Source organism: Arvicanthis niloticus, chromosome 12, assembly GCF_011762505.2.
Source record: "Arvicanthis niloticus isolate mArvNil1 chromosome 12, mArvNil1.pat.X, whole genome shotgun sequence".
In the NCBI taxonomy this organism is placed as follows: Eukaryota; Metazoa; Chordata; class Mammalia; order Rodentia; family Muridae; genus Arvicanthis; species Arvicanthis niloticus.
In genome coordinates this window covers 67,534,648-67,662,275 of record NC_047669.1, presented here as the reverse complement: position 1 = coordinate 67,662,275, position 127,628 = coordinate 67,534,648, and the positions used below count along the sequence as shown (strand labels likewise).

General features: G+C 39.8%; 1 protein-coding gene and 1 pseudogene across 1 annotated transcript; both read left to right on the top strand.

The window, feature by feature from the left end:
* The first annotated feature begins 23,258 nt into the window (after window positions 1-23,258).
* On the top strand, window positions 23,259-52,090 carry LOC117718314 (PRAME family member 12 pseudogene; annotated as a pseudogene).
* Adamts1 (ADAM metallopeptidase with thrombospondin type 1 motif 1) lies at window positions 51,992-62,520 on the top strand. The gene is made up of 9 exons (XM_034515317.2): window positions 51,992-54,510; window positions 56,091-56,437; window positions 56,787-56,919; window positions 57,276-57,443; window positions 57,853-58,139; window positions 58,359-58,545; window positions 58,656-58,831; window positions 59,692-59,867; window positions 60,421-62,520. Exons 1-9 carry the CDS (start codon window positions 53,781-53,783, stop codon window positions 61,118-61,120), a joined length of 2,904 nt encoding a protein of 967 aa, XP_034371208.1. The 5' UTR covers window positions 51,992-53,780; the 3' UTR covers window positions 61,121-62,520.
* Window positions 62,521-127,628: the final 65,108 nt, after the last annotated feature.

Genomic DNA, 127,628 nt, shown 5'->3' with positions numbered 1-127,628 from the left:
ATTGCCTCTTTCCATCTACAGACAAATTACTGTCCAGAAAAGGACACACTTGCAGAATAGTCGACTGATTATATCTGCCTAGACAGAGTAATCAGCCCTTAATAATTCTGCATCACTAAGGTCTGTCAGATGATTCTGGGCCAGAAGGCTGAAGATTTGATGTTCCAACATTCGGTAGTATAGGGGCTTTCCAGGTGTTCAGCGGTCTCTATAAATTGGCTAAGTTTTAGAAGCTATGCTTAGTGCTTCCCGTAATTTCAGTTAACTCAGTCATTCTGGATTTCTGACAGGGTTGAAGACCTATAGTCTCATAGCCAATCCTGGCTATTTACTTTGAGAGAAAAGATCTGAGTGGATGGTTTTCAGCTGACATTCATTCTAAAGCCAAGGAAAAAAAGCCAGGTTCAAAACTAAGTGTTTTAGTTAGGAGAGATGACAGAGGTTCTGGTTAGTCAACAAAATGATGGACTGGGTATTAGGACTATCTTGTACCTCACTAGTACAAATTGGCATAATTATGCTCTAATTGTATTTTGAGAGAAAAGTTTTATTTTTAACAGAAAGGGTGAAGCTAGGTGATGAGAGAGAGAAAGAGAGAAAAAGAGGGGAGGGGGCATGGAGGCAGATGTTCACGTGTCTCCACCAGTCAAAGATAGTTGATATATCTAGGTTGGGTATTGGGTTACACTTCTGATTGAGCATTACCAAACTTATAAAGCCTTTGATTAACATTTTAAAAAATATATAAAAGCAAAAAGGAAAAGGGGGCATGGGATAGGTGTTTTCTAGGGAGCGGAAATGGAAAAAGGGGATGGCATCTGAAATGTAAATAAAATATGAATAAATAAATAAATAAATAAAGGAAAAAATGGTCTGAAGGGCAGTTTTTCTATTATAACATACAAGGGAAATGTCTAGAAATGAAAGTACAGATACTTGGGACATCCAAATTATCTTAAAGGCTTAGATATTGTTGTGTATTTCTGAATATTTTACTGCAATATCTGTGCCATTAAAATAAATATTTTTCACACAGATGAGGGTTTAATTATTGGGTATGGTGTAGATCCATATTCCATAGATTCTGATTTCTATGTAAAGTAATATGAAACCAATGTAGCTAACAGAATAGGGCTTTTTGTTAAGCAGATTAAGGAATACAACAACAAGGCTTGCTTTTATTAGTTCCTTGTGATGTCTATCACATAGATAAATAGAAGGGAACCACAGAGTGATCACCTATCTGGGGATGTTCCTGTGGAAGAAGGAATACAAGCAGAAGCAGACCGAAGACCATGATAACATGTAGACCATCATATAGACTGGGGTTTTGTTTTGGTTCTTTTTTTTACATGTCAACAGTGCACTTTTTATCTGACTTTATCTTTCATTAGAATTTTATCTACATTAGAATTACAATCCACTTGTTGCTACTTGGGCTATAATTTTTTTTTTATCTATACCTGGACTGGAAAGATGATTCTGTGGTTAAAAGCACTTGTTGCTCTCTTGCAGACGGTCCTGGATTTAGTTGCCAACCCCCACATGACAGCTCACAACCACTCATATCTCCACTCTCAGATCCAGTGCACTCTTATGACCATGTGGTGCACATACATATGGGTAGGAAAAATATTCATAAACACAAAATAAAAAATATAAATTTTAAAATAATTAAACCTTATCTATAAAAGAGTAATTTAAATGTAATTAGACTGAAGTTATAGTGAGTTATGTAGCTTTGAAGTAAAAGCAAAAATAAATGAAATGTGGAGAGATGTTATCATATTTATCTTCCAAATATATCTCCTAGATGTTACAAATCACTTACTAAACAGTGTATTAATTCTATGCTCTTTTTTCTGTCTTCGAGCTATGAAAAGTTAATGTCTTGCTCCTACCTTTTCATTTTATGTTTTTTTTTTTTTTTAGACAGTTGAAAGATGAGATTCCAAACCTTAGTGTAAGAAAAAATCGGGAAAAAGATAAAAAGTACATAACAGCCATTGCAGGCAAAGTCCCTAAGCAATTCCCACGTGTGAGTGTACTATTCAAAATCTATCAGAATATGCAATAGCTGTCTCTTCCTTCAAGTTTACATCAGAGCCAATCTCATTCCTTCACTGCTGCAAGTCGGTCCAAACCCCCACCTAACAACTCTACCTGAACAACATCAAATGCCTCCTAGTGGGGCTTCCTGATTTCATCAACAGCAAGTTTGTTCCTGGGAAAACATTTCAGTCAAATCCTTTCACTTCCTTGCTGAAAATTCTCTAACATTTTTTCTGTTCTACATAAACTCAGAAACAATATCTTCTCATGTTCTTCAGGGTCCCACAGGATCATATTCCACCATCTCTTTGATATCTACTCTGATTTCCTGCCCCCTGGCTCACTGTTCCAACCTTGTTATCCCCCAAACTAGATTTCACTATACCAAATATGAACTACATCTAGAATTCCTGCCCAAATACATGTTACTCTTCTTTAGCCCAACGAGCCCTAAGGAACATGGCCATAGCATCTTACATTGTTCATCTTAATCAAAGAAGTTATGCCTCCTGATAAATATTTGCCAAGGTTTGGAGCTATTTAGAGATACCATGGTGGTGGAAGATTTGCTACTGGGGTCTAGTGAGGAGAAACTTGGGGAACTGTGATGCATGAAAACAATGCCCCATAGCAAGGAAGGATCCAGTCATACTGTCAATGGAACTGAAGTGAGGACTTTAGCATTGATCAATCATTCCTTCCAGCCTCATCAGGTTAAGAAACTTTCTCAGAATAGTACTCTTCACCTTCTAATAGGATGCCAGCCATCATGGCTAGGAGTCCTTTCTCTTTCCTGCTAAAGAGCATGGAGCAGCATAATCTGAAAGCCAACTCTTCATTCTTGGAACATTGACACCAGGTAGGTGTTTCCTGAAAGCTAAATCTAGGTGGGTTATGAACTTGGCATTGTTGGGGCAATTGATGGATTATGCAGGTGACTATGGCATAAACATAAGACAGGCAATTACTGTAAATCACTACTAGTCTGATTTTTACAACTGATTGCAGGAAGTCTGTGGAAACCTCCCTGGCCCAATCATTTTATAAAAATTAGAGTAATATCCTAAGCCAGGTCTCTACAGTTTCTGAATGAGTTAAGTGGAATGTTTCCTGTGGAGTCAAATGAAGACTTAAAAAGAATAGAAGTTTTGTTTCTTCAAGAACATTTTAAAACAATATCTGACGTTCATGTAAATGCATGTGTTTTAAAAATAGTAACTGTTTTAAATAAGGGGACTCTAATTTCTGGGGAAATCTAGAAAGCCTAAAAACTCAGTATTGCAAACAATTCAGGTTCTAAATTGCAAACATAATTATCCTATAATATAGGAATCTTTTGGTTAAAATTTCCTGAACTTGTACTGAAGAATAGGAGATGTGGAAAAGGTGAAGAGCTGATGTTGTTGCCAAACGTATTTTCATTCTTAAACTTACCCACGATGCAGGAATAGAATGATGCTCTGGTTAACTAAAGATGTAGATGAAGTGATTTTTCATTCCTTCTATAAACCAAAATATTCTAAATCTAAAAAGATGTTATCAATAATATGCTAGCTGAAAAGTTTTGCCAACCCCAAGAAAAGAAGTATGATAAACAACATTTTACAGACTAAAGATGAGGGGAGACATGGAGAGGAGAGAACAGTCAGAAAAGCAAGAGAGAGAAGTACCAGAAAGACCAAAGTAATATATACCAGAGACAGAGAGTATAAACATGTGTGCTACATGCAGCTAGGAGCAGGCAAGCTCAGGGGAAAAGAGACTATGGAATTCTGCTTACATTTTCATGAAGTTGTTTGTTATTAGATATATTCAGTATACTTGCCACTGGACTCCATTCTGCCAAACCAGAAGGATTCCTGAGGTTCTCGTTTATTTCTCCTGTCTAAAGCCATTACCTTCCACCTCCTAAAAGATCCAGCACCATGACTTTCGAGTCAATGCCAGAAATCCTACATCTCTAGAAGTCAGTGTGCAATATGAAAAATGACTGCACTTTGAGGCACTTTGTTCTCATCCCGTGAGAATGATTCTCAATAATCACAGTCAATATTGACTAAACTCAACATCTGATGCACAGTGGTGAGTACATCGAATCTAGGGCTATGCCTAAAAATATATTCCTTTGATTCTGATTCACTGTTTATGTGATAAAGAGGACAAGTGAATTTTTTTTTTTTTTTTTGTCAGTTCAGAGCAAACTGAAGGCAGCTTGTTTTTCTGCGTACTTACTGAAATTCTTTGGCTAATTTTACTAGGTTAGTTATAAACCTCTGAACAGCATTTCATTTAGACACAGAGCAGGATTTCATACTTAAGAATGTTTCCAGCTCAATCCCTCACCCAAGAGTGGCTGGGATGAATGTAGCAGGTAAAGTATACTTATAACATGTACCATCTACCAACTTTCTCCGCCCCACATCCAACAGTTGTCCCTAACAGCACTTAAAACTCTGCCACAAGGATTCCTTTTTTCCTGAACTTCCTAATGTGCCCAAATCTCACCCTGTGCCAAGTCAACCTTCAGACTAGGTGCGTTTCAGCAGTCTGTCATAACAAAAGTTTTACTTTTCACATATGCTGCTACAACTACACATTTATACATGAGTGTGAAAACACACTCCTAATCAAAATGACCAGAAATCTCGATATCCTCACTCCCTAAAAGTCCAAGGTCTCAAATATATCTCTTCCATTTCTTTTATTTCTTCTTTCCCTCCTTCTTTTCTTCAGTCTTTCTCCCTCCCTTCTGTATCTCCCAATTTAATTTCTGTGACTATTTCTTCTTACCTTGAAATACCCAAGCCCAGAGTGTTAGCTTTCAACAAAAAGAAAATAATGAGTGGAAACCAGTATTTCTCTGTTTCAAATAACTGAGTGGCTCCAGTTTCCAAGTAGCTGTGGGCTGGTTACCTAATAGTATAAGATTCTCATATTTTCTTATATCTAAAATTTTTTTGCACAAGCTTGATTTATTCTCCTACGTCTCCAACACATATTGTATCTCACCATCCTGTGGACTACGGACACAGTTCAAACTCTATACATACAAATTACAAGTCTGTTGTATAAATGATTGATACAACTGAAACAGCATTATATTATACTGAACAAACATAATAGACATCAACTTACCAGATCAGATAAACAGTCTGCTTTTATTTATTATGAATAGAATATTTTATTATCAGCAATTCTGATTTTCAAAGAAATGTAATATTAGTGTATTGCTTATCTTGATAAATTTTAACAATTAAGGAAATTCCTTTAATGTAGGTGTAAGAGTAAGTTCTTCACTTGCCTTATCCTAATGATGGCCTAGAATGTCTTCGGAATATTACAGAGCTGAAGAAAGGCTAGATTATATTTTTGTTCACTTTGCTTTCATTAACACAAATGAAATCTTGATCCTGAAAAACAGTACAGCGTGTCAGATGCAAGAGAGCTTCCACTGCATACATATGCTGAACTCTCTTTTTTTAAAGATTAAGCAAACTGAAGGCAGAAAATTTAGGAGAGTATTCTAGTTACCTTCCTTTCCTTGCCTATTGTTAGTAGTGCTGGCCTCTATTGTGGTCATGGACAAAACCCAGCAAACTTCCACTTGGTGAATTCCAGCTCACAGCTATAGATTTTATTAGTACTCCTGTCTGCCAGCGTTGGCTGGCAATAAAATCTAGAATCCATTAAAATGTAATCTTAGAATATGCACAATTTCAGGATTTTTCAGTTGCTGATTGGCTTTCCAATTCTCATGTGATACATATTTTCTTTTTTTTTTTTTTTTTTTTTTTTTTTTTTTTTTTTTTTTTTTTTTTTTTTTTTTTTTTTTCCTTGAGACAGGGTTCCTCTGTATAGCCTTGGCTGTTCTGGAACCTACTCTGTAGACCAGGCTGGCTCCGAACTCAGAAATCCACCTGCCTCTGCCTCCCAAGTGCTGGGATTAAAGGCGTGCGCCACCACTGCCCGGTGTGATACAAGTTTTCTTGAAGGAGTCTATAAAATACACATTATGAAAAGTGAAGGAATTTCTAAGAAGCTGAAAAGAAAATGATGATCCATTGACTACCAAGAGATATTAATACTCTTAAGTTAGTGATTCTCAGTCTCAGCCAAATTCTACAGATAAACTTCAAGGTGCTCATACAGGTGTGTGCACATGCACATATGAACACTCATGTATATGTGCAGATACACACAAACATATTTGAAAGTTTGGGAATATTCACTGTTTGCCTCTAGCATGCAGACGCTATGGCTACTTTGGAAACAGATTTTGAAAATAACGAAGCATAGCATTATGCTCAGAAATCATACTCTGGAATTTACTCAAATGGGCTTAAGTTCTTTCCGTACACATCTTATGTTTTCTTCACAATTTTCTAATTTAAAAGTACCTAATTTCCTTGAATTTTTGTCAAGATGAACAATAGAATATTATTCATCTCTACAAATAGAAGCAGTCAAGTCATGAAAAGACACAGATGAAACATAAGTACATTATACATTTACACAATGGAGTATTACTCAGCTATTAAAAACAATGAATTCGAGAAATTCTTAGGTAAATAGATGGAATTGAAAATATTGTCCTGAATGAGGTAACCCAATCACAAAAGAACATGCATGGTATGCACTCACTGATTATTAGATATTAGCCCAGAAGCTTGAAATACCCAAGATTCAACTCACAGACCACATATAGCTCATGAAAAAGAAAGACCAAGTTGGGGTGCTTCGGTCCTTCTTAGAAGGTGTAACAAAATACTCAAGGGAGTAAATATGGAGACAAAGTGTGAGACAGAAACTGAAGGAGGGGCTGTCCGGAGACTATTCCACCTGGGTATTGATCCCATGTGCAGTCATCAAAGGGAGACACCAATGTGGATGTCAGGAAGTGCATGCTGACAGGAGCCTGATATGGCTGTCTTCTTATAGGTTTGATAGAGTCTGACACACTCAGAGGCGGATGCTCACAGCTAACCATTGAACTGATCAAGGGGTTCCCAATGAAGGAGTTAGAGTGAAGACTGGAGGATCTGAAAGGGTTGGTAGTCCCATGAGGAGAGCAACAATATCAACCAACCAGAGCTCCCCAGGGTCTAAACCACCAGCCTGGGAGCACTTGGGGAGGGACACAGGCTCCAGCTGTATATGTAGGGGGAGGATGGCCTTGTCAGGCATAGGTGCGAGAGGAGATCCTTGGTCCCATGAAGGCTGGACGCTGTTTGTGGGGGAATTCGAGGGTGAGGAGGTGGGAGTGGGGGTTAGGTGGGGGCACATCCTCATAGTAGTAGGAGGAGCAGGGAAGGGATAGAGGGTTCCTAGGCGCGAGGGTGGGAAATAATGGGGTAAGAGGATTACATCTGAAATGTAAATAAAATATCCAATTTAAAAAGAGAGAGAGAAAAAGAAGTATTAGTAAGTGAAATAGCCCGGTTGCTACATACTGTGTGAGTACAGCTATATGATATTTTAGAAAATGAAAACTTGCAACAAGGAGAGCCATGTTTGTAGACAGGAAATGCTGAACATGCCTCACAGATGGTTAGGTTAGGGCAGTGGTTATCTGCAGGGCATTGAATGGTGGATTATGTGTTATACAAAGAATACATACCACCAAGACTGAACCTAATGTAGTCTGCTCCTCTCAGGAGATGTGTAGATGTTCATTCATTCTCATAAGCATCCCACTTGGGAGGTAGACGTTGAAGATCAGAGACCATGAGTAGTAGGTATGGGAAATCACTGTACCTTCTTTTAGGCCCGCTTTTGAACTTGAAATAAACACTTGTATTCTTTATATAGGAATAAAATATGTACATGTTCTGCAAGTGCTAAACTCAGCTCAGTCCTCTCCTCTCCACAGCTCCTTTTCCGATAATCACTATTCCACACTGAACATGTATATCTCTATTGGCTTCTAGGTCTCTTGCCTTCTTATTTATTGCTTGTGCTGGATGCTGTGCACTGAATACCAAGAGAGGAAGTGGTGCCTGGGGATAGACTGGGTGGAAGATCTAGATTCTGGTTAAATCATCTGTTTTTTACTTGTACAGTTAAGGGCAGAGGCCCGTTTTCAGAGATGAGCCGCTTTCTGAGCTTGGTACCCACCGCTAGGAGGAGGAGTCCTGCATGTCCCCCACTTGCTCTGGTAGCTGCTCTCTTTCCTGTGCTTGGAGACTGAAACCTAGTTTGCAACCCAAGGCCTTTTGAATGTTACACCAGAGACAAACTTAGAATGATGCCCTGCCTGTGTTTTATGTGAAGTTTCTAGGAACTATTACTCGTACAGGAAGGGTGATGTGTGCTGGAGTTTGATAGTGGGCTCTCTACTTTTAAGGGGGCTTTACCTAAAGAGTTAGGGTACCAGAAGCTGATACTCACACAGACTTCTGAGTCAGTGGCCTCTAGATTTTCTCTGATTAATTTGAAGATTAAAATTGACAGACAATGGAAGGATGACTTGGAAGTGACTTTTTGATACATTCAGAGGCAAGAGCCCCCATATTGCTTGCGTGAGTCCCTGGAGAAGGAGACCACTCATCTGCTAATATGAGGGCTTTTACAGAGCTTATGGCAGAAACTAGCTGAGGCACAAGGACTGGGATGAGTTGGTCGGTTCAGACAGTCCAACCACAAGGTGATTATGGACCTCCTCTTGGTTTTACACACATCCTCCCTTATGGTTTTCTGTCAACTGTGTTCATCCACATCATGTGAATACAATAAATATAAAGATAACAAGAAGCTGGTAAAGCCAAGTTCAGATCCCCTTTCTGGCATTCCTGGCCTCACAACAGGGCAGGACTGAAACATATGTCTAGTTTCTAGCTGGGGATAAGAATCTGTGAATGTCCCTGTACTGTACTGCCTGGCCAGTCTCTATTTCCTATTATTACTACATATACCTGGTATGATAACTAAGAAATATAAGTTTTTTTTAATTCTTTGCCTCAAAATATTAATAGAACCTGGATTGTGGTTCTCGTCCTAGGCTCTAGAACATTGCAGGCAGTTTGTGAGGACCATAAGAATTGAATGTAGAATCTCTGACAGGTTCCTCTGCTGTGCTTTCTAAACTGTACCTTAGGCTAACCTTCCCATCATAAAGCATCTCCTGTATCATGTTGGTCTCAAAGCTCAGACTCTGTTCACTCAATGTAGCAGTTGTGGTGGGGAACAAAGTTCCAGACTCCAGGAATGGAAGAGGCTCCCAGGAACCAATGGGGATGACATTAGTCAAAATACCCAATAGAGGGGAGATAGAACCTGAAGAGACTTCCTCCAGTAGACAGGCATGGCCCCCAGTTAAGGGAAGGAGCCACTTTTCCTGTCTAAAGAAAATTCAGGGACGAAAAACGGAACAATGACTAGAGGAAAGCCATCCAGAGGTCACCCCACACTGGGATCTATCACATCCACAGACATCAAACTGATGCCAAGAATTGCTTGCAGACACGAACCTGGTATGGCTGTACCCTGAGAGGCTCTGGAAGCACCTGACTAAAAGAGATGCAGATGCTGACAACCAACCATTGGACTGAGCCTGAGGATCCCTGTGGAAGAGATAGGGAAGGGCTGAAGGAGCTGAAGGGGATTGCAACCCCATAGAAAGAGCAACAATATCAACTAACTGAACCCCTCAGAGCTCCCAGGGACTAAATTAACAACCAAAGATTATACATGAGTGCATCCTTAGTTCCCACTACATATAGAGCAGAGGATGGTCTGATCTGGAATCAATGGGAGGGGAGGCACTTGATCCTGTGTAGGCCTGTTGCCCCAGGGAAGGAGGATCCTAGAGGGGTGAGGCAGGAGTAGGTGCATGGGTGGGGGAGCACCCTCTTAGAGGCAAAAGGGAGGAGGATGGGAGAGGGAGTTTGTGGAAGGGAGACCTGGAAGGAGGCAACATATGAAATGTAAATAAATAAAACAATCAATTTTTTAAAATGTACATCTACTCAGTATGTAGATTTGTGTATATTTTCACCTTCTCTGACCCATAGTTCTTCAATCTGCATGCCTGAAGAATGAAGATTAAGGTAACATAAGTACCTAATGCCTATCTCAGATGAATATCCTCATGTCTTATCTTTCTTCATCGATCCTGTCTCTTCAGTGTCCATTGATGGAACCCTAGTACAACTGTCACTGTTCCCAGGAGTGAAATCATTACAATGAGGACCAGGTCTTGGTGTCTTAGACTATGAACAAGTAGCTATCTTATGCCATATCCTTCTCTGCCTATGTCCTGCACAAAGGGCTATCCTCATTTACCCTCACACCTCAACATCTGATTCTTACCCTCCCCTCCTCATCTGAATAGTCCTGAAATCCCCTCCTTCTTTGTAGGAGACTCTTCTCTGCATTTTAAGGTCAATACTGTACCTTTTCTATAAGGGCCAATTTAGTTGCAGCTTCTTTCATGGCGCTAAGGGAGGCCTCACTATAATGACATCCTTCCGTGTTTAGAGACTTAAGTTCATGTCCACCCTTTTTTTAAAGGGTCAAATAAGAAAGAAACACACCAATAATCTAGTTAAATTCCTGGGGAAGGCAAGAAGTGAAAGAAAATAAGTAATCCTCAGAAAAGGGAAACACTACATTTTAAGTAAAAGAACTAATTTTCATTCACAGTTTTTCTTTCTCTTTTCAAGAGACAGATAAGCTGAGTGTTGTCTGTTTCTTCGAAGCACATGCTTTTCTCCCCACTGACAGGGGCCTGTGTTTACAGTCATCCTTCACGTAGATGAAATTCTTCGATGTCTAAGGAGTCTGGTGTACTTCCTGTTTGCAAACTAAGATCTCTTTATGAATGAAGAATAAAAAGTGTGTATGTATGCCTATAATAGAACCCTGGCTTTGGGGCACTGCTGTTAGTTCCAGTGTTTGTAATCGGCATCTCTGAAATGTTCCACTGCACAAAGTACAAAGCCTGTTTTCATAGCTCCCTCCTAACATGTTCCCTTAATGCACTCAAATCAGCTTGATGCCAAGGAGTGTCTGCTGTGTTTATTACGCTCTGTCTTCTCTGCACCCAGAAAGGCCCCCACCTTCAAGTCCCACATTGTAAGTGAGGCTTTGAGTAGCCAAAAGCTTGTTTGCAATTTTTTCCAGCAAACAGATTTTTTTTTCCACCTTTGGCTGATGGCTTTTCCCTGAAGTAAACCAGTGATGTTTGTGCTCTAGTTTTAACGGGACTTCACTTACACTCACATGGAGTGAACGAATGGCAAACTGAATATACCAAAAATGTCAATCGTGGATACAAACAAGGAGTGATGGAGACGCACCAAGTAAAAGAGGAGGAAGGTGAGGAGCAGATGTGAAGAGAGAAAATTGATGCTTATTCCTGTGACTCCTGTAACAAAAGCTTCACACACATAATTTCATGTGAACATCTGAGAGGAATCATTTCAGAAGACATTATCTCCATCGGATCTAGTCCATGGCCATTGACTTCCACTACTGGCATCTACATGTTGATAAATGCATGGCTGATGTAAGTGTTAATAGTCCCAGAGAGAAGATGAGATCATAGTGACCTGAATTCAATTAGCAAGTCAGCTTACCCAGGTGAGCAGAGCTCCACAGGACAGAGCTTTACCAAAATATCGAAGCCAAACAGGATACAGACTCCTAACCCCTCAAGAGTCCCTGTACTCAACTGTAGTCTGAGCTCTAAGGTTTGATATTATTTATTTCCCTCCTTCCTTTTATTCTGAGTTCTCCCTTCATTCTTCCCTTATTTCATTCACTCCACTTTCCTCCTTCTCTTCTTCCTTCCTTCTTTGCTTATTCCTTCCTGATTTAAACCTGCCTTTCTTAAACCCTGTCTGCCTCCCTTTCCTGTCCCCCCCTTTCCTTTCTTCCTTACACCTCCATTTCTTTCCTCTTTTCAATGGATCTTCTCATTTAATGTATCTAACTGGAAGCAATTCCACTAAAATTCAGGGAGAAGAAAAGGTTTTCCCCTCTCTTAGTATCTATTCAGTATAGTACTTGATGTTATAAATAGAGCAGTAAAACCACCAAGGAAGATCAAGCTAATATAAATTAGAAAGGAGAAAGTCAAAGTATCGCTATTCACAGATGATATGAGAGTATACATAATTGACCCCAAAAATTCTTCCAGAGAATACCTACATCTGATAATGAACACATTCAGCAAAATAGCTAGATACAAAATTAAATTTTAAAAATCAGTAGCCTTCCTTTATACAAACGATATACAGGCTGAGAAAGAAATTAAGGAAACAACACCTTATACAATAGCCATAAAAAATAACAAATACCTTGGTATAGCTGTAGCAAAGCAAGTGAACTTGTTTGACAGAAACTTCAAGTCTATGAAGATAGAAGTTGAGGAATATATGAGATGACAGAAATATCTTTCATGTTTATGGATTGGTAGGATTAACATAGCAAAAATGGCCATCTTACCACTTTGCCAGGCTAAGGACACCATCAGTAGGACAAAATGGCAGCCTACAGAATGGAAAATGACCTTCACCAACTTTACATCTAACGAAAGACTAATTTTCAGAAAATAGAGTGAATGAAGTAAGGGAAGAATAAAGGGAGAACACAGAATAAAAGAAAGGAGGGCGATAAATAATATCAAAACTTAGAGCTCAGAAACATTCTAGCTGTCCCTCAACTGAAGAATGGATAAAGAAAATGTGGTACATCTACACAGTGTAATACTATTCAGCTATTAAAAACAAAGACATCATGAAATTTGCAGGCAAATAGATGGATCTTGAGAATATCATCCTAAGTGAGGCAACCCAGATCCAGAGAGACAAGCATAGTATGTACTCACTTATCTGTGGACATTGGCCATAAAGTACAGCATAACTATACGAAAATCCACAGATCCAAAGAAGCTAAATTGTAAGGGGGTCCCAAAAGAGGATATGTGTGTAGATTGCTGTCTATAAAGGCAGGTGAGAGTTAAGGCTAGAGCCTGCGATTGGGCAGTGGAAAAAGAAGGTGGACTGAAAGCTTGAGAGATGAGTACAGAGAGAATACAGAGAGACAGAAAGATGGAAGAGGAGATGGAGAGGAGGAGACAAGATGGAACCTGTAGGAGAGGAAGAGGAACCAGAACCACACAGTCCTGGGAGCCATAAGTATTAGGAATTTCTTAGATTATTAAATAATAAGTACCCCATCTAGGTGTGTAGCTTGTGTTTATATCAATTGAGTTTTCCATTCATTGTGTGGATGTTCAGTGGGTTGAGAATTTACTATATAAATCTGACTGATAAGTTACAGGCCTCAAGAGTTTTGACTTAACAGGGTCACGGAGATTTGTGACAACTAATCACAGGGGGTGGATAGCTGGGAATGTGAGCAAGATCCATAGCAAGAGATCATTGGGTTGGGGACCATGGAGACCCAGGTGGTGAGAAACCTCCTTAATAGAAATTAGTCTGTGCTAGTGTGGGTGACTTTTTAAATATTTTATGCAACATATGTGAATTTCACTAAGAAGATGAAATAAAGTAGACATTGGAGATGGATTGTGAGAGGAATCTGGGTGAGAGGGGGCTTGAGAAAGGGAATGGGGATGGCGATCAGATTGGGAAGAAGAGGGCAGGAGACTGCTATAAATGATAATACAAATCAGTGAAGAACATCTCTGGGACTTGATGAAGACCTGGGACAGGGGAGGGTTACTGGAATGTGTAGGGTGACCCCAGCTGGGATTCGTAGCAGCTGGAAATATGGAGCCTGAAGAAACTCAGGCAAGACTCTCTTTGGAGGGATGCAGATAGCAACCCACCCAAAAAAACTCTGTCCCAAAAATGTGTCTTGCCTACAATATATGTGGGGACAAAGATGGAGCAGAAAAGGGAGAAATTGCCAACCATTGACTGGCTCAACTTGAGACCCATCCCCAGGGAAAGAGAAAATCCCTCACACTACTAATGACACTGTGCTGAGCTTGCAGAAAGGAACCTAGAATAACTGTCTTCTGAGCAACTTCATCCAGCAGCTGATGGAAACAGAGGCAGAAGAAACATCAGCTGGAGTTCAGGGAGTCTTGTGGAAGAATGGGTGATAGGCTTGAGGGAGCCAGAGGTATCAAGGACACCAAAAGAAGATCTCCAAAGTCAACTACCCTGTGCTCATGAGAGTTCACAGAGACTGAACCACCAAACAAAGATCGTGTAGGACCTGGACCCAGGACTCCTACACATACGTAGCAGATGTGCAACGTGGTCTTCATGTGGGTTCCCTAACAATTGGAGTGTGGTGAGGGCCGTCTCTGACTTTGTTGCCTGCCATTGAATCCCCTTCCCCTAGCTGAACTGCCTGGTTGGGCCTGGTTGGGAGAGGATGTGCTTAGTGCTGCTGGGACTTGATGTTTCAGGACAGGCCATACCTAATGGGGCTTCCCTTCTCTGAGGAGAAGGGAAGGAAGTAATAGGGTAATAGAGGGAGAGGGATGTGGAAGTGTAAGAGTGGGAAGAGAAGGAAGGGGAGGAAACTTCAATCAGGATTTAAAGTGAATAAATTAACTAATTAACGAAAAGAAAAGTGTTAGCTTTGGACAATGAGAAGATCAATAGGGAACAAACAACCAAATCAAAGCTGCATCTTCATGGTGGAAATACATTTAAATAGTCACACTCTTGAAGATAAGAAAAGGCTATTTGGGGAAAAGAAAGAAAACAAAGCTTGTCTGTGGGATGATAAATGGAGCCAGGTAATACTGTGGTAAATGAACTAAACCAGTCTTACAAAGGCAAATACTGAGTCTTTTCTTTCATCTATGTCAGGAGGGAGTGCAATCTGGAACTGAAAGTAGATTGACTGGAGCTAGAAGAAGGAAAGGAGGGAGAGTGAGAAAGGCCAATAGAAGGGGTTCATATGATCAGAATATTAACTGTGTGTATGAAGATGTGTCAACAAAATCACTCACACCGTATAACCAATGTATGCTTAAATTTTTTTTTAAACAAGCCATCTGAATAAGAACTCTAAAAATAATACTGTGGATATGTTTATGAATGCTTCATATTTTGTCTGGCTGAACAAAGAAGGTGCTGGCTCAATGTTTGCTAATGAGTAGCTTTCATGTGTGTTAAGGACCTAAGAAATGAGAAGTAAAACGAACTGTTGGATAAGACTGTGTTTGGTTTGCTTACAGCCAAATCAGAGCTAAGAGCCATGCTTGCTGGAAGTGTTGACATGCCAGAATAGCTAGAGTGAGTTTATTTACCTGTGGGAATAAACACATTCTCAGAATGGTGACCAGGAGCCAGCGATGCCAAAATTAATTAGAAAATGTCAGGTCATCTGCCCCCATTTTATTTTTATGGGTGAAGATCAATAATTTAGGACTACAAGTCAAGCTGACTGCCAGCACTGTTATAGCAACCTTCCATCCACTGACCCAAGTGGACCTACTTCACCCTTAGCACTCCTTACAACACTTCTCATTTCCATATGACATGATGCCACTCCCCTCCACAGCAAGTATGGTACTCACCCAGGCTCTCAAGTGCCTTCCAGTCCCACCAGCTAAAACCAACACCTCTTTGAGCTTCACTTCAATAAATATTACGATCTTCTAATCCTTACTAGACAACCTGAGACTGTCCCACTTGCAGGTCTCTGGGCTGCTTTTGGGATAAAGACTCTGACAGCAAGGGCAGACAGTTCCTCAAGAGGAAGATAACAGATTTAGGGATCAAAGTACGATTGTGATTAGAGTTAAAGGTGTTGACCATATATATATAACTATGCATGAAAAGAAATAGTTCTAACCAGGGTACACAGTTATTTATGGGTTCCAAGACAAACACTGGAATTCAACTTCATATATTATGTCCCAGAAAACAAATACTAATATTTAGTTTCCCTTTTGTATATATGTATTCATATAACAAAGTAACTTACAAAAATAATTCAGATTCAGTATAAAATGTTTTCTGAATTTGAGGTAAGAATATGACTTTAGTATGCAAAATAAGAAAAAGGAGGCTAGGGAAAAGTCGTGGTCTTGTTGGAACAGGGAGGATTAGCTAGAATCTATTAGATAGCCATAACCTATTAGTAGAAATATGTATAATGGTTATTAAGATGAAGTTACAATTTCTTAAATGGTAGAAAATTTACTTTGATTTCAAATTTAAGGTTTTCATTGGTATGAGCTTCTTATTGATATTAAAGTGAGATGAATATTGTCACTCTCATAGGCATTGTACCAGTATAACACATTTAGGAATACAAGGCTTAGACCCAGTCCTTCTTTAACTTTTCTAACTGATTTGAGATGGTTAGCCTGTGATTTAAGGGCCTATAACAAATTCATGGCTCTGAGTTTATTGTTAGGGTGTTTTCTATATTTTATCGAGAAATAGCTGAAAGGAGTTAACAGACAACAGTCCAGATTACCTTACATGGATAGTTGGTTTTCAAAACATCAGAAGTCCACCGAATTGACATTACAAACATTTCTGTATTAATGTTCATTTTGATTAGAGACCTGTCTGCTCCTGACAGCTTCCTGTCTTGAATTCTAAGAATAAATTGAGCATCTTTGGAGTTACTCCAGTTGTGGTGAGACACCCACTATGCAAGAATAGCTTCTTTTCATCTACAGACAAATTACTGTCCAGAAAAGAACATACTTCCAGAATCGTCGACTGATTATATCTGCCTAGACAAAGTAATCAGCCCTTAATAAATCTGCATCACTAGGTCTGTCAGATGATCCTGGGCCAGAAGGCTGAAGATCAGATGCTCCACCGTTTTGTAGTATAGGGACTGTCCAGGTGTTCAGTGGTCTCTATAAATTGGCTAAGTTTTAGAAGCTATGCTTTGTGCTTTCCATAATTTCAGTTAACTCAGTCATTCTGGATTTCTGACAGGGTTGAAGACTTATAGTCTCATAGCCAATCCTTGCTATTTACTTTGAGGGAGGGGGAACATGGAGGAGGATATTTGCGCGTCTCTGCCAGTAAAAGATAGTTGGTATATCTAGATTGGGTATGGGGTTACACTTCTAATTGTATGGGCATCTTGTATTGAGCAGTACCAAACTTATAAAACCTTTTATTAACATTTTAAAAAATTGTATAAAAGCAAAAAGGAGAAGGGTGGATGGGATAGGGGTTTTCCAGGGAGGGGAAATGGGGAAAGAGGATGGCATCTGAAATGTAAATAAAATATAAAAAAAAAAAGAAAGAAAAAAGAAAAAGGAGGAAGAAATGCTTACCATTAAAAGTGCATTCCAGAAACATTTTCTACTTTTTATTTATTTAATTTATTTATTTATGCACTTTACATCCCAATATCAGCCCCCTTCTTCCAGTACCCCCTTATGCAGATCCTCTCCCCATTCTGCCCTCTTCATCCCCTCATAAACTACTTTTTCCCTTCCTTTCCTTCCCTACACATCAAGTCACTGCAGTACTAGGCTCATCCTCTCCCACAGAAGCCAGACAAGGTGGCCCGACTAGAAAAATGGGTCCACAGGCAGGTAGGCTACAGTTTCAGAGATAGCCCCTGCTCCAGTTATTGGAGGGCCCACCCAAAGACCAAGCTGCACATCTGTTACATGTATGCAGAGAGCCTAGGTCCAGCCTATGCTCACCTCTTAAAGTTGGTCTAAATGTACTTCTCATTATGCTATGTTTAGTTATAGCTCTCATAGTCTCATGTATTTTAACAAGCCCATGGGGGCCAGGGAATGGAATGTCATGGTTTGAATATGCTTGGTCCAGGAAATGGCACTATTTGGAAGTGTGGCCCTGTTGGAGTAGGTGTGTCACTGTGGGCATGAGCTTTTACACCCTAGTCCTAGCTGCCTAGAAGCCAGTATTCTGCTAGAAGCCTACAGATGAAGATGTAGAACTCTCAGCTCCTCCTGCACCATGCTTACCTGGATGTTGCCATGTTTCTGCCTTGATGATAATGAACTGAACCTCTGAACCTGTGAGCCAGCCCCAATTAAATATTGTTTTTACAAGAGTTGTCTTGATCATGGTGTCTGTTCACAGCAGTAAAAACCCTAACGAAGACACTTTGGTTGGTAGTTGAGTCTTCGACATCTCCCAAGGGTCCAGGTTACTTGACTCTGTTGGTCTTCCTGTGGAGGTCCTGTCCTCTTCACTCAACTCTTCTATCAGACCCCCTAAGCTCCATCTAATATTTGGCTGTCGGTCATGCATCTCTTTCCATTGGCTGACGGGTAGAGCCTCTCCAAAAACAGTAATGCTAGGCTCTTATCTGCAAGCTTAACAATGTCATTAATACTGTCAAGTATTGGACTGGGACATGGTCCTCAATTTAGGGGCAGTCATTAGTTAGCCATTCCCTCTGTTTCTGCTCTATCTTTGTCCTGGCACATTTTGTAGGCAGCACATATTTTTGTGATGGTTTTGTGGGTGGGTTGCTGTCCTTATCCACTAGGAGTCATTCCTGGCAACAGGAATTTGCCACTTCAGGATTCAGATCCTCCACTGCTAAAAGTCTTAGCTACAGTAGCCTCCATATGTCCCCAGAGAGTTCCCTCCATCCCAAATCTCTGGTATGCCCTAGTGCTTGTCCCCCCCCACTCACGTCTGATTTCCCATACCACAAGGATACTTCCTCAACTATGTTCATATCAACCTTATTTGTAATAGCTAGAAACTGTAAACAATCTAGATGTCCCTCAACTGAAGAACAGATGAAAAAAATGTGGTTCACTTACACAATGGACAATGGAATACTACTCAGCTATTAAAACCAAAGATATCATGAATTTTGCAGGCAAATGGATGGAGCTAGAAAATGTCATCCTGAGTGAGGTAACCAAGATCCAAAAGGACAAGCATGATATGTACTCACTGATTAGTGGATTTTAATAATAAAGATCAAGTTAACCAAGCTAGAATCAACAGACTCAAAGAAGCCAAATAACAAGGAGGGCCCAACGGAGGATGGTTGAATCTTCCTCAGAAGGGAAGGAAATCAAAATAGATATAGGAGGTGGATGAAGAGAGGGAACTGGGTGGGAGAGGAGATGGGAAGAAGAGCAGGACAGGGGTGGGGAATCAGATGTAAGGAGAGCAGGGGAGAGAGAATTTAAATGTATTCTAAAGAATGTAAGTTTTGTTGCTGAGAATGTGGCTCGGTAATAAAGTAATTACTCTATTACTCTGAGCTCCGCCCTCCACACTGTTAGAAGATAGGAATTTTATCTTTAAAGCTAGAAATACAGGACCTGGGAGAGGACTCATTCCCTAAAGTAGTACAGGGGGAGAACAAGGAGGATATCAGAGGGTAATGTGTGATGAATATAATTACAATCCATTGTTTCAATTTATGAAAGAAAAGAACTTGACAAGACTTGCTACCACCTGTGATACAATCACAAGCAACAGATTTCCCACTTACAATTAGAATCTGGCTGGGTATATGAGATACCTTTTTTCAACCATTGGCAGTTTAGGACTGTGGTGTCTGAAAGGATGCCAACAAGGCTCTGAGGACACAATCACCCCAACACTCTTATTGAAATCAATCTAAAATTTCAGAGCCAGGAATGAAAGTCTCTACAGGAGAGACTCTACAGTCTTCAACAGGAAGTAGAGTTGAAGGTTGACAAGGACAAAGAATTTTCAGGGCAGAGTACTAAAGTGAGAGTGTGCACGAGACAAAGGATAAAACTACCTATGGAGTCTACTGTCTGAATGCCTGTGGCCCTGGTACAGTGGCTCGTCACCAGAAGATGTATGTGTGAGCTAAAATAAACCTAATTGCACAGCACTTCGTGGAGTTAGAAAACCTACAAGGTTAGTGAGGAGCCATGGGTGGAATCATTTACACAAGGGGGAAGTCAAATTTTTACTGACCAAGGGAGTTACAAACACTATCAAAGTCCTGTAATAATCAATAGCAATCTTATGAGAAAACTTCATTGTCAGGCTCATCTATGTCAGTCTTGCAAAGCTGAAAACATAATTTTCAAAATAAGCCTCAAAGGCTAAATATTCTGTCGAAAACCATGGCAGCACTCTAAATGAATATTCAAAGATCCATTCATATATTATCACATATTATCATCACATATACAATATCCAAATTCAAATAAAAGTTATTCAGGAATTCAAAAAAATTAGTTTATGCTAAAAAAAAAAAAAAAGTAAACCTTGACCAATAGAAACAACCTGAGAAGTGGCAGAATTAATAAAAAAATGTCAGTCAATTACATTGAAAAACATTAGCAAAAATTGTCGGCATCCCCAAGAGTTAAGTGGAAAAGAGCGTGATACATGCTAAATGGAAGACTTGCAAAAGCAAACATGCTTTTCTAGTTGGCAAATAAACTACTCAGCAAGTAGTTGAGCAACCTGAGCAAATGACCAATAAAACACAAATGGACTGGAGGACAGACAGGGCAAGCGAAGTTATACAAATGAAGTATGTTCTGAAAGGGAAAATGTTGGAAAACAAATAAGAAGACCCTGCGTAATGCTATTAAAGAAACACACACACACACACACACACACACACACACACACACACACACACAAATAAGGCAAAAAATAATGGTCTTATTTTCTCCAAATCTCATGACATCCGTATATCAAAACAACCTCAACATTAAGAAGGAAGACAAAGAAAAACAAAAAGTGCCTATAGCAAATATCTTCACAAATAAATTTTATCAAACATAATTATAAAAATTAAATATGTTTAATTATATCATTAAATAAATTAAGAAATTAGAAATAAGAACCATTTCTAACTCATTTTTTTCTACTCCGGGATTTGCTGAGCCACCCAAACTACACAGGAATATTATAGAAAAGACTACTCCATATTTATCTGATACTCAAACACACAAAGCTTCTTACTAAAGATTATCAAGTTAAATGCTGCAATAACATGTAAATAGCCCATAGCCAGTGGATGTTTGTAACAACATTATCAGTTGGCCTACTTTGGGACGGGAATCTTGATAAATTAAGACACTATCTCAATAGTAGAGAAAACCTTATATTTTTATTATTCTTTAATCTTTTTTTCACAGTCCAGACTTTATCCCCTTCCCAGTCCACCCTCCAACTGAGAAGAACTTTTAAACAGTATTCGGCTCCTGCACATAAGAAATGTTCTTTATACCACATCAGGATTCATGGAGCCTTACAGAGATCAGGGACTCTATGAGGGTTTCACCTAGGTCTTCTTCATTTGTTATAGCTGAGTACCCTGGTGTTCTTGGGGGATTCCCAACAGTGGGATCAGGGGCTGTCTCTGACTCAGTTGCCTGCTTATGAGAGACCTTTTTCCTGCTACTGGGTTGCCTAGTGTAGCCTTGATGTGATGATAGCATGTGACTGGTCTTATTGTAGATTGTGATGTCATGTTTACTTGATGTCCCTGGGAAGTCTGCTCTTTTCTGAAGGGAGATGGAGAGGAGGTGGATCTAGGGAAAGACGAAGGTGAGGAGGAACTGAGGGGAGGAAAGGGAGGGAAAATAGCTGTTGAAGTGTAATATATGAGAGAATTAAAAATGAATAAAACATGTATACTAAACATAACAAACAAAATAAAAGCTAGTCTATCCAAAGAAATATAATACAAGCCACACTGGCAATCTTAAATTATGTTGTAGTCACATTATAAAGATATATAAAGTAACATTAATGTGTATTACCTAACTGGAGATATGCAAAATATTACCGTTTTATGTCTTCTTAGCGATAGAAGGTTGTTAATAAGACAATTTATAAAGTACTATCTTATTCAAATGCTTCAAAATTTTACATATAAATATTAGGCTTCTCAGTTGAATGTGGCTGCCATATGCTGTGGTGGACAATTAAAGCAGAGTGCAAAGAGAATAGGAGACATTTTGAGAAGCACACTGGGTTTCCTGCACACCTGTCTAATGTTCGTGGGCAGTAGATTTTTTTAATCCTTATTAAGAATGAGAATCTATAAGCATAAATAAGTAAATAACTTCACTTGTCAAAATGTCTTCAACAGTGACTCATCGACAAGGCTGCTGGAGGAAACAAAACAGCCTTGACTTCATGCTTTGATTTAGAATTTTGGATGGAATTGTGCCTGTGGAACTTTGATTTGTGACTTGAACCTTACCTTGCCATGTAATTTCTAAATGTGGATGATATTCATTCTGTGACATGAACATATGATAGCTTCATATACAGGATTTACTTCTAAGCCATGTTAATGTGGTTAAGGGTGAAACGTGTAAAAATCTTAGACTGTTAGTCCTGCCACCAGTATTACCTTTTCCAAATCAAGACACTAAATTATAGGAACCGTTTTTAAAAACAAAGGTAATATTTTAAAATGCTATAAATATGTATTTATTATGATCCTTTCACATTCCTCTTGTTCTTAAAAAAAGAACTAACCATGCAAAGTTAATTTATTGCTTACTGGGATCAGGCTATGGAAACGTTTTGTAAATAAGAAGACATTCCCTACTTTAATAGCAGGACCAGCTACTTCTCATGAAACAGTATCAAGAAATATGATCAAGAATGTAGTGCAATTTTGTAGGCTTTTACAAGCAAATAAAAATTTTAAAACTCTCATTAGATAGTTCCAAATGGCGTCAAGTCCAGCTTTTACCATTTAACCACTACACTTACATTTTAACCATTCTTCATATAATCTCCCAATACATGGAAAGTCACAAATGGTTTCCATTGCCACGTGACTTGATAAAAAGGGGTTTCTCCAAATAGCCACATTACTCTGTAGGCATGATAGGCTAAAAGAAAGCTAGCATTGCCTAAAAGCATGCTAAAAGAATTCCTTCCAAAAAAAAAAATAATAATTCCCAGGAAGAACTATCAGTCGTTCATCTCCAACACATGTTTTATATTCTAAACGCAAAAAGAAAGATGTCCCGGTTTATAGGATAGTATTTCAGCTCTAAGCCCTACTATTTCCTCACAAAATGACAAGAAAGGCTTACAGGGTACATGACTGTCTTAAATTCTGCTCTACCTCTACCTCTCTAATTCACATGCTCTTTACCACAAGAATCGATGAGATAGTAAACAAAACAGTAAGGTGAAATGATTAGATCCTTGTAAAACTTTAAGAAATTGAACTTAGCTCTGAGCCTTGGAATCTGGATTGCCAGCCTGTCCATTCTGGGATTGAAGCTTCTGAGAGCAGTGACCAAAGCAACATCCACATACCTAAAAGTCATGATGAGCTTCAGGGCCCCACCAACACGTCAGCAGCTGGCAAGAAGAAGCCTGCTGAAAGATGAAGCCTTGGCTATCTCTGCTCTGGAGGACCTACCCTTACATTTCTTCCCACCACTCTTCAAGGATGCATTTACCAGCAAACAACCTAACATCCTGAGGCAGGTGGTGGCAGCATGGCCCTTCCCCTGCCTTCCTTTAAAAGCCCTGAAGAAGACTCTCCACCTGGAGTCTTTCAAAGCTGTGCTAGATGGCCTTGATTTGCTGATGGCACAAAAGGATCGACCCAGGAGGTGCAAACTACAAGTGCTTGATTTATGAGATGCCCACCACTTCTGGAAGGGTTGGGCTGGAAGACAGCATATGAACTGCTCTCCAGATGTCATTGGCAGCAACCAAGCTGTGGGAAATCATCACATCCTAGGTGGAAAACAGCCCGTGACTGTATTGATGAACCATTTCCTCATGTACCACCATTCTTCTAATTATCTACAATATTTTTGTCGGTGGGCCAAGCAGAGGAAAGATGTGATACAGGTGATCTGTAAGAAGTTAGAGTTTCAGGACTATCATACCTATGACCCACGGGATGTTTTGGAGGTTTTTGATACAGACTCAATCCAGGAAGTGGAAAAAAGGACACAATGGGACATTCACACCCTAGCACTGCTAGCCTGTGGCCTGGGCCAGATGAAAAACCTCCAGAAATTCATTTTCCAGAAAATCTACGAACCTTTGAATTTGCCTCAGGACCTAGAGATGGAAGCCTGTTGTTTTCCAGAGATCTTTTTCCAGTTCTCCAAACTGAATAAGCTCCAACATCTCTGTTTGAATGATGTCTACTTCCTGAATGGTCGCCTGGACCAAGTGCTCAGGTGCTTGGAGAGTTCATTAGAGACCCTTGCTATCACTCACTGCTTGCTGTCACAATCAGATATGAACTATCTGTCCCAGTGTCCAAGCATCCAGAAGCTGAAACACCTGGACCTGAGTGGTGTCACCTTTATACATTTACATGATGCATTTCTAGGAAGCCTGCTACAAAGACTGACAGCGACTTTGCAGACATTAAAATTGAAGGACTGTATGATCATGGACTCGCAACTCAGTGCCCTCCTGCCTGCGCTGAGCCAGTGTTCCCAGCTCACTGAAGACAATTTTGTGAAGAACTTGTTGTCCATGGGCAGCCTGAAGAAGCTGCTGCAGCATACTGCCAACCTCACAAAGCTGACCCTGGTGAAGTACCCTGCCCCTGATGAGATCTATAATAACATGGGTCTTCTTCTTCCAGACAAATTTATACAACTTTATTCTGAGCTTATGGACACTGTCCCGGATATAAGGCAGCCAAAACAGGTCTGCTTTGTAATTAATATGTCTAGATTGTCAGAATCTTTATCTATAATTTGGAGGCCAGACAATGTTCTTGTTGGGGATATATAAAGTGAGGTCATTTCTGGGCTCTGAGAAATGAAAGGCAGGACTCGAGTGATTGATTAGAGGCATTGGCCATGTGTATTCAACCATTTCTGGATGGACTTTGGAAAAATAATTATTTCATTTCATTTTAATTCCAATCAAATTCTTCAGATTTAAAATATCTGTTGACATGGAGAACCATAAGCTTATTTTCAGCCTTATGTCTACAGGAAAAACACACCATTGGAGAGCAGCAATATATGAAAGTTGTATGGCTTTTCTCTCTCCCAGCACTTTCATAGAATGAGGGACCCTAGAGGAAGTGAAGGAGATAGAGAGGACATTATAAAGAGCATAATGGACTTGAACAGAAGGACTCTGTGTCATTCTGCCTCTGGATGGCATCCACCTTTTGGCTGTCCTCTTACATACTCTTCTGCAGTGTATGGACACATTTTTATAAAATATAAGTCTGACTTTACCCAGGAGTCTCTTTGTATTAGAGTGTTACAACTTTTAAGCTGTGTCTCTTCCTTGGGGAGGTCCTGCAGCCTGATTCGATCTTCTCCCACAACCATTCGAAGTATAATTTGTCATAGATTCCAGTAAATCAGTTCTGAATATGAAAAAAAAGAAATTGAACTTAATGTCATGATTCTCAACTATGGTCCAAAATTCAAGGTCTCTTCTGAGATTCATCCAATCACTTAACTGTATTCCCCAAGGCAAGACAGAAAACCAGCTGGGCAAACTCCAAACTCTGCATCTCGATGCCTGATGTCAAAGCAGTCTTCAGATCTCCAACTTCATTTTCATCTTTGTTGACTGCAACAAACTTCTTTCTCCTGGGCTGGTTCAACTCCCTGTTAGCAGCTTTCCTCAGCAGATAGACCACGGCTCCGGCATCTCTAACATATTGTGGTCTCCAAGTCGACTTCAATGTTATAGCTTCTTGTTTCAGTATTTGGGATCCACACATGATCTTCTGGGCTCCTCCAAAGGACTGGCATCACTTCTCTAGCTCTGCCCTCTGTAGCACTCTAAGCTCAGGTTGATCCACTCCACTGCTGCTGCTGTTCTTGGTGATCATCCCATGGTACTAGCATCTCCAATACATTGGAGTCTTCTGCTGCAACTAGGCTTTACCATAGCCTCTCATAGGCTCTTTTCATGGTGCAAAGCCTCTAATCCTTTGCATGACTCCTTCAGTCCTGGGCCATCAACTGCAGCTGAGGCTGCACTGTCACCAATGGCCTTTCATGGTCTCTCACAGTGCTGAGCCTCAGCTGCTCTTCATGACCCCTTCATACCTTCAAATCCAGTACCATCTAGGTGACTCTTACACATTACCAAGTCCAGCTGTAGTATAAAGTACAACTTTGGATATCTCTGGAACTTAGCTTCTTTATGCTAAAAAAAAAAAAAAGAAAGAAAGAAAGAAAGAAAGAAAGACAGAAAAAAAAAAGAAAAAGAAAAAAAAAAAAAAAGCTTTCCAGAAGATTTCTCCTTGGTAATGCTTGTCTCTTGTTAATCACCACTAATTTCTTAGCTCCAGCTAACCAGCATTAATTGTCCCAGGAGTTTCTTCTTTTTTACACTTTAAGCCAGAGCCACATGGCCAAAGCTGTTATGTTCTGCTGCTTGCTGGGGCTGGAACATACTCTCCCCACCCCCCCTATTCTATTATCAGCTTTCTCTTTTCCAGTTCCTTCACTGTCTAAAATTGGCTTTCCTGGAAACTTGCTTTGTAGATTGACCTTGAACTGAGAGATCTGCATGTCTCTGTCTCCTGTAACACTGAAATTAAAGGGGAGTGGGGAGGAGGTATGGGATGGGGAACAGTCAGAGGATAGACCAGGAGGGGGATAAAATCTGGAGTGTTAAAACAAAAAGATTAAATACAATTTTAAAAAAAAGTATTAAGGGGACACAAGGAAGTGAAATGGAACTGAATCCTATATTCCAGGAGTTAACAAAGTAAGGGATTTGGGGGCAAGATCCTACCTAGCTAAATTTAGATCCAGGTATGGTGGTACATACCTTTAATCCCAGGAGACAAAGCATGACCTTTTATTTTTTTCATTTTTATTTTTTTTGTTACAGGGCCAGAAACTCATAGTCACAAAAAGTACATACTAAATGAAAAAGAAAGCATATCGCAGACATTGTATCATGTCTATGATAGCTGCAACAAAAAGAAGCAGCCTGAGGAAGGACAAACTTGTTTGGACTCACAGCTGCCAATGAGTCCAAATCCATCAGAACAGAGAAGGCTCTTCCAATATGGGAAGAGCCCTCAAGGTAGCAGAAATATGTTGTAGAAGCTCCATACCACCTCAGCTGACAAGGAAACTGAGACTGGATTGGAAGCTGGGATGGGGTATATGTAAAAAAGGCATGCTCCTAGTGGCTTATGTCCACCAGCCAAGTCTGACATCCCTATGTCTCCATAACTTCCCAAAGTCAAATAGACAGAGTAAGATGAGCATGTGAGCCTATGGAGCAAATATCACATCCATCCCATAGTCAATATCTCTCTAGCTTGAAAAGAGAACTTTTAAGCTTCCACACAGCTATTAACTTGTATATGTTTAGTAGGGTAGACTACAGAGTGTCAGAATTGCAATAAAAGAAGTTCATTGCTGGCAGAAAGCACTAATTACAGTTGTCCCGTTCCAAGTATCATCTTTCTCTCATTTTATCTAAAGTTTTGTGTTACCCTGCAAAGGAATGTCAACTTTCTCAGCATTGGTCTCTTCCTTTCACACACACACACACACACACACACACTGAAATTGTTATGCAACAAAAACAATATTAGATATGGAAGAAAAGAGAAGTGTCATCAAAACTGATTTGAAATATAGCTCTGCTTAAAATCTTTCAACGGGTTTCATAATCAATCACTAAAATAGTGTTTCTGACTTATTTTCTCAGAGGAGATAAAAAAGAAGGAGAAGAAGAAGGAGAAGGAGGAGGAGGAGGAAGAGGAAGAAGAGGAGGAGGAGGAAGAAGAGAAAGAGGAGGAGGAGGAGGAGGAGGAGGAGGAGGAGGAGGAAGAAGAGAAAGAGGAGGAGGAGGAGGAGGAGGAGGAGGAGGAGGAGGAGGAGGAGGAGGAGGAGGAGGAGGAGGAGAAAGTAAAGGAAGAAGGAAACCTTCACAGCAATCTCTAAGGAAAACTCCTGACCAAACTGGAATCCTGTTCTCCATGTTTGCACAAACACCCTTCTCGCAAACTCATTTTTTAGCACCAAGTCTGTCTGGCAGAACAAACAGAACCTTAGTTGGCACCGGTATCTCCTAGCTCTGGAGCAAGATTAGATAGAAGATACATCAACATCTACTGAGGCCAGGGGAAGTAAATTTAAGCTGTCTCCTACCACCAAACAAACAAACACAGCCACATCTTAAACCCTGCCGAGGGATGTGGGGCCTCACAACCCTGAAGTGGCTGCTTGCATCTTAGTCCTGTAATTAGTGGTGGGTGTTCCCTGAGGATGCTGGTGGGAGGGTGGCAGATTAGGTTTGAGTGTTGTCCTGAAGTTCATCCAAGTAGTGCTGGAGCTTGCTTTCTGTCTGTTCCTTACTTTCCTCATATACTCTCTTCTTTGGCCTTCCTTTTCACCTGTTCCATTTCTATCCCATCTAATCTCATGGTCTCTTCCAACTACACGTTTGTGGAGGAAAAACCGGGAAGGGGGAACAACATTTGAAACGTAAATAAATAAAATAAGCAATTAAAAAGAAAGAAAGAAAAAAATGTCCTATTGCGACCTACTATCTTGGTATCAGTGCCCTACTGCTTATAAAATGTTCATTTTATTTTCTAAAAGTTAAAAATTAGACTACCTTTTGGATAAAAGAGTAGTTAACTATAAGAGGGATTTTTTTTTTACGTCCATGCTTTATAAAGCTTCCATTTCATTTCCATGACTCTTTAGAAGTAGAAAACAAACAAGAAACGTTCAACTCATCACGAAGTGGGCACTTGTAATTATTTGTCTGGCTGGCATCCTTTTTCTCTTCCTAAGAGCAGAGTGCTTTCCAAATGTTTGAAGAATTAGCCCCTTCCCTGCTTGAAGACTGTAATTAGGGGCCTCGTCCTCTCCTCCCTAAACAGTAGAGATGTTCCTCATGACTGGCAATAATTTGAACTCCATGGAATTGAAACCTTTGAGCCGAGGGACGAGAAGCCTGTCAGTTGCTGACTCAGCTGCTTCCCGGAGCTTCCTGAGTAGACAGTCACATTACAGGGTATCTCCAAGAGTTCCTCCGTGGCTGTCTGCATTGGCTCTTGTTTCTACTTAGTCGCAGGCCAGTTTCTCCAGACATGTATGTCAAGCCTGAGAATTCCCAATTAGTCATCACTACTGTCTTTGGCTCATGTGAGTCAGAGGGAGTTTCTACAGTATACAACCAAAGATCATCAACTGATATTCAGTTAAGACCTATCAGTCCTTCTTAAATCCATATCCGCATATGCCAGATATATTTAAATGTAACCAGCTCAACGAAGGAAAGTGATAACATTCTGAGAAACCAGTGTTTTTCTTAGTAGCAGGAACTGAACCCAGGACCCTGTGCATATTAGCCAAGCATTCTTGCCTGAATGCTATCCCTCCTTCTACCTTTTTTTTTAAGTTTAAGATGGAGTCTCACTAAGTTCTTAGGCTAGTCTTGAACTTGCAATCCTCCTGCCTTGCCTACCTTGTAGCCCGAGTTATGATTGTGTCACCAAACCTATGATAAGTACTATCCTTTTGTTTTCTCTAATCAAAATAAAATCAAATTTATTTGTTATATTTGGGGTTGTTTACATTTTCTAGCATCAAGTGTTCTGTCTTTCCTTCAGCATAATGTTTTATTGATTATTTGGGAATTCCACACAGTGTACCGCAATGACACCTACTTCACTGGGAAGTGCTATTCCTGATGAGGAAAAGCGATAAGAAGGGAGCAATGGACTTAACTCCTAGAATGTTTACCATATAGTCTTCCACTCCCTAGCATTTCAGTTCCCAGACATATAAAGCCGAAGAAGAAGGAATGACATCACTGACCAATCCTTGGCTTCATTTGTTGGTTTCCCAAGCCTGAGCCTGCATCTCATCCCTGACTTCTCACTCTTCCTCACCCACACATCTAATTAGTTGAAGGGCACGCCTTGAGAAAATATTTATCAGTAAACCACATTGATTATGCCTATAACTTTTATCTTCTTTTCCCTCACCAAAGGCCCTAATTTAACCTAGTGTCCTGACGTGTTCCTCAACTCACTAACTGCAAAAGCATATTAAACTCTTTCTGTGTCTTTGTCTTTGTCCCTCACCATGAATCTTTCTCCTGATGCAAATCATAGCACATCCCTCTTCACTTCTGCTCTAAGCAGATAGGAGCTCCTGAAGACAAAGTGGGACAAAGTGAACTTTAACTAAACGCTGGAGGAAGCAACACCCATTATGGTCTGACTCCTGCTTGTCTCTCAGGCTTTATCTGTCAGCACCTGAGCCTGTACAGGAATACTGAACTCCTATATATAGGTTGTCTCATCTCCTGGCCCTGTGATTTCTTAGAGTGTCCTCCATGCCCTCCTTTCATCTCAGCAACTCTGTTCCTCCCTCCTTCCAGAGCTAGGAACTTTGCTCATCCTATGTGTTACTGCAGCAGTTATTCTGAGTACACTTCTGACAAAATAATCAATTGCCCTATATGTTATTTTTGTTTCCTTCCTTTGTGTTGCTTACCGCTAGAAGACAGTCTGTTCCTTTAATCTGGGGACTTTATCTGATTCAAAAAAAAAAAAAACAAGAAAACAAACAAACAAGAAAGACAGAGGAGGATCAGATAGAATACAATTGACACGGGCTTGGATGGTTGTTACATCAGTGATACGCTTGCCATATGAGATTGAGGACCTGAGTTTAATACTCAGATTTCTAGGAATCAAATAACAACACACAGACATAAACACAAGCACATACACACACACACACACACACAGAGAGAGAGAGAGAGAGAGAGAGAGAGACAGAGAGAGAGAGAGAGAGAGAGAGAGAGAGAAGAGAGAAACTGCTCTCTACCATGGACCTACCTCTGGTCTCCTTCCACTCCTCCATTCAGGACTCTCTAGAGTACTGTTAGACTTGCCACTACCTGCAATCATCTGCCCCTCTCCTTCCAGAGAACCTCTAAACCTCCAAGAGTACCTAATGGCCTTACTGTGTGAGCTCAGAGTCCCTTAGTTTTCCCTCAATACTCCCTTTAGCCATGTTTTCTAGGCCGTTTTCATTCTACCGATACTCTCAACTGTGAAACACCTCTCTCTCAGGGATCCCAAGCTGACATACCTGACTGCTAGGTTAGCTATTTGTACTCTCTCTCTCCCTTCTTCTATTCTGTTCTCTTGAAAATATACATAGACCTACTACTGCCTGACCACTATAGCCCCACCTCCTAGTCTACCCTCTCCACCTTAAGATTCACGGCCATCCAGGAACAAAGACAGTATACTCTACTATCCTTCATGGAGCTGGACCTCAAGCCTTGCTTAAGAATCAATTCCTCTCTCCTAACTGGTCTATCAACCACCCCACACACTTCATCAGCCAGATATTGCTTAATCCTTAAACGATAACTCCAAACAGAACTTCAAAAGTTGGGCTAGTTGAGATCTGAACACTAAAATCTGTAGTGATACCAAGTCTGAAAACTAAGCATTATTCTTCTGGTCCACAGCCTGTCAGATTGGCAAAACAGCAACCAAGATCAAAGCTTTATGCAACATGCCAAAACCTATGGAACACAAGACAGCAAGTTTATCAGCACTAAGTGCCTACCTCAAAAGTTGAAGAAATCTCATATTAATTACTCAATAATATACTTGAATCCTCTAGATAATCAAGAACAAATAACACCCAAGTAGATAGGAAGAAATAAACTCATATTTGAAATCAATGAATTAGAAATAAAAAGTATATGTATTATGAAATATATATTTTATATATGTGTGTATATGTATATATATATAAAATATATTTATATGTGTTTATATGTAAATATATATTTGGAAATATATATGTATGCATATATTTTTTCACCAAACAAAAATAAATCCAGGGCCATATTGATTCTGTTTAGAATTCTACCAGACTTTCAAAGAAAAAACAATGTCTAACTCTTCAAATTATTCCCCAAAATAGAAATGAAAAAAGCATTTCCAAGTAATTTGTATGGTACCACAATTACCCTGACACTGATACTATACAATGACTCCAAAAAATATAAAACAATATTTCTCATAAAAACAGATGCAAAACTTTCCAATAAAATCTTTCCAAAACAAATTGAACAATGCATCAAAAGATACTCACCATGGTTCAGTTGGCTTCATCTCAGAAACATGAGGATGGTTCAACACATGTAAATCAATCAATGTAATCCACCATATAAACAGAAAAAAGTTATAAAATTCTACAGATTAAAAGATAATATATTATCTTTTTAATAATTACATTCTTATGTATTATAATTAATATAATTATGTATTTAATTAATATAATAATTATATTATTTAGTTATAATTGTTTATAATTGTACATAATTAAATGTATTTAATTTAATACATAGTCAAGTATAATTATTTAATAACAATATAAATTAATTGATATAATTAATTTCATTATTAATGCAATTTATAATTAATATGAATATGATTGATAATTATATAATATAATGTTACATATAAAATATTATATAATAAAAGATAAAAATTCTATAGAAATCTACTACCATAGAAGCTTCCTAAACTATTCACATATATATATTCATATATATGTACACATATATATAAGAATATATATATTTATATTCATACATATATGAAAGTGATTTAAATGGACTTTCTCTGTAACAGAGAAAACAATGACCTAACTAGTCACCTTATGCTAATGAATAGAAACTCCAGTACCAGGAGTGGGTTCCATCCTGTTGAATCGTTGGGTGAATGAGCCCATAGAACAGTGACCTGTCTGCAAGATATACTGGTGTACCAGTGGCCCAAATGCTATGTGAGTAACCAACCACTTTGTTACTGAATATAAAGTTCACCTTATGTGATGGAACCCATACTGGACACTGCCAAAGTGGCCAAGAACCTGAGACTACATAGATCACAGAACCTAGGAGTGATCTATATCACCTTAACTAAGAAGCTATTTGCAACTGACACCTGCTCTGAAATAAAAAATCAGTATTCTCCAATAAAGTGGCACTGAGTCACTCCAGGATAACCATACTCCAGGGGGAGCTCCATGCTCAGGAGTACCTAGTCCACACAAAATGGATCTTAGTGTGTGTGCGTGCGTGCGTGCGTGTGTGTGTGTGTGTGTGTGTGTGTGTGTGTGTGTGTGATTTTTGGTTTGCATCAGTATTTTTCATCTTATTTTTCATTTGTTTCTTTTTGAGGGGAAAAATATGAAGTTGGGTAAAAAGAAGGTGGGGAATATGTAGGAGGAGCTGAGCAAGGAAAAAGCATATGATCAATATAAATGAAAACATGAAATCTAATAAATACAGAATATCAACAAGAAACTTTCATGTGATGGTGAATACTTATGATCCTAGCTGTAGGGTAGTGGATAGGAAGAAACAGGTAGATTTCTAGGTGGCTGACCACTTTCTTGTAATTGGCAAGCTTCAGGCCAGTGAAAGAGCTTGTCTCAAAAAAATAATGAAATAGCCCTGTATTCTCCCACAAGATGACATGGGGTACAGGATAAGTCCATCTTCCAAGATGTTTGTCTAAAAGAGAACAAGTTCTTACCAGGCATGAAATATGCCCGCACCTTAATTTTGAACTTTCTGTTCTACAGAAATAGATTGTTCTTATATATAAAACAGTTCATTAATGGTTATTATAGCTGCTTAAAGAAACTAAGACAACCCAACTATGACAATTACTCACTTTTCACTGCTCTCTGGATGCTAGCAATAATTGTATCATATCAGATTTGATCTAGAACGTCTTTATTAGTTGTTTTATTTCATCAGTAAGTAGTGGCTGGAAACTTGTTGAAAAGAAGCTTCTATGAGCCTTTCTGATGTTCTGAAAGGAGAAATGTAAGTTGAACCATGGACCATGATTTTTTTTATTTCCTTATGGGATATTTAGCTATGGGCAGTTTGTGTGTGTGTGTGTGTGTGTGTGTGTGTGTGTGTGTGTGTGTGTTCATAGTGATGTAGTAATGCTAAGGAATTCAGGAAGAACTCTCCCTCTGGCTATGCATTATATGACCCACCTGCAATGAGACAAGATCCTGTAATGTCACTTCCCATAAGAAATATTAATGTTTACTGAATGGTTCCCGTGTTTGTTTCTTTCTTCCCTTGACATAGCCACTGGGGATAACATAACAAAAATATATATAGCTTCTAAAATTCATTTGCTGAGTGTGACGGCTGATCTTCATTTTCAATCTGACTGGATTAGGAGGTAGGTGTAAGCCTGGGTAAATCTGTGAAGGCTTTTCCAGGGATCCACCATTAATGTGAGTAATACCATGCCACAGACTGAGGCATGGTACTGAATGGCACTCTACTGAATAAGAAGGGATGAGGGATAATGCCACCAGAGTATTGCCATCTCCTCTGGCTGCCTCTTGATGTTATAGATGTGGACAAGCTCCCATGGCTATGCTTTGCCTGCCATACCCTCGAACTATCACCCAAGATAAGTGTGTTCTCCCTTGAGTTACTTTTTATCAAGTTATTGGTCATAACAAAAAGAAGAAAAAAATACAAATAACTGGTACTAGGAAGTAGGGCCATTGTTGTTGCTCTGAGAAACTTGACCCCATGGTCTTTAGGCCTTTTAAACTGACTTACAGGAAAAAGGGAAATAGTTTAGAGCTGAGCACTGGAAAAGCCCGAGAAGATTTTAAGGAAAATTTAACAGTTATTCTGAAAAGAGAGCAAAAGACCAGAAGAGCAGCAGTCAAGGTTTGACTCTTAATGTTTCCGAAGGGAATGAGACTCTTGTTAGAATTTTGGTTAGAGACATTCTGTCCAGAATGCTGGTCAAAGTTATAGTGTGTCAGAAAGCCACATTGTAGAGAGTGTAAAACAGAGGAAACACCTATTATCATTGACTTCAACTATCTGCTAATAAATGATAGCTAGTAAATGACAGTTAATAAAGCTATCATCTAATTCAGAAATCTTGGCTGCTGCCTCTTGCCTCCTTTCCCCTAGGCCTTGTTTCCACATTATTCTGTATCACTGGAGCTTTCGTATGCCTTGTTACTAAGAATAGGGCCCCTAATTGGGGTTATTTCTCATTGTTCTATAAAACTAGAATAATTTTTATCTCACTTCGTTTTTTTTTTGTATTTGAGTTTTTTGTAGCTACTGATCACATTCTGTAATATATACATTTTTGTATATTTGCTTGGTGACTCCTTCCATTTTAATGAAAGCAATAGAACTAAGTGAGAAGGAAAAGAAAGAGAGGGGGGAGAAAGAAAGAAAGAAAGAAAGAAAGAAAGAAAGAAAGAAAGAAAGAGACAGAGAGAGAAAGAGGGAGGGAGGGAGGGAGAGAAAGTGAAATAGAGAGAGGGAGAGAGGTGGGAGAGAAAGAGAAGAAGGTGAAAGAAATGAGAGGGAGAGAAAGAAAGATGGAAGAAAGAGAGGAGAGAGAAAGAGGGGAGGAAGAGAGAAAGAAAGAAAAAAGAAAGAGAGAGAGAGAGAGGGAAAGAGAGGGAGTGAGAGAGGGAGGGAGGGAGGGAGGGAGGAAAGAAAGAAGGAAGGAAGGAAGGAAGGAAGGAAGAGAGGACAGCATTCATTAATGCGGTTAGTGAGTAGCCATCTTAGATAGGGTTTTATTGCTGTGAAGAGACACCATGACCACAAAAACACTTATGAAAGAAAATATTTCATTGCAACTGGCTTACAGGTTCAGAGATTCAGTACATTATCATCATGGTGGGAAGCATGGAAGACATGGTTCTGGAGGAGCTGAGAGTTCTACATCTTGATCTGTAGGCAGCAGTAGACTGTGTGCCACACTAGGCATAGCATGAGCATAGGAAACCTCAAAGCCTGCCTACACAGTGATATGCTTCCTCCAACAAAGCCATACCTACTTCAACAAGGCCACACCTCCTAGTAGCGCCACTTCCTATGGGCCGTGCACTCAAACACATGAGTCTATGGGGGCTATTCCTATTCAAACTACCACAGTATCTAAGGTTCTAAAACATATTTTGTTTCTTCCCAATTTATTAAAGTAAACATGAAAACCAACCAGCATTCATGTCATATGTACTATTTATTGATGACACAATTATTAAAGTGATTCCTTAAGAAGAAAAATCTTGCTGTGTTTTTTCCCATGTCCTAAAAGTGTAAGCGAAAAGCAATAAACCGTTGTTTGGTAGAGGAAACTTAACCATAGCACAATATCTAGGTGGGGCTGTGGTCGTTGTTCACTAGATTTTCCCAGATCACAGTGAAATGGAGCAGTAAGTAGATCAGGAAAAAGGAAATGTGCAAATATACAGTTTGGCAAAAAAAAAAAAAAAAAAAAAAAGGGGGGGAGCTGAGCATAGTTAAGTTGGGTTCTGATAAAGTAGCTGTACTGATAGAGAAATCAGAACCAGGCAGAAGCACCTTCTAAAACTTTATTTTGAACTGCAGGAAGAGTTAATCAGCTTTTGTTTTCTGTATATCATCTCATTTACTATATGACCTGGCTGATAAGCTGAGTGTATATGTGGGTTACAATTCATTACATACTCAAAATAAACTTGAGAAAGTGGTTCAGTCAGTAAGATACTTCGTTGTATGGTCAGAGTCTTCCCACGGTGAGAAAGCACTCAGGACCCACTCAAGACAATCAACCCACTCCATGACATGGAAATTATCCATTCAGAACCCATGTGACCCCTTATGGTTCCACCTCTTACTGCTCTTATGAGGTCTAATATATTTCAACATGAATTTGAGAGGAAATATTTAAACCAAAGCAACAGGATATTATTCTATACTATTTTCACCATATGTATATTGTCTGTCTTTATTGACAGTAGATTTTTCTCCTATTATTATACTTTAATTCCATTGTAATATTCAGGGAAACTAACACATTTTCTGTTCCACGCACCTCCCGAGTCCCTTTTTGCCCGCGAATAAGGACACGGAGGCAGTAATCGGGTATCACTACAGACGAGGCTTTACTTCTTGTAACAGCAAAAGCGGAAAAGACTCCAAGCCCGGGAAAGGCACTGCTATATATACCCTAGAGTGGCGTGTTCACTTCTGATTGGCTGTTCACTCATCACCCCATATTACGCCCCGGGATGGGCAGTGACTTTGGCGCGCTCAACTGCGCAGTCAGTTGTTTACAAGTGGGAGGACAGTATGTCCGCGCCATCTTGGAATGGTGAATCACTGCGGCTCCCAACAATTTTCAGTGATTATTAGAATGTTTAGCTACTCATAAACTTTTTGTAGAAAAAAAAAAAGATTACTATCCATTGGTAATCAAATGTGTAATCACGTGTGCATATATCCCTTCTATACTTATTATTTACTTTACATCCTGACCACAGTTTCCCCTCCTTCCTCTCCTCCCAGCACTTCCTCCTCCATCCGTCTCCTCTTCCCCCTCCACTCCTCCTTCCTTTCTCTTCAGAAAATGGGAGACCTTTTATGGATATCAACCAGCCATGACATATTCTTAATGTACCTATGCAATGGCTAGCTTAGTTACATAGAATTTATAATTTCATACATATACATATATAGTTAATACATAAAGTTGATCTAACATAGTATAAATATGTATACATCTAATGAAACATTTTTATTAGCATTGCCTATAATCCTGAGACATACATTTGCATTCAGATAATAGTATCTATTTTACCAAAATCCAAGATAAAAAAAAATTTGTTATTACTATTTGGTAATGGATGAGGTTTCTGATGGTTCTTTGAAAACATGTACTAGTCATATAAGCTGGAAGATGTCACACTAATTCTACAGAGCTACCGCACAAATTAATTTCAAATGCTTTGTGTTGAGATGAAATAGAAGCTAAGATCTAGGACAGCTGTTGTTTAGTGTTTAAAAGTTTGCTGAGAAGACAACTTAAAATTTTTAAAATTAGGGAGAAAAGGGCTGCAACTTGATCTGAATACTTTTCTCCCTCACTAAAGGTCACAAAATAACTGTATTTAGTGCCACCTTTTGGGTGGTCTTGTTATTACATAACAGCAAAATTGAGAACTGGGAATCTGGTCTGCATCTGTGTCTGTTCATGCTTGAAAGAGTATTTTTATTGTTGTTGTTATTGTTATTATTATTATTTATTCACTTTACATCCCACTCACTGTCCCACTCATGGTCACCCACTTCCATAATCTCTCCCCTATCTCCCATCCTCTTCTCCTCTGAGCACATGGGGGCCTCCCTGGATATGCTCTCACATCAAGTCTTCATGAAGCTAGGTGAATCCTCTCCCATGGAGGCCAAACAAGGCAAGCCAGCTAGAAGAACAATTGAAATGTAAATAAAGAAAATTAAAAAAAAAAAAAACATAAACCACATACAAGAAATACCTTTTGGGACAGCCCCTGGTCCAGCTGTTCTAGACCCACATGAAGACCAAGCTCCACATCTGCTACATATGTGCAGGAGGCCTAGGTCCAGCTGTGTATGTTCTTTGGTTGGTGTTTCAGACTCTGAGAGCCCCAAGGGTCCAGTGGAGTTTATATCCCCTTAGAGGCTGCAATCCTTCTTCCTATTCTTAAGAGTCTCCAAGCTCCATCCACTGTTTGGCTGTGGGTGTCTGCATCTGTCTGACTTAGCTTAGTGCATTTCACTTTAAGTGTGTAGGCTTTTGTCCCAGTATGGACTCTGTTCACTTCTATCCTATAGTAGGAGCAGTGAAATCTCCTTATTCGTGATTTTTGAGTCACAGGATTCCTCCTCTGTCAATCCCATTTCCTTGTCCAGTAACACCAACCCTGGCATTCATATTCATTTACACACTTTTAATTCAAACTATTTCATCTCCTTTTTGTTTAGTTAATTTCAACATCAGTGAGCAACTATGACTGTGTAGAGGACAAGTGTCACTGTTTTGATAGTGAGAGGAAATCTGAGAGGCTTCCTAAAACTTCAGGTTTGGCAAAAGTAAAACCTGAAGTAAGTCTTAAAATTCTAATTCCAGAAATCGTGCTCACCTAATGCCAGAGAAGGCGCATCTGACTGACATTCCTGTCGACCTACGCTAGAAAAGGTGCTTGTAACTGACTTCCCTGTTGACCTATGCCAGAGGAAGTGCCTGTAACTGACATCCCTGTTCACCTATGGCAGAAGAGATGCCTGTAACAGACATTCATGTTGACCTATTCCAGAGAAGGTGCCTGCCACCCACACCTTATTATAAAATCAGCTAATGCAGGTGAGATGATATACCTGCTTCCCAAAGTTTACAGCAAAGTGACATAACTGCCCGTCACATTTACTATTTCAAAACCAACAAGATTGAGAATCTGACCACAAACTGGCATTTCTCTGCTTAAGGTTATAATTGGGAATAGTGATTGAGTGGGGTGTGACACTTGTCATAGTATATTAATCACTCATTAGAATCTAGGTGACATATTACTCCCTCATCTAAGTTCTCAAGGTCCTGTTTCCATCACTAAAAATAAGAAACCAAAAAGTAAAATATAAATAAAAGAAATAAATGTGAAATAATTTTAATTATTTAAGTTGATAAACACAGCATCTATTTATAATTTTAAAGTCTCCCTTTTGTGGTAAAACTCCAAACATCATGTAAGTAAACAATCACTTTCTGATTGGATTTAAGTCCTGTTGCACAAGATGAAACCCATACCTAGCACCATTATCCAATGAAGAGTCTGTGGCGAGACCAAACACAGGCTCCATAGGAAAGCCTACTATTATTCTAATTGGGTGTTGTATTACACTCCCAATGACTTATTATTCATCATTTACCCACATAAGAGAAGCTACAGGAGAACCAATTACTACTATTCTAAATAAACAGCGACGAGACTCTCCCAGTGACTTATCATCTATCACTCAACTCACAACAGAGAAGCATTGTTTATAGATGATGATTAAGACAGAAATATACAGCTTGCCTAAGTTCAGAGAATAAAATACTATGGAATTCTCAGTACTAAGTGAAACATCTCTACCAGATCCTTTCCTAAAAAAGCTCAAGGATAGCTGTGGAAGGAGGGACAGAAATAGTGTAAGTAACTAGAGGTGATGGATGACTAGGAGAGACCAGTGTTTTCTGAACACAGCATAGGAACTCACAGCAGTTGTGATGGTATGCACAAGACTTGTGCAAGCTCAAGCCAGACCAAACCCAGCATGGAAAGGAGAAATGAGCATCAAGTCCCTGCCCTCATCAAGAAGGTATTTGCAATTCTTAGCTGCTGGAAGATAGCAAGCCATTTTTCTCTAAGAGTGTAACCCTTGGTAAGCCTACAAAGACTCATTGGAAGGCTACATGGTCAAGAACATATGCACAACACAAACTAGACTTGGTAGCTCACAAAAGAAATGAATAAAAAGAGTGCAATAGATATGTGTGTCTCTCGGTGGGAACCAACAGTCTGATTGAACTGAAGCCCCATTCAACAAGATGGAAACCACAACTCATTCTGGAAACTTAGCCATTTACAGAGGGCTAGTGAAGTTATTGATCTTGGAGGAAAACCTGCCTCCACCCCTTTACTATTCCAGCATGTTCTTTAACTACATTCTCAAGATTTGTCCTTATACCCACAGATAAGTGTAGTTCTCACTTTTCAGCCAGAAAACTTCTCCTTGCTACAGACAGAGACTATTACAGAAAACCCAAGGCAATCAAAATGCATAGTTGTAGACCCCAGGAAAACTGACACATTTACAATACACCTCCTGCTCAGGATCAGAGCAGAAGAGAAGGCAGAAAGATTATAAGCACAAGAAGCAAACAGAGGTTGTTGTAAGATTGTGTCTCCTAGGAAGGTCAGAAGCTATACCCTACGTTTGACCAACATGACCATGTAAACATGACCTGAACAAGGACATCTTGTTCCTCCTTGTTCACACAATAAATATGCAGACATCAAAATGGGAAAGCTTATGCAGCTTCAAGCCTAGACACAAGCTACAGACAACTAAGGAATGTTTGAGAATGGAAAAAGTAGTCTTGCTCATGAAAAAGCATATATTAGTTGGTTATTTCATACCAAATGATCAGCCATGAAACCCTATACATACAAGTAGCATTATATAAAATGAGCAGCTTGTATCATGTATTCAGAAACACACACACATATACATATGCATGTGTTACACACACACACACACACACACACACACACACACATATATATATATATATATATATATATATATATATATGCATTTGTGTTACACTTATAAATATATCCACAAATTATATATACCAACAATTAAAGAAAAGAAGACTATGAATTTTAAAGTGAGCAGTGGTGGGAGAGAAAACAGAGGGAGATTGGAGAAAGAAAGGGGAAGAGAGAAAATGATGTAATTATACTATAATTCTAAAAAGCATTATTGTATAAAACCAGAACGACACAAAATTGACTGAGTATGGAGGCTGGGGTGGGGGGTGGGAGGTAAAACTACAATAGCTTATAGTATCTTAGAGAGCTCAGCATGGGGACTAAAGAGCCATTCATTTAGGACATTCAGGACTAGTCAGTGCTGCTGCATTTTGATGAGATTTGGAAATAAAGAGTAAGGAAAAAAATCAGAGGAAAACAGGAAAATGAGGAAACGCGGTTGAATGGATAATGAACAGGATCTTTGAGACATGGAATCACCCCAGAGAATGAAAGCTAAAATCAGTCTTCAGTTTTAACTTGGGCTGCTACCCCCAGGATGGAATCACTAGGCCTGCTGGAGATAATCAGAACCAACACAGCTGGAAGCGCTTAGAACAATGGAAAGATAGATGCCTGTGAGATAAGAAGGAGCATCTTCCCTGAAGGAAGCAGTGAGCTGCTGATCCACAGTCATTGTTTGAGTGACTATGGAAAACAGTGATCCCAACTGTGTGCCTTCATTCTTAGGTTATCAACACAGATGTTTACAAGTCTCAACAGCAGCTGCTTCTAGATGAGACACTTCTACACTTCACAGTGGAATGATGCAGAAGTTGTTTGATGTATGCTCACACCGCTCACTAGTTTCTGTCTTGCTATCTTTTGTCTGTCTTTGGTAGATGTCGTTGCTATTTCAGTGAAATTGTGATTTTTATTTCTTAGTGTAACATTCCCCTGGCATTCCCTAATTCTCGATCCTTCTATCCCAGGACTGCTGAAAAATAAAACACATTTTAAATCTCAGGCACATTATCTTTTCAGGTTTTTTTTTTCTTTTTCTTTCTTCCTTTTTTTTTTTTTTATTCTTTAATCATTTTTTACAGTCCAGACTTTATCCCCCTCCCAGTCCACCCTCTGACTGTTCCACATCCCACACCTCCTCCCTCACCCGTCTCCAAGAGGATATCCCCACTCCCAAACCCCTACCCCACAAGACCTCCCCACTGCCTGGGACCCCAAGTCTCTGGAGGGTTAGTTGCATATTCTCTGATTGAGTCCAGACCTGGGAGTCCTCTGCTGTATATATGTTGGAGACCTCATATCAGCTGGTGTATGCTGCCTGGTTGGTGGTTCAGTCTGAGAAATCTTGGGGGTTCAGGCTAATTGAGACTACTGGTCTTCCTACAGGGTCTCCCTCCTCCTCATCTTCTTCCAGATTTCCCCTAATCTAACGACAGAGGTCACCAGCTTCTGTCCATTGGTTAGGTGCAAATATCTGCATTTGACAATTTCAGCTGCTTGTTGGGCCTTTTGGAGGGTGGCAATGATAGGCCTCTGTTTGTAAACAATCCATAGCCTCAGTAATAGTGTCAGGCCTTGGGGCCTCCCTTGAACTGGATCCCACTTTGGCCTGTCACTGGACCTTCTTGTCCTCAGGCTCTTCTCTGTTTTTGTCTCTGAAGTTCTTTCAGACAGGAACAATTCTGGGTCAGAGTTTTTCTGTAATGATGATTTTTTTTTTTAAATTCTATTTTTCTTATAAAGGAAAAATTCTACTTTTTGTCACTTTTAGCATATGTGATTATATTTGCTTAAATATATCTATTATAATGGTGTTTTCTATGTCATTGTCAAATAACCCCAATGTAGAGATCATGTAGATCTGATTCTGATTTTTGCTATTTTTTTCTGCTTATTAAAAAGTGCTTCTTTATTCTTCGCATATAATATAATTTACATTTTATGCTGGATATTGTCTTTAAAAGGAAATATGCCTGGGATCCTAGTACTTAGAAAGCAAAAACAAGAGAATTGTGAATTCTAGGCCACCCTGTGTTATATGACAAAGATCCTCTCCTCCAGCTCTCTCTCTCCACTGTACGGAAAATACAGGTAATGTGTAATGTTTCAGTCCCACCAAAAATTGACTTCTTTTTTCAGGACAAAGTTTATACTCAAATCACTTCTGGCCTTCTTATTTCTCTGGTAGCAACTATCATGTATTTATTGCACCTTTCTCTGAGGAGAAGGAGAGGAAAGAATGAAGGAAAGGGAGGGGAGGGACCGGGAGGAGAGGAGGGAGGAGAAGCTGCAATCAGGATGTAAATTTAATTAATTAATTAATTACCAAGAAGAAGTTGACTAAGTCAACTCCTTTGAACCTAGACAGTCTCATTGTCTACCTCATACTGCTTCTTACCCCAGGATCAGTTAAATAAACCCTACATGGTAGATATTACCATGATCTTGGTTCACACAAAGGTTCTTTCTCCTCTTTTGCATGTTAGTTCTATAGTTTGAAACTATGTTGGAAGCTGTTTGTAAGTGAGATACACAGATGCGCTCCAGATCTGTGCGATACAGGATTTACACTGAGAAAACATTTCTCTACAATTACTGAAAACAAATTTTTGTTTATGCAGAAAATGCCACAAAGAGTTCGGTTTTGCTCTTTATTTTCTGCTGTTGACTTCTTAGCCTTTATGAATTTCTTGCTTTCCCCCAAATTGACAAAATGGTTTTCTTACATTGAAGAAGTTTTCTGTATAGCAAACAAATGTGTTAATCAAATGAAAAGAAAGCCTACAGAATGACAGAAAATATTTGCCCTATATGCGTCTGGCAGAGTATTTCTATGAAGAATATGTAAAGAAAAAAATAAACATCAAGAAAATAAACAACCCAGTTAAAAGCTGGCTAGTAGGCTTGTCAACAGAGAGTTCTTGAAAGAAGAGATACACATGGCTAATAAACACTTCAACAGGTAGCACTTCTAACCATCAGGAGTGAGTTAATTAAACTACTTTGAGCTTCTCTTTCATCACAGTCAGGATGGCAACTATTTAAAAATCCAATGGCAGCAGATGCTGGAGAGGATCTGGGGAAAGGGAATTGTATGGACTATTGGTGGTTGGTGGTTGTACAAACTTGTGCAGTCACTATGGAAATTAGCCTAGACTTTTCTCAAAAACTAAAATTAGAACCTCCATATCACCCAATAGTACCATCCCTGAGCGTATACCCCAAGGTCACAATATCCTAGTATTCAGATTGTTGCTTGACTGTTTTCAATTCCTAATAATTAGGAAATAGAAGCAGCCTACAGTCCATCAACTGATTAGTGGATGACGGAGATATACATATATATACATGTACAAACAGCTTCCTAAGATAGATACATCTATAAAAAAGAATCTAAATGGAGCAGTCCCATAATGAGGAAGAGAAGGCCAATACTAGACATGCTAACAAGTAAAAACACTGGTATTAGGAGTAAGTTATGTCTTGTAGAGTCATTGGTCAAAAGGGTCTACATATGTATATATATATATGTATATATATGTATATATATGTATATGAATGGAATTGGAAAATAGTATATCACGTGAGGTTACACAGGTCCATAAAGACACATGCCATATGCACTTTCACATATGCATCATGATAGTAACCCAGAAGTGGAAGGAGACATTGAGAGGGAGAGATAGTAAAACACATGAGTCAGGGAAGTGGAAAGGGTCTAGTATGTATAAAAAGAACTAAAGAAGAGAGATGGGGTGCAAGGGGGAGGGAAAGGGAGGGAAAGGAGGAGGGATGGAGAGTTAACAAAAGCCATATGGAAGCCTACCGTGTGTTTGTTGAGTCCATGTGTGCATCCACAGCAGCTGTGGCTGCCTCCATTATAGCTGGACAAGAAGACAATTACAAATTCCAGCATGAGTGACGCAGGGGCTCCGGAGGCTCTACGCACAGCAGAGGAGCTGTTAAGAGTTGATGTGTGCTGGAGGAGGCTGAGTCACTTTTCTTTAGGAGTATAGCCATCGGGTGGTTTCTCAAGGTCACCTATGTGCATACCCGCCACATATTGTACTCAGTGGGATTTAAAAGAAATGAAGGACTTAAAGTGCACAGCTTTAATTACAGCACTCAAGAGGCGGAGGCAGGCAGATCTCTGAGTTCAAGGTCAGCCTGATCTACAGAGCAAGTTCCAGGACAGCCAGGGCTACACAGAGAAATTAACACACAAACAAAAAGTCCATGTGGAATGGCGTATGGAAACCTACTACTGCAGAAGCTTCCTAAGATAGATACATCTATAAAAAAGAATCTAAATGGAGCAGTCCCATAATGAGGAAGAGAAGGCCAATACTAGACATGCTAACAAGTAAAAACACTGGTATTAGGAGTAAGTTATGTCTTGTAGAGTCATTGGTCAAAAGGGTCTACAGATTTACCCCAAACATTACAGGTACTTCCACGGCTATAGGTTGTCCTCCGTAACCTGACAATACATCTCTGTTGCTGAACACACTACCTGTCTCATTCAACACGGAGAGAGCAAGCTGCTACCCACCTAGAGAGATGAGCCAAAAGACTGTGATGTGGGCAGCAAGATGTATCAGGAGAGGAACTCAGAAAGAGTTCACCCACTGAAATATTTTTCTGGTTTACCCATTAATGGTTATGAGAAATGTATGAAATAAAAACAACCATATTAATTCACAAGTAGCTCACAATAGCTGATAACTTAGGAATCTCTCTTTTCTCTCAACTTCCACAGCTTTTCAAAATTGTTGCCTTGGTGTCTTCTTATTTTGTCTTCCCATTCTGTATCCCAGTAAGTTTTGCTGTCAATCCTGTTCACCGTAAGCAGCCTCATATTCCATACAACTAAATTCTCTGCTTTGTTATCTGACACAGTGATGAGAAAAAAAAATCTTTCTATCAAATGCCCAACAGTGGAGAGAGGGAACTCAAAGAGTCCACCTCCAGTAGATAGACAGGGCCTCAAGTGAAAGGACTTGGTTACTAACCCACAGTCAAAATTTCTGACCCAAATTGTTTCTGTTTAAAAGAACTGCAGGGACAAAAATGGAGAAGAGACTGAAAGGCAGGTCAATGACCAGCCCAACTTGGGATTCATCTCAAGGGGAGGCTGCAAGGCCTGACACTGTTACTGATGCTATGATGTGCTTACAGATGGGAGTCTGGCATGGCTGTTCTCTGTGAGGCCCTACCAGCAGTTGACTGAGACAGATGCAGATACTTACACCCAACCATTGGACTGAAGTCGGGACCCCCTATAGTTGAATTAGAGGAAAAATTGAAGAAGCTGAAGGAGAGAGCAACTCCATAGGAAGACCAGCAGTCTCAACTAACCCAGACCCCCAAAAGCTCCCAGAGACTGAGCCACCAACCAGGAACATATACAGGCAGTTCAAGCCCCTTGGCACATATAGAGCAGAGGTCTGCCTGGTCTGGCCTTTGTGAGAGAAGATGTACTTAATCCTCGAGAGACCTGGGGGCGGGGGTTGTGGAGGGGAGAGTACCCTCTTGGAGGTAAAGGGAAGGAGAAATGGGATGAAGAACTGTTGGGGTGGGAGAACAGAAGGAGGGTCAACCCTGGAATGTAAATAAACAAAATAAAATTTAAAAAGGAAAAGAAGAAGAGCAACCAACTTCAGCTGTTAAAAACAAAACAACAACCACAAAACAAAACAAAACAAAACCTGGCTAAGTGCTATACTCTCAAGTGTTCAATACATTACTGTTAACCATGGCTACACTGCTGCGAAATGAACAGCAGTTAATTTCGCCTATTTACAATTTTATACACTTTGTAAAGTAGTTTTAACTGTAGGTGTGGACCTATGCTTATGTGAATGTGGTGTCAGTGTGCATGCAGAGGTGTGTGTGTATGTATGTGTGTGTGTGTGATGTGTGTGTATGTGTATATGCAGGTGCACGTGTGTGTGTATGTGTGTATGTGTGTGTGTGTGTGGTGTGTGTGTGTGTGTGATGTTTGTGTGTGGTGTGTGTGTATGTGTGTGTGTGTGTGGTGTGTGTGTATGTGTGTGTGGTGTGTGTGGTGTGTGTGTGTGTGTGTGTGGTGTGTGTGGTGTGTGTGTGTGTGTGGTTGTGTGTGTGGTGTGTGGTGTGTGTGGTGTGTGTGTGTGTGTGGTGTGTGTGGTGTGTGTGTGTATGTGTGTGTGTAGTGTTTGTGTATGTGTGTGTGGTGTGTGTGTATGTGTGTGTGTATGTGTGTGTGTATGTGTGTGTGTAGTGTGTGTGTGTGTGTGTGTGTGTGTGTGTTATGCATATATGAGTGCCTGGTTGCTTGTGGCTATATGCCTATGGAGATCGGATGATGTAGGGTATCCCGAATTCATTCCTCACATTATTCTCTTGAGAAAGGGTCTCTCACTGAATCTGGAGCTAGGCTAGTGACCAGCAATCCCCAGAAAACCCTTCCGTCTCTGCTTCCAAAGGCTGGGGTCACTGCCGTGTGACTGCATGCAGTTTTCTCCATGGGTTCTGAGTTCTGAACGATCTCCTGACCTCTGATCTCTTCACCTTAAATGTATGAGGTGAAAAACAAGCTAAATGCTTGACCTGGTGATCTGGTGATCACATGATAAAATGGATGTGCTGAGACATCACACTGTGTCCTGTGATCGTGCATTACCATTATGTGTCAACTAGATGCAGTATATGGGCTTTTTACTCTGGGCACTGTTCTGTGAGGTAGTACACGGCATCAAGGGAAAGGCTTAGTCAGAATGAAATCACTAGAGTCTAAGGACATCCAGCTGTGTTCTTAGCTCCATCTTTACTGCATTCGGTACCTAAGGTCTCCCACAGAAGCAGCCTCTCCCCCTGATTACCTTCAATCTGTTACCTCAGTCTTTGCAATATTTCAGATCAAAGTCTTCCATCTTCATTTTACATACGAGGAGTCTGGGGCTCGGTGACAGTCATAGGTCTCCCAAAGTCATAAAGTAAGGGGGTGACAAATTCAGAACATCAGAATTGAAACTTGGATTTATCTCACTCTCCAATCCAGATGGCAACAAGGGCAGGGAACAGACTCATCCCCACACGTGGACATGACTCTAGTAAGCTTTCTTTCCTCAGCTCACAGGATGACCCAACAGCCCTTGGGGAAAGAAGCTTTTCTGGAGCAGTGTTTCTAGAAGTGAGCAGATGCGTCCATTGATCTGCGCATGCTTGGAAAATGTACTATGCGGTGGGAGGAAAAGACTGGAAAACAGCGTAAGACTTTGAAGACAACTGAAAGTCACGGACTCTGAGAAGTCTCCGTTCCTCAGCCCTGGTGCATTGTCAGGGATCCTCTAACTACCAGTTGTCAGTAGGAAGGAGTACTTCAAAAATCACAAATCCTTCGAGGGATACAGGGCCTTCCAGGTTTACCACTTTACTGTCAGGAGCAAAACTCACTCCCAACACATTTGGAAACCTGACTTTCATCTTCTGGCTGCAATGGAAGCTGGGATTTCTCCAGTCTCTGCCAGCTAATCAACAAACTGCATGCTTGGTGGTGGGAAAGAGTGCACTACGTAGTTCAAACATCCTTCTTCAAAGTCTTGTATGCCTCCTGCTGACTGGCATAACCTGCTTTTAGCTCCAGTATCTATTAAACCCATGAATTGTGCTACTATAGTTTACATTTAGCAATAACGCATCTTCAGAATATAGCTTTTTAAATCACTCAGTATTGGGAAATCACTTATAGATGAGAGGATCACACACTGTTGGAAAAACTGGCAGGGTAAGACCTATTTTAAAATTTGTCTTTTGTTGCCCCCTGGTGGCTGCACTTTTCCTCTCCCTGCCCCCACTCCACTACCAAGCTTTCCCCCACCCCCCACCCCCCACCCCCGCCCTCTTTAACTTTTTGTTGTGGCCAAGGGAAATACTGTAAACCTGGAAAAGCAATTAAAGTGAGTACCAAGTGTCAAGTAGCAGTGTAAAAAACAAACAACAAACAAACAAACAACCCGCATAGTCAGTGAATCAACAAAGCTGTAATCTCTCAATAGATTGTATATCTGTAATTTATTCATTTGAGTTGCAGTGAGCTCTCAACTGTGACATATAAAAGCAGCCAAAGAATTCTCACTTTTTAAAACCTAACTAATATTTGGATTAAACTAACAAAATCGCACGATTAAAAATTATCTATCGGATTGAAAATATGTAAATACAAGTAACATTGCAATATTTAAAAACTGGTTTACAGGTTCCTTAAAATGGTAAGAGGAATCGGTTACATGTCTTTGGAAAGACATAAAACTTGCAAATTCCTAGTTTAACTGGAAAAGAAAACCGAATACCATTTATTGTAGAGTTTCGCCACCTTGTGGACTAAGTAAGAGGTACCGAAGCTGGTGAATCTTTTAAGGTGGAATTTTTTTCTACTATAAAACTCCTTTTGCTAGTAAAATGAAATTAATAATTGTAAAAAGAACACAAGTCGCAAGTCTGATAATATATTTACATACAAAACATTTGTATTCAAACACCAAGAAACATTTTATTAAATGATAATTTATTTCTGAGATCCCAATTTCATACAGTATCATCTTGACCGAGTTAATTAATCACTTTAAGGCTCCCCTCTTCTGTATTTTTTAGGAAATCCCTCAGATCTTCCAATGTACAAGTTTGGGGTTTGTAAAAAATCTCATGTCCAAATAGAATTGATAATTTCTCAGACTTTGATATTTATTAAACTCACAACCTGCTTAAATGGATGTTTTCTTTCTGAAATCTCGATTCAGATAAAAAATATTCATTGCTCCAATGTTGATATTTGTTCCTATGTAGCCTAAAGGGAGACTAATGCCAATCGGTTTCGAGTTCCTAATTGGTAAAGCACGGGGAGCCATGAATCAAAGCCTCCCATGCTTATGAAGTATGCTGGCTAGCTGTTGCTCTAGATAACTTTTACACTCAAACAATCCTAATAGCGCCTCTGTATCACCAGACCTCCTCACGTCACAGATGCCTGTAGAGTGTTCTCTTTGATAAAGACTTCATGAGAAGCGTTCTGTGTCTTTAACCTGAGAATCCTTGAGACAGACAAAGGTGGAAGGAACTCACTGAAGTCAACGGTTAGTAACTACTCCTTTTCCTTCGAAAAGAAAAAAAATTTTTTTTCAGGAATTCAGTGTGTTCAGAAAGGACAAGCATTCTTTTAGAAGGTCGAACTTTATATTTCTAAGATGAATAAACCCATGTCAGCTAGACGCATCTCAAAATAAATAAATTTTTTTGAGTATTTCTCTTAAGATGTGTTAAGCTGCTGTTTCTGCAAGCTTTTCTATGATGAAATACAGTGTATAGGAAGAAAACCAGAAATACAAGAAGCAGATATTAGCAAAGCATAGGCATTTTGGGTGCTGATACAAATCCAGGAGCAAGGGTTTTACAGGTGTAACACTATCCAAGTTACTACAATAACCCAATATTTCACCATTGTCTCTCAGGTCAGTAAATAGAACCCCTAAAATCTTATTTTTTTTCATTCAGATATTTTCTTTCAATTTACATTTTGCTTATAAAGAGTGTGTGTGTGTGTGTGTGTGTGTGTGTGTGTGTGTTATATGCTTGTGTGCCAAAAACAGAATGCTGATCTTAATTTTTAAAAAGTGGATTAGAGACTCCTCTGAATGTGCACTTTTTTTTTTTCAGTTTAGTAATTGGCAACTCCAACACCCGTGTCCCTGTTGAAGCGATTAAAAAAGAATCATTTCCCAGAACTACAGGTGCACAACAGATTGGAGCCATTATGCAAAAGAACAGAAATCTGGAGAGAAACCCAGAGAATATAAAAGCCATGTTCCTGGCAACCCTTTCCCCTTTAACTCGGTGCCTTTTTTATTCCAGTTCTATTTGGATACAGAACATGAAATATGAAAAAATTATAATGGATTTGAAGTAACCCATCTGAGATTCGAGATGTACTCCAACCGAAATCCCTTCCAACATGAGCAGACAAGAGGCAGGAATGGGCACGGGGCCAAGCTTGCATCCACTTTAAAAGGTGAAGTTGCCATGGGAGAGTGAATAGGCTGAAATATATTACACTTTGATTTTAAAATTACATATTTTTCTGGTGGTCCTGCAAATCTCCCTTCCTGTCTCAATTTAAGGAGGTCGCACATACATTATGGATCTAGTAGGACTTTCATCCCCTGGGCCACCTCAAGAATCTTCAGTCTCCATCACGCACTGGTTTTTATGATCTACATTCTAAGCAAGGAAGGGGTTTGTGAACGCGCACGGGTGACTGCCCTTGTTTGTGTTTGTTCTCACAAGTATCTAATCTTGCTTGTTAGCAAATGAGGGAGAACAGAGCGGAAGGAAGCCACACAAACAGTCAAGATAAAAAAAAAAAAAAAAAAAAAAGCATAACAGAAAATAGAAATGTTTCTCAAACAAAGTGGGTGGACCAGTACTGTGGGGTTTGGGAAAGCCCACTTGTTGAAGCAGGTTCTTAGACAAAAAGACAGAGGCTGGACACTTCACAAATGAAGCCCCCACCCGCTGCTGCTCCTAACTGTGGCCATCAGTTAGCGTTGAAGAAGAGATGAAGAAAGATGAAGAAGCAGAAAGGAAGGAAGGAAGACAGACAACATCAACGTTCCCTGATGGAAGAGCAAGGTTGCTTGATGTGTATAGTTCAGCTAGGAGTGTGATCTTAAGAAACCAAATTTTGAGAGCAGACTCCTCCGGTGAGCTCAATCACCAGGAAGTTATTAAGAGCTTTGGAGGAGCTTGGGGTGGCCTTGCTTATCTCAGCCACTTTTTTTTTTTTAATTCGATTTTCTCTGGTGTGGGAAACAAAGTTTTTGTTTCTGTTTTCATGCAGGCTATCTAGAACCCTGGGAACGTGTCTGGCAGAAACCTTTGGAAGAGGATGCCTTGGAAGATTGCAAGGAACTGTCTGAGGCCCACAAATTTAGAAAGATCTGGGGAGGAGCAAAGGGATGAGATCAACCGAGAGCCAACCGAGCAACGGATGGGGGTGGGGCAGCAAGTCAGGAGCAGAGAACTGGGAAGGGCAGAGAACAAGAGCTCGCTGGAATGAGCGCGCCGGTCTGCCTGAGGACTTGGGTTGTGGTTCTCAAGATTGTCCTAATGCCTTTCCGCCAGTGAGAGCATTGTGAACCATTTCCTTCCTCTGGGTCACAGAGCCCCTCCCTCTTTCTCAGTGGAAGAGCCACTCGACTTTTTCTTAGGGGCCGGGGTTGGAAGGGCTCAGCTTTTATGACTTTCGTAATGGGGCTGCTGCCTTTCCCTTCCCGGTAGGAACAGCGGGGGGAGGGGAACCCGGTTTCTTCCCACCCCATCCCCCCGCATTGGACTTGGTACTGAAGTGGGGAATCTTAGATGCATCTGTCCGCCTGGCCTGCGGCCTGCAGCAACTGCTGTTAGATTTTGGAAGTGCGCGGACTGGGCGGGAGTTGCTTCTCCGGTGAAGAAGAGCAAGCAGAAATCCCTTCTTAGTCTCTAGGGAACTAAAACTGATTCCAGATAGACTATTCCGGAAAGAGCCAGGATACAACCCACCCCCGCCCCCATCCCACCGACGTCTCTAGGTAGGACTTGAAGAAACTGTTAAGGTCGTTCCACGTGGATTTTTAAAATCCGGAGCCTGAGAAGTGCCCCGTGAACACCCCACCCCTCCTACACACTCTCTCAATCCCTCTTTTCTCTTCCTGAGAAGCTCAGAGTCAACATACTCTGCCCAAGAAAAGCTGGGGTTAAGAGAAGGACGCTGTAGCTAAGGTGCTCGTGGAAGGGTGGAAGAGACGGAAAAGAAGGGTGATTTTTAAGAAAAGGCAGCTGTAGGTAACAGCTCACTTTGGGGGAGAAGAGGCTCTGAGTAGAGGAGAAAAGGAATGTTGAGGAATCTTTTTCAATTCGACCCTCTTTCTTGGAAACCGCAGCCCAATCGGGGCACAGGAAGGGCGACAGGAAGCAGGGTGGTCCGAGAATCAACAGCCAAGAGATGAAGTTAAAGGTTCACTCTTTTCCCCAGAGCAGCCAGGGCTGTACAAAGTGCTGGTCACAGCGCTGTTTCGGCGTCTTACGCCCCCAGAGTGACGAGCTGTGGCGTGAGGCCAGCGCGGAGGCTGCCCCCTCCCCCTTCAGGCCCCGAGGCGCAGAGCTCGGTTTAGCACCAACTGAGCTCAGGGGGCGGTGTCGCAGGGTTGGTGGGGAAGGGAGGGGCTCCAATGTGGCTATAAAGGGGCGGCCGGGGCTGCCTGGTCCTTGCACTCGCTGGAAAGTGGCTCCGAGCTAGGTGCTATCGCAAGGCCAGAGAGCACAGCCCGGCGGAGAGAGGACAGATCCTTGCTCAGATCGAGCCAAATCGCGGCCAAGGCGGAGGACGAAGAGTCCAGGCTCCTATTCTGGACTTGTTCCCCAGCTCCCGGGGGAGTCTCGATCCTACAGCAGCTATTGCAGTGCGGAGCCTCCAACTCTCGGTGCTGGAATTAAAAAAAAAAAAAAAAAAATTCCCGCGCAGCCTCTTTCTAAGTGACCCAGAGCTTTGGCTGCTAGCTCTGCACCAACTTTTAAATCAAAGTGATCGTGAATTTTAAGCATCGGAGCAAGCCAGTGAAGCTCTGCGCGTCTAACCAGAACAAGAGTTCTCTGCGCCGCAGTGTGCGGTGACATGCAGCCAAAAGTCCCTTTGGGGTCACGCAAGCAGAAGCCCTGCTCCATCATGGGGGACGTCCAGCGGGCAGCGAGGTCTCGGAGCTCTCTGTCTGCACACATGCTGTTGCTGCTCCTTGCTTCCATAACAATGCTGCTATGTGTGCGGGGCGCACACGGGCGCCCCACGGAGGAAGATGAGGAGCTGGTGCTGCCCTCGTTGGAGCGCGCCCGGGGCCACGATTCCACCACACGCCTCCGTCTGAACGCCTTTGGCCAGCAGCTGTATCTGAAGTTGCAGCCGGATAGCGGTTTCTTGGCGCCTGGCTTCACCCTGCAGACGGTGGGGCGCAGTCCCGGGTCCGAGGCACAACATCTGGACCCCACCGGGGACCTGGCTCACTGCTTCTACTCCGGCACGGTGAACGGTGACCCCAGCTCCGCCGCCGCCCTCAGCCTCTGCGAAGGTGTGCGCGGTGCCTTCTACCTACAAGGCGAGGAGTTCTTCATTCAGCCAGCGCCTGCGGCGGCCACCGAACGCCTGGTCCCCGCCGTCCCCGAGGAGAAGTCATCCGCACGGCCGCAGTTCCACATCCTGAGGCGAAGGCGGCGGGGCAGCGGCGGGGCCAAGTGCGGTGTCCTGGACGACGAGACCCTGCCAACCAGCGACTCCGGACCCGAAAGTCAGAATACCCGGAACCAGTGGCCTCTGAGGGACCCCACTCGTCAGGGCACGGGAAAGTCAACAGGTATAAGAGTGCCCCCACACCCATCCTTCAGTCCCCCCAACCCCCGCGCTCCACTTCTTTACGAGGCGTGACTGGGGGAACACTCCAGATCGCCTCTGGATGCGAACAACTCAGGCCTGCAGTGAATTGAGGTTCTGGGTCGTAACTCCCCCCCCCCACCCCACCCCACCCCCCCAAAAAAGTTGACCAGACAGTGCTAGAACGTTTATTTGCCAGAATAGTTAATAATTTAAGAAAAGAATGAATCAGAGATCCTGCAGATAAGGGTGAAGCGATTCCTCCTTACACTGAAGAATCTCTTCCCATCCCTTTAGTGAATGTATGAGTTCACTTTAACTAGGTTGTAGTTTCGCGCTGAGTTTTGTAACGTCAGTCCGTGTGTGCACGTAGCGCTCAGAGGAGGGCGGAGTAGAGGAGCGAGGGTGACCTGGATGTGTGTTCAGGAGCCAGGGCAACGGAGTGGTGATCTCAGTTCTGTGGCCTTCCGTCCGTCCCCTTCCCCCATTTGAAAAGCTGACCCCGATGGCTGGTGGCTCCGGGGGGGGGCCCTCTGCAGAACCTGCTTGGGAGGTCTTTGCTCAGCTCGCCCCGCCTCCAAGCGCCTCTTACCTCGGCCTGGCGACTCACACTCCCTCTCCCGGCCGAGGTTGTGCTCCCCAGCGCTGTGGAATGTTCAGCTTCTGCTGACCCTCCCTGCTACACTTTCCGCCTGCCTCTGCTGTGTTCAGTCCCTAACTAGCCAGTTAGTTCATTTTATCATTCAAGTCTCTTTTTGTCCTGTTCTAGACTTCTCCCCCTTGTCCGACTTGTCTTAGGAGCTGGTAGTCATGCCCCACCTTATGACTTCTCTGAAGGCTGAGTCTCAGCAACCCCAGAAGGGCTGTTTTCCAAATAGGCAACCCTGGTTTGAGAAAGGAACTTCCCCCCCCCCCCCGCCCCCCAGCCCCGGGGCTCAGGGAGTGACAGGAGGCAGGAATAGACTGCTGGGCAGAGTGGGTGGTCCTAGTGCCCGGAACTGGATTGAGCAGAGAACCCCCTGGGACCCCCTGAATGAGAGAGCTGAGCCTTACAGACTGAGACTCCTCAAGCCCCACCCCTTGGCAGAGGCTCCCCCCCCCCCTCCGGCCCTGCCCCATGCCTTCCACGTGGAGCTGGATGATCTCATTCAGGATTTCAGCCCTGGCTTCAATAGTGAAAGGGTGACTCAGGGCGCTCTGCCTGCTTCTCTTGCCAACTTTTTACTACAGCTGGGTAGGATGATATCCATACTGCCTTACTCGGGCCATGGAGTTTTCAAAGGCCACAAAAGAAACCCAGCAGACACATTATTAGACAGTTTGATCATTCTGTTGGGCGTCTGTTTGTTTGTTTTGTTTTGTTTTATTTAAAGCAAAAGAGAAAAACTTAAAAATAACATCCACGGTTTTTTAAAGATGCAAATATTTGTTTTATTTTTGTTCCAGGTGTATTTCAGTTTTATTTACTTTGACTAGGTTACCTTTCCTAATATACCCTAAGAGACTCACTATTATGAGAAGGACATGACAACCCATGGGCAAACTTCCTTTTTCTTTTTACAGGACCAGGAAACATAAGGAAGAAGCGATTTGTGTCCAGTCCCCGTTATGTGGAAACCATGCTCGTGGCTGACCAGTCCATGGCCGACTTCCATGGCAGCGGTCTAAAGCATTACCTTCTAACCTTGTTCTCGGTGGCAGCCAGGTTTTACAAACACCCCAGCATTAGGAATTCCATCAGTCTGGTGGTGGTGAAGATCTTGGTCATATACGAGGAGCAGAAGGGACCGGAAGTTACCTCCAATGCGGCTCTCACCCTTCGGAATTTCTGCAGCTGGCAGAAACAGCACAACAGCCCCAGTGACCGGGATGCGGAACACTATGACACAGCAATTCTGTTCACCAGACAGGTAAGATGCGATGTTATCACCCATTTCATCACCTCGGAGGTCAGCCTTGAGCTAAGCAGATGGCTTGAGAAGGCATCTCATCGGTATTGCCTCACTTCCGTTTTGGTTATGGGCTAGCTTAATCTGTCTCGTTTATTTCGATTTTAAATTTCAACATCTCCAGTTGCACAGTTCTATTTTAAAAGCATTACAGGCAATCTTGCTTAGAGGGACATGTAGTGAGTCCTTCACGCCCAACAATAATGAATGGACATGCTTGAAAGTGCATGTGAAGACACGCCCGGCTGAAGAGCAAAGTGTCGAGTCCACTCTGTCCTACTTAAAAGGAATTTCCCTTGGCTCTCTGTAGGATTTATGCGGCTCCCACACGTGTGACACTCTCGGGATGGCTGATGTTGGGACTATATGTGACCCCAGCAGGAGCTGTTCAGTCATTGAAGATGACGGGTTACAGGCTGCCTTCACCACAGCCCATGAATTGGGTAAGTCGGCTTCAGAGTACAAATTAAGCCCAAATGCATGGATATAACCCAATAAGGCAATCTGATGAGAGAGAGAGAGAGAGAGAGAGAGAGAGAGAGAGAGAGAGAGAGAGAGAGAGAGAATCTCAGACTATCTTGCTTCTTTAACCACCAGCCCTTTTAGAAATTGTAGGGTATATTTTCCACTATTTCAAATACGGTCTTACTAGAATACGATAAAGAGCTACAAACATTCGAAAGTTGGCCTTTTTATCTATACCCTGATCAAAGTATCAGCCCCAACACAGGTTGTGTAGTAAGAGGGCAGTTGAGCTGCACGGGATCATAACTTAATGTCGATCTTGTCTGCTTCCCAGGCCATGTGTTTAACATGCCGCACGATGACGCAAAGCACTGCGCCAGCTTTAATGGAGTGAGTGGGGATTCTCATCTGATGGCCTCGATGCTCTCCAGCTTGGACCACAACCAGCCCTGGTCACCTTGCAGCGCCTACATGGTCACGTCATTCCTGGATAACGGCCATGGTAAAGTGACAGCCCCTTCTTCTAGATGGTGTCCAACCTTCCTTGTGCAGGGTTCTAGTTAAGTGAGCTCCACAGATCTTGGTCAATTCATTTTCCCCTCTCAGAATTACTTTGCTCTGTCAAGATCATAAGTTGGAGATCTTTACCTCCACTGCATCCCGCTCCCAACATCTACTCATTCAGAAACAGTAACTCCTCACCACTGTGAATTCGGAAATACTCCATTGAGGATAGTGTCTTGATAAAAGTCTATAGTTCCTTAATATTGGTATTCCCCAAATACTAAATTTCACAAGTGAATGGCTTTAAATGTCCACTATGCATGTTTTCACCAAATATGTACTAATAACTGCCTCTTATTTCTTTTCTTTTCTTTTCTTTTTCTTTTCTTTTTTTTTTTTTTTTTTAGGGGAATGTTTGATGGACAAGCCCCAGAATCCAATCAAACTCCCATCTGATCTTCCCGGTACCTTGTACGATGCCAACCGCCAGTGTCAGTTTACATTTGGAGAGGAATCCAAGCACTGCCCTGATGCAGCCAGCACATGCACAACCCTGTGGTGCACTGGCACCTCTGGTGGCTTACTGGTGTGCCAAACAAAACACTTCCCTTGGGCAGATGGCACCAGCTGTGGAGAAGGGAAATGGTGTGTCAGTGGCAAGTGTGTGAACAAGACCGACATGAAGCATTTTGCTGTGAGTTTTCCTAATGAAATATATTTGTGTGCAACTCAGAATTGAGAAGAGCAAAGTGATGTTTGAGGCCCTTTCGCAGACAAGCCCCTCTATCTGTGTCCCATAGTGGGACAAAGAGATGATAGCGTAGTTTGAGAACTGATTCTCTGTTTTACATTTCTCTCTGATTCCCTAAAATGTCTCAATTGTTCTAACACTGATATCGGTATCTCCATTTAGACCCCTGTTCATGGAAGCTGGGGACCATGGGGACCTTGGGGAGAGTGCTCAAGAACCTGTGGTGGAGGGGTTCAATACACAATGAGAGAATGTGACAACCCAGTCCCAAAGAACGGAGGGAAGTACTGTGAAGGCAAACGAGTCCGCTACAGGTCCTGTAACATTGAGGACTGTCCAGACAACAACGGTGAGTCATACTGGACCTCAGCTCTCAGAAACCAGGCAGAGGCGATGTGCCCACAACATGTGGTTGGAAGCTGGCAACTGGGAACGTCATCCCGGTCATTCTCTTTTCAGGAAAAACGTTCAGAGAGGAGCAATGCGAGGCGCACAACGAGTTTTCCAAACCTTCCTTTGGGAATGAGCCCACAGTGGAATGGACACCCAAGTATGCTGGCGTCTCGCCCAAGGACAGGTGTAAGCTCACCTGTGAAGCCAAAGGCATTGGCTACTTCTTTGTTTTACAGCCCAAGGTAGGCACTTTCACACATGTATCTTTGCTAAGGAGCCAAAGACCTTGGCTTGCTGCAGTTCCATGCAAACCTTTGGGCTCTCTTTACCTATTAATTTGTGTTCAGTTTTGAATTTGGAATACTTCTAAAGGAAGGAGAAACTCCTTGCTTTGGGATGTGTATTGCTCTAGCTAGCACTTAGAAGAGTCTTAAATCTGTTTAATATTGCTTCTTTATAGCCAAAGAATGGCCCTTTGAAAACTGAAGAGCCTTCCTGTATAACTAGGTTTCGCATACAAAAATTCATGGTTAGATAAATTATACATTAACACGGCATCCGGGAATTTTAGAAAGTAGTCCAAAGTACTTGTTACTAGGTACCTAGCAGCCACACAGCACATACACTCACACTCACTAAGGTGAGAGTTTGAAAATTAAAAATTCATTGTTGGAACATGTACTTTGAACAAAGAGACTCGCCATTTCTTTTGGGGTTTCGCTGAGGGGATAAGTCTTACTTTGAAGTAGGAAATGGAATTTGTCATGTATTCTTAGCATTAGACGATAGGAAAATACATCCAGGCTGTGGATGAAATATTTAGCAAGTGATTTACGAAGCACCTTCGACTACTACAGCGTACTATGCTAGACACTGAGGTTGGAACAGCAATCAAAGCGACACTGAACACTGCTACTGTTGATCTTGGAGATAGGGCAGCAAACATATAAAATCAAGACACTTGTAAACTCTGCAGATAGCTATACAGACTGCTGTGAAAGCCAAAATGAAGGTTATCCTGTGGCATGAGAAGAGTACATGTCGTATTCCCGGTTGCCATCCCATCAGACATTTAACCATCAGGTGCATGTCGTCTCCACAGGTTGTAGATGGCACTCCCTGTAGCCCAGACTCTACGTCTGTCTGTGTGCAAGGACAGTGTGTAAAAGCTGGCTGTGATCGCATCATAGACTCCAAGAAGAAGTTCGATAAGTGTGGCGTTTGTGGAGGAAATGGCTCCACGTGCAAGAAAGTATCAGGAACAGTCACCAGTACAAGGTGAGTCTCGGAACCCTCACTGCTGGAGTAGAGAGGTTCTGCTGCTCAGGTGGTAGACAGCCTCCCTAGTATCCAGAAGGTCCTGGGTTCAGATCCCCAACACTACCTGAGACCTGGTATTGTGGCATGAATCTGTAATCCCAGTGCATGAGAGACAGAGACAGGAGTGACAAGATTGTCATGTCAGATACTCAGCTCATTTTTGCCACGTAGCGAGTTTCAGGTCACCTTGGGCGACATGAAAACCTAACTCAAAATACTAATACACAAAAACAATAAACCCAGCACTTCATGTAATTCCAGTGGTCTAGGTTAGCCTGGTCTACACAATGAGCCCCAATATAACCTGGCCTACAAGTGAACCCTTATCTCTAAAAACTAAAATTAATTAATTAATCAACGTACAGCAAAGCACATGCTTTAGAGACCATGTAATTTTGATATATGATTTTATAGGACTAAGGAAAAGTCACATTTAAAAGAATTGCATATTTTTAAACATTGTGGTTGATTAACCAATTGAAAGACACATACCTGTTTTCTTTGTCCACAGACCTGGGTATCATGACATTGTCACAATTCCAGCTGGAGCCACCAACATTGAAGTGAAACACCGCAATCAAAGGGGGTCCAGAAACAATGGCAGTTTTCTGGCTATTAGAGCTGCAGACGGTACCTATATTCTGAATGGAAACTTCACTCTGTCCACACTAGAGCAAGACCTCACCTACAAAGGTACTGTCTTAAGATACAGTGGTTCCTCGGCAGCGCTGGAAAGAATCCGCAGCTTTAGTCCACTCAAAGAACCCTTAACTATCCAGGTTCTTATGGTGGGGCATGCCCTCCGACCCAAAATCAAATACACCTATTTTATGAAGAAGAAGACGGAGTCCTTCAACGCCATTCCCACATTTTCAGAGTGGGTGATTGAGGAGTGGGGGGAATGTTCCAAGACATGCGGCTCAGGTTGGCAGAGAAGAGTGGTTGAGTGCAGAGACATTAACGGACACCCTGCTTCCGAATGTGCGAAAGAAGTGAAGCCAGCCAGTAGCAGACCGTGTGCAGACCTTCCTTGCCCCCGTTGGCAGGTGGGAGACTGGTCACCATGTTCCAAAACTTGTGGGAAGGGTTATAAGAAGAGAACCTTGAAATGTCTGTCCCACGATGGGGGTGTGTTATCAAATGAGAGCTGTGATCCTTTGAAGAAGCCAAAGCATTACATTGACTTTTGCACACTGGCCCAGTGCAGTTAAGAGGGTTTGAGGACATGATAGCTAGCGTGGGAGGGCTGATACACTGAGGGCAAGCGTGCTGGAGGGAACCAGTAGGCAATGAGGTATGACAATGAGGTGTGTGTAGGGGATACATAGCAAAAGAGATAGATTAGGACACTATCCTGCCAGTTAAATTCTGATAAGGTAGTTAAGGAAGAATTGTAGCATCTGAAAGGCCATACACAGCTCTATGAAGTCCCAAAGCACTATTAGTATTTCATTTGTTACATCTATTGCACAAATAATTTTCAGAGTCTGGCAGAAGCATGGCTACCCTGTTGCATGGTACTAATTAGATGCTTGGTATCACAGGGGTTGGGAAAGGCAAAGCAGAGGGATGGTAAGATTGGATTTCAAACAAGGCACCCTTTCTGTCACTGGAGGCAGGGAGAAAGGTCCAAACAAGATCATCATTTGAAGTTTCTGGCTGCTGTGGTTTCAGGGAAGGGTGATGCATCTTTCCTATCCATAGAGAAAAGTTGATTGTTCAACATAAGAGAAAGCTTCCTGCTTTGCTTTCTCCTAAGGTTAGCCTGACGGGGGACTGTGCATGTTAAAGGTAATCCATGGCTCACAACACGCATAAAATAATACATGTCGTGCCAGCGTAAGAATGGGGTATAGAGATCAGGGTCCCATGAGATGGGGAGCACGGAGATCACTCGTCTCACGTGGGAGGCTGCTGTGGGGTAGCAGGTCCACTCCTGGCAGCTGGTCCAACAGTCGTATCCTGGTGAATGTCTGTTCAGCTCTTCTACTGAGAGAGAATATGACTGTTTCCATATGTATATGTATATAGTAAAATACATTACTATGAATTATATGTACTTCATAAGTATCGGTTTGTTTGTTCCTTCTAAGAAGGACTATAGTTTATAATAAATGCCTATAATAACATATTTATTTTTATACATTTATTTCTAATGATAAAAACCTTTAAGTTATATCGCTTTTGTAAAAGTGCATATAAAAATAGAGTATTTATACAATATATGTTAACTAGAAATAATAAAAGAACACTTTTGAATGTGTATGCCTATTTCCTGAAGTGGGATTAACTCCTGGGCAAGAAATCTGATGCGACACAAACAATGGATTTCAAGACAGTTTTGAAATTTGGGTGAATGAACTGTGTTTCCTGTTTATAGAAGTACTAATAAAAAAAAAGTTGATGATGTCTTTAGTGATAAGATTGTTATTAATGTGGTTGGCAAATTACTGTAAAGAGCCAGATGGTATGCGTTTGTGGCACTGTAGGCTGTCTTTCCTGCCACAACTATGTAGCAGTGAGTGCTTTGTAGGACTGAGAGCAGCCATAAATGACATGTAAATGATTAACCATGGCTGTGCTTTAATAAAACTTTATTTACAAAAACAAATGGTGGGCCAGATTTGTTCTGTGAACCTGTTTGCCAACCCCCAATGTGATAGAGTAAATGGAAAATGGTTCAGCTTCCGGTGCATTTTGGATTTTCGTCTCTCTTCGTGATATCAAAGAAGTGCGTGCATGAGCATACTTAAGCTATTGAGTGCAAACAGTGCCTCATACATTAGGGACAGATATAAGTGGTGAGCTAATGCTGTGAACTATTTCCCTCCCTCACCAGTAATACTGAGGTTTGGGGTAGAAGTCTTGGACTTCTGTAGACCACTGTGTTTTTGAAAACTAAATATTAATCAGTGACAGGTTCAGATTATTTCCATTGTACTGTTGCTTTTAGAAAACTGTGCCCAACTACTGACATTTCTAACTTTCCATTCACCTTTTTGTCTCTTCAGCATATATATATATATATATATATATATATATATATATATATATATATATCCCGTAACAAAATGCTAACTTTGGCCTCCATTACTTAGTGTGTCCCCCTCAGCAACTGAATGGATGGTTCTCAGAAATTAGCTATGTCTGCACAGACAAGGCTGTAGTGGGTATAGGGCATTAACTGGATTAACTTTTTATATCACCTACTTTAAGACCCAAAGATCATGGAATAAGTCTTTCCATGTAGAACTTAACCAGGCAATTCAGCAACCCAGGTTGTCCTATGTAACAGCAACTTTCATTGATACTGACTTGCCTCTTAGTATGGTGCAAATTCCCATGGTTGGTTAGAAAAATATACTCCCACAAGCCTACACATGTTACCGAGCAAAGGTTCATATATTGCAGTTAAAATCTGTAACAGAGAAAAAAATTCTTTACTGAACTTTTCTTAATCACTAAGAGGTATTTTCTCCCCCCTTTACTTAAGCAGCTTTACTCAGGAGACTTGAATATTAACATACTATAAGAACCAGAAGTGGTGGCTCATGTCTGTAATTTTAGTGCTCTGAGGACCAAGGCAGTAGGGTGATTGCAAACTAGTCTATGCTACAGCAAAAATCCCACACTTTGAAACAATATAATACATATATAACTGTATAAATAAATATATTTGTGTGATTTATTGGTGGGAGAAGGGATTTTAGTGTAGAAACAATGAAATTTAGTTTACAAACTACACATACACACACACACACACAAATATATATATACATATATATAAATATATTTATATATATGTATATATATATTTGCGTATATATGTATATATACATATATATAAATATATTTGTGTATATATGTATATATCTGCATATATGTACATTTATAAATATATTTATAAATAAATAAAGTATATAAATTTATAAATATATAAATATTTATATATTTATATATATGTACATATATATAAATATATTTATATATTTATAAATATATTTATAAATATATATAATATATAAATATATTATATAATATATAAATATATTTATATATGTGTACATATATAAATATATTTATATATGTACATATATACACATATATATATACATATATATGTGTATATATATATTTGTGTGTGTGGTTTCATTTAATTGACTTAGAAATTACATTTGTTTCCTTTTTTAAAAATCTCTAAAAGTAAGTTTGATTAACATAAAAGTCAAAGATTTATAAAATGTTATACAGAAAAGTGTATCTGAATATGAGAATAAAAGACACAGCATAAACAGGAGAGCCTTAAAAGGTACACGGGATTGAACATGAAGTCCACACATACATTTGCTCGACTCCACCAGGAGGTAGTAAGAACTTGCAATGATAATGTTTTACTCTCTGAAAATCCCATCATATTCTGATAGAATGTAAACCCCAACAGTTAAAGGAGCAATGATGATTTGCAACCTAAAAAGCCCATATTTTCAAGAGTAAACTCAAAAACAAATGAACAAAAACAAACAAACAAACAAACAAAAAAAAACATACTCAGAAGGAAGACGCAGGCTGATCTCTGAGTTCAGGGCCAGCCTGATCTATAGAATTACAGTCCCATAACCCCTAAAGAAATAGCAGCAGTCATTAAAAGTCTTCCCACCAAAAAATGCCCAGGACCAGATGGTTTTAGTGCAGAATTCTATCAGACCTTCAAGGAAGACCTAATACCAATTCTCTTCAAACTATTCCACAAAATAGAAACAGAAGGAACACTACCCAATTCTTCTATGAAGCTACAATCATGCTCATACCTAAACCTCACAAAAACCCAACAAAGAGATCTGTCACACCTCCTATTCTTAAAATTCTGCACAGACACCCAGGTTTTATCAATGTGGCCTCCTCTTGTATGGCCTGAAACTGTTCCCAGAGAGAACTTTTGTGTCTCTAGCACCTGCTTCCCATCACTGACAGCCAAGTCCCAGGTCTGGTTTCTCTACCACTCATCGATGTGTCTCCTGAGGGGAGAGCTATATTCCTTTTCAGACTGTCTTATGAATACATCCCCCAGTTCTCTTGCCTAGTCTTATGTAACAGTTCATCACCCAACACTCAACACTGTCCATCTATGCTAGGCCTCCAGGCCAAGGTAGATGACCACATCTTTGGGACCACATAGTCTAGGTCTCCTAGTGAATTTTACTCCATTCCATCCTCGTACCCCCTCCCTACACGCATAGTACCAGACCCAGAGAGGATCCAGAAAGATCTGCTGAGTCCGACCTACTCTGAGCCACCACTGCCCCTCTATCCCCTTAGACACAGAGGAAGGCAGGAGTTATATCTAAGCACAATCTCTTGCCTACTCTGACCCAGAACGCTCAGTATACACGATCTCTCTAGGATTACGCAGGAGCCCATTCTGAGAACTTCCTTGGCCAGAGCCCAACCCAGAACCACATTCTTGTGCTTTTACAAAGAGTCTGCTAGGCCACTTGCTGCTTTTCCACACCCAGACTCTGCTAGGAAGCCAATTAGGACTTCACTCAAGTGTTCTAGCATGACGCTAAGGCAGTGGTTCTCAACCTTCCTAATGTTGCAACCTTTAATTCAGTTCTTCATAAAACCATTTTTGTTGCTACTCCATAACTGTAATTTTGTTGTTATGAATCATAATCTGAACATTTTTTAGACAGAGGATTTCCAAAGGGGGAGGTAGGAAGCCTCAGATTGAGAACCTCGGCCTTAGAGTCTAAGGTTCATGCATCACACTGGCCACCACTGTGCTAGAATCACCCCACCCCAGTTTCTCCAATCAATAATCAACACCGAGTATATGTTCACTCCTCCTACCTGGACTGAAGTAAAAATTAAGTTTAGACATCAGCAAAAGAAAACCAAACCTCCACTCAACACAGATGGGCAAGAACCTTACACCAGACACATAGCCAGTGGTGCAATCCAGATAAGGTCTTATCTACAAAACCACAGACAAACAATATGAAAGTCCAAGACTCTACACACAGACCCATGACACTATGCCTATAGAAATGTTCTCTAATTGAAATTTCTCAGAAGAATCTCAGGACACACAGATTAACAACTGTAAATATGACCAAAGAATTTAAGGAATTGAAAGAGACAGGAAATCACCTGGATGAACTAAAATAGGACATAAGTAAATTCCCATCTGGAGGCAAAGAAAATGCAAACTAAGCAGAAAAGTAAAATAACAAAAGACAGTGCAGGATTTGACATCTGAATTTAACAGAGAAAGAAATACCAAAGAAAATGCAAGCTAAAATATAAACAGAGCTGAAACATTCAAATCTAGAAAAGTCATTAATGAACTCCACCTGCAGAAGAGATTAAGTCAGGACTTGAAGAGAAAGTAAAGGTGTATTTATGTGTGAGATTAGTAAAGTGTTGAGTGTAGTTTTAAATGCTACTGCCTTTACCCAGGATCGCCACCACCCAGCTTCCCTTTCTACCTGCCTTTGCTCTGAGAGGTGGTCATGCTACCAGCTCCCACCCAAGACCCTTGAGTCCAGGGATAAAAGTCACATACACAGTTTGTACCTTTACAATTCGCCTTCTAGGCACAATTGTTGGGCACTATTATCTCCCACCTAGAAAAGTGTGCCCTTGCCAATCTATTATCTCCGCCTCACCACTTGCCCTAAACTTCAGTGGCTAGACCCACCTAGTGCCTGCCAAAAATCCTTAGCCACCAGCCTGTAGCAGAGACCACTGGTCCTAGATTCCCCCAAGACTACATGGTTGTTGCATTCTTCTTCCTCCAAAACACTGCAGAAAAAAGCCATGAACTGAAACAGAGTCCATAAAAGAATGCTATTTACTGGCTTGCTCCCCGTGTCTTGCTCAGTCTGGTTATATTACCCAGGATTAACTGGCCAAAAGTAATACTCCCCACAGTGGACTAGGCCTTTCTACATCAGTTATTAGCAAATAAAATGCTCCCACAGACATGCCCTGGATACCAGTCTGCTGAAGGCAACTCCTCAAGTGAGGGTCTCACTTCCTATAAGTGGTTGTGCCAACTTGACAAAATCAACCAGCTTACCATCCCATAGCAATAACATAAATATTATCATAAACTATGAAACTTTGACTATTTTATAGCATTATAGTATTAGCTCCTAGATATTTTTAGCAACACAGAGAACAATGTTTTGAGAAAGAGAGAGACAGAGAGACAGAGAAAGACAGAGATAGAGACAGAGACAGATACAAGATTTAACACTTGGGCAAGAACGGAACAACTTTGAGTTTTGTATGTAGCCCTTTCCCCATACACATTGTATTGTGTTTGTTCATAGTTGCCCTCTCATTTTCTCCTTTAAATATAGATTAAGAACTTCTCAGGTCCCCTGTTCATTTTACATGAAAGAAAGTGCACCCAAAGAATGCAGGAACAGGATAACCACTGGGAGTGGTGTGAGAAGCTTGGGAATATTCACCTGGCTTTTCCTTTATTTCCAGGCAGCCCACATGGTTCTTTAACATCCAGAATTTTAAGCTTCATATATTTCACCAAAGTTGCTAAAAGGATGAGAACCTGATCGTCTTCTCTGAGTATGACAGTGGTAACAATAAAAAGGACACTTATTCCAAAGACAATTGAGGGGAAAGGGAAGCTCAGGGGACAAACATCATCTAATGTCTTGATGAATTCTGAATAAATGGGATTTAGCTGGAGGTCTTAAGCAATAAGATGCAGTAATCTAAAATCCTAGCTCTCTGAATCTATGAACAATATCTTTTACTATTAAAGACTCATGGAGAAGTTTTCTGGTAAGCAAACCAGATGGAATTTGGGGATGTTCTCTGTAACAGTGAGATAATATATTCTAACAATTGCATGTGAACTGCATCTTGGGATTTTCAAATTTAAAACATCTTAACATTGTCCTATAAGTGGCAGTAGTGATACTACAGAAAGCAAATAGCACTGTTCAAAGTTTTGTGTGAATGTTATGCACACTTTTAAACCTGCCTTCCAAATTCAACACGCAAGTCTGCTAAAGATTGCAAAATATTCCTGTATATCTGTCATCTCCTTTTCTTCTCCATTCAAGCACTGGATGCTTAAAGTCACTCTGCCACTATCTTTTTCTGTCATCCATGTGCATTTGCAACAATTAAAAACAATGCTATTTCATGATGATCTGCTAGAATGCAAATGACTACTTTAATTTTCTTGTATATGTTGAGGCTTGGTTTGTCTTCAATTATATGGTCATATTTGGAAAAGGTTCCATGAGGTACTGAGAAGAAAGTATATTCTTTTGTTTAGGGGTGAAATTTACTGTCAATTTCTGGCAAATCCATTTGGCTCATAAGTTCTGTTAGTTACATTGTATCTCTGTTTTGATGACCTTTTTTTTATGAGATTGGGGTGTTGTCTCCCACTATTATTTTGTGGGGTTCAACATGTGCTTTGAGTTTTAGTAAAGTTTCTCTTATGAACACGTGTGCTCTTGCATTTGGGATATAGATATTCATAAGTGAGACTTCATCTTGGTGGGTTTTTCCTTTGATTAGTATGGAGTATCCTTCCTTATGTCTTTTGATTATTTTTGGTTGAAAGTCTATTTTATTAGATATTATAGCAGCTACTCCTGTTTGTTTCATGGGGTCGTTTACTTAAAACTTTTTCCAGCCCTTTACTCTGAGGTCATGTCTACCTTTGTTCCTGAAGTGTGCTTCTTGTATGCAGCAGAATGATGGATTCTGCTTATGTATCCAGTCTGTTAAACTGTGCTGTTTTATTAGTGAATTGAGTCCATTGATGTTGAGAGATAGTAATGACAAAGGATTGTTATTCCTGTTATTTTGCTGTTGGAGGTAGTACCATGCGTATGTGAATCTCTTCTGTTGGGTTTGTTGTGATATTAATTTCTTGTGTTTTCTTTGGGTGTAGTTACCCTCCTTGTGTTGGAGTGTTCCTCATAGTATCCTCTATAGAGCTGGATTAGTAAACAGATATTCTTCAAATTTGGTTTTGTCATGGAATATCTCGGTTTCTCCATTATGGTGATTGAGAGTTTTGCTGGGTATAGTAGTCTGGGCTAGCATCTGTGGTGTCTTAGGATCTGCATGATGTCTGTCCATGATCTTCTCTGACTTTTACTGTTTCTGTTGAAAAGTCAGGTGCAATTATGATGTCTGACTTTATATCTTATTTAGCCTTTTTCTCTTGCAACTTTAAATATTCTTTGTTCTGTACATTTTGAGGTTTAACTATTATGTGGCAGGATTTTCTATTCCCATAGGCTTCTTGTACCTTTATTGCCATCTTTTCCTTTAGGTTCAGAAAATTTTCTTCTATGGTTTTGTTGAAGATATTTTCTGTCCCTTTGAACTGGAAATCTTCACCCTGTTCTAGTCCTTCTGTTCTTAGGTTTGGTTTTTTATTGTGTGTCAACTTTCCTGGATGTTTTGGGTTAGAATCTTTTTAAACTTGGCATTTTCTTTGGCAGATGTATCCGTTTCTTCTATGGTATCTTTTGCACCTGTGATTCTTTCGTCCATCTCTTGTACTCTGTTGGTGATGCCTATGTCTGGTAGGTTTTGTTCTCTTCCCCAGATTTTCCATATCTAGGGTTGCTTCCATTTCTGATTTCTTTATTGTTTCTATTTATATCTTCAGGCCTTGGACCATTTTGTTCATTTTTTCACCTGTTTGATTGTACTTTCTTGTATTTCTCTAAGGGATTTATTTGTTTCCTCTTTAAGGCCTTCTGCCCGATTATGTTTCCTGTATTTTTAAAAGAATTATTTATATATAATTTAAAGGTCTCTCTCATCTTCATGAGGTCAGAATCCTATTCTTCAGATTTATTAGGTTGTCTAGAGCTTGCTGTAGTGGGAGAGCTGGGCTCTGATAGTACCATATTGGATTGGCTTCTGTTGATTATATTCTTGCCTTGCCTTTCACCATCTGGTTGTCTCTGGTATTAGCTGGCCTGGGTGTCCCATTTGGAGTAGGGCTCCTAGGAGGCAGATGGAGCTGAGTTCTGCATTAAAGCAAGCCTCATGGAGGCAGAAAGAGTTGTGTCTTTGGTTAAAGCAGGCCTCCTATGCCCCTGGTTAGAGCAGGCCTCCAGGAAGACAGGCAAAGCCGTAGGGTGGAGGGTGAGGTAGGCAAGAACAGGAGGAGGTCTTAAATTTCTTGGTTGCACATTTAATGTTCAATGGTATGTTTCAAACTCCAAACTGTAAGATTATCTTTGGTTCTGTCAAGTGAATGGAGACAAAGGAACAGGGAGAATATATTTGACAATGTGTGATAAACATGCACATCACAATATCTTAAAAACAGATGCACTTAGATTATGATGACTAAGATCTATGACACTAAAGAACCCAGACCCTTTGGGGACTACACAAGATGCTACTACCACTCAAGGTCTTTGTGTTGTTTAAAGCTCTTCAAAGTGAACCCACTTAAAACAATCTTCAAAATCTTATTACAGAGAGAAAGAGTGTGTGCAATTAGATTTGTTGTCAATTAGTTTCTCAGCATGAAGAACTTCCTTTTTTTGACAAAGTAAGAGAATTGGATTATTTTATCTATATGATGCAAGGTCTTTTGCTTCCTTTAAAGTCTCATCTAAGTTTGAAAATAGCATGGAAAACTCAAAACAGTATGAAATTGATTAGGTCCTGGCATTGGGCTCCATCACACAGTTGTACACAAAGACTCTTCTTCCTTCACTATCATGCCAATTTCCTTTAAATGATATTGTTTTCAGTTCTACCCATTAGAGGAACATTTTTCTTAACCAAGAAAGAAATGTGCTCGTTTCACATGAACTTTATTTAGTATAAAATCGCTAGAAGGACTTTACTTTGAACTATGTTGATTTATATGCTAAGCCCTCCAGCAGACAGGTGTCCCATAGAAGTACTCAGAATTTTATACTCTTCATTGTCTAAGTATACTTTATGTTCCTTAATTATAAAACAGTTTTTTTTTAAACAGTGTTACTTTCTGTCAGGTTCCTTGAATTATAGTTAATACCCAGTAGAAACTCAATACAAGTTGAGTTTTGGCATTGGCCAAAAGATAGGTTTCTTGAAAAAAATCAAATGTAGACTAAAACATGGCCACAATGAAAGGTGTGGTCACTAAATCACTGTCATGGCCACTGCCAATGTTAGTATAATCTATGATTGTAAGTTACTTTGGAAATCTGAAAATTTACAAATTCATTCTGACTTCCTTTTCATCTTTCTGTAAGCTGAGGAGTTCCCTTCAAGGAGTACTGTAAAGTAAATGAGCTATTATTTATATAGTTAGCAGTAACACTGGGCAAAACCTACTATTGTGATTGGTATTAATGTCTAGGCTACATCACACATGAAAACCATTTCATAGTTAATTCCCCTCACCCAAATTCTCACTTTTAGATACAATGATGTGGTCACTTTAGAAGGTTCCTTGGTAATAAGAAACCGAGTTCTATTAGGAGGTCGGTGAATTATTAACCCAACCAAAGCTTACTCAAGCTGAAATTATCCATGAGCACAGAGACGCCACAAGAATAGCAAGTATTGTGAGTGATGAATCCCAGCCAAAAAGAATTGGTGTTTCTTTCTAACATATCAAATTAAAAGAGCAGATTTATATATTCTTTTAACAATTAAATTTAACAAAAACCTGTAGATAGATTTTAGGAGAAATCTGTTATTGTTACAGTGAAGCCTGACAATGTTTATGGTGACAATGGCTCTGTTAGTTGGCTGTTATGGTTTTATATGAGGCACATTGGCTCCTGATTTAAATACTCACTGAAGGTGGAAGGTTCTGGGAGTTTTGGAAGCTGAGACCTAGCATCAGGGAGTAGATCATTGGACTGGCCGTTTCTTATGTGCATATCAGTCCTGGCTGCTTCCTGTCTTTCCACTGGTCCTGTGTCCACTGGAGTGTTAACAAAGTTCCTCTACACTTCCAACTTCTGTGAACTGTGGTGCTCCTCTCCATGGTGCTCCTCATGCCTTCCTTGTGGTAATAGAGAAACTTCCTAGAACCATGAACCACAACAAGTTGTCTGTTGGGTGTTGTAGTCACTGCAACTCAGAAATAACTCTTCCAATGGTCAAGGTCCTGACCTATAACATACCTTGCCTAAGCTTTTTGAAGCATATATATTCTTTCTTTCCTTGATTCACACTGCAGAATAAATTAGAAATTAATTAGCATACACTTATGATCAGTGAATCCCATGATGCAAAGCCAAGAATTCTAGAGCTGTAGATTCATGATCATAAGAAAGAGCAAGCACTTAGTCAGTTTAAAAAAAAAAAATGTTTTCTAGAGGTGACTCTCTGGAGGTGATCAATATGTATTGTGTAAAACTATAAAACTTTCAAGGCATAAAGAAATATTATTTAAAAGATATTCACTAGAAAACACCTCAAATACACTTCCCATTGAAAAAGACTGACATCTCTTTGTGTTCACATAAGCAAAAAATACTTTGACTTTATAAAACTTTGTAAATGATAGATGTGATTGTATCAAGAACTTTGCAACAAACGATTTAACATTAATAAAAACTTGCTATTATTTATAATGAATTTACAGGTAATATTATTGCTATAGTAACTTTAGGGGAAAATATTTTGCTATCAGGTAGGTAACAGTTGTTTAGTTAGCTTTTCAAAATAAAATAAAGCAAGCTACTCACATATCCATACAAACTGAGACCTCTAGTGGACCCAAGTGGTAAATGTTCCAACTGCTCACCTTCAGACAAATTCTTAGAAAATGTAGCATTTTCAATGACCTCAAAAACAAATTGACCTCACAAACACCAGTTGATATTTTATCATATTTTTTCTATTAAATTAAAGTAATATCTGTAAAAATAGAGAAAGAGAGTTTCTGTCAGTCTGAATACTTTAGGGAATCAACATACATTTTGACGCATGAACATGAAAACATCTTTGGATTGAAAGCTCTCTCGTATTCCCTAGTGAAATGGGGGTGAGTTCGGACACTAGAGACAAAATGTACACTGGAACTCTGGGATCCAGCAGTGGCAATGATGTAGAGACTAAAATACCTGACATTTGTATATCATGTGGGATAGTGGTATTCGAAAACAGTATTAAGTTGATATGTTACCATCCCAGGCCAGCAGAAAGTGATAATTATTGCAATGTACTGTCCGAAATATGAAACCCACTGGCAAAGGACCTAAGACTAAAGGGAGATTCTACAGAACTTAGTACCTAGATTATGAGCAAACCCCAGCGTCAACATTGATTCAGACACCAGTTAATGGCAGGAATGCTTTAGCTCATGTGTTTTCCATGTACCTTACTTTATGGCTTTATTTATTGACATTGCACAAGGAATACCAGAATGACCTGTAAAGAGGGTTGCTCTGTATTATTGTAGGCAACACTGGAGATGTTCCTTCTTCCAGGAAGACAGGTTACAGCTTAGCTTGGTAAACACTGTGCTCAAACACTCTGAATTCAATTAGAAAACAGTGTCTACATGATCATTTAAATACTAATATTAAAATAAAAAAATGTTGTTTCTAACATGCACATGAACAAAATAAAAAAACACATAATATTCATGGATTAATTACAAACACAAGGTAAAGTCCAGAAACAAATTATGATTAAGATTCTAGTACATTTTCACTAATTTGATTTCTTTTTTTAAGTATCTGTTCATTTATTCTTTCACGCAGATATTTTTATTATTTTGTAGGAAACATGAGTAGATAAGAGAATGACTATTTTTACCTTTGAATTCTCCATTGAGAAGTCAAGGTCCTGGATAACATCATTGCTTGAAGAAGCTCAACACTATGAGTTACAGATAAAAACAGCCAGGGTAATACACACACACACACACACACACACACACACACACACACACACGCTAACTGAGAAGCTTGGGAAAGGCTTGCGAAGAGAAAGAATTTGAACTATGGTCTAAACAATGAGGGACGTTTGGTTAGGTGGAGAATGGCATTCCTGAAAGCACACAGAAACTTCCAAGTAGAAAAGGGGTTAGGTTAAGAACAAATGGCCTGTTAGACCTGTTTACACTTGAGACAAACCGTGATGACATCTGTGAACAATAACGATCCCATCAAGCTATGGACAGAAGGAAGCATGTTGGGATATCAGAAAGGAAGTCAAAATTAAGTGGAGGCTTCCAGATCGACATTTGCCGAGCACTGATTTTTCTGAGTACGATAGGAAGAAGCAGGTGATACAATATTAGATAAATCTTGCTACAAGCTCTTTGTTGTGTATAAAAAAAAAAAAAAAAAAACTTAATAGAGAAGAGAATGATTGTGGCTCAAGAGATTTGAATGTGTTGATTTTGAGACTGTGTATACTAAGTTAACATGGCTGCCAGGAGCATAATGGAGCAAATTGGCCATGTGGTGATAGACAGGAAATGGAGACCGCTGAAGGGATTCCATAGTTACGTACTTTCTCATACTAGCACAACTGCTTCTAAAAGGCCATTCCATACATGCTCATCAATGTCCCAGCCCACTGCTTAAGTTAGAGCCTCATGATCCAGTCGCCTCTCAGCTGCACTGTCAGCTGGAGAATAAACCTTCAATGCATGAGTTTGTAGGGGTTACTACATATTCAAGTAATTAAAAGTCTTTAACCAAAACATAAATTGGCAAGAATTTGTGTTCTATATTATTTCAAAATGTATGTCTTCATGAGTAACATGAAAACGAAACAAGGACTGAAATCAGTTAGATGCTAGGCATCAAGCAAGAGTATAGACCTTAATTACTGTATAAAATACTCATTGTGATTTTAAGAAAGTACATTATCATGGCTAGGCAACAGTGCCAAGATATTCCTAAACACACACATGCTTGCAGGCACGCATGCATGTGATACAACACAACAAAATACACAATTCACTATATTTTAGGAAACCTAAATATTCTGTAAGAAAGATAACAAACAAGCTCTGGCCTAGAGAAGCATTATCTGATTGATTTGATCCAATGTTTTGTTTTAGTTTTTGGTTTTGTGTTTTTAAAATGAAAATTTCATTTCAAAGTACAATCAAACATTAAGTTGGAGGTAGGATCAATGACAATGTGCTTCAAAGCTGCCCTAGTGTCAAAATATGCATTATGTTTGTGTGGGCATACTGTTATCATTAGAATATGACAGAAGGCACAATTTTTTTTGTCACCAAATTATGCATTTGTAAGTTGGGTACTCATCCTTTGAAGTACCTCCTCTCAAGTGTGGTGCTTCTTTGAAGATTTAAAGGAAGACTAAAAGCACATGACTACGGGATTCAACAATTTTATTTGTGGGCACTGGAAAGAGTAAATAGCAGAGTTTCAAACAAACATTATTCATCAGTGTTCAGTGGCTAATTCACAATATCCAAAAAGCATGAAAGCAGCCTAAATGACCATCACTGGATGAATGGAAAATAGAAAAGTGTAGAATTGAATGAATTGAAAAATTACTGACTGAACAGAAAATGAAAGCAGTCTTCTATATGCTACAACCCAAATGAACCTTAATAGCATTATGCTGAATTAAATGAGGTAGAGACACACAAGATACATATAACGGTGCAGTTCATAGAGTTAGGAAGCAAAATATTAGTTACCAAAGGCTGGGGATATGATGCTGTGGTTTAATGGCTACAGACTTTCTGAGTAGAAGGTGAGATGTTCTGGAGATACTTGGTGGTCATGGTTACCCAATAAAGAGAATACACTCCATTCCATTCACTGGTAAACTTTATTGATTTCAGTGAGATGGGAATGTAGCTAAGCTTAGCATCTGTATGGTGGTCCTGAGGTCAATTTGCTGGAGTACCACACTCATACAAGTCAAATCATTATATTGTAAATGATGTGTATATTTAAGTAGTGCTTTGTTATTCTAAACACAAATAGTTGTGAAAAGGGGGAGAACAGAGAGTTAAGAAGTATTTGTAGAGTCTAGCGAAGATATCTTGTATTTAGGAAGGGAAAAAATGATTGCTCTGAGAGAGAAGTTGAGGTTGGAAGACAGTACAGAAATCTGCTGATCGTGAACTTGGGGGTCTCAAAACAATGCTAGTGTCCATATCCTGAGCCAGGAAGACTCATAGGAGCCAAACCACACACAGTAGTAAGCAGCATAAACTCTCAGAGGATACACCCCCGCAGAAAAACACATGCAGGATTTTCCATCTGAATTCTTGTTCAATAACAGCAGAGATGATTACAAACAAGCCCTCTAAATTTGTTCAGAAATACCATTTGAATAGAGGCAAAACACATCTTCAAAGCTTTAAGAGAAAGCATGCGATTCCCATTGTCCCCACTTTTTTTAAAAATATATATCACGCAAGCAATTAGTCATTTCCCAATTTTTAAAACAATTATAAGGGATTGAATTTATTAGAAATATTCAAAATCCTAACTTTCACCTATCATCTGTTTCAATAAGAAATTTTAGTTATCAACCACTACAACCCTCTTGGATACATACTATTGAAACCAGCAGTCACTTACTTAATGCACAGATTTCCAATTGGGGCATGCCTTGGAAAGATGGGCTTGTTTGTCTATTCTATGAAACATTGGCTGAGACAATTCAAATGAGGAGCCAAGAAACTATTTCCAAGATGGTTGACCAATATGTTAGAGATGTGGGGGGTGGGGGGTAATCAGCTGGCAACTCAGATGATGTCATGAGTTTAGTTTTTTAGATTTTTAAAAAATTTTTATTTGCTTATTCCTTTGCGGGGCTTATGTTGGTGCATGTGTGTCAAGAAACTTGTATAGAAGTCAGAGGATAACTGGTGGAATTCAGTTCTCTCCTTCCACCATCTGGATTCTGGGGTTGAATGCAAACTGTCAGGCTTAGAAGCAATGGGCTTAACCTGCTGAGCCATGCGCTCCTCAGAGGACACTTCTCCCTAATTTTCTCTGGCTTCTTCACCACATGATTATTGTTTCCAGAGCAAAAGTCCCAAAAGAACATCATTAATGACCTAGCATCACAGTCCACAGTCGCTTAGCATCATTTAACCCAGATTTAGATAGAAATAGGGTGTCTCTCACACGTTTCAGTGGGATAAAAGTAAAAGTAATACTCTTAGTAGGTATATAAAATAAGACATTGTTTCAGCCATATTGAGAAGACCCAATGCTGCCCAAGAAATTGTATAGGAGAAAATCAGATAACTTCAAATAATTCATTTAAGTTTAAAATGAGTAGCATGCTTAAATAAACAGGTTGAGATAAAGACACTGTCATGTCTCCTACTCTTCTATCCACGATAGGACCTTGAATTTTCTCAATATTGATTCTAGGTGCTTCGTTATCTCTGTCTCACAAGGTGTTTGATAATTATGGCTGAAATGTCATCCTGTCCTCTTATCTTTACTGCTCTGATGTTTATCTTGATTCTTGGCTTGAACTAGTCAAATAGAAGCTATAGTTACTTAGTATCCATGACAGAAAACTAATTCAAAACCTGGTCTTTAAAGAACACATTTTAAAAGGATTTTTCATACATGCATATAAAGTGCACATGTTCTAATGATTTTCATGAAGTCTTTAATGAATGATAGAACCATGGAGATGTAATAATCTACTGAAGACCTCAAAGGACTCAATTCATTTATGAAATAAATTCACAAACGGCTATGAAAAAGATAATAATGTTCTATAATCATATAACCAGTAAATACAATTCATACTTTATGGGCAAGAACTACTTGTATTTCTTCCAGTCTTAGGTCAGTTAGCTTCTATTTGTTCAGAGTTGCAAAAGAGTGGATTCAAAGGTGACAGGAAAGACCATTATAGGACCACATAATCTCCAAGGTTATAATAGCATTTCATTGTCTGAACATTCAAAATATTTTATTCTCATTGCAAATATCTTCCATCATCTTCATAAGCTTTTAAAATGCATTTTGTGTATGTTTGCATACATGTGGAGGATATGAGTGTGCTTGTGCATGTGCACATGTATATGCATACATGTGGAGGCTAGAGAAACTTTACATGTCTTTCCAGAAATGTTGAGACTGGGTCTCTCCTTATCCTGAAACTAACCAAGTAGACTAGACTGGCTAAGCCATATGTTTCTTCCTGTGCACACTTTCCAAGCATTGGGAATAAACCCTATACCATCACACTGATTTAACAAGAGTTTCTTTATTAGTATTATAACAATGGTAATTAGTGTTTATATATAATGTATGTGTGTATAACATGTGTGTGAATGTTGTGTCTGATGTGTGTGTGGCATGTATGTATGAATGCAAGCACATTTCTGCCATAGCCTGTGTGTGGAGGTAAGAGGACAACTTTTGAAAGACAGTTCTGTCCTTCTACTATGAAGGTTTCTTGGTTTGAACTCAAGTCACCAGGCTTGCTTGGTGATGGATGGATGACAAATTTTACCTGGGTGGCACAAAGAGTTGTGAATAGACACATCCCAGAAAAAGAATCTATAATACATCAAAGTAACAATTCCACCTTTGTGAACCAATGGGTATTTATCGGGGTTCTAACAGGATAAAGAGAGTTATCTTACAAAGAACAAAGATGGTGAAAGCAGCTAGTTGCATCACTAAAATGTCCGTCTCAGCAGAGGTAAAGATCCCTGAAAGCTGGAAGCCTGGATTTCTCTGTGTAGCTCCAGGAGGCTAGACAATCTGAGAACCTGTCTTTAGCAAGTGGGCTTGTCAAAGTCTCCTTACACAGCAATCGCTTACTCTTTTGTATACTTCCAGGAAGTACCCATAGAGAATCTTCCAAGTTTCCGTTCTCCTACACTTTGACTTTATCTTTAATCCCTGAATCTTACCAACCTTCTACCCACTCAGAAGAGGATTTTTAATGTGGAGGAGACCAACAGTCAGCAATGCAAGACAAGTGGTTTAACCCCAAGTGGTAAGCAGGGGGCTTTTCGGGTATGAGACAAGCTTTGTCTGGAGTGGGCTACCCACCCCTATCCTTTGCTAAGTGTTCAACTGCCACCATGATCACTTTAACCATAGAACCTCATTCAATGTTCTAATGATTCCTTAGCTCCCCCCCCCAAAAAAAATGAAATTGCTTGATGGCTTATTTATGAATCTTCTTGTCCTCCGTTTCCACATTCGTGGATAGATTCACTATTTTTCTTTAATAAAATATTTTTCATTAAAGTAACAACAAGATCAAATCTGCATTTGGGATACTTTCAAATTACCAGGGCTTAAATAATAGCAAAATATGGTTTACCACCCTAGAAACTTAGAAATTTTCCTTCCTTCCTTCCTTCCTCCCTTCCTTCCTTCCTTCCTTTTTTCCTTTCCTTTCCTTCCTTCCTTTTTTCCTTTCCTTCCCTTCCTTCCTTCCTTCCTTTTTTCTTTCCTTTCCTTCCTTCCTTCCTTTCTTTCTTTCTTTCTTTCTTTCTTTCTTTCTTTCTTCCTTCCTTCCTTCCCTTCCTTCCTTCCTTTCTTCCCTCCTCTCTTTCTTTCTTTCTTTCTTTCTTTCTTTCTTCCTTCCTTCCTTCCTTCCTTCCTTCTTTCTTTACACAAACATTATACTAGACTAATGTAGCATGTGTCCCCACTGTGCCAGTGTGTGCAATGACAAAAAAAGAAGCCCAACAGAAGAGCTATGAGTTGACAACTGGGCATTATGGACCATCACATTCTCATCAATGGACAGAAAGAAGGTGGAGAACATTGTGGAAGTCCTGATTCAGATGCTCAGTTTTTCAGATGAGCACTGCTGCACAGGCCAAGTTCTACATAAACAGGACTTTCTGGGTGGCCATCCTGGCAGCTTAAAGCATGATTCACTGAAGTGGAGAGAATTAGAGACGACAGAGGCCCGGATGACCCCTATGAGGTTCAAATTAGAGAGAGTCCAGGAGCAATAATGACTCTGAAGAGAAACTGTGAATATTATTTTGTCCCAAGTCAAATACTCTCTCAGCAGGGACTGCAGCGTATTCCCAACCCAGCTCCTCCTCTTGCCCATCAATAAACAGCTCTTCGTTTTATTAGGCTTGACACCAAATCCGATTTCCTCATTCAAATCTGTTACATCCAGTCTTGGTGGCCGGAATTCATGGGCCGTGCTTGTCTTATTTATTCCCCTGTCACTGGGAACTAAAATATTTGGATTACATTACCCTTAACAATGAGAGTTCTCCTAATACAAATATGATCATGTTTGGCTTCCAAAAATCTCAGATACAATTTTGCAAGCCATGCATGAAATTCGCTTAATGTGTTGGTGTCTAAGTTTTCATTACACATTTCCTTTTCGTGTGGGGAAAAAAAAAAACTGTGATTTTTATCCCCATGGTAAACCCTAACATAACTGCAGAAGCAATTATTTTTAATCATAAATAAAAATTTAATTGAGGCAGCTTTCAAGGTTTTTTTTTTTTTAATTGAGAAGATGAGGCTAATAAATAGATTGAAATCAATTGTGTGCATCCTAGGGGCTAGAAGTAAATGTGTCGCCAGGGTCTACTACCAGAGTATGTGTATTATCTATGACAAGAAAAACTTTGTTAATGAAATATATCATTTCTTATGTTTATGTCACATGTTTTGGTTTCTTACAATGGGTTTGAGATACTACTGTGCAGCATAGAGATTTTAAGGTGTGTGTGAAGTGAATAGATTTGGCCACAGATATATAGTGGTGTGGAGGGATTCTTTTTTTTCTTTCTTTTTGCATGTGGTTTGTGGGTGTGGCGTGTGTGCTTTTATGTATATTTTCATGTGTGTTTGAGTGCACATGTGTACGCAGGTGTGTGGAGATCAAAAATGGACACTGACTGTCTTTTTTGGTTGCACTCCATGGCTTATATTGATGCAGAAGCTCTCACTTGAACCCAGAGCTCACCAGCTTGGCCATTCTAGCTGGTCAGCTTCCCATGGGATTTTGGCCTCCATTTCTCCTGTGCGCTGGTGGTGAGTCACCTGGCATTTATGTGAATGCTTCAGATCAGAATTGTGATCCTCTCACGTGGGCAGGAAGGAGTTTAAGCCACAGAGCCTTTTCCCAGCTCCAACTTCTGTAGCATAAAGTAGCGGTGGCATGTTTGTTGTCTTCCTATTGCACTGTCATTATAAGAGCTGGAATGCAGTCTGTGAGTGTCTGAAGAATGAATAGAAAAAGTGAAGAAAGCAACTTTATCCTGAGTACTTAGAAAATTCCCTGTGACGTTCTATGCAAAGTACCACTATTGAAAGCTACCAACATAAGCAGAAAACAACCACTTAACCTTGTTGTTATCTCTTGGGGACCTATTTAAAATTTTGTCATCAAAGTTTGTATATATAAAGAGTCATGTGTTATTACTATTCATGCCCTATTATATAATAGTATGAATGACATTCAACACATTGGATGCTTAGACCTTGGAGAAACAATGGCCACTTTGAGTGTCTATTTTTAATGTCAATGAGGAGATAAAAAAGTTTGAAGAAAACATGTTTTCTTTCTGATATGTTTATTGAAAACATATATATTTTTAAATTTGCTTTCTTGACCTTCTTTGGACTTTTCACACAAAGCCAATTTTTCAACAGGGTCAGGATCTATCAGCATCTCTGAGCAGATCCTAAGTGGTCGTGGTTGAAACAGCGGTGTCCTCATGACAAAGCTCCAGAAAAACCAATTGGATGACAGTTAAAAATCTCAAACACCATTTTGGCTTTTTTTTTTTTTTTTCTCTGTTACATTCTAGATATTAGTGACTCTCTTACAGAGAGCGTTAGAAAGCACAAGGAAACACCACTATCATTTAGAGAAGTTCAAAACTACACTGTTTCTGGTGTGGATGACATATTTTTCCATTATATTTTTACCACTTCAAAATTGAATAGTGAAAAAAATATAAAAAGCATTTCTAGCCAAGCGTAGAAATCTCGACAGTGCCTTAATAAATTCCGTACTATCTTTTCAAAGGAAGATTATCCCTCCATGAACATGTGAGGGGCTCAGGATCCATCCCAGCTCTTTAAAAGCCTTTGATGATGAAAGCAAACTAGTGTGTCTGATCCCTTTCTTTCCAAAGTGAGCCTCCACCCTTAAATTTCCAACCATAATACTTAATTTGGCAAGAGAACAGTAAGCATAAAAATGCATTTTTCTTATGAATTATATTTTTCCTTACTTTTCATGACATTTCTGCAAGCCAACTGAAAACGACTGTTCATAGATTAAGTAACAAAGGTGTTTTTTTTTCTTTCCAGTAGCACACATTTTATTAATAAGGATTTGACCCAATAGAGTAAAGAAAAAAAATAAAACTACTTTCTGGAAACAAATAGGATACCCATCTGAAGTGAATTATCTATTTCAATGTTCCAGTCCCTGTTAGCATCCCAGAGAGTTGTATGTCCCAAATAGTGGAGTTATTTCTTAGAAGAAAATCATTTACTTCAGGTGGAAGAACAAGGATGTGACTCTTGGTAAAGTCTTATCTCCCACCAGGGCTTGGGACCCATTTACTCAACAAATCTCAGTATGACTCAGCAATCCAGTGTTAAACCTAGGGTAAGATCTCGAACAGTTTTAAAGCTATTTTAAAGATGCTATTATTTGAAGGGACATATTTCATTTATTTTAGTTTTTATTTTATGCATATGTTTGGGAGTATGTGCACATATACTGGCACCTACAGTAGCCAAAAGGGGGAGGGGAAGGGCACTGGATTCCCTGGAGCTGAAATTGAGGGAGGCTGCGATCCACCCAGTGTGAGTGTTAGGGATTGGATAAATTTTGGTTCTCTCCAAGAGCCTCAGGCAAGTTTAACTGCTTTCTCATCCCCCAAAGGGTTGTTTTGAAAACATAATCACAAGCCTATATCCCCACGAACCTCATTATTGACCTAGATTACCAGATCCCATATGTGCTTTGATCTTCCTGAATGTGATATTATGCAGAAATTAGACATTTGGCTTTTCTCAGAGTATTTACTGTCATACTTTCTTGTCTCACTTGTTCTCATTCTAAGTACAGAGTCTTTGTAAGTATCTACCCTTGTTCTAGGAAATAGGAAAATCCAGTTTACACACAGAGGTGGGGCTCTTCTGAATTCTGTGCTGCTTTTTCTCATTGCCCAACTTCTGTCCAACCTGTTCCTTCTGTATCTGGATTTGATGTTAACTCTAAGGCATTCATCCCTGTATATCTGGATTTGATATTAACTCTAAGGCATTCATCCCTGTGCATCGATCGTGCCAGCTATTCTCTAGTCCTTCTACATGTAGGTATCTGAGCAAGGTTGTGCTGTGACTTCTGATCCCTGCCCCTCCCATTTTCTCATCCTCAAACCATCCAGATCTTGTTCCACGGTGACTGCAAACTTTTTCCCACACCAAGTGGAAATTCAGCCTAGAATTTAAAATCCAGTTTTAAGGTGAGAGAAAGTAAGTTCTCTACACTTACCATAAATACTCCTCATAAGTCTCATACATTTTACAAAAAAAAATGACTCAACAACCCCTGATGTATTGAATTCAATGGGTACACTCCCAGGAAATTTCCAACCTGGCATGGTCACACATGCAAGTCTAATGGAACTGTCTTAGTTTCTCTTCTGTCCTTGGCCATTTTAACTGGCTTTAGGGTTCAAATTCCAAGTCATCAGGCTTGTTCCCTCTCTTAATTTCTTAAAACCCACTTCAGTGAGAAGGTCCTGAAGACAGCATCTTTTTTTTTTTTTTTTTTTTTTTTTTTTTTTTTTAATGAAAACAAATTCACCAATGCCAAAGGCAAGGGAGCAGCAAGACTCTAAGGCTAAGAGTGGCTTGTGTCAGCTCTCATCTATTCAGAGCTGGGCCTCTGTTTACAGTGTGTAGCCAGAGCAGGGAGACCAGGGAGGGTTGTGGTCACGCATGGTGTGTGTTTCAGAGTTTGCTCTGTAAGCTCATCCTTTAGGAATTACAGAAATATTCAGAGGAGTGTCGAAGGTTTCTACAGGTCTTGAAGAGCATGTGGAGAAGGTTGAAAACACAAACACTCTGGGAGATTGCTTGTGACTCATGTTAGTCCACCAACCTGTGTGGTCTAAGCAGGCATGCCATATCTATCAAGAGCTGTCCATTCGCTGGTCAAAAGCATACTTGATGAGTCGTTCCACCCCGTTTACAAACTCCTTCCTCTTTACAAACAGAAAACAAAAGTCTTCTCATTTGCTGCTAGGCAGTAGCCATGTTAAATAGCTCTGCTCGGTGAGACTCAGAATTCTTGTCAAAGGCCAATGGCAACGACTTGTGAGAAGGAAGTTGGTTCTTTACACTTGTCTTAGTCTTTCTGTCTAAAAAGAGAATGTAATGGCCGGAGCTGTCACAGTTGGTTTGTGATGACAAGATCAAAGCAGCATAAGACAATTGAAAAAAAAAGCCCAGTCTCTATGTGTCCCCAACATCTATCTGCAAGAACCCTGTCAGTTTTGTTGTCTCATTAGATCTAAGAAAATGTTTTAGTATTAAAATTATCCTCTTGCTTTCTGTTCATGCATGGTGTATTAGATTCTAAATCAATGTTTTCAAATACATCATCCTAAATGCACTGCCCCTTGTTTCTTAAATAATGAGAGAAAGACGGAGAGGGACAGGCAGAGGGAGAGGGACAGAGACAAGGAGTTCATATCAAATTTGTTGATTCTTCCTGCAAAAGGCAAAGATCAAGTAGTTGGGGGACTTTAAAAGGAAAGTGGCCTTTAGAGACATAATGCCCCATGACTTTGTCCTTTTTTCTCCATGGCAGCATGTGCAGGTGCATGCCCCAGTCAATGAGCATGCTGAAGTGACAGGCACACTCGGCTACACCCATATTTTATATATTTTATATGGGTGATGAAGGGTTAAATGTGGGTCCATCTGTGTAGTCACTGAACCCTCCTCCTCCTCAGAAGACCATGCTTTCAGCACGGGCCACTTTTTATTTCTCTTCGTTTTTATAGCAGCAGAGTAACACTGGAGATTTAAAAAAAAAAAATGTCAATGCATTAACAAATTTGGCAGCAATAAAAGTTCCCATCACTTGAAAATAAGAAAAATCACCTCATTTTCGGAAGGCATTAGAGATTAGATGAGAACCACATTGAAGAAAAGTCCAAATGCCCCAATGGCCCACTTACTCTTGCCTGTGCCTTTCTACTTGTGTGCTCTCTATGCCTTTTTAACAATCAGAATCTTTTAGTCTACAAACACGCAAAAATATGGAGATGTCTAGGTAAGATTTACTGTAAATCAAACATAGGAAAAAGCTGCTGGTCACAACTGAGTGGCTGAAAGGCTGGTGTTTCTAACTTGGTTCCTGCAGGCCACAGCTGAAGCTTTTCCAATATGAACAATAATCTGTAAGTGGAAAGATTTAAAAATTATTATTATTATTATTATTATTATTATTATTATTATTATCATTATCATTCTTAATTTCAATTCAGCCCCCAGTTGTCCTTAACTGTGTAAGTCGGAGTAGCTTTTGCACAGATGTCTTGCAGTCTTCCTTTGTAATGTCATTAGAAATATCAAAATACTTATTCACTGGAGATAAAAGAAAGGACGGCATGGAAGGAAGAGGATGAGTGTGTCTAAAAAGTAGTGGACTCATGCTGCGGTGGAAATATCGGCACCTAGCTTGTTCTGGACTCTCCAATTAGCATAATATGATCCAGATGGCCATGCCAAAAAGATTCCCTTCCCAGGGAAAGTTCTGGGTGGGGCAGATCATTGTGATCAGTGGAGAAGCAGCAGCTGCATGAACTCTGGGTTACCTTGGAAAATAACTATAATCATTTTGATTGCATGGATGCTGACAAACTTCCCAGGAGTTTTTCTTAAACAAACACAGAGAGAGAGAGAGAGAGAGAGAGAGAGAGAGAGAGAGAGAGAGAGAGAGAGAGAAAGGAAAGGAAGGAAGGAAGGAAGGAAGGAAGAAAGAAAGAAAGAAAGAAAGAAAGAAAGAAAGAAAGAAAGAAAGAAAGAAGCAACAAAATATGTTCAGGGGCTAGTTCTTACAACAACAAACAAGAGGGACCTGCTAGAGCCTCCTGGCCTTTCAGGATGTGTGAGATTCCCGAGCCTGATGGAAGTGCTGAGATTTCAGTCAATAAGCTACAGTTTAGCTGCACATCTTTCTCTTCCAGCCAGCACCACTTCTTTGACTGGTTCCAGCACATGCTGTGCCAACTGATAAATATTTTGAGTGTTGCCACTGCTTTGGGAAGGACTGTTGGCATCAGGGTGACTCTTTTGGCAGACTAAGAAAGAGAGATCCAATCAATAGATGAAAGGCATCTAAGGTGGGTGATGATGGCTCAGTGTGCGCACTGCCTGTCAAGTGCTTGTGGCTGTTGCCATGGATACTTCTGTGTATTAGATTCTTAAGCCTTCAATGAGTAGTATTTCGTTCAAGTCCACTGAAGAGCTTAGGCTTGCTAGCACCAACCCTGTTCATATGCACACCAAAAATTGTTTCCTTGACTAAATCTGTTCATTTGAGAATTATTTATGGAGCTTTTTCTTCTTGGGTGATATTCAGTCAGAGAAAAGAGTTTACGTGAACTATGACCAAATACATTATTTTAGAGCATATATTATTTTAAAACATATAACAGTAATCTGTTTAACTTATTGGATACCTTAAGTGTGTTTTCCAAAAATTTAGCTTCGTTCCAAAGGAAAAAAGCTAAGAGATTGTAAGCAGAATTTCCCAAGCAACAATTTTCAAAGAGACCTTTTGGGTAGCATCAAAAATCCACAGAATTACTTTTGCTTTCAGCATCTTTTAAAGAAAAAGAGTCAAGTCATTAATAATGTAGCAAATAATAATAAAAGCACAGATTCAGAAAGTTTAACAGGAACTGCTCCAACAAGGAAAGCCATAAAATCTTGTCTGAATTCTAAGCCATTGACCATATTATTATCTTGGGTAAGTCACTACCAATGGACAATAGTTAGTGACAAAGAGTCAGCAGTTTCAGGAAATAAGAGAAATGTGGGTTTATCAGTAATTAGCCAGACAAGCCCAGGTTTCCTAATCAGTATGTAACATTCATTATATATGGGCACTTTGGTTCACACTCTTAATCTGTCATGAATTATTCTTGAGTTTTTAGACTATTTTTTCTTTTTATAGACATGCTCTCATACAGCTCCTGGTTGACTCCCACTCACTATGGAGCTAAAGATGACCTTGAATTCCTAATCCTGCTTCGCTTCCCAAAAGCTAGGATTACAAGCCTGTGCCACCCTGAGTGGCCTGAGTTCCTATTGGAAAACTGATGCTTCAATGCGTAATCATGTGGCTGATATTGATAAGCAACCATTGATAAACATATAAAACAAAATAGCAAAATTATCTGAAGGAAGTCAAAGAAGTGATCATTAAAACTTAGTTGAAATCCTGATTACATTATCCTGAGACCAAAGTTTATGGGTCCATAATACTAATTTCCTAGACACGAAAGAATATATATATATATATATATATATATATATATATATATATATTTCACACATTTTTCAAGCTTTTATCCAGCTAAACAAATTTGGAACTACAGTGAAGATGTCTAAAGATGTCACATGACACCCTATCCTTTGTACTGATGAAAATAGACCCAAACCCTCCATTTACAATGAACTTTCATTTATAGATTTCTTTTCTTAAGAACAATGGTTACCAAGAATGATCACAGAGCCCAAAGCAAGTCCCCTCCTGTAATATTTAAAATATGTATATGGCCTCAGGACACACACACACACACACACACACACACACACACTTGCTTGATCTAAGCAAATCATCCTCTAGCTTTTAGATGTAGCTTGCCGGCATGAAACCGGCAGCATCCGCACATCAAATGAAGACAGATGTGCACAGAGGAAAAGCCCTTGCCTGGTTCTCATAAAAGCTCACGAGTTGCAGCCTGGTGATATTTTTTCCATAAAAGGTAGCAGAATTTACAATTACAAAAGTTTTCATGGTGGGAAATTGCATAATTCTCTCCACCAGAGTCTGTTAAAAAAGAAAACTCATCATTTTCTCCCTTAGTAAACCTGATTTGCCAACGCATTTGTTTCCATTGACACATGCCTCCTCTAACCCTATAGTATTTCAAATCAGGAGCTGAGCAATACAAAGAAGGATGCTTTATAACTGGAGACCATAATGCACTCTCTCTAAGTGCTTTGTCACTTGGATGGAACATGTGAATGGAACGAACCGCTGAGCTTTCCAGTATGTCCTGGGGCTGTGGTGAGCAGGACACTAAGTTAATCGTGTAACTGCTTCTCATTTGAGATAATTGCATCCTTGTTTTTCATAGCAGTTTTCAAGTCTCCCTCTGGCTCTTTGCAGACTCGGTGACATTTGCAACTCGCTCAAGTGCAATCTGTCTCCAAAGCTCTGTCATGAGAAGACCACTAAGAAGAAAAGAGTTGGAGTGGACCACAGGACTCTGACATGCTGAATGTTTATTTGTCTGTTTCTAGAAGATCACTCTCTGGGGGAAAACAAAACTAGCTAATACCAAGTAAACATTTGAATTAGTATTTTTCTCTTTCTCGAGTCTTCTGAAACCTTTCCAAACGAAGGTAAGATGCACGGTTATGTGAACCTGGAAGTCGAGATGGGCCAGAAGAATAGGCCATGTGATGGGTTCACTGTTCCTTATGAAAAAGCATCCAAGGACATATAGATCCCAATGACAGCGGAGGATGCAGCTCCATCTTTCTCTTCTATGATGCCCCACCGTGTAAAATTAGAATTTTCTACAAATGGATTCTATGCATCCCTGTCAAGTAGGAGATGCAGAAGCCAAGCTTTAACAGCTATGAATGGCCACTGACCTCTCCTTGTCTTCTTCACTCTGTCTGTTCTGGATACTGCCAGCCAAGCGAAATAAAATAGGCCTTAAGTCATAAAACTAATAGATGACAACACAGTTTCTGCTCATGTCATATGCAGGAAACGGAGGCGGTTGGGGCTTGGCACATGGGAAAGGATATTGTGAGTAACAGAATAAAGCCTGAGGTTGGGAGGGAAGGACAAAAACACTACAGGAAGAGTATGAAAGAATACATGGCACAGTCATCAACAGGCTCTGCTCACACCCCATGCGATTGTGTTTGAGTGTGTGGATTCACATATCTCCCTAAGGCATATCACCCACCTGTTCCCCACAGGTCGTACTGTCCAGGAGCCTGGGAATGGTTCCTTAGAGTTCCTTACAATTCTGCTGCTTGGCAGTCTCCTGGGAGAACAGCTGCCTGGAATGGGTAACAGAACTCTTAGTAGAGGACACCTGAAAGACTTGGAGATGACACCCTCACATCTTCCTGACATTACTGTACTCGGAGGCAAGAAGAAGGGAGAGTAAGAACTGGAGACTCAGGACTGGATGCATTCCTAAGTGTGAGTTCAAAACAAGCCTCCCACAGCTGGTCTTAACCTACAGGAATCAAGTGTACTCTCTGGAAAGATGGGGAAAAATGTTTCTTAGTGTGCAGTTTCAAAAAGTTATAACAGAAAGCAACCCTTCTTTATTTTATCCATGTGGACATTTTGTTTTTGTTTTGTTTTTCTCTCTTCAGTTGATTTTATTTTATTTTACTGTGGGAAGGAGAGGTCTTTGCCTTAAATACAGTCCTTCTCCTATGTTGCTTTGCATATTTTCGCTTCACACATGAATTAGAGTGCACGGAGACAAACGCTGGTTACTGGTGGACTAGGACTATCCAGAAAACCATTTTAGGGGTTCAACAAAGGAAAGAAGCATCCGGAAGTGACCTTCAGGGTTAGCCAGTATCTGACATTCAGTCCTTCTGCGTCACACACACATGCTTAGGACAAGGTTCTTGTGCTTATTAACATTAGAGGGAAGAGCTGTGAACTGAGGAGACTTCATGGCAGGAGGAGACTTGGTGGAGCCTTGGAAAATCAGCAAGAAGCCCAAATCGCCAACAATATCATTTGCTCAAAAGAACAAGCTACTGCGTTGGTGGCTTTTCACAAAAGCAGGGAGGTAGAGTAACCTCCAAAGGTAGAGGTGCGTGTGACCTTCAAAGGCCTGCTACTACTGCCCAGGATCTAACAGCTAGACACCATGTCCCAAAGCTTTTATCACCTCTCAGAACAGGGCCTCAATCTGTTCACCAGGTGTTCAAACACAAGAGCCTGTAGGAACATTTCAGATGCAAATTATAACACATTCCAAACTACAATGCTCTAAAATTGACTGTTTCTCCTTTGGTGGGTTACTGACTCCATTGTGTATTAGGTAGACATAAGGAAACTAGAGAAGACAGTCCCTCACAGCTTTGTATGCAGTGAAGTCCCAGACTACTGGAGTCACCACATAAAGCCTATTCTAAGAACTCATCTACAGGAAAACTTCATGAAGCCTCTTCTAGCAAGTTTAAAATATGTAATTTGTTTGAGAGGGGATGATGTCATAGTTCATAACTCTGAGAGTTCCTTATGTGGAGTGGCTTTCTATATGATAAGTACCTGGTATATGTTTCTTGACAGGTTAAAACAACAACAACAGTATTTGGTTTGCAAAAAACATATATATCTACAATATATGTATCTACAATTATGTACATTCCATGCCAAAAGCAGTTTAGATTAATTTAGTAAACTTTTGAGAGCAAGAGACACACATATCTCCAGAAGCCTGCAGCTCCATAAAAACACAAACATGTTAATTGTAAAACCAGTATATAGTAGGAATCCAGAAATGAGAAGGCAGAAATATAGGATATTGTTCCTGTGAGAAGAACATGCTCATGTTTTTACTCAGATTTCTAATCAGCAATGCCTCTCCCTATGCTAAGCAGAGAGCTAGGCTCCCTTGTAATGATGTTAGCCCTCCGCACAGAACATGGAAGATGTGAATTTGTTACATAATCAGGAAAAATCACTTTGCAGACTCGATTAAGGTCACAGCCCTTGAGATTACTCAGGATAATCCTGGTGGGCCTGATGAAACGACATACATTCTTAAAAAGCAGAGGCACTCAACCAGCTGTGTCAGACGGAAATGTGTGACACTGGGAGAGCAGTCAAAGAAATGTTCCACCTCTGGCTGAGGTCATGCTGGGAAGCAGGAATGTGAGCAGGCTCTACAGAACAAAGAGCTGAAGTGCTTCCAGGGTATGGGAGCAAGCCTTGGACACCTTAGATTTTCCACATGTCAGGCCTGACCTACAGGGAGAGAGGTAATTTGTGTGGGTCTAAGCATTTATAGTCCCTTTCTGTAGCCATAATAAGAAGGCAATATTCATTTACAAAATGGTAGTCAGGGCTTTCTAACCATGAGCACTGGGCTTTCACAGGAATTCTCTTCAGCCTAAATTCTTACAGGAGATTCCAATCTTATCAGTGTTTAGCTGAAAGGAAGTGGGAATGACCTAAGGTTCATTAAGTTGGGCTGTCTCTCTGGATTTCAAGCCCTTACGTAGGGAATGCTGCAGGAAAATGACCATTGTAGGGGCCAGAGAGCTCTTGGTTCTCTGAAAGGCAGACTGGCTAGAAGCATGGAAACTTCTAGCCAGTGTGTGTGTGTGTGTGTGTGTGTGTGTGTGTGTGTGTGTGTGTGTGTGTGTATTCATGTGTTCGCCTGCATGGCTGTATAATATCTGGGGTGACTCAATGTCTTCTGAGGGCCAAAGTTAATCGCAAAGTATTCCTGATGTTTGAGGAAACACTTTATAGGTGTCTGTGTCATAATTATTATTTTAAATAGAATTTTGTTTCCATGTTATTACCTTTTCCAGATGGTGGAGGCGGCACACATAGACAGTAATCACTGGGCAAGAATGATAGGGTTCTCCACAGAGACCTATTGGCAGTGATAGCTTCTGGGACAAAGAGAGTCCTGTGTCTTCCTAGGCATTCACCTGTGAATGACCCATGCTTCAGGGGGTAGCTCCAAAACCATGCCTATGCCTTGGTCCTATTAATCTCAGTGGATCATAAAACAAAAACAAGACAGAAAAACACAGTAGTGTAGAGGGTTGTTGGTGAGGGTGGTGAGTTGAATAGGACAATAGGACAGTGGATTGGTATGACCAGAATATACTACATAGATGCATGAAATTGTCAAAAGAGTGGATTTGTTTTTAAAAGTCCACTGAACATCTTTGAACCCTCATTGGGAAAGTTTCTTGTAGTAGTTGAAAATTAGCACAGAGGTCCTGAGTACAGCATGCAGAACATAAAAGTTCTCAGTGCAAAGTATACATGCATATCACACAAATCCCAGAGAAGCATGGAGAACTCTGAGAAAGGGGAGGTAAAAAGATTATAAGAACCAGAAGTGGAGGATGGGTTCAAGAAAACAGTGTTTTCCAGACACAACAGGGCATGTGAGTATATGGACTCACAGTGTTTATGATGGTAGGCACACAACTTGTCCACGCTAAAGACAGACGAGGTTCTACAGTGAATGGAGGAAGTGGCACCAAATCCCACCTCTAGCCAAGAAGCTATTGGTGTTTGATGGATGGTCAGGGAAGGAGAGTCAGTTTTCTTGACTGACATGACCTTGGTAGGTTGAGTACATTCCAGAGAAGGCCCAACTCTCAGGAGTAGTTGTGCAACAAACTGGAGATGAAGAGGGTAGGCGAGAAGGGAAAACTCAGACTTGGTGAGGGGAGAAAAGAAGTGAGAAGGGTGGAGATGGGAGGAGTTGGCACTATGTGTATATGTTTAAATTCATTGGATGAATTTCTCAACGAAGTAATAGAACCATTATTTTAAAAACAATGAAAGAATAATTTAAAAAAAGAAAGAAAACCAACAGGGTTCTGGGGTTTGAAGGCATTTCCCTTTTTACAGTCCCCAGAAGTATATTCATCCACAAAAATATTTACATTACTATGCAAAGTCAGAAAGACATGCTTTACCAGTATTTACTAGCCTTCCTTCTTTCCTTTCTTCCTTCCTTTTTTCCTTCCTTCCTTCTTCTTTTGATACAGCCCTACCTTCACCTGCTGTGTAATTTCAGATTTCTAGTCCTAGCAAACGGATGATGACTAGAATCACCTACAGATCTATACTAATAAACAAATAAGAACATTTAGGGCAGTCATTCTCAACCTGTGGGTCACAACCGTTTCTGCAAACCCTTATCTCCAAAAACACACAACAACTCATAACATTAGCAAAGTTACAGTTATGAAGTAACAAGAAAAACAGTCTTATGGTTGAGGGAGGGGGTCACCACAATAAGGAGCTGAGTAATGTAAATATTAAAGGGTCAGCATTAGAAAGGTTGAGACCCACTGCCTTAGAGTACACTTGTAACTGCTTTCTTCTAGGTCTGTCATCATCCCAGGAAAGAATCACGCCAACGAAGGACATCTTATTAGCTTGGCTGGAGAGAAGCTGTGGTTCTACATACATGCGTATTCACATACATGAGAGCTTTGAATTAATATCAGTTGTTAAGAGCAATGACTGCTCTTCCAGAGGTCCTGAGTTCAATTTCCAGCAACCCAATGGTGGCTCACAACCATCTGTATTGGGATCCAATGCCCTCTTCTGGTGTGTCTGAAGACAGCTATGGTGTACTCCGATACATAAAATAAAGAAAATTTTAAAAAATTATAATAAAAATATATCAGTGGAAATGGAGCATTTGCAATAATACGATTTTGTACTTGTGCAAACTCAACAAAATATTTCTGACAGTTTCCTAAAGATACTCTGAGACAAATGGAGATATATGCCAGGCTTGTTTATACAGAAAAATGTCAAAATGCTTGCAGCTCCTGACACATACGATAGGAAAACAAATGATGGCGCTGAAGAGAATGCAAAGGAAATATATTGTGTCTGCTGAGGCTGAGGGCTCAGTGACTTTGAGAGCATACTTTCCATATGATTTATCGGGGGGATAGAAATGGCAGATGGCTTTGCTCAGAAATCGTCGAAATGCTATGAGTTTCAAAGATTTAGGAACCGATTTGATAAGCACTCCCTGGCAGCCTTGAGTCCCATGTTCTCGACTCGGCCGTCATCTCATGCGAGTTTATGCTGGTTATCCATCGATTTTTTTTTTTTTTACAAGTTTCCCAAAGAAAATAAAACTGACAGTCTCGAGACTGGTAATCTGAGTCAAAAGAGGCCTCGATCCAATGGTTTTGCAGTGTTCTCGCAAACAACCAGAGTCATCACAGGCTTGTCTCCTACGTAAATAAGGCCTGGCTGGGCAAGGGTTCCAGCATAACACAGGGTGAGTCACTGTTATTTATTTATGCTCTTTCTAGCTATCTCTAGAGAAAGAACTCTTTGGCAGGCTTCCCAGTACTTTTTCATATGCGCTCTCCTCCACCCGCCCCCAACCAGGCAGAACAGCCCTCAGACTTCACTGCCCCTGCCTTTGGGGCCCTTTCCTACCTCATCTCTGAGCACAATGGTAGCTACTAAGTCACAGCAGCATCATCACCGGCTCTATTGTTTCTGTGGCTGTTGCTTTTTATAGGAACTTGCTTTTAATTTTCAGTCTTTTCTAGTTAGTGGCTAGATGCTTGTTATTTAAAAAAAATAAAATGAACATTAATACAGAAATGTTTGTCACGTCAATTCTGTGAACTTCTGACGTTTTGAAAACCAACTATCCATGTAAGGTAATCTGGACTGTTGTCTGTTAACTCCATTGACGTGACAAACATTTCTGCATTAATGTTCATTTTGATTAGAGACCTGTCTGCTCCTGACAGCTTCCTGTATTGAATTCTAAGAAGAAATTGAGCATCTTTCGAGTTACTCCAGTGGTGGTGAGACAGCCACTAGACAAGAATTGCCTCTTTCCATCTACAGACAAATTACTATCCAGAAAAGGACACACTTGGAGAATAGTCGACTGATTATATCTGCCTAGACAGAGTAATCAGCCCTTAATAATTCTGCATCACTAAGGTCTGTCAGATGATCCTGGGCCAGAAGGCTGAAGAACAGATGCTCCAACATTTTGTAGTAGAGGGAGTGTCCAGGTTTTCAGAAGTCTCTATAAATTGGCTAAGTTTGAGAAGCTATGCTTTGTGCTTCCCACAATTATAATTAATTCAGTCATTCTGGATTTCTGACAGGGTTGAAAACTTATAGCCTCATAGCCAATCCTGGCTATTTACCTTGAGAGAAAAGATCTGAGTGGATGGTCTTCAGCTGACATTCATTCTAAATCCAAGGAAAAAGCCAGGTTCTGAACTAAGTGTTTTAGTTAGGATAGACGACAGAGGTTCTGGGTAGTCAACAAAATGATGGACTGGATATTAGGACTATCTTGTACCTCACTGGTACAAATAGGCATAATTATGCTCTAATTGTATTTTGAGAGAAAAGTTTCATTTTAACAGGAAGTGTGATATGTAGGAGGAGCTAAGGTGGGAGTAGTACTGAGAGGAAGAGAAGGAGTAAGGACAGGAGGAGAAGAAGGAGAGGAGAAGCTAGGTGATGAAACAGAGAAAGAGGGGGGAGACAGGGAGGCAGATGTTCCGGTATCTCCACCAGTCAAAGATAGTTGATATATCTAGGTTGGGTAGTGGGTTACACCTCTGATTGAGCATTACAAAACTTATAAAGCCTTTGATTAACATTTTTAAAAAACTGTATAAGTGCAAAAAGGAAAAGGGGGCATGGGATAGGGGTTTTCTAAAGGGGGAGAATGAGGAAAGGGGATGGCATCTGAAGTGTAAATAAAATATCCAATAAAAAATGAAAAAAATAAAAAATAAATAAAAATAAAAAGGCAACCTTTGTCTTGAGGAGCTTTTGTCTCTAGATTCCCAACATAAGGACACTGGGGCTCTTCTGGGGTGCTGAAAACGGTCTTGGAAGGGAGTGTGCCTTTCCAACCTGGGGAATCCTCAGGGTGGCTTCAGTAATACAAATGGAGAATTATGTTCTTGGAAGATGCTGCGTTCAAGATAACGGTATCCATTCTCCTGAAACACACTTTGAAACTATTTCTCGGGGAACTGTGCAGAGGGGAAAATAGCCCCATGTAGTTTTGTCTATGAGGTGAATATAATTCAGGGAGAATTAAAGAGACAAATGGTTAAATTACCCTCCTGACCTGTATTCAGTTCCTTTTCCTGACTGCATTAGCTACTTTCTTCAAGGTGGTGACCCCATAATTGTCAAAAGCAACTTTAGGAAGGAAGGGCTTCTTTGCCTTATAGTTTGAGAGTCTATCCCACCCTGGCAGCAGAGTCATGATAGCGACAAGTGAATGTTAGCACTCAGCTAGCTTTCTTCTATTGTTCTGTCCAAGATCTCAGACCACTGACCATGCTAACCACGTACATAATTGATGTGAGTCTTCTCATTCATATTAACCTGATCTAGATAGTCTCTTGTAGACATGACCAGAGGTTGGTCTCTCTGATGACTCTAAATTCTGTGAAGCTGACAAGCCATATTAGCTACCACATGGCTCTCGCTTGCTCATGCATTCCTGAGGTGATGACTGAGAGACAACCCAAGATACTATGCCAAGCTTCTATCCTCTTCTCTAGCCATTGATTTTGACAATGGAGAACTCTTTTGTTCTTGAAAGTTTCTTTCCTGTTACTTCCAGGAAACTTCCAGGAAATACCTGTTTCCTAACACTTGTTACTTCTCAGACGACTTTTCTCGTAACCTCTAAGAGTTATATAGTATCACTTTCATTTCCTCAGTAAGCCCATTTTGTGCCTTTGGCTTTTAGTACCACCCGACCCCATCTCACGCTTCATTTTTCTTTCTCTCACAATTCCTATCTAATTTTCTGTCAATCTTACAGCTTTTGCCTCCAAAGATATCAAATGCCAGTCACTGGTGCAACTTTTACAATGTAACTAGTGTTCCACCTTATGATAGTACAGAAAAGAACTGAATTGAAAGTGGATCGTGATCTGGATCATGATCTCAGCTTCTCTGTCCTTCAAGGGTAACTTCCTCCATTCTGAAGTGTCATCCGACTGACTGTGTTATTCCATTTGGCCTCCATTCAATCCCTGATTCACATAAAAACCATCATCCTAGTTACATGTTAGAGGCTATGTCAGCTTTTGTCAACAGGAAGTGCAGGCATCAGAGTTTTGGGGGCAGAGCAAGGGAAGTAACAGAAGATAAAAATAGTAGCACAGAGATGTGAAAGGAAGGGAACACTCCATCACGAGCAGCTTGGATGGCTGGGAATAAAAATATGATGCATGGGGATGAAAGGACCAAATATTTGGAACCTTAGGCTGAATTAATATTGCAAAAATAATTCTTGATGATACAGCAACTTTTTAAATTCATAAGTAAATTACTAATAAAAAGAAACACAAGCCTGGGGTGCTGGTGGTGCACACCTTTATCCCAGCATTCAGGAGGCAGAGGCAGGAAGGCAGCCTGCTCTACAGAGCGTGTTCCATGACAGCCAGAACTACACAGAGAAGCCCTGTCTGAAGATTAAAAAAAGGTTAGGAGGAGGAAGAAGAGGAGGAAGAGGAAGAAAAGGAGGAGCAGGAGGAAGAGGAGGAAGTAGAAGCAAAGGAAGAAGAGGAGGAAGAAGAGGCAGCACAGTCAAATGTAATTCATCATACCAACCAGTGTCTGGGACATTCATTGAGATTCTGATTTTATGTGGTGACTGCAACAGTAACTAAGACAGATACATCTGCAAAGATTCAGGTGAGATCAAGGCTAAGATTTAGTAAATGGCCTGATTCCAAATGCACCAATTTCTATGTAGTTTTTTTTTTAATGAAGAAAACCTAGCAAATACAACTCTAACTGGCATTTGTGCTGAAACTGTTGATCATGTAAGAATCCAAAGAAAAGATGACTTAAATAGGTGTTTGGGGGATGGGGTGATGATGGGTGCTAAATAAAATGAACAATAATTGGATACCATTGACTGGATAAGAGCAACGATACCATAAGTACAAAGAAAATGGTATAAATTCATTGAGAGACTGATTTGAAGCAGAAGAAAATAGGAAGAACAAATGATGTTAAAATATCTAAACTCTGTTTCTTACTGCATTTGATGCTGGTGTGAGAAAATAACAGAGACTATTTACTACCTTAAAGAAAGAGGATTATTTAGCTCAGAGTTCTGGAAGTCCAAGAGGATCACATCATCCTTTGCCTCTGGTGAGGGTCCTATGACAGTTGATCACATTGTGAGAGTGATGGATATGTACACACAGACACACATACATACAGATACATATACACACACACACAAACCTACACATACATATGCACACATACACACACACATATACACACAATATACAATACACACACATATATAAACACATACACATATACACATACATACATGCACTCATACACACATACACTCACATAGATACACACACTCACACATACACACATACACAAACACATACACACATATACATACACATACATATACACACATACATACAAATACACACATACACACACATAATGCACTCTTATACATGCACTCATAAACACATACACACACATACATGCACACACATACATGCACACACATACACACACATACATGCACACACATACACACACATACATGCACACACATACATACATACATGCACACACACATACACACACATTGATACACACATACACACATGTATACACACACATACACACAGACATACAGGTATACACACATACAAACACACCACATACCACATACACATACATACATAGAAACATACATGTACACACACACATACATATACACAGACACACACATCTGTGCGTGTATAAAAGGGACCACAGAAAATTCAATTATTATATGTTTATAATAAACTCTCAAACAAAAACAAACCCACTTCAATTAATCCCTTCTAAGGATAGTTCCTCATAACCTGCAAGTCTCTGAGGATCTGCAACATTGCCACAATAGAAACCAAGGTTTTAATATGAATATTGGTGAAAGCGAACTATATTCCAAACTCAGAATTGTTCATTTGACTGATGAACAATTGAACTGAATTTACTAAATCCTTTACATCCAGTGCCTAGTTTAAAGTTTCCAAAAACGAACATTTAAAAAATAAAGAAAGAGATTTGCACAACAAATATGCACTCTGTGTTGGTGTGGGGGGTTAGGGGTAGAGCATTTCTCTATAGCTCTTTTCATCTGAATGACGCAAGCTTTTAGTAAGCATCTATTTGCTTTACTTATTCCTTATTAGAAATGCATAGCCGAGACTGTATATTCACTAGTTTCCTTCAAGCAAATGAAATACTGATATATTTTAACAAATAAGATTGAAATCTGGCAAAAAAAAAAAAATTACAGGAAGGCTCTCCTATGCCCAGTACAATGTTTGGAGCAAGGTGGCACAGGCTGTAAGATGCTCTAAAAAGGCCTGGTGGAAGAAAAGATAATGTGACAACGTGACACGGTGAGCAGAGCAACCCACTCAAAGGGACCCGTCAGGTGAGCACACAGCTGCCTGCCAAGAGACCAAGGGAATAGCTAGGAAGCCTCCTCTCGTTTTTCTTTTCTTTTCCTTTCTTTCTTTTTTTTTTTTTTTTTTTTTTTTTTTTTGTTTTTTTTTTTTTTTTTTTTTTTTTTTTTTTATTTTGTTTTGGTTTAGTTTTTTTTTCTTTTGTTGTTTTAGTCTTGTTTGTTTTAGGGGACAGAGTTCCTCTGTGTAGCCCTGGCTGTCCTGAAACTCTCTCTGTCGACCAGGACGCCCTCAAAAATCACAGAGATCCTCCTGCCTCTGCCTCCCCAGAGCTGGGATTAAGGAGGCATGATTACCATGCTCCTTTTCAACTGTCAGATTATTACAGGCTTCCCCCGACCCCTCCCCACCCCAGCTCTTCTTGGTGAATTGCTACTTCCTGAGACCCCAAAATCCTAATTAAAAACCCTGAAGCAAAACAAAGCAGCAAGAGCTGAGACTTCTATCTTAGAAGACTTGGAAGAGCAGGGCTCTGGCACTGGCTCAGTGGGTAAAGTGTTTGTTGGATAAGCATGAGGCCTGAGTTTCGCTCTCCAGCATCCAAAAATAACCCAAGGAGCATGTGTTTAAACCCAGTGCTGGGGGTGGGGGGGGAGCGGGGAGAGACAAGCTGATCCCAGGGACTCCTTGGCTAGCCAGTCTAATAAAAACAATAAGCTCAAGGGTTGGTGAAGTGACTGCCTCAGAATATAAACTAGAGAAGTGATTAAGGGAATATCCAACGTCATCTTCTGGTCAAGAGTACATCCCATTCATACGTAAATACATGGCCCTGGGCGGGACTTGGAGGGCTGTGGGGGTGGGGAGGTAGGGGGCTGGGGAGCTGAGAGATTGGGGGTGGAGCCGAGGAGAGGATGAGAAAGAAAATGGTAGTCAACTGTCTTGTTTCTAGAGAAAGACACAATTTTGTCTTCTAGAGAAAGAAAAATAAGTCAACAACAACGGCGCTGAGGACAGTTTGAAAGTGGGAAAGATCAGAAAATTTACATTAGATGAAGACAGGGGTTTCTGAGAGAGAACTGAAAGGCTCTTGGCTCAATCTAGGAATACGATACCAATCAATAAGACACGAATAAATTATCAATTTTATTTTGTATCATACTTGTATTATTGTTATCTCATTGGAAGGAATCAAAGGAACGGGTATGAGGCTAAGGGTAGACCACTTAGTACATACAGAGTTCTGGCATTAAGCCCTAGAACATCTTTTTTTATAAAAAAAAAAAAAAAAAAAAAAAAAAAAAAAAAAAAAAAAAAAAAAAAAAAAAAAGAATTTTAAAAAACTGAAAAAGAAAGAAAAGATGATATTAGTAATAATAAAATTAAAAAGTGAAGATTAAAACTTATCATGCAGACTTCCTGTGATTCACAATAATTTTATGAATTCTCTTTCAATATATCCATCTGTTTCATAGACCAGGGTTTCAATACTTTGTCTTTTCTGATAACCTCAAAGGAGGCAGAAGTTTCCTCTCTTTGCTTTCACGTTTCTCCCTCTCTCCTCCTTTCCTGCAGCTGAACGTGAAGTGCTTTATTTAAACAAATCCCAAGCCAAGTTCTGCTGTCAGAGCCATCCATGCCAAGTCCTACCCAGGACACTCAGGATCCCTTCCAAGTACTTCAATGTGATGTCTGTGGCAGCTGTGCGTAAGAAAGCAAGGGTGGGAGCCGACCCTGAGGTTGCCTGTAACAGTAACTGATAACCAGCACTTGGCCCAAGCTGAGGACATGTTCTTTTAGCAGAGTCATTTGTTGATAATGTCCTTCTCCAATCTGACGGCTAACATTAAAACAACTCGGGGAAGGAACGATTGTATAAATCATAGGGCCAAATACAAATGTGAAACAAAGCATAAATAAACATAACTGTGCAGACGACAAGCATCCGCAGGCTAGGTCACGGGACACTTGAGAATACAGTCAGTAAGACAAGAACACGAGAGTGTGTTACGATAGATAAAGATGTCTAAAGAAAAATTACTAAAGAGGGTCAGGAGAGATGGCTCAACTGTGAAGAGTCTGTGATGCTCTTGCTGAGGGTCTGAGTTCAGTTCCCAGAAACCATGTCAAACAGCTCAAGGCTATAAGTGCAGTTCAAAACACAGCTCATGTTTCTGGCCTCTGAAAGCAGCCTGCTACTATGCATACACCCATACTCATGTAGAGTAGACACGCTTAACAAGTAAATTTAAATTTGCCTCCAACGGCACCCCTACTCCTGTGCACATACACATGTGCACACATAACACATACATGTAATGAATTTTGTCATTTTTTCCCACCTCCATTTCTCCTCTGTTTTCCCAATCCCTCCCACTTTAATGTCATGTTCCTATGTTACACACTGGATTTCCTTAGAGTTTCTCTTCTGAGCTTGCGTGTGTGATGCCATTTACTGGGGGAAAGGAAACTTAACAGTGGCTCTGCTACTGAAGAAAATGCTACATTCCTTTCTGAAAGCATGTGGCTGTCAATAGTCCCCCAGAGACAGAAAAGGTCTCACGATTCTCCCTCATCTACTATGTAATATTAATAGAGACAATCACACGCGACAAGTACACTTGCCTTGAGTTGTAAGTGCAATGGCCATCATACACAGAACATATCATTTTTGCTGCCCATTTCCTCATTTTCTGGTTCTAATATTCCCCTTCTGAGGTGTCGCCTGAGCATTAGAGGAATGACACTGATGTCCCGTTTATGACCATGCATCTGCCAGCACCTATTCCCAGAATTTTGGCCAGGTGTGGGATTGTGTTAGTCACTTCCCACTGCAGTAAGAAGTTTCCCAGGTGATTGCTAGGAACAACACAAATCCACATCTACGTGTATATTCACAGGTACTTAATCAGAGTTTATCAATATAGTCATTAAAAAAAAAAAAAGTAGGAGTCTTCTGAGTCTTTTTTTATTTTCTTCAGAGCTGAGGACCAAAACCAGGACCTTGCGCTTGCTAGGCAAACACTCTACCACTGAGACTGAGCTAAATCCTCAACCCCCGGAGTCATCTGAATATAAGTTTAAAGTTATGGTGAAATCCCAAGAGTCCTATATATGGTTAAAGCTGATAACAATGTAAATAATGCATTAATCACACATCAATTTGATTAGAAAGATCAATAACTCTGAGGGGCAGAAAAAAAACTATTGTTTTGTTACTTCATCTGTGGAAATAATCTAAAGATGTCCATCAATCGAAAACAAGAGCTGTCGCTCACCGCTATCTGACCAGCGGAAAGACGCAACACAACGGAGTCCTTCCCAAAGCAGTTTACTCAGGTTCTCAGCAAGATTCTGACAAGAGGCCCCAAGCCTTCCCTGTGTCTGTCTTAAATTCCTGTAGCCAACCAATGCACTCCTACCATGTGGCACCTCTACAGTGACCTACGTCAGATCGGCCCATATCACGCAACAACCTCATGCCAAATTAGGGCCTGTTTACTACTTGGTGTTCAGGCAGCCAGCGCCATTTTAGGGTGAGGTCAACTGACGTCTCACAAAGAGCTACAAAACCTATGTTTCTGGGGGGCTGGGAGTATGGTGTGATAGATAACAGTGCTTGCTGTGCAACCATGAGTACCCAAGTTCAATTCCCAGACCAATAAAAATAGTCAGGTATGGTCTGTGAGTCTGAAAACCCAATTCTGTGTCAGAGTGGAGACATGAGGATTGATGGGTTTGATGGCTAATAGGCTTACTCAAGATTTAGTGAGAGGATTTGTCCTAAGACATAAGATAAGATATCTTATGTCCTTCTCTGGCTTCTGGGTGTTCACAGGGATGCTTATACCCTTACCCACAAGTGTGTATGTATTACACTTCACACACACACACACACACACACACACACACACACACTTACTTCTGGAATATTGCCTATCAACAGATGCCTTTATGTAAAATCACTTATCATGTACAATAGTGCACATAAAGTAGTTGCAAAATAAAAACACAGTAAGCTATGATGGCCTATCAAGCAGAGAGACTGTTACAGACTAAATCTGTAACCATCCGAGCTGTTATCTCCTCAGGACAGAATCCCATTGCTTCTATGTTTGTCCTGTGACAACAAGCACATCTCCAAGTATATTGTTCCACTTGTTGTAGCCAATAGAATAACTTATTATAGCTCTTAACATTAACCTCAGTATTTTTAGACTAAACTAAACAAGAACTCAGACCTCAAAGAGAAATTGTTTCTGTGAAACAATAGATCAGCTGCCTGTGTCTTGTGTTAGTTACACCAATAAAGATAACAATAATATGGTTAATAGTTTATACTCAACAAAAACTATTGTTTGATGTCTTAAAAATAGAAAACGTTTACAATTACTTAGACTATATTAATATAATTCAGACTTTAAAAAATAAAATATAAGACAAATGTTATTAAATTAAAATTTAAGTTCAAAGCTAGGTATTATGTTTCTATTCATACTTTTTTACTACTAATCATTAGTTTCACTCTCTTCAATATATAATACATTCATCTAAATCATGTCTTTTGCTGTATCTCTTTTTATTTACTTTAAAATATAAATACGTAGTAAAGAAGAGTTTTCTAGAGAATACAACAGCTGTAATTATTTGCTTGGGATTTCTTGGTTAGAAATCACTAGGCTCACATAGGCTGCCCCAAATGGCAAAACTCAAAGTAGAGAAGCTAAGTCTCAAGCCCAAGGAAAAACCTATACAACACTCTTCTTCTGGAATATTTCTTCTAATATGTCAGTCAATCATTGGTCAAATGTTACAACCTAGAACATCTGCTTAACTCAACTAGTATTTCATCATTTATGAAATGTTTTGCATTCCTCACTACTTCTGAAAGGACTTGTTTCATAAATCTGCTTTCATATATATTTCTTGTTCTGATTAGTAATCTTGATGAAAAGTTTGTGGAATTCCAGTTTTAACCACTTCTAAGAACTTCTAAGTACTTAATTACTTCACTGACTTTCATGTTTATGCCTTTCATTTTCATTAACTCTCATTATTTAAATTTAAATCTGTTAATTATTTTAAAAGGAAAAAGATAAGACAATAATACCTCTAAGAAACATACCATTGATCCAGTAATAATGATAAAAAAAAAAAAAAGCCCAACAAGCTAAGACATAAAATTTGTGTTATGTGTGTTTTACCAGTTTAAGAAAAGAAATACTGATAGCTATTGACCTTAAGAGAAATGATTTGAGTGGATGGTCATCAGCTGACATTCATCCTAAAGCCAGGTTCAGAACTAAATGTTCTAGTTAGAATAGATGACAGAGGAGCTGGTTAGTCAACAAAAGGATGAACTGGGCATTAGGACTATCCTGTACCTCACTGGTACAAATTGGCATAATTATGCTCTAATAGTATTTTGAGAGAAAAGTTTCATTTTAACAGGAAGGGTGATGTGTAGGAGGAGCTAAGGTAGGAGGAGTACTGAGAGGAAGAGAAGTTGTAAGAAGAGGAGAGGAAGAAGGAGAGGAGAAGCTAGGTGATGAAAGAGAGAAAGAGGGAGGAGACAGGGAGGCAGATATTCATGTATCTCCACCAGTCAAAGATAGTTGTTATATCTAGGTCGGTCAGTGGGTTACACGTCTGATTGAACAATTCCAAACTTATAAAGCCTATGATTAACAGTTTTTTTTAAAAAAATGTATAAATGCAAAAAGGAAAAGGGGGCATGGGATAGGGATTTCCTAAGGGGGGTGGGGGCGAATGGGGATAGGGGATGGCATCTGAAGTGTAAATAAAATATCTAATAAAAAAAAGAAAAAAAATACTGACTAGAAGATGTCTACAATAATCTTATTTAAAAATGACCATTCTAACATCAGTATTCTTGATTTTATAATCCTTTATTCATTAGGTTAAAATATCTGTTACATGCTAAATATTGTACATTTTAATAATTGAAACAGTAACATGTTCAAAAGGCAAATCACTGATCTATCTGGAGTCTGCATCTAATATCAGAACAAAACAAATTATATATACAAGAGAAATTATATAAAATTACATCTATACATACATAAATTCTGCAGCAATTTTAGAAAAAACTAAAACTGAAAATATTTTTAGATTTTAAAAAATTTTTATGCAGTGGGCTGGTGAGATGGCTCAGTAGTTAGGATCATTGACTGCTCCTTCCAGAGGTCATGAGTTCCAATCCCAGCAACCACATGATGGCTCACAACCATCCATTCATAATGATATCTGATGCCCTCATATGAGCAAGCCCAGAGCATGTGAGGGCCTGGAGATAACAGGGCTGGAGCAAGAGGAAAAAGGAAAGGGGAAAAACAAAAATAAATCATATGCAATATAGCTTGGTTCATTCCCTTTCCCAACTTGTCCCAGATTCCACTCCCCCACACTATCCATACCACTTTATATTCATTTTTGCTTTTAAAAATAAAACTGGAGCATAAAAAGCACACAAATAAACAAAACAAAACATAAAAGAAAAATGGAGCCCATTTTGTGTTGTCTAGCCTTGAAGAGCAGTTGATATGCTCTGTGTTGCTCCATTGAAGAAGACTGATGTTCTTTCTCCAAGCAGGTAAATTGCATAAATTTTCTTGGTTAGGGAATGGAACTTTGTGTCTACTTTTCCTCCTCCTTCCTAGGATTTTGTCTGTTTTGAACCTCTGTAGGTCTTATGCATAGAATGGCAGTTTCTGTGAGTTCATATGTGTATGAACTTGTGTTTAGAAAAGACTGTTTCATTGAAGTTGCCCAGTGTTTCCATCTTCTCTTCCCCATAGATCCATGAACTGACTACTATACCCAGCAAAACTATCATTCACAATCAAAGAAGGAAAATAAATAAATAATTATAATAAAAACAAGTTTAAAAATTTTTTATACCAATACAGTTCTGCAAAAGACACTAGAAGAAAAATTCCACTCTGGAGAGAAGGTTAACTGCATCCAAGAGGAATAAATAATACAAAAACATTTAATACCCAAAGAGAAGGAAAAACCCGCAGCAAAATGGCAGCAAGTAATAAATAATGCTCATTGATAACATTAATTTTTATTTCCTTCACTAAAAAGATATAGACTAATAGGTCGGATTTTAAAAGAGGATCCATCATTCTGCTGTATTCAAAGAAACATACTTCACCATCAACGACTGATATTACTTTAGGGTAAAAGGATAAAAAACAATATTCCAAGCAAATCGAACCTAGAAGCAAATCATTTCTATATCTGGTAAAATAATCTTGAGACCAAAACAAATCAGAAAAGATAGTGAACAAAACTACATACTCATTATAGAAAAAAATCCACCAAGGGGATATTGTAATTCTAAACATTTATGTACCAAACACAAGGGCACCCACACTTGTAAAAGAAACACTAATGTACCTACATTTATATATTGGCCTTAACACAGTAATATTAGATTACTTCAATACTCTACTTTTACTATTTTTAGACTTTAAATTAATATTATATACTATTTTTAAAAGTGGGCTATTAATCAGTCCTAATGTACATTTAGAATTCACAAACCCTGAGTATAATACTAGGTATTATAAAAGTATCAACAAATATGTAAAATAATTATTAGATATTGAATGATAATTTGTAAATAAAAGGAAAGAAGTGTAAGATAATTTTCATCTATCTTCTTTCAAATTTTCATTTTATTTCCTTAAAAGTAGAGCTCATAGAAATTGAACTTCATATACTTTTAAGCTTGATAAATAAATCTAAGTAGTAGAGAGATGGATTAGTGACTAAGAGCACATACTGTCTTGCAGAGAAAGCCCTAGCTCCTAGTTCACTTGCCCATTTGGGCTATTCACGACAGCCTGTAACTTCAACTTCAGGGGATCCAACTTTCTCTTCCAGACTCTGGTAAAATGCACTCAAGTAAACATATCAACACACAGACAAGATTGAAAATAAGCATAAATCTTTAAAAACAAAATTCTTTTAAAGTATTTTAATAGTTTGAGAATATTGTTTTTTATCACATTTATACTCTGCTCTTCCCCTTAACTTTTTCCAGATCTACCCTTATCTCTCTACTCCCTGCCTCAGCTTTGTATCCTTTTAAAGAGTAACTTATCAAATATATATATATATATATATATTTACATATATATATATATATATATATATATATATATATATTTGATTACAGATTACAGAGCCATCAGCTGAATTATAGTTGACCTACCAGGGGCCCTGGGGAAATAAAATCCTTCTTCCCCAAAAGCCATCAACTAATCAGAGCTCCTCCAGTGTGAGTTCGGAATCCTAGATGCCTTTCTAATTCATGCTAGAATGTTGACTGGCTGGATCATCTCCTGCCATTTTACAGGCAATCAAACTGTAGTGAATACATGAGTGCAGTCGTCTTATTATGTCTAGAAGACACTGTTTTATTCTGGTCTTTCCTGACCTCGGTCTCTTTTAGTTTCTCCACTCCGTTTCTGAAATGATTCCTAAGTCTTCACTGGGAAATGATCTAAGTGCTCTATTTGTGGCTGAGCACTCCACAGACACTTATTCTCTATACTTTGGCCAGTTGTGGTTTTTTTTTTTGCTAACTACTGTCTAGCCTAGAGACACAAAGAATCTTCTCTGATAAAGTCCAAGAGCATTTAGTAATCTATGGGTAGATACTATATCCATTTAGCAGAACAATAATAACAGGTACTCTCCTGGGGCCTGCAAGTTCCCCAACTATGGGGTCTTGGTAAAATTTGCAGTACGGTACCAGACATGTGTTTCTTCGTAAGGGACAGGGCTTAAATCTAATCAAAAAGTGGTTGGTAAATCTAGTAATATGCAAGTCGCTCTTGTACCATGGGAAATACACTAACATAGCAGACAGAAAGGGAAACAAAAATAGAAATTAATAAAACACACACACACACACAAACACACAAAGAATCAATGAGTGAAGAGCTAGTTCTTCGAAAAGATTAACAAGATTGAAAAGCCATCAGCCAAATTAAGCAAAACATGGAGAGGATTTAGAGAAGAAATGGAGAGATTACAAAAGATACTAAGAAAATCACACATCCTATCTAGGTGGATGAAAGTTTGTCTTTTAGCACATGTATTCTCTTAAAATTCAAGCTCATTGTTCAAATAACACCTTGAAATGTTATTATGGGTTCTATTTGTCCCAGATATGGATGAAGCTGCTACAAATTAGATTCAAAACTGGAGACACCAAAGGCCAATCAAACTTTCCAAATCATGCTTTCAAACATACAACTGTTAAAAATAGCAAACTGAACAGCAATTAGAAAAAATGTGTCTCTGTTTAGACAAAGACAAGAGATCTGAACTGGAAAAAGAAAGTCTGAATGAATACAGTGAACCTCAAGCAACTTACAATCAAAAGACTCAAAGCTATATTTCTCCAAGGAGGCTTTCCCATGGCTTATATAACTCACACTTATCAGAGAACATTTTTTGAGAATGTATCTCCAAATGGCTGGCACCAATAATGAGAACCAGTCATGCCACACACCTGAGGTATCTGTTTTCCATCTTAGACTTTCTTAATATATGACTATACCTGGGAAATAATTTATTTATGATACTTTCCATTGTTGAATTTGTTAAGCGAATGTTGGCATTTCCCCTCAAAATGTCTTTCAAACAATAATTCTTTAATTCCAGATCTTAATGTTGAAGGTAAAATATAGACAGAAGTGAAGGACCAGTCAGTACAAGAGCAATTATGGAAAGCATTAACTTAGAAATGCAAAAGGAAAATTCCACAAGAAAAGAGACAGAGTAGGAACTTGTCTGATTTGTATCCCTCACAGTTTCAGGGTGTGAAAGCACATTTTATAAACTTTCTGGCAGGAGGTCCATGGAAAGAGCTTCAGAAAAAGACTTGGCAGGGCACAAGCCATCCAGGGAGAGGAGGAAGAGGAATAGTGAAACTGATAAAGAAGAAGGGTAGTAAGAAGATGGATGTGGTGCAGACAGCCCTGACCTTGATCTCTCGGGCTCTCTACCAGTGAGTAGTTTGGTCAAGATGTGTAAGAGTTTAGAACCCAATAGAGCATATCTGAAGGATTACTCATTCTGCACCAATTAAGTCCATATTGCCTGAATTACCACTGCAATCACACCAATCTTGGCTGAATAATATCATTCAGCTCTTCCTTGTCTCTTCCTACCCTACCTTCTTATCTGTATGAAGTGTCTAGAATCAAGAGTATATGAGTTATATGGTGCTTCCATCACTAAGAAGTGGTTCCAAAGACCTGGTCTGGGGGGATTTTTGTTTGTTTGTTTATTTTGTCTTGTTTTGTTTGAGAAACTGGATATTGGATGGAACAAACAGATATGAGAAGTAATGTCAGTATAAAGTATTGATATGTTAAAGTTGACAGAATAATTCCAATCAATTATTGCAATTTCCTATTCTTTAAATACAGGAGAACTGAAGTACTTCTAGGATACATTCAGTTTATATGTTCAATAAAGTTAATATATGCTTGGGTTCCAAAAAGTTGCAAATAAAGACTAATTACTACTTTTGTTAGGTCAATGTGGAATGAAGAACCCCACCTCCCTTATACTGTTGTACACTCCCAGTGCCCTGAAACCTGAGCCCTCTACTCTAGTAAGGTCTCTCAATAATTCTTATGACTCGTAGATGCTTTGCATCATGGGAAACTGATATGCCTCCAGGTGAACATGCCTTGTTAGGCTTCCTGCTTTGAGGTTTTCAGGGATCTAAACTACAGAGAAGGTTTCCCAATTAACCAAGAGATGAAGCACAAGTGTGACATACCTTGCTCGGCTCTCCAGAGGGACATTTTAACTCTCAGATTGTCTTTATAAAACTGGAGTGTGTTCACTAGTGAGTCAAACTCTAACCAATCCACTCACAGCAATTCCAGCTAAATCCAAAATGTGTCTCCCACTTACTCAGATTTTCCACTACCAAACTCCCAGGATAAGACATAACAGAAATAGCTAAGTAAATAAAAGCAAAGAAGTGAAGGGATCACAATGGCCTATCTCTGTGACGTATTAGACATAATTCCACTGAATACATTTTACGGCATTTTCAAGATAGAGTATATGCTCTTAATATTTATGAGATCTGTTTATAGAGAAAGTCTCCATGATTCATTTTGGAATATTTTCTTAGGCTTTTTTTTTTTTTTTTTTTTCCTTGTCGGGGCCAGCTTTCTCACAGCCTGCCTTGAAAAGGAAGTTTTCTGAATAGTGTTTTCTATAAATTCTCCTCAACATTTTCCTACCAAGAAAATTTCCTAAGACAATGTTCCTGTGAATAAAATCACACTCTGCCTGCCAAGAATCATCATTTTGGGGAAAAAAAATCTTAGCATCAATCTTCTAAGTCTTAAAATTTGAAGGAACATTCCATAACATAATCAGTGTAACGTAGTTAAGGCTTCCTTACTACGTGCTGCACATGATCAGAGTACTAAATGATGTTGGCTGTGTTGATTTACATAGTCTTTTTAAAATAATGTCCTTTAAAACTTTTTCCCCCTTCAAAATACAAAGCAATAAACAATTGTTGCTGATACAGATTTTCCAGCCCTAGGATGGGAAAGTTTTCTTTCCAGGAGTTATTTTGAGTGATTAAACAGAGATGTTCCTGCCATTCTGACCCACCCACCCAACCCCTCTCACCCCAGCCAGGCCAAATGTGTCTTAGAAACATGGATCTTTAGAGCAGATGGGTCATGCTTGCTTGGGAGAGAGATGACCCCAAGGTTATTGGCAGTAATGACCAGTTATTAATTTTCCCTTTGTGTATATGACATAAAAAGATGAACTCAGCCTATTCTTTAAGATAAATATTACAAAGCCTATATCCAAAATGCCTTGTGATATAGAGTGGAAAATTAAACCTTTGCCAGATATTTCATGGTTTTGTCAATTTTCCCATTAGTACTGCTCAGTGGAGAGTTACCCTGCCAGGGCCTTACAGAATCAGCATTCAGATTTGACACTTTAGGCAACTTATAAAGAAAATTAAGGGGACTATTTTCCAGGTTCTGAAGTAATGTTTTGACTATCACTTTAAGGGTAACCTTGTCATGTGTCCAAATATAATTTAATTCAAATGCAATTTATGTGTGTGTGTGTGTGTGTGTGTGTGTGCATACATGCATATACAAACATTCATGCATGGGTTTATATTTGGAGTATATCCAAGTATGTCGACAATTTACAATCACTCTTTGTGTCTTGAGTCAGTCAGGAATGAATTTTAACACAAACGTTATTAATTTAGTTTCAACCACAGAGGACTATATGTGAGACACATATGCACAATGGACTTTTCCAGCCACTGAAAAAAACCAAAGTGATGTCATTTTTTCAAGAACACCAATTCTGGTGTATTCTTATTTCAACTACTAGAACTCAATTCTGACTAGTACTACAGAATTTTTATTGAACGTAAATTTCTTTTTCTGTCGTGTGCCTTTAGTTTGGATACTGAGTTAAGCATTTATTGTGACTACTCAGAAAACATATATGTTTGTCTATTGAAAACTGGCTCCAAAATTTCAAACTCTGAGAAAATGATGCTAGTTCACTGAAAGGAATGCTGACTCAAACATTACAACAGGGGGAGGGTTGTTCATTCAGTTGGCTTTCAAAGTAAGAGCAAATGAATTTGAGAAGCTAATCAAAAAGATCAGCTCATTAACCAACGAGAAACAATAATTGGTGTGGTCACGTCTCTGTTTAGACATAACTTGGTCAGTTTGTCCTGCCAAGGAATGCTATACAGAGAATTATAGTGTCCAGGAAAGAGTCCTAAGAGTAATCTCCCTTTAAAGTCGATGCTAAGATCCGGTATTGGGAGTTTTGGTGCTATACTTAAAAACACTGAAGTGCAACTGTCATGGCTGTGCTTTGTGACCAGTAAAAGCCCCAAGTTTTCCCAGCAGTGGTATGGTTTGGTTCCAGCACAGTTAACCTGAAAATGTCAAGAAGAATGAGTGTTCAACATCAATCATTTCTAATTTCCATGTAATTAGCCTCTCTGACTTCAGAATTTAGCATCTATATTTGACTGTCCTGAAAGTTTCCCTCCAGTCTTCTCCATCTGCTGACGGAGAAGGTCTGGATGATCTCTTGGAAAACTTTGGACTTGGGCTCCAGGTGGTGTCTGCTCTATATTTGGCTGCTAGTTAGAGAACTAAGTCCAGTTGAGATCCTATCCTCTTGGGTGTAACAGTGACTACAGTTCATCAGTGCGATGTAGACACTGTGAGCCCCTAAAGCTGGAGTTGAAGGATATCTATTCTGGGTTTCTAAGGAACAATTTCCAGAGGCCATGAGAAATGGAGGCCTTCTTATTGCAAATTCACACTTTAGGAATGAGTACAGTGATTATGGTACCACAGAAAGTCAAAACAAAATTTGTTATCTCAGTCCACATAGCTTGAATCCTAAGTATCTGTGGTGGTTTCTATACGATCAGCCCAAGGAGTAACATTATTAGAAGGTATGGCTCTGTTGGAGTAGGTGTGGCCTTGTTGAAGTAGGTGTGTCACCGTGGGTGTGGGCTTTAAGACCCTCATCCTGACTGCCTGGAAATCAGTCTTCTTCTAGTAGCCTTCAGAAGAAGATGTAGAACTCTCAGCTCTGCCTGCACCATGCCTGCCTAGATGCTGCCATGTTCCCATGTTGATGATAATGGACTGAACATCTGAACCTGTAAGGCAGCCTCAATTAAATGTAGTCCTTATATGGGTTTCCTTGGTCATAGTGTCTGTTCATAGCAATAAAACCCTAAATAAGATGGCATCTAAGGCTGAGGAGCTGAGACACTTATTCAGAAATGGTTAAACGCAATTGTGATTAATTCTCATCATGGAGAGAGCATGGACCAAGCAATGCGTGAGCCTCTCCCAAATTTCTAACACAAAGGATAGAGGTTCTAGAAGTAGAGTAGATTAACAGCATCCTCAGTACCAACTGCTGACTATGGCATTTGACATGGGATCTTGCAGTAACTCCAAATCAAGAGATGAAAGGGGTACCAAATATCACATAACAAAGGTCACAGGGGAAGCTAGAGTTGTACTTCAAGTGTTATGGTACTTGACTAATGTATATGAAGTCCTGGGTAAAATATCTTGCACCACAATGGACTACACATAATAATATAAGCTGGTAATCTAAGCACTCAGGAGGTAGGAGCAGGAGGCACAGAAGTTGAAGGTCAGTCCTTTCTATAGAATGAGTTTAATGATTGTCTGGACTACATGAGATCCTATAAGAAAAAAAAAAAAAAAACAGACAAAAAGATAGACAGACAGAAAGATAGAATTTAATGCCAGTCTGTACTACCTAAGATTCTGTGAGAAAAAAAGAAAGAAGACAAAAACAGATAGACAGAAAGAAGACAGACAGACAGAAAGTGGAGGGAACAACAGACAGATGGATGGCAAAGGGAGTCTATTCTTGAATTTAGGACTCTCCTTATCCATAAAGCCATGTCAGCAACAATTTACGTCCATTCTTACACTGGGTTTCAAGAGGACTATAGAGGTTTTGCTTTCCTTGTTACAATTTTGTCCTTGGAAGACCATAAGCCCAAGCAGTACTGACAGAAGAGTGAGCCTCGTGAGGCCTGAGAAAGCTGTCCTTCATAAATGTTAATTGCATGGTGGTTTTGGATAGTATCTTTGCATAATGTAGCCTTACAGTTTGGTTTATCACCAAAACCTGCTTTCCTCTGAGATTCTGAACAGTTGGGAGAAGCCAGGCAGATTGTGTTTGTGACCTGCCCTTTGTGCGTACTAAATGAGCTTCTAATGAACTAACTTCCTTGGTAGATAAGACTGCAGACATGTTGCAATTCATTGCTTGAGGGATTGTGCACATCCTGTGTAACTTCATTGAGAGAGAATTCCCAGAGAACTATGTCTAGGTTTCCTCAGGATTTTTGCTCAGATGATTGGTCACTTGGTTTCAAGTTCACATAGTTGTCAGGGTAGGTAGGAGATCCTTGTTGGGGGAAGTACATCACTAGAGGCAGCCTTTGAGTTTATATCCTTGCAAGATGTGTGTGTGTGTGTGTGTGTGTGTGTGTGTGTGTGTGTGTTCAACTCTCTCTCTCTCTCTCTCTCTCTCTCTCTCTCTATATATATATATATATATATATATATATATATATATATATATTGCACAGAGATGATTGAATCAGATGATTCTGCCCCTTGTATTCACGGAGTTTCTGCTGGGCTGGGTTTTAGTTAGGTACCAGAGAAAATACACAAGTCTAAAACGTTACTATTTTACTGGACAATATAGAAAGCACACGTACAAACAGTTCAGCTGGCTCTGCTCTGCATGACAGGAAATGTAATATGGAAGAGGTGGAGAGCTGGTCAACAAGGGTCACTTCAGTTCCTGGAAAAAGCGTGAACTCACAGCTGTCTCTGTAAAGTTAACAGAAAGAGATGCCATACACTACAGACAGGCTGTTGTTTCCAGAAGCTTCTGAGATACATTTGAAACTAATCCCTCCAGTGTGATTTGACATTTATTTTATCTTATTGTCTTAGCTTGTCTAAGCTTTCTGTTGATTCTTGCTTACCAAAAACAGACCCAAAAGTCTAATAGAAATCTAACATAATTAAAATGCTGCCATTTTGAAATTAAACCAATTTCCATTTTGATATTAATGGGGAACTCTATTAAGAGGCTAAAATTTTTCTCTTGTGAAAATTAAAGAGGCAGGATTCTGAGCATATGGTAGGTAGCATTGACTCAGGTCTAGGTCTAGGTTTCTATAAATCCCTAAGGTTAGATAAAAGGAACAGAGTAAATCTCAAAACTCCTATGTACTACCATACCTGTCCCACCCCACCTGTACCACCCACCAATGAAAATGCCAACATAACGCCAAACACAGTGAGTGCAAACAATCCTACACCAGAACAAGACATCATGGTCTCTGCATTTGTGTAGGAAGAAGAAATAAGACAACAAAAGTGTCTAGCTCACCTGAGAAGAGACACACTTGTAAACAGCCAGTGGGTACCTGTAGGAAAGCTGTGGGCAATTTAGGAATGGAAGATGAAACCAGGAGAAGCGTGGTCAGATATGCTAGTCCTGAGAATAAGGCCCGTGAGAGAAAGACAGACAACCAGCAGACACCTGACTTAGAACAGTTGGAATGCTCCATCCTAGAACAGGGGCCTTGCTGAAGATGGAACTGTAAATAAGCTGAGAAGCAGAGTGAGATTCGGAAAGAATTCAGCAAATTCAGAAAAACCTGGGCTGGGGGTGGCACCAACATACATACATACATACATACATACATACATACTCACACACATACACACACACACACACACACACACAAACACATAGACAAACACACATACACACAGAAATACACACATACTAAAGGAAACAAATATAATAAGCTACTGCATTTTTTTAGCATAAAATTAGAAAAGTCATCTTACACACTGTCTCCTTTCAGAGGTTCTGAGATTCAGCTGCGGATGTCACTCAGTGGTTAAGTTCTTGCCCGGCATGTGTAAGGCACATCTTTGATTCCCCAGAACTGAAAATTTTAAATTAGAAAATTTGGAAAATCAGGAAAATCTAAAATAAAAATGAACAACTAACAGCTCTGAAAGCCAAATTGCCTACAGGAATATTTTGAGAGAAAAAGGGGACAAAAAGAAACCAAGGAAGAGCCTTAGATTTATTGAAATAACATGTGAGACCCCCAGAATGGACCACATCCACATACTTCCTCATTCAAAATGAACTAAAAGTCTAGGAAAATGGTAGAAGATGGGCAGCAGATACCATCACAGAGCTTTTACCCAGAAGAAGGAATTGATGCAACACTACAAGGGAGAGAAAACTATCATGAGGAACGGAGGACAAAGTTTGAAGAAACACAAGAACATAAAGTCTGGTGAGAGAGAAGGTAAAAGAGCAAACTTTATGGACAAAAAGTAAAGAATATTAAATGTAAAAGGGTTGAAGCTGTCAGCACAAATAATAGCTCTCCTCCTACCAGAGACAGTTGTCTCTTCTGGAGCCACATATGAGTGACCAAAGGCTGGGAATACAGACTCAAGTTGCCCCAAATTCCATCTCCAAATAGAGAACCATTTTAATGAAGATTTGTTTGGTTTGGTTTGGTTTGGTTTGGTTTGGTTTGGTTTGGTTTGGTTTGGTTTGGTTTTTTAACAGTAAAAGAAAGTTTCTTAAAAGAAAGGGAAGAAGGAAGCAAAGAAGTATAGAAAGAAGAAAGAAAGGAAGAAGAGAAGGAAGAAAGGTAAGGAGGGAGAGAGAGAGGGGGAGGAGAAAGAAAAGAAAGACAACGAAAACCAACAAAACTCTGCCAGATCCTGACCAATACAGATGTAGGATGCCTGCAGCTAACCATTTGACTGAGCACGGGGACCCCAATGGAGGAATTAGGGAAAGTACTGAGTGAGCTGAAAGGGTTTGCAACCCCATAGGAAGAACAACAATATCAACCAACCAGACTCGCCCCACCACAGCTCCCGGGAATAAACCACCAACCAAAGAGTTGGTGTACACATGGAGGGACCCATGGCTCCAGCAGCATGTAGCAGAGGATGGCCTTTCTGGGCATCAATGGGAGAAGAGGCCATTGGTCCTGTGAAGGCTCGATGCCCCAGTGTAGAGGAATGCTAGGGTGGTGAGGTGGGAGTGGGTGGGTGGGGGAGTACCCTCATAGAAGAAGGGTGAGAGAGTGGGATGGGGGTTTGCAGAGGGGAAACTAGGAAAGGGGATAACATTTGAAATGTAAATAAATAAAATATCCAATAAAAAAAAAAAACAAGAGTATTTCTAATGGGCTGGAAGGGTGAGTAACAGCCAAGCTGTAACTGCTGGAGGCTTCAGATGCTATCAATAATATTGTTCTCTTTTCGGCAAATGGTTGCTAGTGTCATAGGACGTTTCAGTAGAATTTCACCTGATAGTCAAAAGACACTAAGTTATACACAGAGATGGGTAATGAATAGCTTTTAAGGGGACCAAGATAGAGGGAAGAGATGTGGCTCAGCAGTTACGAGCATGCCCTGTTCTTGTAAAACACCTGAGTTCCATTCCCAGCACCGAGATCCAGAAGCTCATACAGAGTGTGTAACACCTGGGCTTCCATGGACATGTGTAAGAGAAAAGAGTTTTTTAATTGGACAAAAAGGGGGAAATGTTGTGGATAGCCCTAGCCTCTTGTTGTCATGGTAATTCCACTCCTGTGAGGGGCTGCGAAGGAGGAGTGAATCTTGTGAACCTTCTGTCCAATCGAATTTGTTAAATAAAGGCTAGAGCCAGTGATTGGGCAGTAGAAGAGGAGTGGGAGGAGCCGGAGGTGTGGGAGGAGCCAGAAGAACGGTTGGAGAAGTTGGCAGTTGGGGGAAGGACAGAAAATGAAGAAGATCGTGACCTAGAAAACTGCAGGTTGTAAGGGATCTCATAGCTGGGAATAGAGTAGTTCAATGGTAAATCTGCCCAATCTAGGCGTGCAGCATACATTTGTAATTAATTAAGTTGTGTCTTCCTTGACTGGACTTCAATAGGTTGAAGATTTACCGCAACAGACATGTACACACACACACACACACACACACACACACACACACACACACACCACAATTAAAAAACAAAAGTCAAACATTAAAAGCCAAAAAAGAGTCAAAGATAATTAGTAATTAGTCTCCGGACTTGTATGTAACCTTCCAACTCTCCACAATCCCAAAGTTCAATCAGCAGAGTGTAACACAGAATGTGTTTCCCCTTAACATCAGTTTGTGAAAGAAAGTGATAAGTATTGAGTATATGCACAAATTAAAATATAGATATTCAACTCTGAAAAAGACTCAAATAAAAATGAAAGCAAATAGTCCTAGATCTCGAGTCTGACATCTAAGGATGTAGGCAGATTGGCAGACCCGGATATGAGGAACACAGTGCCATATACACTGCTGTCTTCACTGCACACATCTACAGCCCAGGGTTCATGGTGATCTCGTTTCTATCAAGCTAAATTCTTTTTTAACCCAATTCAGCATTTTGCATCCGGAATCATGAAGAACGCCATGGTATGCTTCCTTCCAGTCTCTACTGGATTTAGATAAATTCTCTCCTAGGATGAAATGAGCCAATTCAGCCTACTCAAGCCAGATTAGATTATATTAAGTGAAGGAATTCTTGGGAAGCTGCTCTCAGGTGAGTTCACTGGACCCAAGGACAGAGGACCAAGGCCAGGGAAGACAGCATGGGGAGAGAGAAAGAAGATATTGAGGGAGGGAGAGGGAGAGGAAGGGGAAGGGGGAAAGATGACAAGGGACAGGGGAGAGGAAAGAGGGGAGAGGGGAGAGAAAAGGAGACAGTGAGAGCAAAGTGTCTGGACTATATAGGCAAGAGTCTCTGAGAGGAAGGGCAGCCTATCCCTGGGCTGGTAAATTCAGGGGTGGGGACAGGGTATGTCAGTTAGGGATTGAGGGATCCTGGGAGAACCTGGAGGCCAGGTCTGTTTTGATATGTAAAATATGTACCCCAGTCCCTTGTCCCTGGTCAAAAGCAAACAGGCTTTAAATACCTTTCCATATTTGAGTTCACTCAGATGTTTATAAGGATGTTCAAAAGGTAAGGTTAATATGGATGTTCTTGTCTTGCTCAAAGTTAAAGGAGATTCGTCTAAAACTTTTATGATCCATACTTATGGCATCTTTTTGACTCTCCTTAAAAAGCTTTTGGAGCTTCTTGAAATGTCAGGAGACTTGTCTTAATGGCATAGAAATTTTGCCAGCATGAGTGGTGGCAAAGCAGCCTGCTGTCACTGAGTTATTATCCTGTCCTCTTAAGAGAATTCAGGACAGTATAACTGCTTGCTAGTTGTTTGATTTTTGAGAAACATTAAAGACACAAATATTTCAGTTGAGCTTGGAAACATCTTGTGTATCTTCCTGAGTTACTTTTAAGATACACAGATACCATTATGTTACATATATATGCATAACATATATGCATGCATATAGGTTCATTTGTATGTATACTCATATGTATGTATACATTTACTTATATCTCTAGATTGTTGACATCCTCATTACCAATGTCATCATGATTTTACTTTCCAGTGAGACCATGTTTAGGTACACTTCTTTCCCCTTCCTCCTTTCCTCCTTTCCTCCTTTCCTCCTTTCCTCCTTTCCTCCTTTCCTCCTTTCCTCCTTTCCTCCTTTCCTTCCTTCCTTTCTTCCTTCCTTATTCTTTCTTCTTTCTCATTTATTGAGACAGGATCTTACTATGTAGCCCTGACTGGCTTATGACTCATTTTGTAAACCAGGCTGTCCCCCAAAATAGAGATCCATCTATCTCTGCTTATTGAATTCTGGGATTAAAGTTGTGAGCCATCACATCAGGCTCTTACAGATCTTCTGTTTTCTCAATCAAACTTCTCAAGCTAATCCTTTTAAAATATCTGTATTTTACCATTTTGCGCATTAATATTTACAGTCAGGAGGTTTTGCTGCTGCCTCCATTTCTCTGCTGAAATTCCCCGCCCTCTGTCTTTTGTTTTTCTCAATGTTTTTTTTTTTTTTGTTTTTTTTTTTTTTTCAGTGCCTTTCTGCAGGAGGCATTTTCTGTCTTCACAGTGACCTTTGCTCTTGACTCTAGAAGGCTGGATTGTTATTTATCCTGGAATGCCTGGAACACTTCGGTCAACAGACAATTGTTCTTCCTCAAAGACAAATAAGCACGTATCTTCTGAGAAACTCTAGTCCCTTCACTTCCTGAGCATTCAAGGTCACTCCTACCCTATGTGAATAGTTTCCTGTTTTCCACCTGATCCACTGTGGATCCTATGTGTGGTGATCTAGGGACCCTTCATCTGAAGAATGTGCTACTTAATCCTTTTTGATAATTCCTCCTTTGACACAAAGAGGTGGTCTATAGTTTTTAATCTTACAGAACAATTTTTAATGTTTTGTTAATAGGATCTAATTCATCAGCAAATACTACATTTTAAGGATTTACTCTTGGAGAATTTTATACATCCTACATCCTCCAACTGTGTTTTGATAAAACCACCCCAATTCTTTTCTAATGTCTTCTATAAGTCCCCATAACAATGACGTCTCCCAACTTCACAACTCTTTAGACCCATAGTTCCCTCAACTCCACAAATATGTGAATGGATGTAGGGACACTGTAGAGATAGCAAATATATAAATCACAGCTTTAGAAGAAGAAATCCCAGTCAAAGTCACAGAGATACTTTCAATAAAATCAAGGAAACAGCAAATGTTTCACTTTTACTACAACTTTATTTTCTGGCATTAGATTAATTTTATTTTGAAATTATATATTATTCAATTATCAGGTATACCTGTAGATATATCAATAATAAAAGATGATAAGTAGACAAATACATACAAAGATAAGTAGATTAGATAGATAGATAGATAGATAGATAGATAGATAGATAGATAGATAGATAATACATATATACACACATAGACAGACAGACAGAGTGGTTGCTGAAATAAGTGTGTTCTCCATAGGCTCATATATTTAAATGCTGAGTCACCAGGGAGTGGTGCTATTTGAACAAACTAAGAGATGTGGCTGTTTGGAGGAAGCATATAACTGGGAATGGGCTTCGAGGTTTCAAAAACCAGGTCCAGTATCTCCCTTTCTGACTCAGGATCAGGATCTCTCAACTACTTCTCTAGGACCATTCCTGCCATGCCTGCTGCCATGCTTCCCCCCCCCCCCCATCCCCATGATGATAATGGGCTAAACAATTAAAATTGTATGCAAGTCCCCAATTAAATGCTTTCTTTTATAAGAGTTGGCTTAATCATGGTGTCTCCTCACAGCAATAGAACATTGACTAAGAGACTAAGGCAGACAGACAGACAGATAGACAGAGAGTAGATAATAAGTAGATATAGATAGATAGGTAGGTGTGGGGCTGTAGCTCACAAGTGGGCATGAGTCCTGTTGAGCTGAGTTGTGGATCCCACGTGTCTGCTGCCCCAGTGGCTGGAGCCATGGCTCATGAAGGCAGAAGCGTGGGAATTTGATTGGGTTCACTCCACTCATTGATGGGCAGACACCAGGCTATGGAAGCCACAGAGCTCCACTTCTGGCATGGAGAGATCTCAGTTTGAGGTCATGTGTGACGTGGAGCTCTTCGGTTAGGGGTCTCTGGGCCAAGGCGACCAGCCCACAGCCAAAAGGGGCAAGGGGCAGAAGCTCCAGCGGCAGCCCACAGTAGTGAGGTGGGAGATTAGGTGGCAGCTCATTGGTTGAAGGCCCCCTCTATGGTACTCCATAGTGGGCCCCAAAGACAAGAGGAAGTCCATGATTTTAAAGGGCTTATTATCATGGTGGAAAGTGGATGAAGCTGTACCCCATGTCCTCAGGGAGGGCCGGAGGTTAAATATTTTTTGCAAGGAGAAGGGGGGTCTGGGAAGGAATGCTTAATTGGCTATGCCCTCTGGAGATCTCTTGAGGCTCTGCTGCCTGTAGTCATACCCTCTATCTGTGCTGTGACTGAAGGGTACAAACCTTTCTTTGGGAGAGGCTGTGGATGGTTGATGCTAAGTGAAAGGAACCAGGGCCCAGGAGCAAAGCCAAACTCCTACCATCCCTTTAGGATCACCAGGGTTCGAGGCCTGCACTCAACCAGGTACCCAGCTGCCTCTCACAGCCTACCGCCTCACAGATAGATGATAGATAGATAGATAGATAGATAGATAGATAGATAGATAGATAGATAGATAGATAGATAAACATAAATAGATAAATATAGATGGATATATAAGTAGAGAGAAATAGATAAGTAGATACTCGATAGATGATTGATAGATAGATAGATAGATAGATAGATAGATAGATAGATTTGTTCAAGCTTGTTACATTTGTTGATGTGATCAAACACCACAGACAAGACAACTTATGAAAAGAAAATAGTTTACTTGAGCTATGATTCCAGACAGATGAGTGCATCATGGACGAGAACCCTGACAGCTGCTGACAAAGAAGGAAACAGAAAGAGAAAGCTGAGAGCTCACATCTTCAAGTCTGAGAATGAAGCAAAGACAGCAAATTAAAAAGAAGGCAAGGTTTTTAATGCTTTCTTAACCTCCAGCGACATACTCCTCCTGTCAAGGCCATACCACTTAAACTTCCCCCACCACCAGCAGAGCCACCAACAGGGCGTGAGCTATGGAGGAGATTTTTCATTCAAACTACCAAGCTTGCTTTTCAAACTTTCCATACATTTACTAGTATTTTGCCAGAAAATAACTGGAATGAAGGGAGCACAATGACAGGAATGTCTCCCCTTAGAAGCTGTCCTGCTCTCTGACACTTTAAAATCATTATACCTTCTGTGGTGACTAGTTTGCCATGGATTCTTTTCCCACTGGATTTCTTCCTTGCATTTATTCCACATTATTGCTTCCTTTAAGCCTTACTATTTTAACATGGGATTTTATTATTTCTTGTTCTGACTTCCTAGTGTTCCTACTTTAGATTGTCCTGTTCTAGGATTACAGACCCATCCCCTTAAGCTTGCCTTCTCTCTTGCAGGAGAGTATAACATACTTATCATCATTTTATTTTTTAAAATTTTCAATGTTCAGATTTATCTCTTTTTCTTTTATTCTTTCATTATTCCTTAGCATCTGGGGGACTAATAACATTTACATTAATCTCCTTAGATGATGCTATGAACTTCAGATTCTACTTTCTGTAGTCTTTCAACAGGAATTCACTTCAAAAACTCCTCAGAGAGCCATGGGATGAACTGAATTATTGAACCATCTTGCTCCAAGGTTTCCAGTTTCTTGGAACAATCAGCTACCAGGTCCTGTGTAACTTCAGCATGGAAACAGATATTAAAGAACTGTCTAGACCCCAGCCATATAAATCAGTCTAATAAATAGCAATGAGTGTGTGTGTGTGTGTGTGTGTATGTGTTTGTATGTGTGTGTGTGTGTTTGTATGTATGTGTGTGTGTGTGCGCGCGCACCTACTCTAGAGAACTCTAATACATAGTGGTTTGCCTAGTGTAATGATTGTAAATTTATGATTCCCACAATTGTCTACTCTGCGATGCTTAGTTTCATCTTTAAATCTGCAATTCATACCTTTATTTGTCTACAATATATTTTTTACTGACCTAGTAGGCAAAACATAAAAGGCAGATTTCTCATCTTCCCTTAAAATTCACTTTCCCCAGTCTCACATCTTTCAGCTGATTTTAACTGCTTTCTAATGAGCTGAGGCTAACAATTTAGTCATTCTTTGCTCCTCCACTTCTTTTACATTCTATATTTTATCCACTCATAAGTACTTTAGATTTGATTCACACACTTTTGACTCTATTAAGTGTAACTACTATACTAATCTGATGCCAGCCATCCCCAGCTGTCACTTGTAGCACTGGAGTACTCTTTTGGTATGTCCTTACCAACAGTGCAAAATCAACTCATGCAAAGAGTCTACCATCGTGTTTCAAAAGCAGCTGTCAGATCAAGTTATTTGTCTTCTCAAGACTTTCTTTCTTTCTCTTTTTCCCTGTTGTTTTCACTCAGATTGTGGTCATGCATTTACAAACCCCCATCTAATGCTCTCTGTGATTTTTTTCTGCATTTCATATTGCACATGGGCCTCCTCATTCTGAGACACTGGCACTTGTATATTTTTCGAAGATTCCAGCAAGTTACACTTTCACTAGGTTGGAGGTTTCTGTTTATATAGAATATTCATAATATTATGAATGATATCAGTTTACCAGAAAGGCCTTCCTTAACAAGTTCCCAAATACTATCACTTTGTAATATTATAATTTTAAGCCCATTCATGTTTTATCATGCTACCACAAACACACACACACACACACACACACACACACACATCAATATTGGCTAAACTACATCCTCCTACACATTCTAAAGTTTCAGAATGGAGAAGAGGATAGACCTTCTACATTTTATGTTATTGCTGTTTGTTTATTTTTAATCATTATTCATCATAAATGATGTTTTAATAATATGTTCTACATACATCCTAGATCTAAAAGTTGTGATTATAAATTTCTTTTTCTGGGGCTTTCAAAATATAAGTCAAGCTATGTCACACCTAGATTATCCCAGATTTATGACTTATTTGCCGAATAGCTGGGCAAAAATTGTGCAAAGGATGAGAGTCCACTGAGAACTTCTAATGGGTGTGTCTCTCCAAGTCTTAAGATGTATAGTGTCTGTCTCACTACTGTTACTCACCTCTTTATATTTCATCTTTGAGATCAGTTAGTATGATGAGAAATATTTTTAGCAAGAAATAGAGTTATGACCTCCTTAGAGAACATTAAAAACAGAGAAATAAGATCATAGTGTGCATAAAATTTGATATGTGAGACTAATAAATTTTTTAAAATGTGCTGTGTGACATGCATACAAAAGGCTACTGGAGATGAAGAAAACATTTGTGTTGTGTGTGGAATCCATTAAAGGATCTTTTAAGATTAATGCAACAGACACCACCCCCCTCCTTGTGTTCGACTTATCATGGGAAAATAGATTTAAAGTTTTCATCACTTTTGGATTTGCTATCATAAAGTTATTTTTTAAAAATGTCACTTGAGTATCTATACCAAATCACTCTATGTTTGCATATAATCTATTTTCTAACAGGTTTTATTTCTTCTACTTGAATGATTTTTCTTCTTTTGTTTTTTCCTAGGCTTTACATTCATATCAGTATTGTGAAGAATGAGTATTTCTTTGAACAATGTATCTTTAAATCCTACCAGTATTTATTTCTTCTCAAAATTATAGTGCTATGAACACATATGACTATGGAGTATTTTAAATTACAGAATGCTTTCATAGAAATTATTTTCCTTTTTGATCATAGTGAGCATAAACCCATTCCATCTTTCAGATATGAAATGTGAAGTCTGGAATTTAAGTGACTACTAAGACGTACATGCTAATCCCACTGAGAAGCTAGAAGTAGAGCCCTTTCTTTCACTAACTAAAGGCCAAGCTTCACTTATGATGTTTGACAGTGGATGTATTGACTCTACTAATTTATGTGACCCACAATCTGACATGTGATTAGTCTGCAGAGGAATAAATACTTTAATAAGAAGCAACCCAGAAAACTATAGACATTACACGTAAATATTTCATGTAATGGAGGAGTACTTCAGACATGGCTGGCCATTGCTGTGTTGAAAATCAGAATACTTGTCATTATTCACATGAGGTCTTTGAAAGATTCAGCCCAGTAACATTCTGTCAAGTTGGTCAGGGAGTATTCTTAAGACATATGAGGCAGTCCTCAAGGGGCTTCCAGGGATCTTCCAAGAAAACTCAAAATTCTCTATTCCTCCTTGAAGATGTAAAAGCAAGAAGAATTGTTTGGGAAGGACGAGAGACTCATCTTTGCCAGTGTAGCTGTTAGTAAATTTCCCATGATCCTGTAAGCAACGCCAACTAAATTTATTTTTTTTTATTTTTTTCCTGATTGGCTATTTTTTATTGGATATTTCACTTATTTACATTTCAGATGCCATCTCCTTTCCCCATTTCCCCTTCCTAGAAACCCCCTATGCCGTTTTCCCTCCTCCGTTTTGCTTTTATACCATTTTAATTGCATGCAAGTATTAAGGTCAGTTCTAGGTTGAGAAACTAGCATGCAAATAGTCAAGGAACAAGCAAGACAAACACAAATAGGCAAAGAACAAGCAAGGCAATAAACAAAATTCTGTGAACACTCCCTTGATCACTGTTTCTAAGAGCTTATCAGGATGGTCAAAATATCTGAGCCAACTTCCCTGTCCTAGCCCAAAGTCATTTTCATATCTGAAGCCTACTTCTTTGTTCTAGCCTAAGATTTGGATTCCAGCCTGAAATTACTACTTTGTTCTAGCTTAATGTCAGATTCCTGCCTGATGCCCACTTCCTTGTCCTTGGCCAATGTCATATTCTGCCAAGCAGGCCATTTCCTTGCCCTTGTCCTATGTCAGACTTGGAAAACAGCCTCAAAAGCTCTCTGCCTCTCCCCCTTTTTTATTTCACAAACAAGACTAAGCCTGTCTTAGGTTGTTCTGCCAAGAAAGTCTTACTTACCCATCATGGAATATGCATTATCAAAAGCAATGCACTTCTGTCTTAGGTTGATAAGGCTCTGTGTAAAATCTTACCTGTCCTTAGATTGCCAGCCTGTTAATTTAATAACTCTGTCTGGGGGTCCATTTTCAGTTTCAAGCCATGTACTTTGGCTGCCAACATGCTGATGCCAACTAAATTTATTGGCTCACCAAGCTAGACTTAAATAGAAATATCCTTTGTTCTGTACTCAGTGCCCTGTCTAGAGTGAAGAGACATATCTTCCTAGGAATATATAATAGAACATATGTGCAAAGAGTGACAATATGGCTGTATAAATTATGTATGTATATGTGAGCAAAGGTGATTGTTATTTCTATAAGCTGACATTGTTAAAATCTAATCAATCAGGTCTCCTTATGGGTAAGTATTGATAAAGAGAAAACTTCAGAAGTAATATGGAATGTGACCAAAATCTAGAAACATGGGTATATCAAGTTTATTGATTTAGAAATCATTTAAAATCCAAGTATGAATAATCTAGGAATCTTAACATGCTTGTCAGTACTAGGTGAGTTATTACAAAGAAGTACAACCAAAAAGACATCTTTTTTTTTTTACTTTTTATTGGTTATTTTATTTATTTGCATTTCAAATGTTATCCCCCTTCTTAGTTTTACCTCCACAAACTCCCTATCTACTTCACCTCCCTGCTTATATGAGGGTACCCACCCACTCCCACCTTAGTGCCCTAGCATTACCCTATGCTGGGTCATCAAGCCTCCACCAGACCAAGGGGCTCCCCTCCCACTGATGCTAAATAAGGCCATCCTCTGCTACATATGCAGCTAGAGCTATGGATCCCTCCATGTGTATTCTCTAAAAAGACATCTTATTCATGGGTACAGTGCTGAGATCTTCAATCTGGTCTGGTTCTAGAAATGGGAAACAGTCCGTGGTTCACGAGAATGTCTCAAAAATTATCTTAAATGACACAATGAAACAATCTCCATTTTTCTAATTGACCCCATGACTTTTGTGACTTTGGGTAAGATATTATTGTATCAATGGACTTATGTTGTGGATTTGACCAATAG

Coding starts and splice junctions, on each gene's coding strand:
- Adamts1 (XM_034515317.2), top strand. CDS start 53,781: ATGCAGCCAAAAGTCCCTTTGGGGTCACGCAAGCAGAAGCCCTGCTCC. Junction 56,920..57,275: donor CACCACAGCCCATGAATTGG/GTAAGTCGGCTT, acceptor TCTGCTTCCCAG/GCCATGTGTTTAACATGCCG. Junction 58,832..59,691: donor TCTTTGTTTTACAGCCCAAG/GTAGGCACTTTC, acceptor TCGTCTCCACAG/GTTGTAGATGGCACTCCCTG.